At 40.9% G+C, this 122,573-nt stretch overlaps 1 protein-coding gene across 1 annotated transcript; it reads right to left on the reverse strand.

Annotated features, from left to right (window-relative positions):
• Positions 1-35,416: 35,416 nt before the first annotated feature.
• Positions 35,417-95,315, reverse strand: LOC100862115 (PRAME family member 8-like). Its single transcript, XM_006542769.1, has 4 exons — positions 95,277-95,315; positions 38,210-38,523; positions 36,955-37,545; positions 35,417-35,984 (listed from the first exon to the last, which is right to left on the reverse strand). The coding sequence occupies exons 2-4, from the start codon at positions 38,494-38,496 to the stop codon at positions 35,417-35,419; spliced, it is 1,446 nt and encodes a 481-aa protein (XP_006542832.1). The 5' UTR covers positions 38,497-38,523; positions 95,277-95,315.
• Positions 95,316-122,573: the final 27,258 nt, after the last annotated feature.

Below are 122,573 nucleotides of genomic sequence, written 5' to 3' on the forward strand. Positions count from 1 at the left end.
GGACGAAATGGACAAATTTCTATACAGATACCAGGTACCAAAGTTTAATCAGGATCAAGTTGACCTTCTAAACAGTCCCATATTCCCTAAAGAAATAGAAGCAGTCATTAAGTCTCCCAGCCAAAAAAGGCCCAGGACCAGACAGGTTTAGTGCAGAGTTCTATCAGACCTTCAAAGAAGATCTAATTCCAGTTCTGCACAAACTATTTCACAAGATAGAAGTAGAAGGTACTCTACCCAAATCATTTTATGAAGTCACTATGACTCTGATACCTAAACCACAGAAAGATCGAACAAATATAGAGAACTTCAGACCAATTTCTCTTATGAATATCGATGCAAAAATCCTTAATAAAATTCTTGCTAACCGAATCCAAGAACACATTAAAGCAATCATCCATCCTGACCAAGTAGATTTTATTCCAGGGATGCAGGGATGGTTTAATATACGAAAATCCATCAATGTAATCCATTATATAAACAAACTCAAAGACAAAAACCACATGATCATCTCGTTAGATGCAGAAAAAGCATTTGACAAGATCCAACACCCATTCATGATAAAAGTTCTGGAAATATCAGGAAGTCAAGGCCCATACCTAAACATAATAAAAGCAATCTACAGCAAACCAGTAGCCAACATCAAAGTAAATGGAGAGAAGCTGGAAGCAATCCCACTAAAATCAGGGACTAGACAAGGCTGCCCACTCTCTCCCTACTTTTTCAACATAGTACTTGAAGTATTAACTGGAGCTATTCCACAACAAAAGGAGATCAAGGGCATACAAATTGGGAAAGAGGAGGTCAAAATATCACTTTTTGCAGATGATATGATAGTATATATAAGTGACCCTAAAAATTCCACCAGAGAACTCCTAAACCTGATAAACAGCTTCGGTGAAGTAGCTGGCTATAAAATAAACTCAAACAATTCAATGGCCTTTCCCTATACAAAGAATAAACAGGCTGAGAAAGAAATTAGGGAAACAACACCCTTCTCAATAGTCACAAATAATATAAAATACCTTGGTGTGACTCTAACTAAGGAAGTGAAAGATCTGTATGATAAGAACTTCAAGTCTCTAAAGAAAGAAATTAAAGAAGATCTCAGAAGATGGAAAGATCTCCCATGCTCATGGATTGGCAGGATCAACATTGTAAAAATGGCTATCCTGCCAAAAGCAATCTACAGATTCAATGCAATCCCCATCAAAATTCCAACTCAATTCTTCAACGAATTAGAGGAGCAATTTGCAAATTCATCTGGAATAACAAAAAACCTAGGATAGCAAAAACTCTTCTCAAGGATAAAAGAACCTCTGGTGGAATCACCATGCCTGACCTAAAGCTTTACTACAGAGCATTGTGATAAAAACTGCATGGTACTGGTATAGAGACAGACAAGTAGACCAATGCAATAGAATTGAAGACCCAGAAATGAACCCACACACCTATGGTCACTTGATCTTCAACAAGGGAGCTAAAACCATCCAGTGGAAGAAAGACAACATTTTCAACAATTGGTGCTGGCACAACTGGTTGTTATCATGTAGAAGAATGCAAATCAATCCATACTTATCTCCTTGTACTAAGGTCAAATCTAAGTGGATCAAGGAACTTCACATAAAACCAGAGACACTGAAACTTATAGAGGAGAAAGTGGGGAAAAGCCTTGAAGATATGGGCACAGGGGAAAAATTCCTGAACAGAACAGCAATGGTTTGTGCTCTAAGATCAAGAATTGAAAAATGCGACCTAATGAAACTCCAAAGTTTCTGCAAGGCAAAAGACACCATCAATAAGACAAAAAGGCCACCAACAGATTGGGAAAGGATCTTTACCTATCCTAAATCAGATAGGGGACTAATATCCAACATATATAAAGAACTCAAGAAGGTGGACTTCAGAAAATCAAATAACCCCATTAAAAAATGGGGCTCAGAACTGAACAAAGAATTCTCACCTGAGGAATACCGAATGGCAGAGAAGCACCTGAAAAAATGTTCAACATCCTTAATCATCAGGGAAATGCAAATCAAAACAACCCTGAGATTCCACCTCACACCAGTCAGAATGGCTAAGATCAAAAATTCAGGTGACAGCAGATGCTGGCGTGGATGTGGAGATAGAGGAACACTCCTCCATTGTTGTGGGATTGCAGGCTTGTACAACCACTCTGGAAATCAGTCTGGCGGTTCCTCAGAAAATTGGACATAGTACTACCAGAGGATCCAGCAATACCTCTCCTGGGCATATATCCAGAAGATGCCCCAACTGGTAAGAAGGACACATGTTCCACTATGTTCATAGCAGCCTTATTTATAATAGCCAGAAGCTGGAAAGAACCCAGATGCCCCTCAAAAGAGGAATGGATACAGAAAATGTGGTACATCTACACAATGGGGTACTACTCAGCTATTAAAAAGAATGAATTTATGAAATTCCTAGCCAAATGGATGGACCTGGAGGGCATCATCCTTAGTGAGGTAACACATTCACAAAGGAACTCACACAATATGTACTCACTGATAAGTGGATATTAGCCCAAAACCTAGGATACCCAAGATATAAGATACAATTTTTTAAACACAGGAAACTCAAGAAAAATGAAGACTGAAGTGTGGACACTATGCCCCTCCTTAGAAGTGGGAACAAAACACCCTTGGAAGGAGTTACAGAGACAAAGTTTGGAGCTGAGATGAAAGGATGGACCATGTAGAGACTGCCATATCCAGGGATCCACCCCATAATCAGCATCCAAATGCTGACACCATTGCATACACTAGCAAGATTTTATCAAAAGGACCCAGATGTAGCTGTCTCTTGTGAGACTATGCCGGGGCCTAGCAAACACAGAAGTGGATGCTCACAGTCACCTAATGGATGGATCACAGGGCTACCAATGGAGGAGCTAGAGAAAGTACCCAAGGAGCTAAAGGGATCTGCAACCCTATAGGTGGAACAACATTATGAACTAACCAGTACCCCAGATTTCTTGACTCTAGCTGAATATGTATCAAAAGATGGCCTAGTCGGCCATCACTGGAAAGAGAGGCCCATTGGACAAGCAAACTTTATATGCCCCAGTACAGGGGAACTCCAGGGCCAAAAATGGGGAGTGGGTGGGTAGGGGAGTGGGTGTGGGTGGCTATGGGGGACTTTTGGTATAGCATTGGAAATGTAAATGAGCTAAAAACCTAATAAAAAATGGGAAAAAAGAAAATATCTAATTAAAAAAAAAGAAAAAATAAATTAAAAAAGGTAAAAGAAAACAAAACAACATAAAATTTGGGGCAGTGGACTGTGTTTAACATGTACATTAATCCCTTCTTAAGGTGTGTGTGTGTGTGTGTACATACATATACATATAAATCATATACATCCCTGTGCAGATATTCCCCTGCTGCGATTCTGCTCCCCAGTTATGATTATTCTGCAGGTCTATCTCTACAAAAAGAAGAAGACAGCCCTGCATTCACAGGCTTGGCAGACACCGACCAGCCATCTCCTTGGACCTGCCTGGGGCCATGAACCTGACTTTGTCCAGACATATCATCAGACTGGAGACTTTTGAGACATGCAGAAGCTGAGATCCATAGATGACAGACAGTCTTGGGTCCTTCCAGCAACAGATAGAATCTCTTGCCAGAGCCTAATGGCTACTAGAATTGGGGGGGGGGGGGAACTTGCATGATAGTAAGGAAAAAGATCTCTACACAGATAAAGCAAATGTTGTCTGAGACCAATGTTAATACTCTAAAAAAACTTGTACAGACTTACTCTTGATTTCAATCCACTGAGCAATTAAGTTGGTTCAATAGCCCCCTGTCTTCCCAGCCCCACCCGTTTCCCCTCTAGTTTATGTTGTGCTGTATTTTAATTGTTACATTCCACCCCATCCAAAATTTTAACTACAAATAACAGCCAACAGTTACTCCAACAACACCTCTCCTTTATAAAAAGGAAAAGGAGTTGTGAGTCAGTGGACCATGCCAACAGACAGAAGAACTTTTAAGGCAGTAGCAAAGTTCAGAATTCCCATAAAACTCATAATTAAGAGCAGCAGGAGTTTGAACTAGCTCCTGACCAGATTCCTGTCCTGGAGCACGAGATAATGACACCCCACTAAGGGACCATGATAACCTGTAATGTAGCATAGAACTTAGAGTTCTTGCAGCTAATGAGGTATCTAGATAGGCCCCAAGTGTTTAGCCAATGAGCACCACCCCTGAACACCCCTTCCTGCAAAAGGTATTTAATCTCTAGTTTGCATCCTCACCCACCATGAATAAAGCAGTTTGGACAAGCAAAAAAAAAAAACAAACAAAAAACAAAAACCACATGAGACACAATGAAATCAGTGGTAAGAGAAAAACTCATAGCTCTAAATGCCTCCAAAAAGTATATGAAGAGAGCTTACACTAACAGCTTGACAGCACCCCTAAAATCTCCATAATGAAAAGCAGCAAATAAACCCAAGAAGTGTAGATGGCAGGAAATAATCAAACTTAGGGCTGAAATCAACCAAATAGAAACAAAAAGAACTATACAAAGCAGCAACCAAACTAGGAGTTGGTTCTTTGAGGAAATCAACAAGATAGATAAACTTTTAGCCAGACTAACCAGAGGGGGCAGTGACAGTATGCAAATTAATAAATTCAGAAATGAAAAATGAGACATATCTTAAAATAATTATGTTTGTTGAATATTAACAGTTGAAAACTTTAAAATCATGTCCTACTAAAAAAAAAATACAGCAGCTGGAAATAACAAGAACCAACCAGAAAGTGTTGCTCACAGAAGGTGGAAGTGGCACCACTCAGATCTGGAAGAAAAAATATACAGCCCTCAGTAACAAGAACCAACCAGAAAGTGGTGCTAACACACAAATGGCACCCCTCAGTACTGCACAAATGTTTCCTCAGACCTGGAAAAATCACCATCGTAGTGTGAGTCAGTTATCTTTACACAGGTTTTCCTTACACTCTTGATCTCACAGAAAGTTTCTAACATTCAGACAAATTAGCTCTTGCACAATTCACAAGTTTTTGCTCCAACGAGCAAGTGCTCACCTGGTCAGAGCACACAGAAAACTTCTGACACTCAGGTTCCTCAGCATGGCTCAAACCTAGAAGTATTACCATGGCAACACAAGCCACCAGGTTCCACACAAATAAATTATCTCAGCTTGGTTGGAAACATTTATCTCCACACAAGCTGGCTTCTGTTCTGCTCTGTAGATCTCCCACAGAAAGCTCTGACAAATTCAGCACTCAGACAGGGAAAAAGCAGAAAGTTTAACACAATGTCACAAACATAAAATGCAAATACCTAGACTAGTTTGCCACCTTCAAGACCCTCTACATCAGTAGTCCTAGATGTCATGGGAAACTTCCCAACCAATGCACCAAAATGTTGTGCCAGGTATATGTTAGTGATCCCCCAACACATACCCAGGAGCCAGTAGGGTGCTACCCACAGTAGGGTTTTTATTCTATTCTAGGTAGCTCATGACCCCCAAAGCACCTTCATCATGCAGGACTGTTTTGGTAGTAGGGGAGCCCTGAATGTCTATGGGGCAAGGTTTTCTAGTAAGCAGCAAGCAGAGAGTATGTGTGCAAACATCTAATTGGAAAGAGTCTGTGGCCTTTAATAAAATTTGCTTGTGCTGGGTGTCATATCATAAACTTAACTTCTGTTCCCCTCTGCATTGGTGGTCATTAGGCAAGGGGTGAGCTTGCAACCTGTGAATGAACCCACGTCCTCTGGAAGCACATCCAATGCTCATAACTGCTTAGCCATCTCTCCAGCTCCTATTATATGAATCTTAAGAAAACAATCAGAAAGAATCAGTAGGTGCAGGTTTGTTGGGGGGAATAACTTTTAGACACTGGTCTTGTTGAGGGTTTAACCTGGAAACTGGTATTGTTGTGGATTAGCCAAGAGACTGGAGCTAGACTCAGGTTTTGTTGGGGAGCAACTTAGAAACTAATGAGGGGTGCTAGCCTATAATTTTACCTGATTTGAAACTTAGGCCAGTGTGACTATAATGAGCCAAGGTCCCTGTCTATGTTGCTTGCTCTTCCCCAATCCGGAGTGCCAGAGCTCCAACATTCAGAGCTTGTATACTTGTACTATCTCACATTTCAAGTCTGGATATTGAGATGCTCAACCCAGTACATATTATTTAAAGGTGTCTAGGTGAAATACTTCCAGTCTATACCACAGGCTAGACTCAAACTAGATAGGATCTTGTTTCTGCCTCCTTGTGTAGTATGAGCCTTAAGCCTGTCTAGATCCCATATTTGGTACCACCAGCTCTAGACAATGTGCCAAGCTGATTCTTTCTGGTGGTTTTCTTAAGATTCATATAGTAGGAGCTGGAGAGACAGCTAAGCAGTAATGAGCATGGGATGTGCTTGCAGAGGACATGGGTTCATTCATAACACACTTATCATGGCTCACAACTGTTTATGATTCCAGTTCCAGGGCTTCCAATGCCTTCACACAAACATACTTGCAGGCAACATACAAACGCAGGTAAAATAAAAGATAATAAAGGACATAAAAGTCAAAAGCAGATTTACATAATTTTTAAACTACTTATTTTAATTTATTTATCTTTGCACTATGTAGTACTATGTGTATTTTATGGATATCAGTAGTTAGGCTCATAAATGGGGTTACAGATATTTGGGAGCTTCTTTGTTGGACACTGGAAAATGACCTTTGGTTCTCTGTAAGAGCAGCCAGTGCTCTTGACTCCTTAGACATCTCCCAACCCCCACTTTGTGTTCTCCATATGTCGAAAATAGACTTTTAATACAGTATGCTCTGATTATATTTGTTCCACCCTCAACTCTTCTTAGATCCTCTCCTACTTCTCCTTTATCTCAATTTATGCCCTTGCTGTCTCTTCTCAAAACAAACAGGTAGCTAAAGAATACAAGAAGGAGCCAAGTGTGGTAGAACACACCTTTAATCCTAGTATTTAAGAGGAAGAGGCAGGCAGATCTCCATGAGGCGGTCTAGCCTAATCTACAAAGTGAGTTCCAGGACAGCCAGAGTTACACAGGGAAAGCATGTCTTAAAAAACAAACAATCACCCTTCCGGTCCGAGCAACACCAGGGTAGCTAGGGTGCACAGTCGGCTGACTACCGCCAGCTACCCACAACACCCGCCAAGCGATCTTAAGACTTCTGGTTGCTATTAAAAAGAATGAATTTATGAAATTCCTAGGCAAATGGATGGACCTGGAGGGCATCATCCTGAGTGAGGTAACACATTCACAAAGGAACTCACACAATATGTACTCACTGATAAGTGGATATTAGCCCAAAACCTAGGATACCCAAGATATAAGATACAATTTTTTAAACACAGGAAACTCAAGAAAAATGAAGACTGAAGTGTGGACACTATGCCACTCCTTAGAAGTGGGAACAAAACATCCTTGGAAGGAGTTACAGAGACAAAGTTTGGAGCTGAGATGAAAGGATGGACCATGTAGAGACTGCCATATCCAGGGATCCACCCCATAATCAGCATCCAAATGCTGACACCATTGCATACACTAGCAAGATTTTATCAAAAGGACCCAGATGTAGCTGTCTCTTGTGAGACTATGCCGGGGCCTAGCAAACACAGAAGTGGATGCTCACAGTCACCTAATGGATGGATCACAGGGCTACCAATGGAGGAGCTAGAGAAAGTACCCAAGGAGCTAAAGGGATCTGCAACCCTATAGGTGGAACAACATTATGAACTAACCAGTACCCCGGAGCTCTTGACTCTAGCTACATATGTATCAAAAGATGGCCTAGTCAGCCATCACTGGAAAGAGAGGCCCATTGGACACGCAAACTTTATATGCCCCAGTACAGGGGAACGCCAGGGCCAAAAAGGGGGAGTGGGTGGGTAGGGGAGTGGGGGTGGGTGGGTATGGGGGACTTTTGGTATAGCATTGGAAATGTAAATGAGCTAAATACCTAATAAAAAAGAAAAAAAAAAAAAACAATTGGAGGACAGATTAAAAAAAAAGGGGGGGGGGACGTAGCATTAGGAAGGTTGAGAACCAACGGTTTAGAGAGTATTTCCTTCCTGCTCGGCATAGTCTAAGCTGTTTTACAAATGAGGACATAGACTTAGGGTCAGACCTGGCTACCTGACCTCCAGAGCTTGAAGTGTTATATCTATCAGATTGTACACTGAAACCCACAAGTAGGTAGTTAAACCAGCTAGGGATATAGCCACTGACCATGTTTCATTGTTTGGGTTTGGCTTTTTTTCTACTAACAGGAAGAATTTGGCAAATTTCCAACCCATCTGCCCATAACTCCACTTTATCTAATAAAACAGAAATAATACTCTGAAGATTGAATGAAATACATGCTTATAACAGTGTCTAGCCTGTGCTACAATTTGCTGCGAATTTCCATTGTATGTTACCATCAATAAATGCGGTACTTACTGTTTCTTTGGGAAACAAAAAAAAAAAAAAAAACAAAAAACAAACAAACAAAAAAAAAGACTTCTGGTGAGTGGAACACAGCATCTGCTCCAATCCAATCGCGCGGGACCTAAGACTGCATTAGTTAGGAAAGCAGAAAACCCGGTCTGAGTAGGGGCACAAGCCCCCTCCGGTCTGAGCAGCACCAGGGTAGCTAAGGCACACAGTCGGCTGACTACCACCAGATACCCACAACACCAGCCACGCCATCTTAAGAATTCTGAGGATTGGGATCTGCCCGGAGCAGGAGGGCTTTGCCTGAGCATCAGCAGCAGACATCTTGGTTCCTCGACCCTGCCGAGTGTATCCTGCCCAGACAGCTGGCCATTTTCCTGGCCAGAGGATAGGGATCTGCCCGACGTGGGAGCATTTTGCCTGAGCATCAGCAGCAGACATCTTGGTTCCGGGATCCTGCCGAGTGTACCCTGCACAGACATCTTGGTTCCAGGACCCCGCTGAGTGTATCCTGCACAGCTCCAGAGAATACCAGATGGTGAAAGGCAAACGTAAAAATCCTACTAACAGAAATCAAGACCACTCACCATCATCACAATGCAGCACTCCCACCCCAACTAGTCCTGGGCACCCCAACACAACCGAAAAGCTAGACCCGGATTTAAAAGCATATCTCATGATGATGGTAGAGGACATCAAGAAGGACTTTAATAACTCACTTAAAGAAATACAGGAGAACACTGCTAAAGAGTTACAAGTCCTTAAAGAAAAACAGGAAAACACAACCAACATATCAAAATTTATGGGACACAGAGAATACAGTTCTCAGAGGTAAATTCATAACACTAAGTATCTTTATAAAGAATTAGATTTCTCATACTAGCAATTTAATACTACACCAGAAAGCCCTAGAAAGAAAAGAAGTAAACACATCCAATAGTTGTAGACAATAGAGCTGAAACCAATCAATTAGAAACAAAAAGAACAGTACAAAGAATCAAGCTAACAATTTGGTTTTTTGAGAAGACCAACAAGACAGACAAATCTTTAGTCAAACTAACAAAAGGCAGAGAGACACTACCCAAATTAACAAATTCAGAAGTGCAAATAATGACAACAGGCACCAAAGAAATCATTAGGTTTTACTTCAAGAACTTGTACTCCTCAAAACTGGAAAATCTAAATGAAATGGAAGATTTTCAAGACAAATGCAACTTACAAAAGTTAAAACTCAATGTCAGGTTAACTGTCTAGTCGTATAACGCCTAGGGATATAGTAGTAGTCATTAAAAATCACTCATCTGCATATGTATCAAAAATGGCCTAATCGGCCATCACTGCAAAGAGAGGCCCATTGGACTTGCAAACATTATATGCCCCAGTACATGGGAAAGCCAGGGCCAAAAAGGGGGAGTGGGTGGGTAGGGGAGTGGGGGTGGGTGGGTATGGGGGACTTTTGGTATAGCATTGGAAATGTAAATGAGCTAAATACCTATTAAAAATGGAAAAAAAATCACTCATCCAAAAAATTCTTATGGTCAGATGGCTTTAGTGTAGAACTTTACCATACTTCGAAAGAAGAGCTTATGCCAATAATCCTCAAATTATTCCATATAATAGAAACAAAAGGAACACTGACAAACTCATTCTAAGGCCAGAGTCTCCCTGCTGCCTAACTTATATAAAGCCTCAACATAAAAGGAGAACTTCAAACTAACATCCCTTATGAATATTTATACAAAAATACTCAATAAAATATAGGAAACTGAATCCAAGAACACAACAAAGACATAATTCACCATAATCAAGTAGGCTTCATCCCAGGGATGCAAGGAGAGTTCAACATATGAAAATTCACCAATGTATTTCACCATAAATACAAACTTAAAGAAAAAATATCACATGACCATCTATATCACTATATGCTGAGAAAGCCTTTGACAAAAACTAACAGCCTATTATGTTAAAAGTCTTAAGGTTATCAGGATTCATGTTGGATATGTAAACATAAGAGAAGCAACATACAACAAACCAATAGGCAATATCAAATTAAAAAGAGAAACCTAAAGCAATCTCAGTAAAACCAGCAACAAGTCTTCCCACTCTCTCCCTATCTACTCAGCACAGTACTTGAAATTCTAGCTAGAGCAAAAACCAAAGGATTTCAAGGGGACAAAAATTGGGAAGAAAGAAATTAAAGTATCACTAGTCACAGATCATATCGTAGTATAGATAAGAGATCTACAAAATTATATCAGAGAATCCCTACAGCTGATAAACACCTTCAGCAAAATGGCTAGATAACCAAACTCACTGTAAAAAAAAAAAAAAAAAAAAAAAAAAAAAAAAAAAAAAAAAAAAACCTTTTTTAGACAAATGATAAACTGACTTAGAAAGAAATTAGGGAAACATCACCGTTTATAATACTTACAAAATATCTTGGTGTAACTCTACTCAAGCAAGTGTAAGACATGAATGACAAGAACTTCAAGTTTTTGAAGAAAGAAACTTGAAAGAAATTGGAGGAAGAAATTTAGGAAGATATCAGAACATAGAAAAATCTCCACATACATCGATTCATGGCCTCAATCTAGTGAAAATAGCTGTAATACCAAAAGCAATCTACAGATTCAATGCAATTTCCGTCAAAATTCCAACACAATTATTTACAGATATGGAAAGAACTATTATAATCTTCATATGGAAAAATAAACAAGATAATTAAAACAATCCTGTATAATAAAAGTTCTGGAGTCATCACCATCTTTGACTTCAAGTGGCTCTAGAGAGTAATAGTAATAAACCTTGAATCATTGGTATCAAGACAGAGAGGTTGAATCAAATTGAGGACCCAGAAATAAACCACTATAATTATGGACAATGGTTTTTCACAAGGAACTCAAAAGCATACAATAAAAAAAGAAAAGATCGCCGGGTGTGGTGGCACACGCCTTTAATCCCAGCACTCGGGAGGCAGAGGCAGGTGGATTTCTGAGTTCGAGGCCAGCCTGGTCTACAAAGTGAGTTCCAGGACAGCCAGAGCTATAAAGAGAAACCCTGTCTCGAAAAAACAAAAAAACAAAACAAAACAAAAAGAAAAGATCTTCAACAAATGGTGCTGGTCTAACTGGATGTCTGCAAGTAAAAGAATTCAAATAGTTCCATATCTATCACCATACAGAACACTGCAGTCCAAGTGGACCAAAAACCTCAACCTAAACCTAGATATATTAAATATAATTAAAAAGTGGGTAATAGCTTTGAAACCATTATTACAGGAGCCATCTTCCTGAAAGATCCAACATCTCAGTCGCTAAGATCAAAAAGTAATAAATGGGACCTCATGAAACTAAAAAAAATCTCCTGTATGGAAAAGGAGATTTTGTCAAGGACAATGGTCAAAAGGACAAAACAGTAGCCTAGAGATTGGGAAAAGATCTCCACCAACCTTCCATCTGAAAGAGGGATGATATACAAATTACCTAAAGAACTAAAAAAAGTAGACACTAACAAACCAAGTAGCCCAAATTTTTAAAATGGGGTAGACAGCTAAATAGAATTTTCAACAGAGGAATATTTAATGACCAAGAAGCACTTACAGAAATGCTCAACATCCTTAGTCATCAGGGAAATCCAAATCAAAAATGACTCTGGAATTTCATTTTACACCCTTTAGAAGGGCAACAGTTCATGCTAGCTAGAGTGTGGAGCATGGGGAACACTCTCTTTCTTTGCTGGTAGGAGTACAAACTTGTACAACCAGTCTGAAAATAAATTCAGTGCTTTCTCAAATAATTGGAAATAATTCTCTCAGAAATGATTATACCACTCCTGGCCATATACTCAAAAGATGCTGCATCATACCACAAGAATAGTGTTTTAACTATGTGCACAGTTTTTTTTTTTTTTTTTTTTTTTTTTTTTTGGAAATAGCCAGAAACTTGAAACAACTCAAATGTCCCTCAACTGAAGAATGGAAAATGAATATATGGTACATTTACACAACAGAATACTACTCAGCTGTTAAAAACAATGACATCATGAAATTTGCAGGCTAAACCGAGACTCAGAAAGGCAAATGTGGCATGTACTCACGAGTGAATATTAACCATAAAGTACAGGATAACCTTGTTATCCAGAGACCTAAAGGAACTAAGAAGGAAGGCCCCGCAGAGGATATTTGGATCTTACTAAGAACATAAATAAAGTATACATCAGGAGTAGATGGATGGAGGGAACTATGTGTAAGGGAAATTCTGGAATGTAACCAGAGTTGTCACATGTGGTGAAGATGAGGTGATAGAGAAGTGGAATCTGTGACTTTGGAGAATCTCTGAGATGAGCTAGATAACTAGGACAATGGAAACTCCCTTGAATCTATGAGAGTGACCCTAGCTATCTATGACTTCTTGCAATAGGACCTATGGAACATGAACCAGTCACCTCTTGTAATTAGGCAAATCTTCTGATGGAGACAACAACTCACCCACAAACTTTTTTTTTCCTGCTTATAAATATGCATGGATAAAGAAGGAGCAGAAATTGAGGGAATGCCTAACGAACGACTGGCCCAATGTGAGACCCATGCCATGAGAGAAACACGACCCCTGATGTTATAGTAACAATAGTGTGGATATTTACAGACAGGAGCCTAGCATACATGCCATTTGAGAGGCTTCATCCATCAACTCATGGAAACACATGCAGAGACCCACTGCAAAACATTAGGCAGAGCTTGAAGAATCTGTGGAAAAGGGGGAGGTAACATTGAAGAATCAGATAAGCCAAGGATACAAGAAAACCTACAGATTCAACCAACCTTGCCCTATAGGGTCTCACTGAGACTGAATTACCAACATAGGATAGAAATAGGCTCCCTACACAGATGTAACAGATATGCACCTTGTTCTTTCCATGGGATCCCTAATAGCAGGACCAGGGGCTAACTGCCTTTGGATCCCTTTCCCCTAACTTGGCTGCCTTTTCTTACCTTAATAGAAAAGGATGCAACTAGTCCACTGAAACTTGATATACCAAGGCAAATCCATGGGAGGCCTCCACTTCTCTGGGGAGAAACTTTGGGAGTGGAGGGAAGGGAGGTGAAAGGGAGTGACTGGGAAGACAGGGAGGGGAAGCTTCACTCTGGATGTAAAATAAATAACTTAATACATTAATGAAAATCATCCAGTCTCTCCTCCTTTTGGGTTCCCTTGTACAGCCTTGATATGGGGGCCTTTGTCTCCCCTTGCTTTGTTGTCTCTGGCTTTCATCCCTTGGAAACCTGCTTTTTTTCTGAAGAGAAAACAAAGGGGGATTGGATCTGGGGAGGGAGGTATATGTTGACAGTGAGTTGGGCAGAGTAGAGGAAGAGGGAAATGTGCTTTAGATGTGTCATATATATTAGAGAAGAATATTGTAAACAAAATATCCATTCGCTTTTAAAATACAAAATCTCCTTTCAAAGTTCAAAGTCTCTCAAGTTTGGACTCCTGTGAAAATCAAATGTCAATTAAATTCTTACTTCAAGAGGAGAGAAACAGGGCACAGTCACAATCAGATTAGAGTCAACCTCAATGACAAGAGTATAATGTACTCAATGTCCAATGTCTGGGTACTACCCCGTCTTTTCTGGGTTCCTTCAAAGGGCTTGGGTCACTTCTCTACTCTGCCCTGTATAGCACACAGAGCTTGTCTTCTAGACTCAGGCTGGCTCCATTCCATACCTGCTGTTCTTGGTGCTCATGCCTAGGTACTGTATCTCCAAATGCCGGGGTCTCTCAACTGGGTAGCACTTTCACCCATAGCCTTTCCTAGACTCCAAGACTCCAAGACTCCAGCACTGCTTTCCAGTGCCAAGCTTCACCTGTTCTCCCCTTAGTAACTTCAAAACCAGCACCACCAGGGTGATTCTTTCACTACCTAGTTCAGCTGTCAACCTTGAAATAAAGCTTCTTTGGATTCTGAAAGAACACTTTCCAGATGACCTCACCTCAATAATGCTGGTCTGTTATCTCAGCTGATTCTTCAGCCCCAGCTGACCTGTTGATATTTCAGGAAATCAAAGGTTTCACTTTACTTGTTCTGGTGACTTGTTAATCAAGAGCTGATTCTTAAGCTAAAATCTGAACTATGAAGTCTTAACTCAAATGACTCAGTAGTGTCTTGGCTTCCCTCTGAAACATCACAAGCCAGGCCTCCATCATCTGTACTGCTCTCATTGCTCTTACCTTCCAACATCCTACAGAACATCTAACTGAGATCTCCTCACTCTATGGATTTTCGAGTCCAAATTTCCAAAGTCCTTCCACAATCCTCCCTAAAACATGACCAGGTGTGTCAAAACAACAGCCCACTATGCCAGTACCAGGTTATGTCTTTGGGATTGTTTGCTGTGATGAACCAGGTCCACGAGCCCAGGGGTGGAACTACCCACAATGGGCTGTGCCCTTCCTCATTAATCACTAATTAAGAAAATGCTCCACAGGCTTGCCTATAGCACAGTCTTATGGAGGCATATTCCCTCCTCTCAGATGACTCTAGCCAGTGTCAGGTTGTCACAAAACACACCACTCCCTCTCCCTCTCCCTCCACACACACACTTACACACACACTTATACACAATCACACACAAATTCCAACCCAACAGAGTTTTCTCTTATTAGCAACAGAGGTAAACTCCTCTTCAAGATATTTAATGTATTTTTCTATATATTTCTCTTAACCATGAGAATTTCACTTTTCTTTAATGAGTCTATGTTTCCTGAATGCTGACAAGAAGTAAATGAAATAAAAGTTTAAATGTAGATACTAGACATGTAGTGAGTTTCAGGAAGGCTTGTCTAGCATGATTTGAGCACTCTTCATCACCACATGCTGTTAAGACACTTGTGTCCCACCACTTAGGAGGTAGAGGCAGAAGGTCTCTGCTGCTCAAACTCATCTAAGATACATATATATTTCTGGGGTAGCCTGGACTATAGGAGACCATGTTTCAGCTTAACAAAAAACTAACCAAGCAATCAAACTAGCCAGAAACACTAAAATGAAAGAGAAGATTCTTGAGTAATAGCCTGTAATGTCAGCTCCTGGGAGCTGTGGCTGGATTTGGTGACACATGCCAATGACTCAAGTATTCAGGAGACAGGGACAGAAGGACTGCAGGTTCCAACCACTCTTAGCTACATGGTCAGTTCCAGTCCAATCTGGGCAACATAGCAAAATGCTGTCTCAAAAATTAAAAGACTTACAAATTATCAAAGAAAACACTCTTTCAGTTAAAGCTAAAACTGAATTTGTCTTGCGCGCACTCAACTGGCCAGGAAGAATGATGCTGCAACAGGATCCTTCTGCACACGTTTATTCAGTCCTGTTTCTTCTTGTTTAGATCTCCCTTGTTTATATCTCCCTTGTTTAGATCTCCTCCAAACCCTAGGCCTCTCACTCTTTTATACTCTCAGTTCCCATCCATGCATAGCAGGCCATGCCACCTCACCAGGCATGCAGCTTCAGCTAATCAGGGCAGCAGGGGCATATCTCCATCAAAATGGATTCACCGGTATCCTGGAACACCTGTGCAGCTCTCAAGATGTTTGTGGCTTATATGAGGAAGTCAGGGGCAAATCATACGACTTAGCTGCAGTCCCTGGCGCCGGTGGGACTGCCGCCACACCCGCTCCTCACAAATTTGGGTTTGAATTCAATATCTAATCTGCAAATTTGGGGTTAGAAATTACAGTGCCTGTTGCCGCCTAATGTCCTCAGCATGGAGTGAAAGGGTGGGCTGCAGAATGCAGGGGTTTAACTTACCTGAGGTGACAGTGTCCCTAGTTCAAGCAAGGACAGGCTGAAGTTTTAGGTTCTACAACTCTGAAAGTTTTCCTGACTCCTCTGGAGCAAAAAGCCACTTTCCTCCTCACTCCTCCTCTTTGCCACCCCAGATCCACCAACAAGCTACAATTTGATTCGATGGGAAGGGGTAAATCTCAGAGAGCCCCACCTCTAGTTCAAAAATTGCAGTTAACTAACGGCTGCTGAGAGAAGGGGGAATTATTACAAAAACCCGAGCCTCCTAATTGCTGTGCAGTTCCAGGTGGTTGGACTTGAAAACACATATACACAGTAAAGAGTAAATAAGACTCAGCAGGTTGTAGGTATATATATTAGGCATTTAAGTAATTTCATGTGTGTATGTGTAATTGTGTATGTGTATTGTTACTGGAAGTGATCCATGATGTCTCACAATGCAAAGCTCATGTTCTTTGCGTCATGAACAAAGAGTAAGATTGACACATCAATCCAGGGGAGAAGTGGAGTTCCTCTTGTTGATGAGAAAACAATAACAACAACCACCACCCCCCCAAAACCAAGCAAACAAAATAACAACAACAAAAATAAAACAAAAGAAAACAAGACAAACCAGCTCTGATCTCCAAGGGAATAAAACATACTTTATTCTGGTGTCAAATAGGAGTAGCCATGTTCTGAAAAAGGATTTACTTTACACCAAATTTCATATTTGAACATAAAAGCAGGTTTATGAAGTTCTTATGGTAGCAACTCAAAAAAGAAATCATAAAGCAATTCTTAGATATATCGGTAAAAATTTAAAAATATTTACATCGGATGGATCTCCAGGTATGGCAGTCTGTAGATGGTCTATCCTTTCGTCTCAGCCCCAAACTTTGTCTCTGTATCTCCTTCCATGGGTGTTTTCTTCCCGATTCTAAGATGGGCCAAAGTGTCCACATTTTCGTCTTCGTTCTTCTTGTGTTTCATGTGTTTTGCAAATTGTATCTTATATCTTGGGTACCCTAAGTTTCTGGGCTAATATCCACTTATCAGTGAGTACATATCATGTCAGTTCCTTTGTGATTGGGTTACCTCACTCAGGATGATACCCTCCAGGTCCATCCATTTGCCTAGGAATTTCATAAATTCATTCTTTTTAATAGTTGACTAGTATTCCATTGTGTAAATGTACCACATTTTCTGTATCCATTCCTCTGTTGAGGGACATCTGGGTTCTTTCCAGCTTCCGGCTATTATAAATAAGGCTATGAACATAGTGGAGCGCTGAAAAGACCCTGATATAGCTGTCTCTTGTGAGGCTATGCCAGTACCTGGCAAACACAGAAGTGGATGCTCACAGTCAGCTATTGGATGGAACACAGGGCTCCCAATGGAGGAGCTAGAGAAAGTACCCAAGGAGCTAAAGGGATCTGCAACCATATAGGTGGAACAACAATATGAACTAACCAGTACCCTTCAGAGCTCATGTCTCTAGCTGCATATGTATCAGAAGATGGCCTAGTTGGCCATCATTGAGAAGAGAGGCCCCTTGGTCTTGCAAACTTTATATGCCCCAGTATAGGGGAACATCAGGGCAAAGAAGTGGGAGTGAGTGGGTACGGGAGAAGGATTGGGGGAGGGTTGTGGGGATTTTTGGGATTGCATTTGAAATGTAAATGAAGAAAATATCTAATAAAAAATTAAAGGAGCTAATGAGGAAGAGTCATGTCTTTAGAGTTAGGGGCAGCAGTGGAGGTCTGCAAACACAATAGAAAAAGATCGTCTACATAAGAAAATGGCAAAAAGCCCAGAATAGTTCAGCAGGCATGTTTAGAATTTACACAGGTATTGGAAGGAGAAAGACTGTATTCACAGCTTTGAGTTGGAACCAGGGCAACAGGCTAGTTTGGCAGTGAAAATGACTGACCAACTGGTAGTAGGGAAGTGTAAGAACAGCGGCTCATTATGGGGTTGATCATTCCTCCCATGTCCTTGGAATATCTTCAGGTGAACCAGCCTTCTTGTGGGATGGTCTCCTTTGTGGGATTAACTCACAAGATAAAGGGATAATATAATGTAATGTTCTAATCTTTGGTGCAGGTTAAAATGACAGGTTCTCTCAAGGTCAGGTGTATAACTCAACTCTCACATTCTATGCCCAAGAGAAAGTAGATTTCCTTTAGCATCTGTTAAAAAAATCCAATACCTCTGCCTGATTCCTAGTAAGACCAGTGACACTTGCTGTGAAGAAATTCCCAAAAGAAGCATTTTTCCTGGAAAAGGGTCTTCGTTGTCTCAAAGTTCAAGGGAATACTGTCCATCACAGCAAAGAAGACATCATGGCAAGAGTGAGAGGCAAGTGGTCAGGATGTGCACAGTCGGGAGCAGAGAGAAGGCAAGGGTCATAGTAAATTTACACTCCCTTTCTTATTCTCTCATGACACCAGCAAATGGGGTCAGCCTATGAAACAGTACCTCCACATTCAGATTGGAGCATCGGCCCAAAGCCTCTTTTCACAATGCCATCAGGTATGTTTGCTTGATGTATCTAAAGTGCACCAAGGTGACAAAGTTAACCATTTTATAAATGCTTTTTATGTTGTAGTTTGATTGGTTTTGGTTTTGGACAGTTTGTCTGTATAGCTTTGGCTGTGCTTGAACTCTGCAGACAAGGTGAGCATACAAGGCTCAGAGCTCTTTTTACCTCTCTGTTTTATGATGCTGGTATTGAAGGTAAGCTCCACTAGACCCAGCCCCATAAATGACTCTGAGCACCCAGAGTAGAAAACTAGAAGTTTTCACTGAAGTTGGAGAAAAGGTACAAGACTGTGGCTAAAGACATTAAATACTTCCAAGGATTTGCTCTTTGAGCCCTAGCAAGTCAGCAAATGGAATCCTCAAAGGTGAGAGCAAGTTGTGCTTTCTAGTAACAAACATTCAAACTACCACACCTTCAAACTTTAACTGAATTCAGAAACTAACTCTCCTGAATTCCCAGAAACCTCTTATTTAGGTGATTAGACCCTGTCTAGTTGAGAGATGATCTCTTTTGCCAAAACCTTATACCTCATCCCAATGCCAATCAAAATATCTACTTATCTGATTTTGGTGTTTGGGTTCTGTATTAGTCAGGGTTCTCAAGAGTCACAGAACTTATGGATAGTCTCTATATAGTAAAGGAATTTATTGATGACTTACAGTCTGCAGTCCAATTCCCAACAATGGTTCAGTAGTAGTGAAAGATCCTGGCAGAATGTAAAAGGACACAGAAGTCCTGAAATTGGCAAGATAGACGTCAGTGTTAGCAGAACTAGCTTCACTGATTTAGAAAAATAGAGGTGCACAATGCTCTGGCCACTCCTTGAACCTGTGTGTCTGCCAATGTTCTGACCAGGTGTGTGTCCATTGCTGCACCTTCATTAGACTCTTTCCTTGTACCCCTCCCATACCCATTTCTTGAGAATAGACATTGTTTAGATCTGGAAATCACCTACTCTCCCTCTTCTCCTTTCCCCCCTGAGGGCCTATAAAAACTGGGAACTCTTTCCCCTCGAGGATGACTCCTCTACCCCTGTGTGGGATATGAGTCGTCCCCAGAGCTCTGGCTTTCCCCGAATAAAACCTCATGTGGTTTGCAACAAGCTCGGTCTGTCGTGAGTTCTTGGGTGTCCACTATTGTCCTGAGGCCTGAGCGAGGGGCTCCTCTCGGAGTCTTTCAGTAGCTGTGAATGGAAGTCCAAGGATCTAGCAGTTACTAAGTCCCACAGGGCAAGCAGGCAAAGGAGAGAGAGTGAGAATCCCTTCTTCCAATGTCCTTATCTGGTCTCCAGCAGAAGGTGTAGCCCAGATTAAAGGTGTGTTCTACCACACCTTTAATCCCAGATGACCTTGAACTCTGAGATCTCCCTGTCTTAATCTTCTGGAATCCATAGCCACTATGCCTTAAGATCCAGATCAGAAATTTCTATCTCCCAGCCTCCAGATTAGGGTCACTGGTGAGCCTTCCAATTCAGGATTGTAGTTCATTCCAAATATAGTCAAGTTGACAACCAGGAATAGCCACTACAGGTTCCAAGTGATGGCTAAGCATGTTTATGGATTTAGAATCTGTATGGAAATCCACCTGAGAATATTTCCTAAAACCTGCAACTGAGAAGAAAGGTAAAACCAACTAAAATGGGAGTGGTACCATCTAATGGACTAGAGGCCAGAACTGAATGTGTGAGGAGCAGGTGTGGCAGTAGTCCCAAGATGATGCCTGGGACTGCTGCTAAATCTTATGACTTGCACCTGACTTCCTCATACACCTGAAAATAAGCCACGACCATCGTGAGAACTGCGCAGGTGCACCATGATGCTGGCGGTGTAAACAAGTCCATATTTGGTGGAGATGTGCCCCTGCTGGCCTGATTGACTGAAGCTGCGTGCCTGGTGAGGTGACGCAGCCTGTTGTGAGTGGATGGGGGCTGAGAGTATATAAGAGTGAGAGGCCCGGGGTTCAGGGAAAAAGAGAGATGAAGAGGGAGAGAGATGTAGACTGAAGCTTGCTGAATAAATTGCTGTTAGAAGAACTGGTGGCCCTGTAGTTCTTTCTGGTCGAGAGCAGATGCGACATGAATTAAAGAGAGAAATCAAGCTGAGCACCACATACTCTCTGCTTCCTGTTAGGATACACTGTGACCAGGCCTCTCCTCTTTCCACAAGTCCTTTCCCACAATACCATGCTGTAGCATCCCAAGAACAGCAGGCAAAGTAAACTCCTTTCTCTCTTAAGTTGTTTCTTGTGAGGGTTCTGACGACAGCATTTGTTTTTGCAGCTACTAATGTTCAGAGCCTGAGGCTTGATAGACCTAAAAAGTCAGATGTGGTCACTCTTCCCCAGTAAGTCAATTATCAAGTAAGTCATCAGGACCTTGGGCCCAAACTCAGCGGACTGTCTTACAGTCCCCAGAGGACTCTCTACCCCCACCCCAGGTACCCTAGCATGCCCAGGATCTTAGGATCACTGGTGAGTAGGACACAACATCTTTTCAAAGAGAACCAGGAGTGCCTGGGCCCAGCTGGAGCACAGACACAGGAACCCCACTGACCAGTGTCTCAGGTTCCTTCAGGTTAGCTGTGGTCTACATTTGTTTTGAACTCAGCAGACAGTTCCCCAGTCCCTAGAGGAGGTACAACTTCCAGGCACTCTAACACCCAGGATCCCAGGAGCTTGGTCACATCAGGATCTCAGGGTCTCAGCATCACATGATCCCACAATCACAGGATTACAAAGAAAGCTGGACTTTGAGAAGTTCTGACGCAACTGGGGTTAGAGGAAACACAGGCTCCAATCAAAAAATCAAGGGCAGGGAGCACTTGAAATAATCAAATGGCAAGAGCAAGCATAAGAATAGAAGCAACACAAACTGAATCTTGCTTTTTGGGTGTGTTGGGTTATCCAGGACTCACTGTGGTGGGTGTACTGTGTTCTGATGATGTCCAGTGGTCCTGGTTACTGTTCATAAGATTCTTTTTGCCTTTCGGCATCTGGTAATCTCTAGTGTTAGATATTCTACCTGTCTCTGGCTGGAGCTTGTTCCTCCTGTGATTCTTTAGCCTCTGTCATCACTCATGGGTGACCAACTCTCTCCTGTGTCCCAGTGGTTAGAACATTTTCTGCAGGGAAGCTCTCCTCTTGCAGGGAAGGTGCACAGAAGTTTGGAGCTCAGATCCACCTCCTGATTCCTGGAGTCAGAGCCCTCCCTGGAGGCCGACTCTCCTCTGGCAGGGAAGGTGTCCATGGGTCTGGGTCTCAGCTCTGTCTCCTGGCTAAGGATGAAGGACCGAAGGGACCCTGTTCACGAAGCTCTCTTGCTTCTGCTGCCCCCATGCTCTCCTGCTTAGATTGGTGTTAGTGATCCCAAGATTCTGGGTTTGCTAGGGCCTGCCTTTGTCCTTTGACCCTGTTGCTGCTAGCACAAGACCCTCTGTGTATTTTGGAACTGATGTTGCCGAACTCACCAGTGATCTCAGGGTCCTTGGTGTGCTAGGGTGCCTGCAGCATGGAGAGACATCTGGGGACCTTGGGGCCCTCCGTGGAGATCGCACAGAAGATGGCATGGGGGTGGTGCAGACCAGAATGAACCCCAGCCAGCAGCCGTCCTTTGTCCCTGTTGCTGCTAGCACAAGACCCTCTGGGTTTTTTGGAACTGATGTTGTGTTCCACTCACCAGTGATCTCAAGGACCTGGGTGTGCTAGGGTGCCTGCAGCATGGAGAGTCCTCTGGGGACCTTCAGGCCCTCTGACTAGATCACACCCAAGATAGCGCAGGGCTCTTTACTTCTTCTTGTGTCTCCCTATCTCTCCCATCTCTAATACTGTCAGACTGCCTTCTTTATCCACTACCCAATAATAGGCTCTAGTGATTGCTGGTTATGCCCTATTATCTTGTGCCTGCCTTCACCTGCATATAGACAACAATCCATATTTCTCCTTTTTTGTCCAGTTAAAAGGCTCTTTCCTCTCCAAAATAAATTGAACACCACTATTACCATTTTGTAATTTATAAACTGTATCTTACACCTAATATAGAGTTCATCATTTTTGCCATTTAAATAGAGGCTTATAATTCCATATCTGTTATGTCCTAGTTTAGCTTGCATATTATTTGAACACTATCCTCTCAAATATATACTCTCTATACTAAATAGCCTGGGTTGACTATGAGACTATAACTAGTCTTCAATCCTGTCAGAAATCCAAGAAGGAACAATATTATCTGAAAATATAGGAAACCTAATACAGCTTCCAGAACTGAGACAAGTTGTAGAGACAGCTGCTTACCTATACCACCCCTGTGTGTCAGGAAGTTGGAGTATCAATCTTCAGCCTTCTGGCACAGGATCATCTGACAGTCCTTTGAAACAGGAAATATTAAGGACTAGCTTATTCTGTCTTAGCAGAACTAAGCTGTGCTATCCTGTAACGTGTGTCCTCTCATGAACAATATGAGACTATAGATGAACTGAGGCAACTCTTGCCTAGTGGTTGTCTCTCCACAACTAGAACAACTCCACTGATGCTTACTTTCTTCTTTGAATCCAGAAATGATGATGTCAGGAACAGATGTGTCTCAACAATAAATGAATAAATATCATTAAATGTCACATGATGTTGATTTCTGATGTTTTTGAAAACTACCTATTTATGTAAAATAATCTGGACTGTTTTCCATTAACTCAGCTATTTCTAAACAAAATATCTTGCAAATAATATATCTAAATTAACTAAGAGCCAAGAATTTGTTATCTGGACCTTATTTCATAATGTATAAGCATTTTAGATCAGTTTGTAATGACATTTATCGAAGAAGTGGATCTAGCTCTGTATTTTCAAAAATTTTGTATCAATAGAAGAAATTTATACTAATAAAAACCTTGATTCTGCATCAAAATAAATTCTGTACCCGTGTAAGAAATTATAACTTCGAGTTGGTAACAATTATAAAGATTTCTACCAAATGAGATTATGGCCACATAATCAATTCTATCTATATCCTGTTAAAGTCTGACCATTACTAAATTCCCCAGAAAGACAACCTCAGAATGATCACTGCCAGCCCCCAAGCCCAGGGAAGTGGGATGACTCTTCATAACTTTTCCCAGCCTAATATGGGCATTAAGAGATATTGAATGGGCAGGGTTAGGGAAAATGACAGTTGGTTGGTCTTAAAAAGGCTACATCAATGGTTGCTGTAGCCTCTGGTGTCCCTGTCCTGACTGGATCCAGCTGAAAGTCTATGAGATCAGGAGATCAGTTCATCATGTCTGGCAAAGAAACTCACCAAGCTGTGCATTCTGTAATACAGAAATCTCAAAACAAAATTTTAGTTCTATCAATATATCTGTATGGATTGTTTTAGTCTGGGTAGGGTGTTCAGACTAGTTAGGATGAAATTCTGTGGCAATCATAAGTCTTTGTTTGTGCCACATGAAGGATGGCATAAAAAGTCTTTACCTTTTTTGTTTGATTGTCTTGACTCTAGTTCTTCAGGGGGTCCCCCCTCTGTCACAGCTGATCCATATAGCTCTGGAAGGTGTCCAGAGTCTAATAACCTTCTCTAAAAATGCAAAGACAAAACCTTTCTCCCAAGTCAGCATATCCTCTAGTTGGCAACCAGGAAATCTTGTCGCTCTCCTTCTCTTCCAGAGGAATAATAAAACAACCACAAAATTCATAACCCTACCAATTTTGATAATAATACCTATTCAAAACAAATGAAGGAAACTAAACCAATACTGTATAAACCTATTTCTAGGCCTATTCTAATGTGACACACCAGGATATTAACACAAAATTCCCATGGAACCCACAAAGAATATGAGTATCCTGTAGACTATATATATTAGACCATCTATCCATTATGCTCTCTGCCCAGAGCTACAGAAATTTGTTGTATTAATACCTGTTCATAGCTGGCAATTATCACTGCTCTCTGATTGGAGTCAGTGAGTAAGTTTTCCCTATACTAGTTCTGAACCACTGGCAAAATTCCCCATATGATTCGGTCAAAATCTGTATATAAATCTATCCTAAAAGCAAATAATCCCAATGTTATAAATTCATAGTTCAATCGATATCTGCTCCAAGAAGTAGGCAGCTTCCAATCTCTGCCTCTCTGTGACTCAGAGCAGCCTGCACTCCCCAGAGCAGGGGTCCTCAGAGCCTGCAAGCAGGAATCTGTCCATTTTCTGTTTTAAGGTTCGCACCCTTGAGTCATCGTGTTACTTGTCCCTGTGAGGCTTGCCCAGACTAAATGACTGACTCACGGGCTAAGAATCTTAAATTTCTAGTGGATTATGGCTTCAATTGTTAGATCGCCACCATTGCATGAAATATTAAATAAGGCACCCACACTATTGTTGATTATGTTATATTCTCGAGGTCTCCGTGCCCTCAAGGTTTCCATGGTACTCATGGTGTGGCTGCCCAACTCCCAGTTCTCTTGCTGTGGGTCCTGCTTGCATTCCCAGCTATATGTCCCCTGTTGTTAGCTGACACAAATCCCCACAACCCGGTAAAATCAAAACTCTGGAGGCTTGTGATTTATCAGTCAGATTTATATCAGAAAATTCTCAACCAACAAAATGCCCACACAATAAACTGAGAGCCCATAGATACTGATATAAACTGTTCACCCAGACTAGTCAAATTATCCTGTCATTATCTATCCCTTATATGACATTTATAGCTACCTGTGGCTATTTAAAGCCACTCAGATCTTATTAGATCTTATTAGTCTTTCTCCTCCTCCATCTTTCTTCCTTCTCCTTGTGTCTCCCCATCTCTCCAGTCTCTAAAACTCTCAGCCTGCTCTCTTTATCCTCTGCCCAATTGCAGGCTCTAGACTTAAAGTGTTCCTGCCCTCACCTGCAAATAGACATCAATCCACACTCAAGCACAAAAACAAACAAATAAATAAGCAAATAACAAAAACAACGAAACCTGCCAAGATCTCCAACCTTCTATACACAGTTTATAGTAAATAAGACTCGACAGGTTGTATTTATATATTAGGCATCTATACATACACTCGTGTATTCATGTTTGTATGTGTAATTGTTTGTGCCTGTGTGAGTGTGTGTGTGTGTATTTGTAACAAAGAAATAGAAGTCGTGCATTTGGGGTAGATCAGGGAGGGATACATACATGAAAAGAGTTGCAGTGAGATAAAAGAAATCGTATAAACATATTTTAATATAAAATTATTTTAAAAACAAAAATATGGGATAAGTAGATGACTGTACAATAAAGAGCACCGCCTGCTCTTTTAGGGTACCATACTTGGGTTCCCAGGACCCCCTTCTGCTAGATCACAACCCTCTGTAACTCTAGATGCAGGAGGATCCATTATATTCTTCTGGCCGCCCTTGGGACTCCCACTCACCCACAGATACAAATGTTTAATTAAACGTTTTAAACCAAATTATTAACAGAAAATTAAAAGACAACTTTAAAATTATTATGTAGCTTAACTCCACAGTGGAGTGTTTTTCTTCTTCTACCTAACCAAAGTACTTTTATTTTGATTATCTTGAGTTTTCTGTTTCATGAGCCTGATCCTAGAGGTCTGTTTGCAAGCAAGATGTAGTTTCCTTATGGCTTAAGGATCATTAGTGGAAGTGATCCTATGATGTCCCACAATGCAATGCTCAGGTTCTTTGTGTCATCAACAAAGAGTTAAGATTGACACCTATTAGTGGAGAAGTGGAGTTCGTCTTGTTGATACAAAATCACGGCTCTGATCTCAAAGGAAAGAAAAAAAATAGTTTCTTCTGGGCCCAATTATGAGTAGCCATGTACTGAAAACAGATCTAGGTTACTTCAAATATCATCTTTCAACATGGAAACAGTTTCATGGAGTTCTTATGGTTACAACTCAAAAAAAGTCTTAAGTTAAAGCAGTTCTTAGGTATATCAGTACAAAATTAAAAATATTTCCATTGCTGCAAACATTAGTGTGTGGGTTTAACAAAGTTGAGATATTCATATTGGTCTCAGATGGCATCTGAGAATATTCTAAAGCCCTTTGGTGGGACTTGGGTTCTTTAACATAATACATTATAAGTTCTTAAAAGATCTATTAGGCTATTAGGTCCTGTTTTTTTTTTTTTTTTTTTTTTGTTAGTGACAGGATGTTCAGTGGGACCTGTAGGAAGAAACAAGGCATGGCTATTTAATACACAAAAGCTTCCCCAAGTAACTGTGTTGGGAACCCAAATAAACATCCCCAAATTGTTTTGATCATGATTTTTCATTGCAGCAATAGAAACCCTAAGTAAGATAATTAATTTGGTTTGTAGGATCTTCTCAAATCTATAGAATGCAGCTATTAATGGATTGTGACTTTTCTGTCTCAGGTAATACATATTTTGAAGAATGATCCTTACTGGCTCTGAAGCAATACTGTGATTCAGATCAACCTGTTGGCCAGTAGAGGGCAGCACAGACACACACTAAAAGTGCTTGGGGGTAGTGTGTTCTCACCAAGGCCTAGGCTAAGAAGGTTCCCATCACCACCAACCCCTCCCCAACACGTGCAAGTATGATTTATTTGTATTTGAAAATATAACTAGATAGAAACTCATTAAAAATGTAGCTAACAAAAGCTGAGCTTGTACTGATCCTTCTGGCAGTAGAATATGGGCTACAATGTCCTCACGTGTCTTCAAGGTTGTTTCGCTCACCTGGGCCTCAGAGTGATTTTATTCCACATTTTTTCTTCTTTTGATTCTTCTGCCTTTCCTACCAGCAGACTTTGCTCCTTCAGGAAACCATTGATAAGAAATGCCAGTCTCTCTTCCTCACCCTTGCTCAGGTGTTTCCAGAGCACTGTAATGTATACTTCCTCTTTAAGCTGCAGCTCCTGGTGGCTCTTGGGTATGGGAAGGTAAAAATAACATAGACTACCTCCTCCTTCGGCTCTTGCAAACAAGAGGCCATGTGTGGCACTTCCCACACCAATTCTGTGGACAAAGGGTGTTTGAAGTTAGGTATTTACACAGTCTCTCTATTGTGGGCTCCTGTGAAAATAAAAATTAAATGAAATACTTTCTTACTATAGAGAAAAGGACCAGGGTACAGTGCCAATGATACTAGAGCAAAATCAAACTGCAATAGTGTAAATAGTTCAATGTCCTCCACTCCTACTAACTTCTCCAGATACACAGAAACACTCCTCCCCAGAGATGACAGCCAGACAGGACAAAACAAGATGCTCTAAGTCAAGGCAAACATCTCCATGTCAAGGATGTAGAAGGGAACCCAACAAGAGGAAAACGGTATGTTTTCAGTCATTCTCTAATTTAATTTCCACCCTATATTATGTTAGTTTACAGATCATAGCTTCCCCTCCCTCCTGTCCTCTCAATCATTCCCTCTCCTCTCCCTTCTCCCAACTCCCCTCCCCTTCTCAGAGAAGGTGAGGCCTCCCATGAATATATGTTGGCTGACCTAGGTGCATCTTTTTCTATTGAGGCTAGATAAGGCAGCCCACTTAGGGGAAAGGGATCCCAAGGCAGGCAACAGTCAGAGAGAGCCCTTGCTCCTATTGTTCCAGGTGCCACATGAAGACCAAGCTGCAGAACTGTTACATTTCTGGGTGGCTCATGTCTATCCTATGCAAGCACTCTGGTTGTTGGTTCAGTCTCAGTGAGCACCTATGGGGCTAGGTTGGTTGATTCTGTTAGTGTGTGTGTGTGTGTGTGTGTGTGGTGTGCTTGACCTCTTTGGCTCCTTCAATCCTTCTTTCCCTCCTCCAGAAGATTCCCCAAACTCTGTCTAATATTTGGATGTAGGTCTCTGCATCTGTTTCCATCAGTAGCTGGGTGAAATCTTCAAAGAACACTTATGCAGGTCTCCTCTTTGTAGAATATTATAGTGTCAGGGCTATTGAACTAATTGAGAAAGGTCACCACCTCCTGAACAGAACACCCATATTTCAGGTGCTAAGATCAACAATAAATGGGGCCTCATGAAACTGAAAATCCTCTGTAAGGCAAAGGACAGCATCAATAGGACAAAATGTCAGTCTAAACGAATGGGGGTATGGATTCTCTTAAACTGCTTCCTGCTGTCTAGGGTGGTCATTAATTTTGGGGTGTAGCCAACATTCACTATTGGGGTCTACTTGGTAAATGTTCACACCAGGTTCATCTGTTGACAGCAGCTCCTCTGTAGACAGTGTCTAGTAATCCTGTAACAGGAACTGATTAATAGTTTGTTTATAAATTTTTTGTATTTGCCATTGAAGGAATGTAGAAGATTAATGAGGCAGGGTGTGAATAATAAAACCAGGAAGATGGCTAGGAGAGGCGTTACAAAAGGGAGTATCCACTTGGGTTGGGGGTATCCATGTTGGGTTCTGGAAAATCCCAGAACTGGAGGTCTTGGGTTCCCTGAAATTCTGTATGTCTGATTCTAGCTACTGGATTTTATTTCTCACTATCTTGGATTGGTTGACTTAGAAACAGCATTCTTCTTGGAGGAATAAGCAAAGACTACCTTCTTTAGCTGTCAGGACATCTAGCACCCATCAGTTCTGAAGCACCACAGCTGTCAAAGAATTGGTCTGTTTCTGGATAGTAAGAATAGTTTCAGACATTTTTTGAAAACTGCTTTCAAATTTAGAAGTGCACTTATTATATTGGGAAATGGAAGTCATTATCCCTGTGATTCAAGTTTCAGCTCCTATGGCTATTCCTGCAGTGACTTAGAGTGGCACAACCTGAATTGCCCTCTTATGTTGAGCAGCTGTCTACAACTGGGATTGCAAGGGTTCATTTCCATGGATTACTCCTAATTCAGGGAAAAGGAGTACCAACATGCAAATTCCTTACCAGCCAGCAGGTAGGTACTGGCCTCAGTGGGAAAGGATGCATTTAGTCCTGATGGAACTTGGGTGTGCCAGGGTGGTATGGTACCTGGTGGGGGTGAGGAGTAGGTGTTGAAGTCTTACTCACAAAGACCACAGAGATCGCCATCACTGCAAACCGCATGAGGATTTTTATTGATCCAATATGTTGGGGACTCCCCTCTCTGTATGCAGGCCAGAGGAGAGACCCAGAACAAAAAAGAACACACTTTTTATACCTTGTAAGGAGCAGATTTAAGCAACAGGGTTCTCATTGGTGTAGCAAGTAACCCTTTCAGACATTGGTTGGTTTGTATAGTGACTACCTCTGACCTAGTGACTCACTTTGGTTGCCCCCATGGTGGGTTATTATGATTTGGTCAGCAAAGCAATAGTACATTTTGAACTTATGGGTCAGTCACAGCTACTAACGTCACAGGGAATCCTAGCAAGGTCAGTGCGGTTTGTGGTCTTTCTCAGAATTTAGTGTGGGGCGGGGTAGGGGATTTCTCTGGGAGCTGCTATCCTGTTATGGTTATTTCTCTGAGAACGGCTAATATTGTTTTGGCAGCTTGTAGGCTTAATCATTTTGAACACCCAAACTAAGTTTTTACATTTGTTTAGTCATCCAGCTTCCTTATCTGGCTCTGCACTTGGCCTGCTAGTACAGTTTGGAAAGTCCTTTTTGAAGGCGGAAGGTACTGGTGGTCTTGGATTCATTTTGGATATTCTGTCAGTAACTCTCCTTTTCTGGGGAGAATGGGAGAAGGAAATGAGGAGAAAAGACAGAGGGTAGGTAGGACTGGAGGGCAAAGAAAGGCATGATGTGATCACCTGGTAAAGAGAATAAATGAGTTAATGGAAACCAAAAGAAACGATAAAGAAGGAGGTAGATAATTTAAACAATTAAACTTTGTCCACTGCAAACAGAAATGAAACATGTTTTCCTTGAAACATGTTAGCAACATATGTTTTCATGGGCCACTTTTAATTACACTAAAAAACCTCATGAAATATGCAAGTACTTTGGTAGAAAATAAAGTTCTAAAGATTGCTTTGAAGCTTGATGGCTGTCATTAGTATGTACTTATAACTGATAATTAGCATATGCCAATTATACAAAGAATCTTGTTTCAGTCAGCCCTTTCCCTACAGACATAAATAGATAAAGTTATATTTATTCTTAGTTTTGTATCTCCCTCCCTCTTTCCTTTTTTCCTTTCTCCTCTCTTGTTAATATGTGCTTAAGATTTATACTATAAAAATCATTAAGGTTGTTTTTTTCTGTTTTTTTTTTTTTTTTTTTTGGTTTTTCGAGACAAGGTTTCTCTGTGCAGTCCTGGCTGTCCTGGAACTCACTCTGTAGACCAGGCTGGCCTTGAACTCAGAAATCCACCTGCCTCTGCCTCCCAAGTGCTGGGATTAAAGGCAGGCGCCACCACCGCCCAGCTAGGGTTTTGTATTATTTTGATTTTTATTTACTTATTTTTCACAGCTTTTATTCCATTCCTGAGCAGGAATAAGATAAAGTCAAGAGAGACCAGAAGGAAAGTGCAGAGGGACACTAGCTCCATGTCAAAAAGAGGTTTCTTGAATTTTCCTAGTAGGTATTTATAAAAGTAGATAGAATGATACTGAATTTCTGCTCTGAAGTCTCAACCTGTATGGTGCTGAGAAAACAGTTATGAACACCCTGTTTAATGGGGTTCACAGATCCAGTGAATGGATAGATAAACACTCTAGGAAGTGCACTACATCCAGACCTTTCTTGGACTGACCCCGGCCGGATATTGCAATTGCTTTGGCAGACCTACATAGTGAATATGTAAGAAACCAACAAGGAAACCTGCAACACACACGTACAAAAAACGTTTGATAGACACTATTGCATACACCAGAAAGATTTTGCTGAAAGGACCCTGATATAGCTGTCCCTTTTGAGGCTATGTCAGTGCCTGGCAAACACAGAAGTGGATGCTTACAGTCACCTATTGGATGGAACACAAGGCCCCCAATGGAGGAGCTAGAGAAAGTACCCAAGGAGCTGAAGGAGTCTGCAACCCTATAGGTGGAACAACAATATGAATTAACCAGTACCCCCAGAGCTCGTGTCTCTGTAACAGAAGATGGCCTAGTCAGCCGTCATTGGGAAGAGAGGCCCCTTGGTCTTGCAAACTTTATATGCCCCAGTACAGGGGAATGCCAGGGCCAAGAAGTGGGAGTTGGTAGGTAGGGAAGCAGGGTGGAGGGGAGGGTATAGGGTACTTTCAGGATAACATTTGAAATGTAAATGAAGAAAACACCTAATAAAAAAATTGGAAAAAGAAAAAAAAACATTTGAAATATAATGAATTAACAATAATGCCAAACTGGTAAGTTTTTATGTAAAATAGACACCTCATTCCTTGTGATTGTGTATCCACAAGTACTTCTTGCATTGTCAAACATGGGCCGGGAGAGAAGATGGCTCAGTAGTAAGAGTCCTGGCTGCTCTTCCAGACAACCAGAGTTCAATTCTACACAACCACCTGGCTAGTTTACAACCATCTATATAGGGTTCTGATGCCTTTTCCTGACATGTAAGCATACATGCAGCTAGAACAGGAATATACTTAAAGAACATACAGAAATAAATATTGAACATTGACAACCTCCTAATTTCTTCTCACTCACCCCTGGTGCAGGATGTCAAACTCTGGAGCCCAGAGCACCCTACACTATTGCTCACCAACAGAGGTCAAAGGACACACCTGAAACTCCACATGCTCTCTTCACTGAGCCATACAACTGCTGTCACCTCCCCAGCCTGAAACCTGTTTGCTCAGGTTTCAGTGTTAGCTAGAAGAGAGCATCAGGGCGGAGCTTGCAGCCCCATCATTTTGCCACTCCCACTGCCGCTTACTGTTCTGGAGTAAGTAACACTTGGTCACTTGCAACTTTACTCCAGGATGATTTGGCAGGAAAAGGCCCCTTCCCCTGCTTCATAACCGAGTGTCAGAAATAGTAAAATCGAACCTTGATCAGACTGGCTGTCTTGTTTCCATCTTTATCGCACCGCCTAGCCCCCCACTCCTTCTCTTGCAGATTCCAAGATGCCTTTGCAGACTAGAACCCACACATGTGAGCCGCTGGCCAGCCACAACAAACTGCTACTGATCAACATCACCATTTTAATTAATTGAGCCATTTTTTATTTGTTTGTGAAATTGAGTCTTTATTATTTTATTTTTTTTTTATTTAAAGACTTCTTTGGCTAGGCCTATAGCTAAATGAGTATTATGTGGATTTGTGCTTGTGAAAGCCAGGGTCCACATAACCCAGAAAAGAGGGTCCTATCACCTGAAGACTGAGTACCTGTAAAGAACAACCTGATTATTTCCACTGAAATCAAACTTTGGTCCTCTGCAAAAGCAGCACATACTCTTAAGCTGTGAGCAATCTCTCTCAATATATGGCTTTCCAGTTTTGTTGAGTATAGCCTTTTGTAGAAGGATCTGATGGTGTTTTGGATTTCTTCAGGATCTGTTGTTATGTCTCCCTTTTCAGTTCTGATTTTGTTAATTTGGATTTTGTTCCTGTGCCCTCTAGTAAGTCTAGCTAAGGGTTTATCTATCTTGTTGATTTTCTCAAAGAACCAAATCCTCGTTTGGTTAATTCTTTGAATAGTTCTTCTTGTTTCCACTTGGTTGATTTCACCCCGGAGTTTGATTATTTCCTGCCATCTACTCCTCTTGGGTGAATTTTCTTCCTTCTTTTCTAGAGCTTTTAGATGTGTTGTCAAGCTGCTAGCATGTGCTCTCTCCCGTTTCTTGTGGAGGCACTCAGAGCTATGAGTTTCCCTCTTAGAAATGCTTTGTGTCCCAAAGGTTTGGGTACGTTGTGGCTTCATATTCATTAAACTCTAAAAAGTCTTTAATTTCTTTCTTTATTCCTTCCTTGACCAGGGTATCATTGAGAAGAGTGTTGTTCAGTTTCCACGTGAATGTTGGCTTTCTGTTATTTATTTTGTTATTGAAGATCAGCCTTAGTGCATGGTGATCTGATAGGATACATGGGACAATTTCAATATTTTTGAATCTGTTGAGGCCTGTTTTGTGACTTATTATGTGGTCAATTTTGGAGAAGGTACCATGAGGTGCTGAGAACAAGGTATATCCTTTTGTTTTAGGATAAAATGTTCTGTAGATATCTGTCAGAACCATTTGTTTCATAACTTCTGTTAGTTTCACTGTGTCCCTGTTTAGTTTCTGTTTCCATGATCTGTCCATTGGTGAAAGTGGTGTGTTGAAGTCTCCCACTATTATTGTGTGAGGTGCAACGTGTGCTTTGAGCTTTACTAAAGTTTCTTTAATGAATGTGGCTGCCCTTGTATTTGGAGCATTTAAAAAAATATATATGGCTTTCTTGTTTAAGGAACTTGAATGCATGTTTATTATTAGCAAATCTCAGGTGAGTTCACTGGTCCGAAGGAACAAGGCCAGAGAACTGGACATTCAGACAGGGAGTCAGGTTGTGGGGAAAGACAGAAAAGAGCCTGAGAGAGGTTTGTTGTTTCTTTGTCTTCTTCTATCCCTTAAGCCAGCCTAAAAGTCCATGTGTCCAACAATAGCTGATTCCTTTATCCACCTTTTGAATTGTGACAAGCCTTGCATCAATGTGTACATTTTGACTTATCTCCAGAGGGCATCTGTTGCCGAGGCCTTAAGTTTAGCTATGCTATTCAATGCAGAAAATAACAATGATATTTAAACAGAGAACTCATGTTCTAAGTGTTCCGTAAATACAGAGTAACGATAAATTGTTTTATTGATAGTTTACCATACAGAAAGGGTTAATGACTAGGCAAAGGAGATTTTTCTATTGCTTTTAATAAAATTGAAGACTTAAAATACACATCTTTTTGAAAGTAAATACTTTATGTAGCAAAGGTACCTGCATAATAGTGGGCACCTTTTTATACACTATGGTTACTTCATAGAGTTTGGGACTCCATAGGAATAGAGCTCTAGAGACATGTGGCATAGACTGTATATAGAGGTTCTTTTTAGTAAGCTCATTAAGGCATGACAAAAAGTTCAGGAGTTCAAAGCTAGAATGGAAAGCCTGTTTACTTTGCTCTATGTTGTCTTCTTACCTTTAGGCATCTTTGAGGGGTCCAAGGTGCCTTGTGGTCTCAACATACTGGATATTAACCATCTGTGATCATTTTAATCCCTCTTCACAAGATTTATGTCTATGTTGCTCACATTAATGTAAATGTTTTGTGCACATAACTGATCAGCCACCCAAAAGTGTTATACGTGTAGCCCAGGCAAGAGACTAGGGAAAGATGTGTCAAGAAAACTTTTATTTTATACATGCCATATTCACCTGGAACTTTGCTTCCTTCATAAAACAACAGTGTCTTTCCAAACCTGGACCTATTCTATCATCCTGACACTGAACCTGGTAGTAAGGTTGGAAAAAGTCCAAGACCCCGGGGAGACATCATCCAGGTTGATAGGTACACAAAAAGCATCTATATATACTGTCTGGGCAGAAGCCACATATAAATGCCAAACTGTTTTTCTGACTCCATCATGCCCCTGGTCCAACAGTCTATTGGAATAGTCCACATTTCAATCTAAGCATTCAGGGTCCCAGTCACTACCCATCTCTTTACTTCTAACCATATGGGAAGTGTCTGAAGTCACAGTCTCTGAGCACCTTGGATGAGAGATGTGTCCAAAGCATGTCATTTATTCATAGTCAGAAGTCCTGTATCCATGTTTACTGCAAACAGGAACAAAGCCTTGCCCCCTGGCCATAGACACAGGTCTTGCCACAGTTTTGGCAGACATTTGTTGCAAAAGATATGCTCTTAGGCTCTCTTTTGGCCCTGAGGGTATCCATGAGCTCCTGACAAAGTTCCACAAATCTTTCTCTGGAGACATTACCCAATGCATCATAGCACTCCAGAGGGACAGGGTATTGTTCCACATTCATCTTGCTCCAGGTGGCTGTGTGCTGCAAAAGGTCCTTCAGGATGGCCATGGAGAAGTCATTGCTGTAGAAGTTGATCTGGTTGAGCTGAGAGCATTGACTGAGGGCAGGTAAGAGGACAATGAGCTGGGAGTCCTTCATGCTACACCACTGAAAATCCAGAGACTTAAGAGTACCTGCCAGTTTTCCTAGGAGACCTCTCAGAGGCATAAGATCGAGAGCAAATAGTGTCACTCCTCTGATTTCCAGATTTTTTAACTTAAAAAGGTTGTGACAGCAGGAAAAGGAATCCAAGTCTGTCTGTGAAATTAGGCAGTGAGTGATGGAGAGGGTCTGCAAGGGCGTCCTCAGGCACCTAGGGATAGAGGAGACCAGAGGGTTAGTTCTGGCAAGTGGTGTTGTAAAGGTTTGGCTGGGATGTACACAGTGGTAGAATGAACCAAGTGCCCCAAGGTCAGTTTAAGTAAATGATCAAGGACAACATCTGTGATGCTTCCTGTTGGAAACTGCTCAGTCATGACAATCTCGCAATTCACCCTTGGGCCTCACCCTCAAGCCGAAAACCAGTTCATCACTTAAGCTAAGAAGGCACACAGAAGCTGGGCTTGATGGCACATGCCTTTAATGCCAGCACTCAGGAGGAAGAGGCAGGAGGGTTTCTGAGTTCCAGGACTACACAGAGAAACCCTGTCTCCAAAAGACCAAAAAAAAAAAAAAAAAAAAAAAAAAAAAGCAAGCAAGCAAGCAAGCACACAGAAGATTGAGCTTCCAACCCAAGAAACCCCTGACAGGATTTTGATAAACTCATTGAATCTGCATTCTATCATTCCCTCTGCAGTCATGCTGGCTCTAAGTTTCAGTCCAAGTTATACTCCTTGTCCCATGCACTCAGTGCTGCTTGGGCTCGCTCAAAACATTTCATCCAAGGGAACTGGGCAGAGATAGAAGGCTGTTCCCACAGATCTGAGCATATAGTTCATGTTCACACTGAGCTGATGTGTACCCTGACACCTTACTACACACTCCCCTGCTGGTCCCTTTCCATTTGATTGAGTGGGCATGATTGACGAAGAATTACAACCCATGCTTACTAGAACTGACCTCCCCTTAGATCAAATCACTTCTGTACTCCATGAGTGCTTATTTCAGTTGACTGAATTAACTTGTAAAATTTCCCTTGCATATCTCAGTATACATGGAAACAAGACATAACTTTCAGAGTGTTATGAGTATCTAAATTTTGTTCCTAGTGAGTGGCAGGCATTATGTACCACTAATCCTTAAGAGAAGAGAGACAGATTTGCTTTGGTAGCTGACTTGCTTACCCTAGGATCTGATGCAGGTGGTCTCTGAGAAAATGGACACGTTTCATGAAGACATGTTGGAGACAGTTGAATTTGGAAAACTGAGAAATAATCTTTTTGATACACTTGACTTTTGAGGCCCCTGTTATATTCATAATAGGGGAGGTATTCTTGTGGAGTGGTGCCAGGAAGACTTTTTCAAGATTTTTCATCTGCCCAAAGTAGGGAGCAAAATGTGCCAGCCGCAACAGAGTCCAGTCGGTATACAGTTCTAATTCTGTAATGTGCTCTGGATGAAAAACATTCATGATTTCTCTGATAACTTTGTCTGGTGCATCCCAGATCTTCATCTTTGTACAGCAGAAATTTATGGACCCCTTTCTCTGCTTGGCCCAATTCAAGAAATATGCTTTTTCTTCATTGAGCTGAGAACTGATTGACAGATCAACTATGATCTTCAGACGCTGCCTCAGTGCATATCTGGGAAGGGCCTTCACTACTTGCTTTTCATCCAAGGTCTCTGCATCAGAGTCACTGTCATTTGCATCGCTCCCTATGTTCCAGAAGACATGGTGCACATTTCTCATGTCGAGAACCTGAAGTTTTGGCCTCCTGTGGGTGAAACTTATGAATGTCAGCAGTCTTCTTGATACATATGTCTAAACTCAGGTCTCCTCCCTGCTAAAGCTTTTTTTTTTTTTTTGAGACAGGGTTTATCTGTTTAGCCCTGGCTGTCCTGGAACTCACTCTGTAGACAAGGCAGGCCTCAAACTCATAAATCCGACTGCCTCTGCCTCCCAAGTGCTGGGATTAAAGGCGTGTGCTACCATGCCCCACACTGCTACAGTCTTTGTTTTTAAGCACTTTGATATCCAAGGTGGACTCAGGCATGCTACAAAAGCTTTCCTGGGCTTCTGTACACTTGAATACTTTTCTTTCACTAAGGTATACATCATTTCTATTACTATTTCTACTACTATTATTATTACTATAATAATAATAATAATAATAATAGTAATTATTATTATTATTATTACTGTGAAGGCCAGGGATAGGCTCATTCTACTGTGAGGCTAAGTCTACTCTAGTCCATATTCAAGTCTAATCCATATCCAAATGTGCTCTCTACAAGTAAAGAGTAGATTTCAAGAACCTTGTATCTCTGCTTGTTTATGCAATCAGAAGCATCTAATAGACTTAGGACAAAGCCATTCTCCCTGGCAATGTCTACTGTGTACTCTTTACGCTCCCATATACAATACTTGGATATGCTTACCCGGGGGGAAATTTTCTTGTCAGTCTCCTGTCTACACCATCTAGCAGAGCTTGCAAGGTTTCCAGGTTATGCATATTTATCAATGACCCCACAGGGAGATATTGGAAAGGCCAGGCTGCCACCATTGTCTTTATGAGCGAGTTGTGTCTGCCAGCAAAGGCCTCTTGGAACAGCCATGGGACGTACACAGCTGGCACGTTCTCCAGAGGGGATATGGCCAAAGCCTCATCTCTCAGCTGTGTCTGCCTTGCTCGCTTCTGGAGTGTGGGTGGGGTCTGACCACTCATCCTCTCAGGTCTTCAGGAAGAAGGCTCCTGGGGAAGCATTTAGAAAAGAATACATATTCAAGACAACTTTATACTACTTCCTCACCACCACATTAACCATTTAGTTTCTGAATTACTGCTCTAGAGTTACAGTGCTAGAGACATCAATTTATTTCTGTATCCTAAACTGGTGGTGTAAAGACAGACTCCCACACTGGCATCATGGGAGCCTCTCTAGTACTCTAATGGACACATAATTTTGGGGTCAAAATATTTTTATGTGTTTCCCTTTCTTTACAAAGGAAAGAATGAAAGGAAGCTGACCTGTCCAACACGTCCAGTTATTTGAGGATCTCGAGGGGACCTCCTCCTAATAACTTAATGGGAGGTAGAGAGAGACGAGGGCCTTGTACGAGTAAGGACACGGAAACCGTTCTGAAGTTGTATCAAGACCCCAATGTATTGAGAAAGATCCAAGGCTTAAATGCACAAGCAAAAGGGGAAGTACAGACACTTATCAGTGGGAGGGGGTGGGCCAATACAGCCAAAAGGAGAAGTACTTATGGGAGGGGGGCAATAGAAATTCTTTCTTTTGGCAGCTACACAGGGAAGCAGGAAGCTTGGTGGTATCAGGGTGTGGTCAGGACATCAGTGATGACCTAGGGCTAGAACATCCCATGGTTCTCAGAATCCATGTGTCCCTGGCCCGCTCTTGACCCCTTTTTCTTCTCGGTGGGAGAGGCCCAATTCAGAGATCAAGAGTTGTCTTAATAGCTCCCAACAGGAAGCAAAATGGAAGAGATTCCCAGGACCCAGTACAGATGATCCTAGCTGAAATATGGAACATAGAGGAGATAGAACTTGAAGAGGACACCCCAGTCGATATGCATGGCTCCCTAATGAGGGAAGGGGCCACTCATCCATCTCAAAAATTTTAACCTAGAATTGTTCCTGACTAAAGGAAAAACAGGGAAAAGAGATAGTTCAGAGACTGAAGATTAGGCGCTTGAGAGACTGGGATCTTGGGATGTATAAAATCAGCAGACACCAAACCTAAACACTATTGCTGTTGTCAACATATGACTGTCCTCTGAGAGGCTGTGCCACCACCTGTCTAAGGACAACTGCAGATACTCACAGGCAACCTTTGCATTGAGCATGTGGACCCCAATGGAAGAGATAGGGAAGGATTTAAGGAGATATAGGGGATTACAACCTCATAGGAAGAAAAACAACATCAACTAAGTGGACCTCTCAGATTTCCCAGGGACTAAGTCTCCAAACAAGGAGCATACATGAGTGGGTCTATGGTTCCTGATAACATATGTAGCAAATGGCTTATTTCAGAGAGGAGGCTCCTTGTCCTTTGGAGGCCTACTGTCATAGTGAAGGGTGAGGCAGGAGTGTGTGGGTAGGTGGGGGAGTAATGTTTTAGAGGTAAAGGGAAAGTATCATGGGAGGGGGTTTGTGAGGTGAAGCCTGGAAGAGAGATAACATTTTAAATGTAAATATGTAAAATTATCAAAAGGGTGGGGTGATGAGAAGGAAGAATGTGATGAGGAACAAATGGCAGACCAGGAAGGAAATAATGACTGGACTGTAAAACTAAGTTGAAGAGAAATTGAATTTAGTAGTAAAAAAGAAAAAAAAAAAGGACAAACAACACAAAACAACAAAGACAGACCAGCAATCAAACAACAACAACAACAACAAAAACAAACAAGGAAAGAAACAATAATACAACCAAAAAGTTCCTGTGTTGTATAACAATATTGAATTTCCAGTAAGGAGGATAACATCTGTGGGTTCCTACCAAGACTGTCAGGCTCACCTTGGTTCCAAAAGCAGACGTTATCCAAAAACCACAGCTATGTGAAAATGATCTAAAGCAAAGACTAAGGTAAGACATTTGAGTAACTTACAAATGTAATTCCAGCTACCAGGATGATCAGAGTTAAAGATGATCAAAGTTACATGAGCTAGGGACTCACAAAAAAAAAAAAATCATCATTTCAGTGAAAGGAAATATGAAAGACCACATTAGTCAGAATGATCTGATTTCAGCTAACCCAGAGCAACACGCCCAACATCTAAGAAAATTCTTGTGTCAAAAAATATATATCAAGCACAGTAATGAAATATACAAGTTATCTTAGAGATATAGTGGAGATGAGGCTAAAACGTCATCGGGAATAAAATCCAAGGTCTTCAATGTGTTTTACTAAAGAGACAGAAAATGAAATTTCCTGTACTACCCCGGAATCTAAAGGGTTTCAAATCAAACTGCTTGACCCTAGGGAAACCAATTACATACCAGTTCTGAGTACTGCAGATAGGTCTCTGAGTCCTAGACAACCCTGGTAGTTACCCAATCTCCAGATCTGAATATTTTCTGTCTCCACTGAAGCCTCTCTGAATAACCCTTCCTATTGCAGCCATGTAATTCAACTTCAAACTAGAATTAGATTGGATGGTTAAACTCTGCCCTTTTAATTCTATATGTAACATCCAGCCATTTCATTGATTGCACCAGAGCTCTCAATGAGAATACCTCCATAGCATACCATACCACTCAAACATTTCACTTGTTACTTAATAAAACATCGCTGAATTTGTAGATTTTCTCCTTCATTTGCCTTATGATTACATAGTTTTGAGGTTGCTACAGGATTGGGTCTTGCTGTGAAGCCAGGGTTGTTTCTAAACTCTAAGTTCTAGCAATCCTCCTGCCTCAGCATAGTTCTTGCTGCTAGGATTAATGTTGAGAAACACCACACCTGGGCCAATTTTATTCATGTGCACAAAGTCAGTCTGATTTGCCTCAGATCAGGGTTTAATCTATTGATGATCATAGACAGAAAATAATTCATCGATATTATTGTAACTGGATCTGGGACAAAGAGTTTTTAATAGACAGGAGTATGTTCTGGAGCTCAAGGCCTGAATTGGATGTTTTTTCAATAAACTGCAGTAGCACCTACATAAATGTTAGAGGAAGGAGCATTGTCTGATTCCATTAACATTGTCCAAGTGTGCTGGGTGTGCACTCAGTGTGTAAGGAGCTACCCAGCATACAGCCATTCCTCTCTCCAGCACTGTATGCAGCAGACATAATGGCTATGCCTGGAAACTCAACAGTTCAAGAGTTGAACTGTTGAAGCCGGGGAATCAATTCAAAGCTGTCCTCAGCCTTATGGTAAATAGAAGGACAGCTTGAGCTTACATTTGAGTCTACTTCTAAATAGACCTAAAGGCAAACAGAAATTGGAGGGTCTGAGGGAGATGTTGCCTTTGGCTGACAGAAAACAGATAATGTGTCAGGTTTGATATGACCAGAATGATTTGCCCAAGATGAAATCAGGAGTGGGACATGTGCCAAAGAGTCTGCTCCACAATAATGAGCACCTATTAATACTCTATTCTGAACACCTACGTGGTGGCTTGAAATGATCTGTAACTCCAGTGTCCGGAAACCTGAAAACTCCATCTGACCTTCTTGGACATCAGGCGTTCATTTGCTGAACATTCATACATTCAGGAAAAACACCAAAACATGGAGAACAAAACGTTTTTTGTTTTGTTTTGTTTTGTTTTGTTTCAAGACAGGGTTTCTCTGTGTAGGTCTGGCTGTCCTGGAACTCACTGTGTATACCAGACTGGCCTCGAACTCAGAAATCTGCCTGCCTTTGCCTTTCAAGTGTTGGGTTGGGAATAAAGGTGTGTGCCACCACTGCCAGGCTAAATCTTTAAGAGAATTAAATTTGTAAAAGGAATGGTGGCAAACACCTTTAATCCCTGTACTCTGTAGGTAAAGGTAAACTGGGCACAGTGAGTTCAAGGCTAGTTTTATCTAAGCAGATAATTCTTAACCAGTGAAGCCTAAGGACTAAGGGTCTGTTTTACAATTAAGGCAGAGCAGGGTGGGGTAGCACCTGACTTTAATCCCAGCACCCTGGAGGCAAGGGGAGGAGCTGGATCTTTAGACCCCAGACTGATCTACAGATTAAAGTGTGGGACAGGGAGGGCTCCAAAATAGAGAAACACTCTCTCAAAACCCAAACCAAACCAAATAAAAACAAAATCTAGTTAGGTGAGAGATGCTACAATAGGCCTTTAATCTCAGAAGTAAGGAGGCAGATGTAGGTGGACCTTGGAGTTTCAGCTAGTCTGGTCTACAATTTGAGTTCTGGGTCAGCCATGTCTGTTAAACAGAAACTCTGTCTGAAAAAAACTAAAAACAAAAAATGGAACAAAAAAGTGTTTTCTAAGAAAAAACTTTAAGGGAGCTTACTTAGTAGGCTGTGAGTTCCTCAGTGATCAATGGCACTTGTTACCAAGCCTGAATTCAGCAATGGGACCCACAGGTTTAAGGAGAGAAACCACTTCAGGGTCTAGTGGTTTCTAGACCACCAACACATTTTTGGGATCCAGCAAAAATATGAAGACATTGATGAAATATAAGTCCTAGGTAACTGTTACATATTGTAGTATGACAAAACAAAGAAATGGAGGATAAAGAACCAATGAAAAACCACAAGGAATACATATAGATACAGGACAGGATCTCACACACACAAGAATCCAATAAAAATACAAAATTGGTAGCCCTAATATATGAGCAAAGGTCCCAAAGGGGATAAAAACTCTGTAGAAGTCCAACAGCGTAAATTAACCGGGACCTTTGGGGCTCTCAGAAACTGAAACCCCAACCAAAGAGAACATGGGCTGGGCATAGGCCTCCCCACACAGATGTAGGAGATTTTTAGCTTGGTCTTCACGTCGGTCCCCTAACAACTGGACTGAAGGCCACTTCAGAAGCCATTGCCTGTTTGTGGGGTGTGTTCTTCTAGCTGAGCTGCTTTGCCTGGCCTCAGTGGGAGAGGATATGCCCTGCCTTAAAAATACTAAAAGTACCAGGGTGTGGGGATACCCAGGGAACTTCCACCTACTCAGAGAACATGGTAAGAAGGTACCTAGAAGTAGTGTACTAGGGTCTGACCTGGAAAAGAACAGTTAGTGGGGGATTTAAGGTAAATTAAAAAAAAAAAAAGAATTGGGCTGGTGAGATGGCTCAGTGGGTAAGAGCACCCGACTGCTCTTCCGAAGGTCCAGAGTTCAAATCCCAGCAACCACATGGTGGCTCACAACCATCCGTAACGAGATCTGACTCCCTCTTCTGGAGTGTCTGAAGACAGCTACAGTGTACTTACATATAATAAATAAATCTTAAAAAAAAAAAAAAAAAAAAAAGAATTAAATTAAAAAGCAAATCCACAAAAACCCAAAAGAGGCCTGTCAAAACATTATGAGACCTAGGACCTCCAAAGAGGCCTCTGAGTTCTTCACTTTGTGTTGGCCAGTAGATCTGCCCATATGAATGAGACTTGTACCCTCAAGGAGAGTCCATTTGAGAAAACTAATTTTTCATTTGTAAATGGTTTTCAGTAATTTCTGGGTTTGGGATAGGAGCTTGTGTCAGTCTACTTTTTTCTCAACACTGATACCCCATGTGGAATAGACCCACACAAGCCCTGAGAATTCTACTTTAGTCTACTTTAGTCTCTCTCTGTGTGTGTTAGTTCTCCTGTGTTTGTTTAAGAAGCTCTGGCTTCCTTGATGTCCACCATTTCCTCTGACTCTATTCCTCTTTCTTTGTTCTCTTCTACAGGATTCCCTGAGCCTTTCCCCTTTAGGTCTGAATCATCCAAGGTCTCTGTGTGAGTGTGTGTGTGTGTGTCTGCATGTTGTCATAGTGCTTATTAAGTCTAGGAAAGGGAAGAGGATTCCAGAAACACTGAAGCTAAAGGTAGTTCGAAGCCACAATCACACTTGTTGGGCATTGAATTTATGTGTTCTGCAAATATCAGGTATTCTGAAAATCTCCTAATCCTAGAGATTTTCTCTCTGCCCAGGAAACCCTGATCATCTCTCCATGTCCACTGATCCTTCCTTTCTCAAACCTGCTCCGACTTTTTAGAATCATTGATGTTATGCCTCGCCCTGACACACTTTTTAACTTGTTTTGAAAATATTTTAATATAGAACAGGTTTGCCTCACACTATCTATTACAGCAAAGATACCATTGGATTTCTGAGCCTCTATTCAGACTCACGTGTTCTGGGAACACAGGCATGCCCCATTTGTCTAGATCATGCAGTGATTTATAACCTTAATTGTGAATGCCAAGCAAGGACTGTACTACTGGAGTCACACCACAGAATTCCCTCCAAGGTGGATGAAGCCATCCTCCTGGCTCTGCTTTCTGAGTACTACCATAGTAGACGATTGGCAAAGCATAAAGCTCACCTCTTTATTCCAGAACTGATAAATAACTGTAAAATGTGATCAAGCCAGCTCTGTCAGGCAACAGGGTCTCAAGGTTGGGAATGATGATTGAAAAGACAATGACCATTAGACAACATTATTCCATGACTCCAGCCAGTGCTACGTCCTAAGCAGATTCACTTTTCTCTAGTCTGCTTTTATACCAGTCTAAATACATGCAAAGGATAAAGTCAGTTTTAGGTCAAAGAACAAACAAGGCAATAAACAATGTACCGAGTAAGGGGTCCCCAATGGAGATGTTAGTAAAAGGACTGGAGGAGCTGAAAGGGTTTGCAGCCCCATAGGAAGAGCAACACAACCCAAGAGCTCCCAGAGACTGAAACACCAACCAAAGTGTACACACATAGGGACCCATTGCTCTAGCTGCATGTATGTCAGTGGATGGCCTTGTTGGGCATCAATGGGAGGAGAGGCCCTCAGTCCTGTGAAGGCTTGATGCTCCAGTGTAGGGGATGCCAGGTTGGAGAGTCAGTAGTGGGTGGGTATGGGATCACGTTTATAGAAACAAGGAGAAAGGGGTTTGGATGAGGGTTTCCAGAGGACAAAATGGGGAAGGGGAGAACATTGAAATGCAAATAAATAAAAACCAATAAAAAGTCTATTGACAAAAACAAACAAACAAACAAAGTCCCCTGGTCACTATTTCTCTGGGCTTATCAAGATGAACAAGGTAAAACAAATGCCACACATTCCTCTGCCGAGTTTTCCTTGAGCTTTGCATTAGCCCAAGATAAATATTCTTATATGAGCCTACTGCACTGTCCTAGCCCAATGTCAAATTCTTGCCCAATTCCTACAAGTAGGCCCCAAAGGTTCTGCACAAGGGTATTTGTCATGTCCTCTTACAATGGTATTTTATGGTTTTGTGCATGTATTTTCAAGGACATATTATGGCTCCCAGGTGAATTTCCCTCTGGCCCATGCTGGTCACAAATGAGGAAAACATAACCAGGTGTCTTGGCTCACATAGTAATCCTTCCAGCCGGAAGACCAAGGCAAGAAGATCCCTGGGAATTGAAATTCTAAATTATCCCTAGGTAAAGAACAACCATGTTGTCTCAGAATATTATTTGAACCAAGAAGATCAAGAGCAAAAAGGAGAATAAAGAAATCGTTCAAACAATAAATAACCAAGCAAGCAAACAATAAAGTTCAATATGAAATATGCAACAGAGGGGAGACAGAACCTTAAGAGACCACCTCCAGTGGCTAGGAATGGCTTCCAGTTGAGGGAAAGTACCACACACCCATCTAAAAAAAATTTTTTTTTTGAGACAGGGTTGCTCTGTGTAACCCTGGCTGTTCTGGAACCCACTTTGTATACCAGTCTGGCCTTGAACTCAGAAATCTGATTGTCTCTACATCCCAAGACCTGAGATTAAAGGTTTGTACCACCACCGCCCAGCTACCGATCTCAAAAATTTTAACCTAGAATTGTTCCTGTCTAAAGGAAGAACAGGGACAAAAACTGGAGCAGAGACTGAAGAAAGAGCCACCCAGGAACAGGCATCCTTAGATCCATCCCATCAGCAGACATCAAAAACCTATAGTATTGTTGATGACAAGATGTGCTTATATAAAGGAGCCTGGTGTGGCTGTCCTCTGAGAGGTTCTAATAGCACCTAAGATAATTGCAGACATTCACAGGCAACCATTGGACTGAGACCAAGGACCACAATCCTCTACAACAAATGTATTCCTAGAAGTATCACCTTCTCTGATCTGAAGTAGTATTACATGCCCATAGTATAACGAAAACTGTGTGGTATTGGCAGTAAAACAGATAAATTGATCAATGGAATTTAACTGAAGACCCAGAAATAAACCCACATAGCTATCAAGCATGGACGCTAGACTTTTAACAGAGAATGCTAAAGAGACATTGTAAAAAAGAAATCATCCCTATCCAATTGTGCCTGTCTAACTGGGCATCTGCATGTATAAGAAAGCAAACTGCTCTGTATTTATTATCCTCCAATACTCTCAAGTCTAACTGATCAAAACCTCAACATAAAAATGGATACACAGCATGTAACACAGGAGGAAGTGGATGTACTTGTCAAGGTTTTCTAGAGTTAGAGAACTTACTGGTAGTCACTGTATAGTAAGGGAACTGATGATGACTCACAGTCTGTAGTCCAACTCCCCAACAATGGTCAGCAGCAGATGTGAATGGAAGTCCAAGGATCTAGCAGTTGCTGAGTCCCACACACACAGAGAAGAGAGAGTCTTTCTTCTTCCACTTTTGTGTAAGTCTCCAGTAGAAGGTGTGGCCCAGATTAAAGGTGTGTACCACCACACCTAAATCTGGAACTTACTTTGCCCCAGATGACCTTGAATTTATAGATCTCCTTGCTTTAGTCTCCTGAGATTCATAGCCACAAGGCCTCGAGATCTCCATGCCAAGATCCAGGGCAGAATCTTGTATCTCTCAGTCTCAAGATCAGGATCACAGGTGAGCCTTCCAATTCTGGATTGCAGTTCATTCCAGATATAGTCAAGTTGAAAACGAGAAATATCCACTACAGTGGGGGATTAGCCTTGAACACACTGACACAGGAGATAAATTTCTGAACAGAAACCCATAGCTCAGGCAATAAGATCAGCAATGAATAATGGCACTTGATGAAACTGAAAAGCTTCTATTTGTCAAAGGAGTTCATCAGCAGGCCAAAATTGCAGCCTAAAGATTGGAAGAACATCCTCACCAACCCACATCTGACAGAGGGGTGATATCACTATAAATGGTGATAACCCTATAAATACACAAAGCATTAGATATCCACAAACCAAATACCTCAATTTAAAAATGGGGTACTATAGAATTATACAGAATATTTCAACAGAGGATTCTCTACATGCTGAGAAGCACCTAAATAAATGTTCAACATTCCAAATCATCTGACAGATGCAAATCCCAATGACTGTGAGATTCCATTATGCATATATCATTATGGCTAGGATCAAAACCACCACTGACAGTTCATGTTGGGGAGTTTATGGAAAGAGGGGAACACTTTCCCATTGCTGGTGAGAGTACAAACTTGGACAACCACTTGTGAAATAAATCTGACACTTTCTCAGAAATGTGAGAAACTGTCTACCTTCTAGACCAGTTTTACCACTCCTAGACATATAACCAAAGAGGACCCACAATACCAAAAAGACACTTGCTCAACTCTGTTCATAGCAACTCTCCCTCAACTGAAGACACCAGGCCTTCTGATGCTCATATGAACTCAGAGAGGCTGAAGCAGCATGCATATGGCTTGCACAAGCTTGTACCACATCTCATAACAGCCTTGAGAGAAGAAGTAGATACACGTTCCCATTCCCAACACAGAAGCTATCTCCAATCCATGAAGAATTGCAGATGAAACTCTGCTCCAGTCAATTGGAGTCTCCACGTGGAAGCAAATCCCACTATTAAGGAGAGGCTGAATGTCCAGCAGTTGGTGCCAAAACAAAGAAACTCAAAGGCATTTTAAAGCTTTTGTCTGAGAAGAATGTATCAGGCCCCTTTGTTTATTTATTTTGTTTGGCTTTTAAATTACAGTTCCTTTGTTTTTATAGTCAGGCTGCAAATTTCCTGTTTTTACTGGATTCCTCTGTCTTTGATTGTGCTCTTTATCTGTAAGGGATAGTTTTAGTTGTTGTGTTTGTTTGTTTGTTTGTTTGTTTGTTTCTTCTTTTTGGGTCTCTCTCTCTCTCTCTTTTTTTCTGTTGGTTTATTTTGTCCTGTTTCAACTAGTGTGTTTTTCTTTTGTCTTTGGTTTCTGTTTTGTTTATTTGCTTATTTTTTGTTTTTTTTTTTTGTTTTGTTATTTTCAAGAAATGGTCTCATTGTAAGTCAGACTGTTCTGTACTCGCATAGTAGACCAGGCTGGAGGTTTTCCTGCCTCCTCCCAAGTGCTGGGATTACACTTGTGTTCTACTGCACCTGGCTTTGTCTCAGGATTCTGTAAGTGACTGTTTCTTTTCTTAGGAGAGGCACAAAGGGTGTGGATTGAGATGGAAGAGAAGTTAGAGAAGATGTCAGAGGAGTTGGGGGAGGAGAAGCCTTAATAATAACACACTGTATAAAAAATACTTTGAGTAAAGGAAAAGCAAAGAAAGGGGTCTGGAGCTATCTCTGAGCACTTAGCAGCACTGGCTGCTCTGACACACAGCTCTGGTTTATTTCCCAACATTCACATGGCAACTTATGTGTGCTGTATCCCTAGTGCTCTTAACTCCTGAACCATTTCTTCAGCCCGTACTAGGGAAACCTCAAGAAGGGACAACTTTGGATATTGTGTACACATGATGCCACTCGAGCTAGCCAAGCTAAAGGATCATACTACACATGGAGGTAGAGACAGGATCTTCTTTAGTTTGAGTGTAGCCTGGGTTATAGATGGAAACAGTTTCACAGAGACAACCATAAAGAATGGGTGCTGGGGTTCAATACAGGAACGGTTTTCAATATTTAGACTTGATAAGAGAGAGAGTACAATTCTAGAAGCTTGGAAGTAGGGAGCTGTAGTTCCCTGGATTATGAGAGAACCAGGAACATGGAGAAGGCCTTTGTCTCCTTAAAGTCAGCTTTAGTCTTAAGAACAGGTTGTTTTCTTTTTTTCTTAGATATTTTCTTTATATACATTTCAAACGCTATCCCTAAAGTTCCCTATAGCCTCCCTCCACCCTGCTCCCCTCCCTACCCACTCCCACTTCTTGGCCCTGGCATTCCCCTGTACTGGGCATATAAAGTTTGCAATACCAGCCGGGCATGATGGTGAAGCCTTTAATCCCAGCACTTGGGAGGCAGAGGCAGGCAGATTTCTGAGTTATAGGCCAGCCTGGTCTACAGAGTGAGTTCCAGGACAGCCGGGGCTACACAGAGAAACCCTGTCTCAAAAAATCAAAAAAAGAAAAAAAAAACAGTTTGCAATACCAAGGGTCCTCTGTCCCCAGTGATGACCGACTAGACCATCTTCTGCTACATATGCAGCTAGAGATATGAGCTCTGGGGGTACTGGTTAGTTCATATTGTTGTTCCACCTATAGGGTTGCAGACCCCTTCACCTCCTTGGGTGCTTTCTCTAGCTTCTCCACTGGGGGCCCTGTGTTCCATCTTATAGATGACTGTGAGCATCCATTTCTGTATTTGCCAGGCACTGGCAGAGACTCACACGAGGCAGCTATATCAGGGTCCCTTCAGCAAAATCTTTCTGGCATATGCAATAGTGTCTGGGCTTGGTGGCTGATAATGGGATGGATCCCCCGGTGGGGTAGTCTCTGGATAGTCCATCCTTTCATCTTTGCTCCAAACTTTGTCTTTGTAACTCCTTTCATGAGTATTTTATTCCCTATATTAAGGAGGAATAAAGTATCCACCCATTGGTCTTCCCTCTTCTTGATTTTCTTGTGTTTTGCAAATTGTATCTTGGTTGTTCTATGTTTCTAGGCTAATATCCACTTATCAGTGAGTGCATATCTAATGACTTCTTTTGTGATTGGGTTATCTCACTAAGGATGATAATCTCCAGATACATACATTTGTCCAAGAATTTCATAAATCCATTCTTTTTAAAAGCTGAGTAGTACTCCATTGTGTAAATGTACCACAATTTCTGTATCCATTCCTCTGTTGAGGGACATCTGGGTTCTTTCTAGCTTCTGGCGATTATAAATAAAGCTGTTCTGAACATAGTGGAACATGTGTTCTTATTACCAGTTGGAACTTCTGGGTATATCCCCAGGAGAGGTATTGCTGGATCTTCCGGTAGAATGTCCAATTTTTCAAGGAACCTCCAGACTGACTTCCAGAGTGGTTGTACAAGATTGCAGTTCCACCAGCAGTGGAGGCGTGTTCATCTTTTTTTTTTTTTTTTTTTTTTTTTTTTTTGGTATTTTTGAGACAGGGTTTTTCTGTGTAGTCCTGGCTGTCCTGGAACTCACTCTGTAGAACAGGCTGGCCTTGAACTCAGAAATCTGCCTGCCTCTGCCTCCTGAGTACTGGGATTAAAGGTATGTGCCACCATGCCTGGCTTTTGTTGTTTTGTTTTGTTTTTGTTTTTTTTTTTCTCTCTCTCTCTGTCTCTCTCTCCCTCTCTCTCCTTTCTTTATTTCTTTTTTTTTTTTTTAATTTTTTGAGACAGGGTTTCTCTGTATAGCCCTGGCTATCCTGGAACTCACTTTGTAGACCAGGCTGGCCTCAAACTCAGAAATCCACCTGCCTCTGCCTCCCGAGTGCTGGGATTAAAGGCGTGTGCCACCACCACGCCTGGCTCTGATTTTGTTTTTCAAGACAGGGATATTCTGTGTAACCCTGGCTGTCCTGGAACTCACTTTGTAGAACAGGCTGATCTCTTACTCAGAAATCTTCCTGCCTCTGCCTCCTGAGAGCTGGAATTAAAGGCATGTGCCACCATGCCTGGCTAGTGTTTCTCTTTCTCCACATCCTCGCCAGCGTCTGCTGTCACCTGAATTTTTGATTTTAGCCATTCTGACTGGTGTGAGGTGGAATCTCAAGGTTGTTTTGATTTGCATGTCCCTGATGATTAAGGATGTTGAACATTTTTTCAGGGGCTTCTCGGTCATTCTGTATTCCTCAGTTGAGAATTCTTTGCTTAGCTCTGAACCCCATTTTTAAATGGGGTTATTTGATTTTCTGGAGTCCAGCTTCTTGAGCTCTTTGTATATATTGAATATTTGTCCCCTATCAGATTTAGGATTGGTAAAAATTCTTTCCCAATCTGTTGGTGGCCTATTTTTTTCTTATTGACAATGTCTTTTGCCTTACAGAAGCTTTGCAATATTATGAGGTCCCTTTTGTCAATTCTTGATCTTACAGCACAAGCCATTGCTGTTCTGTTTAGGAATTTTTCCCCTGTGCCCATATCTTCGAGGCTTTTCCCCACTTTCTCCTCTATTAATTTTAGTGTCTCTGGTCTTATGTAGAGGCCTTTGATCCACTTAGACTTGAGCTTTGTACAAGGAGATAAGAATGGATCAATTCACATTCTTCTACTGAAAGACCCTCGAGGGGAGACCCTCACTCAGACACTCAAGTCCCGGGACAGCCGCGTACCCAAGAAGACACTGAGACCATACATAAAATGTAGAAGGCAAGATTTAATAAAGCAGCGACATGAAAGCACACAGACCAGAGCTCTGGGGTCGAAATAAAGCAGCAACATGAAAGCACAGATCTCTGGGGTCGAAACTCATACACCTTAGCACAGGGTAGAGGAGTCTCGACGACCAGCCAAAATTTTTCACAGGCTTATATAGTAAAACTCAAAGGGGGGAGAACTGGGCAGGGAAAGTACAAGTTTACATCACTAGGGAGTTCTGCCAAGGGAATCTACGTAACTAAGGAGTCATGTCCTATCAAGGAATCTACGTAACTAAGGAGTCATGTCCTATCAAGGAATCTACGTAACTAAGGAGTCATGTCCTATCATTTGGCAATATACCCGGTTCATTTTGAGGTTGTTTCAGGAGGCCTTTATCTCAAAAATGTTCCTGGAACAGTTTTTAGTTGGGAGGGTTCGAACTTTAGGGTGAGGAGTTTTGGGGTGAAAAGTTTAGGAGTGTTCTGGGAACAATCTCTAGATGGGAGGGGGTGGGCTCCGAGGTAAAAAATTCATGTTCTCACAAGAGGCCAGTAATTTTTCATTCTTCATTCCCCACTTCTTCTTGTAAGTAATTCTAATCTTAGAATTTCAGAAGTCTATATCTCTATGTGGAGAATACTGCATTTACTCTATCTTTAACATGGGAACAAAAACAGAATAAGGCAGATTAGTAAACAGAACTAGGCAGGGACCCTTCTAGTGAGGCTTGAGGGTCTCAGCATGACGCAGATGTACGTAGATCAGATCTCTGGCTGGAACTGGTAAGATGTCCTTGGGGTACCCAGCTCGTTCACTGTAGTCAGTTGTGACCAGACCTCTTTCTGCACCACCTGTAAGCCTTATAACTTAGTATACAGATCATTATTATAACAACATAGGTTTAAACACATTATTTAAGACAGTGATGGGCACAGGAGCCTCATAAAGGATCTCAAAAAGAGTAAAACAAAACTGAATCAAGAGGGAGTATTCTCAGTTTTAAATAGGGCAAGGGGAAGGGGCACCAAGTAAGTCTGTGCCAGTCTCTAGGATTAATTTTGTCAAGGTCTCTTTAGAGTTTTATTTATTCTTTTTTATCTTTTCTGAGCTCTGAGGTCTGTACACACAATGGAATTTTCATTTGACCTCTAAATACTTGGCCACACCCTGACTTACCTGGGCAACAAAGGCAGGACCATTATCTGACACTATTGCTTTTGGCACTCCGAACCTTGGAAAATTTTCTTTAACAATCTTCTTGATGACTATCTGATCAGTCTCAGTTTTACAAGGAAAAGCTTTTATCCATCTTGAGAACGTTTACAAAAACCAGAAGGTATTCATACACATATTTTTTTCAGTAAAGTCTATTTTTCAGTAGATGTCAGGTCTGTCTTCTCATGAGAGGACTAGTTTTCTTTTTTCAGTTTTTACTATTTTATACAGGGTTTCTTTTACCAGTCTTAATTTGTCTATAACTTGATAGTCTTCAGACTGTCAGGATCATTGCTCTTTAGGATGCCTGGGCGGTTAGATTTGCCATCTGATTTCTTTTAGCCACAGCATCTTAGGTCTTTCTCTGCAGATGTCAACAGCTCTCTTTGTCTGTATATATAGAGCTTGTATTAAAGCCACAAGTTTAGCTTTCTGGGCTGAAGTCCCTTTAGGGAGGCTGCTGGCCTAGATCACTTGCTTTCTGTCCACCACTGCACTGCTGTCCCCGCCTTCCGCTTACCCTCAACCTCCAGGCTACTGCCATCCGTGTACCAGCTCAAACTCTCAGGCCAAGGCTGATCTGATCCTTCAGATCATTTCGAGTATGAGTTCCTTCTGCCAGAATGTCAGCACAATGATGAGTAGGTGAAGTCTCAGGCAGTAGTGAGATCGAGGATAGCAGGGGGAGCGAAGGTCACTCGTTCAGTCAAAGCTCTGACAATGTGTCCATCGGTCAGGGGAACAGTTGGATAATGCTTTTAAGAGCGTTAGTCAGCCATCGGTCATGGGGGCTGAACCACACTTTCTAGGACATGTGCCAAGTTTTGTCTCAGAGTCAATTTATCTGCGTCCTTGACCAGAAGCCACTATGTGCAGACAAGCAGGCCATCTTACAGCCACCAGGTCTAATTTCTTACAAGTATGCCACAGGTCTTTTTCAGGGTCCCAATCTCTGAGTAAGAACTTCTTTGGCAATACCTTTGTTCTCAGTCACATCTAGGAGTCCCAAAGCTGGGGATAACATCAGGGCAGTCTCAAGAGCATTTAAGGCCATCTAAGATTGTTCTTTATTTTTCTATACGAAGGGCTGTTTATCTCTTTAACTCAGCAAAACCTGGAATCCACAATCTGCAAAAGCCCGCAGTGCCCAGGAACTTTTTAGCTTGTTTTGCACTGGTCAGTGGAGGAGTATGAAACACAGTCTCTTTTTTAGCTGCTTCAACAGGTAGGCCACCGGCCTCTTCTAAGGACTCAGCTTCTGTATTAGCACCCCTTTTGTTATCTCTTAAACACATTGATCTTTAGCCAAAAGCTTTCGTTTGTTGCCAGGTACTATCTAAGTTTTCTAATTTTCCTGACTTTTGTGACCAGCATTTTACTTCTCTTATCTTTTTGTCTCACAGCACAGCTCTGATTCTGACTCTGGTCTCTGTCTTTGTCAGCCTCATGTTTCTTTAACTCTTTTTCTTGTCTGACTCTTATTACCTTGGTCAGATTGTTGGGACTTTCTAGTCCCACAGAGACGAGACCCCCATCAGAGCCTGGCAGTTAGACTCACAGGTGCTCCTTACCTTGGACAGAAGCCCCAAGTGGGTGGATGCCTCCCTCACTGGAACTTGGAACAGACTCACTGCCAGCAACTCAGGGTGGTGCCACCCTCTGAGAAGAGGGAACTTTAGAGCAGAGACGGGAGTGCAGCTCTCACAGCTGGCTGCAACCAGCACTTATCTTAAAGTGAAAGCAGTTTTTCTGTTAACAAGAGACAGGATGGGAGGGACAGGGGAATGAGAAGCTGCCTGGGAACCTGCAGCGCTCTTGGCCGGCTACTCGAACAGCCTCCTCTTCTTTTTTTCTTCAGCAGCCACAACATCCAGGGCCACTGACTTCTCAGGGACCACTCCTCATTTGCTCCGGATTTCCGAGCTCATTTTTCCCTAGGCTCCAGGTCCATGGGCGGGACCACTGTGACCCGCTGGCTGCTCTCTGGAGTTGGAGTGGGAGGCAGGGCAGCTGAGGATCTGAAAGGAAGTGGTCAGCATAGGGATCTGACAGGATTCTTAGGCTTATTTCAGAAGGCATAACTTAAAAACAGTCGTCAGTCATCAGTCCAAGTCCGAACACAAAGAGACAAAAAAGACACACACAGAAACCGTTTTTCAGGCAACCACTATAGAATCACAGTACCACAGAAATGACAAACACAAGCAAGACCAATACAGGGCATCTTACATGCGATTTCCAGAGAAGCTTACTGTCACTATGACCAACCCAAATGGACCTGTCTCCATGGGAAGGCCCCAGAACCTGAGACCGGCCTAAAACCAAACCAAGATAATCAGTCAACTCCTTGGGACCAAAACCAGACCTGAAACCAGACAAATCAAAAACAAAACAGAATCAGAAGGTGGTCCAATGGAGGACACACAAGTGAACAAGACACACAGACACACAGACATACAGACAGGGAGGGATCTCACTTTACCTCTGACGTACAGTGTCTGTGTCTCATGACAAAAACCACAAACAAAAACAAGATAGCAACAGAGAAAAAGAAGACACCAGTATCTCTAAGCACACTCGTCCACGCCTGGACTTGTACAACCAGCCAAGCCAAACGCTATTTCCTGACAGGGTCGGATTTCACATCGACTCCCTTCCTCCTGAAAAACAATTTTCCTGACGATTAGTGACAAGTCAAAAGCACCCTTAGGTGGCCAGCCTACTCCAAACGTTGGCCACTCGGAGGCGCAAAAGGTCTGCCACTGACCCTTTCTGACCTCCACCGACTGGTTGTGGGCTCTGACCCGCACCTCCTTCCAATGCTCCAGAGTCAGAGAAAGGGGAGTGGACACAGATTGTCCCATTTCTAGAAAAACAGTAGTCACAACAAGAGCGGACACGAGACTAAGACAAAAAAGAAACCAGAAGAATCAGATGGCCTCTCTAAGGCCGGCCGATTGAGACCCTCTGCACGAGGTGGGACTCGAACCCACGATCCCGTGACCAGACGCGAGGTGGGACTCGAACCCACGGTCTCGCAACAAGGTGCGAGGTGGGACTCAAACCCACGATCTCGCAACAAAACGCGAGGTGGGACTCGAACCCACGATCTCGCAACTGGGCACGAGGTGGGACTCTAACCCACGATCTCGCAACCCCAAATGGTCTCTTGGCCTTCAAAGGGGTCCACCAGGCGTCCCTGATCCTCCCCTGTTCCTCCTGGGACGTCTCCCAGGGTGAACGGACGGTGGACACCTGGACACGTCTATCCTTATCCACCCCGCACTCCCTCTCGGAGCGCGGTCTCACTGAGCGTCCGCAAAACTGAAACTGCGATCGCACCAGACTTAGAAACAGAACACAGACATCAGAACACAGACATCAGACCAAAACAGAACAAAGAATCTTACCTCTAAGTGGGTCTAGGACCTCTGGGTGGTCGCGCTGTTTCCCGGCCAATGCACCAAATGAAAGACCCTCGAGGGGAGACCCTCACTCAGACACTCAAGTCCCGGGACAGCCGCGTACCCAAGAAGACACTGAGACCATACATAAAATGTAGAAGGCAAGATTTAATAAAGCAGCGACATGAAAGCACACAGACCAGAGCTCTGGGGTCGAAATAAAGCAGCAACATGAAAGCACAGAGCTCTGGGGTCGAAACTCATACACCTTAGCACAGGGTAGAGGAGTCTCGACGACCAGCCAAAATTTTTCACAGGCTTATATAGTAAAACTCAAAGGGGGGAGAACTGGGCAGGGAAAGTACAAGTTTACATCACTAGGGAGTTCTGCCAAGGGAATCTACGTAACTAAGGAGTCATGTCCTATCAAGGAATCTACGTAACTAAGGAGTCATGTCCTATCAAGGAATCTACGTAACTAAGGAGTCATGTCCTATCATTTGGCAATGTACCCGGTTCATTTTGAGGTTGTTTCAGGAGGCCTTTATCTCAAAAATGTTCCTGGAACAGTTTTTAGTTGGGAGGGTTCGAACTTTAGGGTGAGGAGTTTTGGGGTGAAAAGTTTAGGAGTGTTCTGGGAACAATCTCTAGATGGGAGGGGGTGGGCTCCGAGGTAAAAAATTCATGTTCTCACAAGAGGCCAGTAATTTTTCATTCTTCACTACAAGATACCACCAGTTGTGCCAGCACCATTTGTTGAAAATGCTGTCTTTTTTTCCACCGGATGGTTTTATTTCCCTTCTCAAAGATCAAGTGACCATAGGTGTGTGGATTCATATCTGGTTCTTCAATTCTATTCCATTGCTCTACCTGTCTGTCACTGTACCAGTACCATGAAATTTTTATCACAATTGCTCTGTAGTACAGCTTTAGTTAAGGCACGGTATGGTGATTCCACCAGAGGTTCTTTTATCATTGAGAAGAGATTTTCCTATCCTAGTTTTTTTGTTATTCCAGATGAATTTGCAGATTGCCCTGTCTAATTCGTTGAAGAATTGAGTTGAAAGTGGATGGAGATTGAATTGAATCTGTAGATAGCTTTTGGCAAGACAGTCATTTTTACTGTATTCATGCTGCCAGTCCATGAGCATGGGAGATCTTTCCATCTTCTGAGATCTTCCTCATTTTGTTTCTTCAGAGACTTGAAGTTCTTATCATACAGATCTTTCACTTCCTTAGTTAGAGTCACACCAAGGTATTTTATATTACTTGTGACTATTGTGAAGGGTGCTTTTCCCTAATTTCTTTCTCATCCTATTTATACTTTGTGTAGAAATAGGCCATTGATTTGTTTGAGTTAATTTTATATCCAGCCTTCGCACTGAGGCTGCTTATCAGGTTTAGGAATTCTCTGGTGGAATCTTTAGGATCATATATATATATACATACTATCATATCATCTGCAAATAGTGGTATTTTTACTTCTTCCTTTTCAATTGGTATCCCCTTGACCTACTTTTGTTGTCTAATTGCTCTGGGGAGGACTTTGAGTACTATACTGAATAGGTAGGGAGAAAGTGGGCAGCTTTGTCTAATCCCTGATTTTAGTGGGATTGCTCCATTTAGTTTGATGGTGGCTACTAGTTTGCTATAGATTGCTTTTATTATGTTTAGGTATGGGCCTTGAATTCCTGATCTTTCCAAGACTTTTGTCATGAAGGGGTATTGGATTTTGTCAAATGCTTTCTCAGCATCTAACGAGATGATCATGTGTATTTTGTCTTTGAGTTTGTTTATATAGTGGATTACATTGATGGATTTCCATATATTAAACCATCCCTGCATGCATCCCTAGGATGAAACCTAGTTGATCATAATGGATGATTGTTTTGATGTATTCTTGAATTCAGTTAGTGAGGATTTTATTGAGTATTTTTGAAGCAATATACATAAGGGAAATTGGTCTGAAGTTCTGTCTCTTTGTTGGGTCTTTATGTGGTTTAGGTATCAGAGTAATTGTGGCTTCATAGAATGAATTGGGTAGAGTATCTTCTGTTTCTGTATTGTGTAATAGTTTGAGGAGAGTCAGAATCAGGTTTTCTTTGAACTTCTGATAGAATACTGCACCAAACCCATCTGGTTCTGGGCTTTTTTTCTTTTTTTTTGGTTGGGAGACTGTCAATGAATGCTTCTACTTCTTTGGGGGTTATAGGACTGTTTAGGTCATTAACCTGATCCTGATTTAACTTTGGTACCTGGTATCTCCCTAGAAATTTGTCCATTTCATCCAGGTTTTCCAGTTGTGTTAAGTATAGCTTTTTGTAATAGGATCTGATGGTGTTTTGAATTTCCTCAGGTTCTCTAGTTATGTCTCCCTTTTCATTTCTGATTTTGATAATTAGGATACCGTCCCAGAGGCCTGTAGTGAGCCTGCCTAAGGGTTTATCTATCTTGTTGATTTTCTCAAAGAACCAGCTAGTGGTTTGGTTAATTCTTTGAATAGTTCTTTTTGGTTCCACTTGGTTGATTCTGCCCCTGAGTTTTGTTATTTCCTGGCTTCTACTCCTCTTGGGTAAATTTGCTCCCTTTTGTTCTAGAGCTTTTAGGTATGCTGTCAAGCTGCTAGTGTATGCTCTCTCTAGTTTCTTTTTGGGGGCACTCAGAGCTATGAGTTTTCCTCTTAGGAATCCTTTCATTGTGTCCCGTAAGTTTGGGTATGTTGTGGCTTCATTTTCATTAAACTCTAAAAAGTCTTTAATTTCTTCATTCCTTCATTGACCGGAGGAATCATTGAGTAGAGTGTTGTTAAGCTTCCATGTGAATGTTGGCTTTCTATTATTCATGCTGTTATTGAAGATCAGCCTTAGTCCGTGGTGATCTGAAAGGATGCATGGGACAATTTCAATATTTTTGTATCTGTTGAGGCCTGTTTTGTTGACAATTATATTTTTGATTTTTGAGAAGGTGCCATGAGGTACTGAGAAGAAGGCATATCCTTTTTGTTTTAGGATAAAATGTTCTGTAGATATCTGTTAAATCCATTTGTTTCATATCCTCTGTTAGTTTCACTGTGTCTCTGCTTAGTTTCTGTTTCCATGATCTGTCCATTGGTGAAAGTAGTCTGTTGAAGTCTCCCACTACTCTTGTGTGAGGTGTAATATGTTCTTTGAGCTTTACTATAGTTTCTTTAATGAATGTGGATGCCCTTGCATTTGGAGCTAGATATTTGGAATTGAGAGTTCATCTTGGAAGATTTTACCTTTGATGAGTATGAAGTGTCCCTCCTTGTCTTTTTTGATAAGTTTGGGTTGGAAGTCAATTTTATTCGATATTAGAATGGCTACTCCAGCTCTTTTCTTCAGATCATTTGTTTGAAAAATTGTCTTCCACCCTTTTACCCTGAGGTAGTGTCTGTCTTTTTCCCTGAGGTGGGTTTGCTGTAAGCAGCAAAAAGTTGGGTCCTGTTGGTTTAGCCAGTCTCTTAGTCTATGTCTTTTTGTTGGGGAATTGAGTCCACTGATATTAATAGATATTAAGGAAAAGTAATTTTTGCTTCCTGTTATTTTGTTGTTAGAGTTGGGATTCTGTTCTTGCTGCTGTCTTCTTTTAGGTTTGTTGAAGTGTTATTTTTTTGCTTTTTCTAGGGTGTAGTTTCCATCATTGTGTTAGTGTTTTCCATCATTATCCTCTGAAGGGCTGGATTTGTGGACAGGTATTATGTGAATCTGGTTTTGGCATGGAATACTTTGGTTTCTCCATCTATGGTAATTGAGAGTTTTACTGGGTGTAGTAGCCTGGGCTGGCATTTGTGTTCTCTTAGGATCTGTATAACATCTGTCCAGGATTGTCTGGCTTTCATAGTCTCTGGTGAGAAGTCTGGTGTAATTCTAATAGGTCTGCTTTTATATGGTACTTGACCTTTTTTCCTTACTGCTTTTAATATTCTATCTTTAATTAGTGCATTTGTTGTTCTGATTATTATGTGTTGGGAGGACTTTCTTTCTGGTCCAGTCTATTTGGAGTTCTGTCAGGCTTCTTGTATGTTCATGGGTATCTCTTTCTTTAGGTTAGGGAAGTTTTCTTCTATAATTTTGGTGAAGATATTTATTGACCGTTTAATTTGAAAATCTTCATTCTCATCTATACCTATAACCATAGGTTTGGTCTTCTCATTGGACACATCCTGGATTTCCTGGATATGCTGGGTTAGGATCTTTTTGCATTTTGCATTTTCTTTGATTGTTGTGTCCATGTTATCTATGGAATCTTCTGCATCTGAGATTCTCTCTTCCATCTCTTGTATTCCTTTGCTGATGCTCGCATTTATGGTTCCTGATTTACTTTATAGTGTTTCTCTCTCCAGTGCTGTCTCCCTTTGGGTTTTCTTCATTTTTTTTTTCCATTTTTAGATCTTGGATGGTTTTGTTCAATTCCTGGACGTGTTTGGTTGTGTTTTCCTGTAATTTTTTAAGTTTTTTTTTTTTGTGTGTGTGTGTGTGTGTGTGTGTGTGTGTGTGTGTGTGTGTTTGTGTGTTTGTCTTTTCTCTTTAAGGTCCTTTACCTGTTTAGCAGTTTTTTCCTGTATTTCCATCAGGGATTTTTGTTCTTCCTCTTTAAGGGTTTCTACCTGATTAGCAGTGGTCTCCTGTATTTCTTTAAGTTAGTTATTAATTTCCTTCTTAAATTCCTCTACCAGCATCATGAGATATGATTTTCAATCTGAATCTTGCTTTTTGTGTGTGTAGGGGTATCCAGGACTCGCTGTGGAGGGCATACTAGATTCTGATACTGCCCAGTGTCCTGGTTTTTTTACTAGGATTTGCCTCTTGCCATCTGGTAATCTCCGGTGTTAGATATTCTAGGTGTCTCTGGCTGGAGCTTGTTCCTCCTGTGATTTTTTATCCTCTGTCAGCACTCCTGGGAGTCCCACTCTCTTTTGTGTCCCAGTGGTCAGAACACTCTCTGCAGGCAAAAGCTTCTCTTGCAGGAAAGGTACACAGAAGTGTCGAGCTTATATCCCCCTCCTAAATCCTGGGGTCAAAGCCCTACCTGGAGGCTGACTTGCCTCTAGCAGGGAAGGTGTTCAGGGGTCTGGGTCTCAGCTCTGTCTCCTGTGTAAGGATGAAGGCCCAAAGGGACCCTCTCCAAGAAGCTCTGTCGCTTCTGCTGTACACAGGCTCTCCTGTATAGTCTGGTGTCAGTGATACCAAGATTCTGAGTGTGCTAGGGCCTGCTTTTGTCCTTTGACCCTGTTGCTGCTAGCATAAGACCCTCTGGGTTTTTTGGAACTGATGTTGAATTCCACTTACCAGTGACCTCAAGGACCTGGTTGTGCTAGGGTGCCTGCAGCATGGAGAGTCCTCTGGGGACCTTAGGGCCCTCTGCTGAGATTGCACCGAAAATCGCTGAACGCTGGTAGAGGATTTTAAGAAGGGTATTAATAACTCACTTAAAGGGCTGGTAAGATGGCTTAGTGGTTAAGAGTACCGACTGCTCTTCCAAAGGTCCTGAGTTAAAATCCAGCAACCACATGGTGGCTCACAACCATCTGTAACAAGATCTAACTCCCTTCTGGAGTGTCTACAGCCATATATAATAAATAAATAAATCTTTAAAAAAATAACTCACTTAAAGAAATATAGAACTTGGGAGGCAGAGGTGGGCACATTTCTGAGTTTGAGGCAAGACTAGTCTACAAAGTGAGTTCCAGGACAGCAAGGGCCATACCGAAAAACCCTGTCTCAAAAAACAAAAGCAAAAACAAAAACAAAAACAAAAACAAAACAACAACAAAAGAAATACAGGAGACCACTGCTATACAGGTAGAAGCCCTTAGGGAGGAAACACAAAAATCCCTTAAAGAAATACAGGAAAACACAATCAAACAGGTGATGGAATTGAACAAAATCATCCAAGATCTTAAAATGGAAGTGGAAACAATAAAAAAACCCAATGGAGGCAACTCTGGAGAAAGAAATCCTAGGAAAGAAATCAGGAAACATAGATGCAAGTATCAGCAACAGAATACAAGAGATGGAAGAGAGAATCTCAGGCCTCCAATGAGGACCTATTATCAATACTCCTCAAACTTTTCCACAAAAATAGAAACAGAAAGTACTCTGCAAAATTCATTCTATGAAGCCACAATTACTCTCATACCTGAACCACAAAAAGACCCAACAAAGAAAGAGAACTTCACAACAACTTCCCTTATGAATATCAATACAAAAATACTCCATAAAATTCTTGCAAACCGAATCCAAGAACACATCATGATTAAGTAGGCTTCATCCCAGAAATGTAGGGATGGTTTAATATATGGAAATCCATCATTGTAATTCACTATATAAACAAACTCAAAGAAAATAAAAGAGGACAATCATTTTATCAGATGCTGAGAAAGCATTTGACAAAATCCAACACACTTTCAAGATAAAAGTCTTGGAATTCAAAACCCCTACATAAAAATAGTAAAAGCAATATACAGTAAATCTGTAAGCAACATCAAGCTAAATGGAGAGAAACTTGAAGCAATCCCACTAAAATCAAGGACTAGACAAGGCTGCCCACTCTCTCCCTACCTATTCAAGGTAGTACTCCAAGCCCTAGTCAGAGAAATTAGTCAACAAAAGTAATCAAAGTGATACAAATTAGAAAGGAAGAAGTCAAACTAAAACTATTTGCAGATGATTTGATAATATAATTAAGAGACACCCAAAATTCTACCAGAGAACTCCTAAACCTGATAAACAACTTCAGCAAAGTAGATGGATATAAAATTAACTCAAATCTGTAATAGGCTCTGAAGCCCTCTTCTTGTGTGTCTAAAGACATCTTCAATGTTTTCATATAAAGAAAATTAATTCAAAGAAATCAGTGGCCTTCCTCTACACAAAGGATAAGCAGGCTGAAAAAGAAATTAGGGAAACAACCCCCTTCACATTAGTCACAAATAATTTAAAATTTCTTGGTGTGACACTAATAAGCAAGTGAAAGATCTTTATGATATGAACTTCAAGTCTCTGAAGAAAGAAATGGAAGAAGATCTCAGAAGATGATAAGATCTCCCATGCTCATGGATTGGCAGGATTAATATAGTAAAAAATGGCCATCTGGCCAAAAGCAATCTTCAGATTCAGTACAATCCCCATCAAAATTCCAACTTAATTCTTCACAGAGTTAGAAAGAGCAATTTGCATATTCATCTGGAATAACAAAAAATCTAGGATAGCAAAAACTATTCTCAACAATAAAAGAACTTGTGGTGGAATCACTATTTCTGACCTCAATCTGGACTAATAGCAATTGTGATAAAAACAAAACAAAAAACAAAACAGAACAAAACAAAACAAAGCAAAATGACTTGATGGTATTGGTACACTGACAGGCAGGTAGATGAATAGAAGAGAATAGAAGAGTCAGTAATACTCCCACACTCCTATGGTCACTTGATCTTTCATAAAGGATCTATAATCATCCAGTGGAAAAATGATAGCATTTTCAACAAGTGGTTCTGGCTCAACTGGAGGTTAGAATGGAGAAGAATGTATATTGATCCATTCTTATCTCCTTGTACAAAACTCAATTCCAAAATACACTGAAATTTATGGAGGAGAAAGTACGGAACAGCCTTGAACATATGGGCACAGGTAAAAATTCCTGAACAAACATCAATGGCTTATGCTGTAAGATCAAGAATCTACAAATGGGAGGCTGGGCGTGGTGGTGCACACCTTTAATCCCAGCACTTGAGAGGCAGAGGCAGGTGAATTTCTCTGTTTGAAGCCAGCCTGGTCTACAGAGTGAGTTCCAAGACAGCCAGGGCTCCACAGAGAAACCCTATCACGAAAAAACAAAAACAAAAACAAAAACAAAAAACAAACAAAAACAAACAAACAAACCAAAAAAGAATCTACAAATGGGACCTCATAAAACTACAAAGCTTCTGTAATGCCAAGGACACTGTCAATAAGCCAAAAAGGCAACGAACAGATTGCAAAAAGATCTTTACTAATCCTACATCTGATAGAGGGCTAATATCCAATATATACAAAGAACTCAAGAAGCTAGACTCCTCAGAACCAAATATTGGGATACAGAGCTAAACAAAGAATTCTCAACTGAAGAATACCAAATGTCTGAGAAGCACCTAAAAAAATGTTCAACATCCTTAGTTATCAGGAAAGTGCAAATTAAAACAGCTCTGAGATTCTACCTCACACAGGTCAGAATGGCTTAGATCATAAACTCAGGTGACAGCAGATGCTGGCAAGGATGTGGAGAAAGAGGAACACTCCTCCATTGCTGGTGGGATTGCAAGCTGTTACAACTACTCTGAAAATCAGTTTGGTGGTTCCTCCCAAAATTGGACATAATACTACTTGAGGACCTAATAATACGACTTTGGGCATACACCCAGAAGATGTTTGAACAAGTAATTAGGACACATGCTCCACTATGTTCATGGCAGCCTTATTTATTTATTTATTTACTTATTATTTTATTTTATTTTTTAATTAGGTATTTATTTCATTTACATTTCCAATGCTATCCCAAAAGTCTCCCCCACGCTCCCCCACCCACTCCTACTTCTTGGCCCTGGCGTTCCCCTGTACTGAGGAAGATAAAGTTTGCACGACCAATGGGTCTCTCTTTCCACTGATGGCCGACTAGGCCATCTTCTGATGCATATAGCAGCCTTATTTATAATAGCCAGGTGCTGGAAAGAACATTGATGTCCCTTAGCAGAGTAGTGGATTCAGAAAATGTTGTATATTTACACAATGGATTTCTACTCAGCTATTAAAACCAACACATTTATGGAATAGGCAATTTATGATATAGGCAAATGGATGGGTCTAGGAAATACTATTCTGAGTGAGATAACACAATCACAAAAGAACACACATGGTATGTACTTACTGATAAGTGGATATTAACCCAGAAGCTTGGAATACGCAAAATATAATTCACAAACCACCAAGAAACAGGAAGACCAAAGTGTGGATACTTCAATCCTTCTTAGAAGGGGGGACAAAATACCGATGAATGGAGTAACAGAGACAAAGTGTGGAGCAGAAACTGAAGGAATGCTTGTCCAGAGACTCCCCCACCTGGGGATCAATCCCATATTATATCACCAAATCCAGATACTTTTGTGGATGCCAACAAGTGCTTCCTGACAGAGGCTGTTATAGCTGTCTCCAGAGAGGCTCCACCAGTGCCTGACAAATACAGACATGGATCCTCACAAGCTACCATTGGACTGAGCAGAGGATCCCCAATGAAGGAGCTAGAGAAAGGACCCAAGGAACTGAAGGGGGTGGCAACCACATAGGAGGAACAACAATATGAACTAACCATTAACCCCAGAGCTCCCAGGGACTAAATAACCAACCAAAGAGCACATATGGTGGGACTCATGGCTCAAGGTGCATATGTAGCAGAGGATGGCCTAGTCAGTCATCAATGGGAGGAGAGGCCCTTGGTCCTGTAAGTGCTGTATTCTCCAGTGTAGGGAATGCCAGGGCCAGGACGCACATGTGGGTGGGATGGTGAGCATGGGGAGGAGGGAGGGGATAGTGGGTTTTCGTAGGGGAAACCTGAAAAGGGGACAACTTTTGAAATGTAAATAAAGTAAATATCTAATAAAAATCTAAATAAACTGAACTAATTTATTGAAATGGAGATGTTAAGCAGCAGCGAGCTTGCCTGACTTTTGTGTGGCTCCAGTGTTGTTCCCTAATGCCACACAATGAAGAGAGGATGTGGAGTACCAGGTGTGTCCATTGAGCTCAGTTAGTGAGCATAGCCTTGACTGCTTTGGCGTCCAGTTTCAGGCCTACAACATGGATGTGTAAAAGTATACAAGGGGTTTGTATTAGGACACTGTTCATCAGACTATCTGTTTGTCTGTCCATCTAACTAGGTATCTATGCATCCATCCATCCATCCATCCATCCATCCATCCATCCATCCATCTATCTATCTATCTATCTATCTATCTATCTATCTATCTATCTATCTATCCTATGAGGTCACAGCCATGTTGATACACAGACCACACAACAATGACTCTACAAATAAATTTGATAGAATTTAGACAAGTTTGCCATATGAATATTGATACCAAATACTAAATAACACAAGTGGAATCAAAATTGAAGAAGATGTGATAAGAATCATCAATCATGATCCTGTAGGCTTTATTCCAGGGATGCAGGAATGGTTCATTTTAGGAAAATACAGCAGCATATTTCCACCATATAAACAAGTGGAAAGTAAAAGGATACATGGTCATCTCATCAGATGCTGAAAATTTTTTGACAAAATCCAGCACTCTTTCATGATAAAAGTGCTATAGACACCAGGGATAAAAGGCGTACACATAAACACAATAAAAGCAATATACAGCAAGCTGATAACCAACCTCAGATTAAGGGAGAGAAAGGTGGAGCAGTTCCATTAATGAATCAATGACATGGTGAACACAATGCAGTCAAATAACTGCCTATATATGCAATATAGAATTTGGTGGTCTAGCTAGAGCTATAGAGAACTGATGCCAATTGAAGGGCACAGTTTGGGAAGGAAGAAGTCACAGTGTCTCTATTCACAGATGCATTTATACTATATATGAAAGACACTTCAGATTCTTCCAGAGCAATGCTAGAGATGGAAAATGCCTTTTTCAAAGTGGTAGATAGAGAGTTAATTCAAGATAACCAGGATGAGGAAGAAATTAGGGCAACAACACCCTACAAAAGAGAAAAATACCAAATTTATTGGTATAACTCTATCTGAGCAAGCAAAATACCTGCATGAAGAGAACTCCAAGTTTCTGAAGAATTAAATAGAAGAAGCCATTAGAAGATGCAAAGGTCTCTCATGATCCTGCAATCAGGTGATTAATGTAATACAAAATGTCATCATACCAACAGTAATTTACTGATTCAAAGGAATTCCCATTAAATTCCAACACAATTCTTACAGACCTTGAAGGCTCAATTCTCTATTCCATATGGAAAACTAAAAATAAAAAATACAGGATAGCTAAAACAATCCCATCCAATAAAAGAACTTCTAAAAAGAATCACCGTCCCTGATCTCATGTTGTACTACATAACCATAGTAAAATGAAAACTGCCTAGTATTGACTGAAAAACAGAAAAGTTGATCAACGGAATACCCCTGAATGTGCACAAATAAACCAATACAACTATCAACCATCAACACTTCATTTTTAACAGAGAAGGCAAAAGAGACATTGGAAAAAAGAAAGCATCTTCATCAATGGGTGGCTGTCTAACTGGATATCTGCATGTAGAAGAAAGCTAGTTGCTCTATATTTTTCATCCTCCAGTACTCTCAAGTCCAACTGATCAAAGACCTCAAAGTAAAAATGGATGCACAACACCTAATACAAGAGAAAGTAGGGGATTAGTCTGGAACACATTGCCCCAGGAGATAACTTCCTGAAGAGAAACCCATAGCTCAGACCATGAGATCAACAATTAATAATGGGACTTGGTGAAACTGAAAAGCTTCTATACAGCAAAAGAGAACATCAGTATGCCAAAACGACAGCCTAAAGATTGGAAGAAGATCCTCACTAACACTACATCTGACAGAAGGATGATATCCAAAAACTATAAATATAACAAAATATTAGTTATCCACAAGCCAAATCCTCCAATTTAAAAATCAAGCACTAAATTACACAGAATATTTCAACAGAGGAATCTCTACAGGCTGAGAAGCACCTAAATAAATGTTCAACATTCCAAATCATCTAAGAAATGCAAATTGCAATGACTCTTGAGATTCCATCTTACACACTTCAGAATGGCTAAGATCACAACCTCAAGTGACAGCTCATGTTGGGGAGGTTATACAACAAGGGGAACACTCCTCAATTGTTTCTGAGAGTGAAAACTTGGACAACCACTTTTGAAATCAATCTTGCAGTATATTCAGAAATTTGAGAATGCTTCTAGTTCCAGCTTTACCTCTCCTAGAGAGGACTTTTAATACCAAAAAGACACTTGCTCAACTATGTTCATAGCAGCGGTCCCTCAACTGAAGACACCGTGCTTTCTAAAACACAGCAGAACTGATGCACATATAAACTCAGTCTGAAGTAGAGTGCAGAGGGCATGTATGAGTTTATATTACATGACATGACTATGTTGAGAGAAGTAGACACATAATTTCCATTTTTAACACAGAAGCTATCTCCAATCCATAGAGACTTGCAAATGAAACACTACTTCAGTCAAATGGAGTCTACATGTGGAAGGAGATTCCACATTAAGGAGAGGCTGAGTGACCAGCAGTAGATGCCAACACAAAGCAAACTCAAGTGCGTTTAGGCAGCTCTTTGTGAAATAGCATGCATCAGGCCCTTTTCTTTATTTAATTTTCCTTTTATATAGTAGGTCCTTTGGTTGTATATGATAGCTAAAAATTTCCTATTTTTATAAGATTTCTCTGTTGTTGAATGTGCTCTGTATCTCTAAGGGCATTTAATTGTTGTTTTTATTTTTTTAAATTAAAATTTTTTCTTTCTTTTTGTTTGTTTGTTATTTTCAAGACAGAGTTTCTCTGTGTAGTCCTGGCTGACCTGGGGCTCACTCTGTAGACCAGGCTGGCCTAAAACTCAGAAACCCACCTGCCTCTGCCTCTGCCTCTGCCTCTGCCTCTGCCTCTGCCTCTGCCTCTGCCTCTGCCTCTGCCTCTGCCTCTGCCTCTGCCTCTGCCTCTGCCTCTGCCTCTGCCTCTGCCTCTGCCTCTGCCTCTGCCTGCCTCTGCCTCTGCCTCTGCCTCTGCCTCTGCCTCCCAAGTGCTGGGATTAAAGGCATGCACTGCCATGCCTGGCTTGACTTTTTTCTGTTGGTTTATTTATTTTGTCCTGGTCCAACTTGCATTTTTCTTTTGCTTTGGCTTTTTTATTTGCTTTTCTTTGTTTTTCAAGACAGGGTCTCTGAGTAACTCTGGCTATTCTATAACTCACTTAGTAGATCAGGCTGGAGGGTACCCTGTGTCTTCCTCTCAAGTGCTGGGATTACACTTCTGTACCATCACACCTGGTTTTGTCTCATCATTCTTAGAGTGGCTGTTTCGTTTCTTCGGAGAAACACCAGGGGTGTGGATTGAGATGAAGAGAAGGCAGGGATGATTTCAGAGAGGTTGAGGGAGGAGAAGACATAATCACAACTCAATGTATGAAAAAATATTTTTAGTAAAATAAAAGCAAAGGGAAGGGAAGGAAGATATGGCTGAGCAGTTAAGAGCACTGACTGGCTGCTCACATTTTCCTTGAATCTAGAAATGGGTGATGTCAAGAACAGATGTGTCTCAACAACAAATGAATAAATATTAAGTGTCACATGCTGTGGATTTCTGATGTCTTTGAAAGTATCTATGTAAAGTAATCTGGACTGTTGTCCATTAACTAATCTCAGCTATTTCTAAACAAAATATATTGAAAATAACCTAGCAATTAACTAAGAGCCAAGAATTTGTTACCTGGGTTCTGGTGCCTTTTATGATATGTAAGCATACATGGAATTGAACAGTAACATACATTAAAATATATAGAGAAAAAATGGTCAACATTGACAAACTCCTAATTTCCTCTTCCTCACTCTTGGAACAGTAGTTCAAACTCTGGAGTCCAGAGCACCCTATACAGCTCACCAACTGAGGTCAATGCACACACCTGAAACTCCATGTGCTCTCTTGAGCCATGCAATCAACATCCCCATTTTAAATAATTGAGCCATTTTTAATTTCTTCGTGAAATTGAGTCATTACTTTTTTATTTAAAGACTTCTTTGGATTGGTGTGTAGCTTCATGTATATTATGTGGATCTGTGCTTGTGAAAGCCAGGATCCACACAACCCAGAAAAGAGGGTCCTATCACCTGAAGACTGAGTACCTGTCAAGTGCAACCTGATTATTAGCACTGAAATCAAACTTTGCTCCTATGCAAAATCAGCATGTATCCTTAAGCTGTGAGCAATCTCTTCATATATGGCTTGTTTCTTTAAAGAACTTAAATGCATTATTATGAGCAAACCTCAGATGAGTTCACTGGTCCCAAGGAACAAGGCCAGAGAACTGAACATTCAGACAGGGAGACAGGTTGTGGGGAAAGACAGAAAGAAGGAACCTGAGAGAGGTGTGTTGTTTGTTTTTTAGTCTTCTTCTATCCCTTAAGCTGGCCTAGATGTCCATGTGTACCACCATAGCTGATAACTTTACCCACCTTCCAAAGATTGAATTGTGACAGGCCTGGCATCAATGTGTACATTTTGACTTATCTCCAGAGGGCATCTGTTTAGATATGCTATTCAATTCAGACAGTAATACTTTACCATACAGAAAGGGGTATAATGACTAGGCAGAGGGAGATTTTTGTTTCTTTTATTTTTATTGCAACTGAAGACTTAAAATACAAGTCTTTTTGAAAGTAAATACTTTATGTAGCAAAGGTACCTGCATAATAGTGGGCACCTTTTTATACACTATGGTTACTTCATAGAGTTTGGGACTCCATAGGAATAGATCTCTAGAGACATGTGGCATAGACTGTATATAGAGGTTCTTTTTAGTAAGCTCATTAAGGCATGACAAAAAGTTCAGGAGTTCAATGCTAGAATGGAAAGCCTGTTTACTTTGCTCTATGTTGTCTTCTTACCTTTAGGCATCTTTGAGGGGTCCAAGGTGCCTTGTGGTCTCAACATACTGGATATTAACCATCTGTGATCATTTTAATCCCTCTTCACAAGATTTGTGTCTATGTTGCTCACATTAATGTAAATGTTTTGTGCACATAACTGATCAGCCACCCAAAAGTGTTATACATGTAGCCCAGGCAAGAGACTAGGGAAAGATGTGTCAAGAAAACTTTTATTTTATACATGCCATATTCACCTGGAACTTTGCTTCCTTCATAAAATAACAGTGTCTTTCCAATCCTGGACCTATTCTATCATCCTGACACTGAACCTGGTAGTAAGGTTGGAAAAAGTCCAAGACCCCAGGGAGACATCATCTAGGTTGATAGGTACACAAAAAGCATCTATATATACTGTCTGGGCAGAAGCCACAAACTGTTTTTCTGACTCCATCATGCCCCTGGTCCAACAGTCTATTGGAATAGTCCACATCTCAATCTAAGCATTCAGGGTCCCAGTCACCACACATCTCTTTACTTCTAACCATATGGGAAGTGTCTGAAGTCACAGTCTCTGAGCACCCTGGATGAGAGATGTGTCCCAAGCATGTCATTTATTCATAGTCAGAAGTCCTGTATCCATGTTTACTGCAAACAGGAACAAAGTATTGCCCCTTGGCCATAGACACAGGTCTTGCCACAATTTTGGCAGTCATTTGTTGCAAAAAATATGCTCTACTCGAGCACTGGGGTGCCTTGCCAGCAGAGTCGTCCGACACCCACAAGGGCCCACACAGGATTCCCCACGGGATCCTAAGTCCTCTGGTGAATGGAACACAGTGTCTGCCCCAATCCAATCTCGCGGAACCTGAGATTGTGGTAACTAGGGAAGCAGTGGACCTGGGCCTGACCTGGGGCAGGAGTCCCTTCCGCTCCACTTGAGCACTGGGGTGCCTTGCCAGCGGAGTCGCCCGACACCTGCAAGGGCCCACACAGGATTCCCCCATGGGATCCTAAGACCTCTGGTGAGTGGAACACAGTGTCTGCCCCAATCCAATCTAGCGGAACCTGAGACTGCAGTAACTAGGGAAGCAGTGGACCTGGGCCTGACCTGGGGCATGAGTCCCTTCTGCTCCACTTGAGCACTGGGGTGCCTTGCCAGCAGAGTCGCCCAATATTCGCAAGGGCCCACACAGGATTCCCCACGGGATCCTAAGACCTCTGGTGAGTGGAACACAACTTCTGCAAGGAGGCAGGTTCGAACACCAGATATCTGAGTACCTTCCCTTTAAGAAGAGAGCTTGCCTGTAGAAAATACTCTGCCCACTGAAACTAAGGAGAGAGCTAGCCTCCCAGGTCTGTTTATAGAGGCTAACAGAGTCACCTGAGGAACAAGCTCTAACCAGAGACAACTATAACAGCTAGCTTCAGAGATTACCAGATGTCGAAAGGCAAAATTAAGAATCCTACTAACAGAAATCAAGACCACTCACTATCATCAGAGGGCAGCACTCCCACCCCACCTAGTCCTGGGCACCCCAATACAACCGAAAATCTAGACCCAGATTTAAAAACATTTCTCATGATGATGATAGAGGACATCAAGAAGAACTTTCATAAGTCACTTAAAGAATTACAGGAGAGCACTGCTAAAGAGTTACAGGCCCTTAAAGAAAAGCAGGAAAACACAACAAAACAGGTAGAAGTCCTTAAAGAAAAACAGGAAAACACATCCAAACAGGTGATGGAAATGAACAAAACCATACTAGAACTAAAAAGGGAAGTAGACACAATAAAGAAAACCCAAAGTGAGGCAACGCTGGAGATAGTAACCCTAGGAAAGAGATCTGGAACCATAGATGCGAGCATCAGCAACAGAATACAAGAAATGGAAGAGAGAATCTCAGGTGCAGAAGATTCCATAGAGAACATCGTCACAACAATCAAAGAAAATACAAAATGCAAAAGGATCCTAAATCAAAACATCCAGGAAATCCAGGACACAATGAGAAGACCAAACCTACGGATAATAGGAGTTGATGAGAATGAAGATTTTCAACTTAAAAGGCCAGCAAATATATTCAACAAAATAATAGAAGAAAACTTCCCAAACCTAAAGAAAGAGATGCCCATGAACATATAAGAAGCCTACAGAACTCCAAATAGACTGGACCAGAAAAGAAATTCCTCCCGACACATAATAATCAGAACAACAAATGCACTAAATGAAGATAGAATATTAAAAGCAGTAAGGGAGAAAGGTCAAGTAACATAGAAAGGCAGGCCTATCAGAATTACACCAGACTTTTCACCAGAGACTATGAAAGCCAGAAGAGCCTGGACAGATGTTATACAGACACTAAGAGAACACAAATGCCAGCCCAGGCTACTATACCCGGCCAAACTCTCAATTTCCATAGATGGAGAAACCAAAGTATTCCACGACAAAACCAAATTCACACATTATCTTTCCACGAATCCAGCCCTTCAAAGGATAATAACAGAAAAGAAGCAATACAAGGACGGAAATCACACCCTACAACAAGCAAGAAAGTAATCCCTCAACAAACCAAAAAGAAGACAGCCACAAGAACAGAATGCCAACTCTAACAACAAAAATAACAGGAAGCAACAATTACTTTTCCTTAATATCTCTTAATATCAATGGACTCAATTCCCCAACAAAAAGACATAGACTAAGAGACTGGATACACAAACAGGACCCAACATTCTGCTGCTTACAGGCAACCCATCTCAGGGAAAAAGACAGACACTACCTCAGACTGAAAGGCTGGAAAACAATTTTCCAAGCAAATGGTCTGAAGAAACAAGCTGGAGTAGCCATTCTAATATCGGATAAAATTGACTTCCAACCCAAAGTTATCAAAAAAAAAAGACAAGGAGGGACACTTCATACTCATCAAAGGTAAAATCCTCCAAGAGGAACTCTCAATTCTGAATATCTACGCTCCAAATGCAAGGGCAGCCACATTCATTAAAGAAACTTTAGTAAAGCTCAAAGCACACATTGTACCTCACACAATAATAGTGGGAGACTTCAACACACCACTTTCATCAATGGACAGATCGTGGAAACAGAAACTAAACAGGGACACAGTGAAACTAACAGAAGTTATGAAACAAATGGATCTGACAGATATCTACAGAACATTTTATCCTAAAACAAAAGGATATACCTTCCTCTCAGCACCTCACGGGACCTTCTCCAAAATTGACCATATAATTGGCCACAAACCAGGCCTCAACAGATACAAAAATATTGAAATTGTACCATGTATCCTATCAGACCACCATGGCCTAAGACTGATCTTCAATAACAACATAAATAATGGAAAGACAACATTCACGTGGAAAATGAACAACACTCTTCTCAATGATACCTTGGTCAAGAAAGAAATAAAGAAATTAAAGACTTTTTATAGTTTAATGAAAATGAAGCCACAACACACTCAAACTTATGGGACACAATGAAAGCATTCCTAAGATGAAAACTCATAGTCCTGAGTGCCTCCAAAAAAGAGCATACACTTGCATCTTGACAGCAGACCTAAAAGCTCTAGAACAAAAGGAAGCAAATTCACCCAAGTGGAGTAGAAGACAGGAAATAATGACACTCAGTGGCGAAATCAGCCAAGTAGAACCAAAAAGAAATATTCAAAGAATCAACCAAACCACTAGCTGATTCTTTGAGAAAATCAACAAGATAGATAAACTCTTATTCACTAGAGGGCACAGGGACAGCATCCTAATTATCAAAATCAGAAATGAAAAGGGAGACCTAACAACAGAGCCTGAGGAAATCCAAAATACCATCAAATCCTTCTACAAAAGGCTATACTCAACAAAACTGGAAAACCTGGAGGAAATGAACAAATTTCTAGACAGACACCAGGTACCAAAATTAAATCAGTATCAGATTAATGACCTAAACAGTCCTATATCCACTAAAGAAATAGAAGATGTCATTAATAGTCTCCCAACCAAAAAAAGCTCAGGACCAGATGGGTTTAGTTCAGAGTTCTATCAGACCTTCAAAGAAGACCTAATTCCAACTCTCCTCAAACTATTCCACAAAATAGAAGTAGAAGGTACTCTACCCAATTCATTCTATGAAGCCACCTTTACTCTGGTACCTAAACCACATAAAGACTCAACAAAGATAGAGAACTTTAGACCAGTTTCCCTTAAGAATATTGATGCAAAAATACTCAATAAAATTCTCACTAACTGAATCACAGAACATATCAAAACAATTATCCACCATGACCAAGTAGGCTTCATCCCAGGGATGCAGGGATCATTTAATAAATGGAAATCCATCAATGTAATCCACTATATAAGCAAACTCAAAGACAAAAACCACATGATCATCACATTAGATACTGAGAAACCATTTTAAAAAATCCAACACCCCTTGATGATAAAAGTCTTGGAAAAATCAGGAATTCAAGACCCGTACCTAAACAAATTAAAAGCAATTTACAGCAAACCAGTAGCCAACATCAAACTAAATGGAGAGAACCTGGAAGCAATCCCACTAAAATCAGGGACTAGACAAGGCTACCCATGCTTTCAGTACCTATTCAATGTAGGGCTCAAAGTTTTAGCCAGAGCTATTGGACAATGGAAGGAGGTAAAAGGGATACAAATTGGAAAGGAAGATGTCAAAATATCGCCATTTGCAGATGATATGATAGTATACTGAAGTGATCAAATAGGGAAAACTATTTTCAACAATAAAATAACTTCTGGCGGAATCACTATCTCTTACCTCAAGCTTCATTACAGATCAATAGTAATAAAAATATATTGTATTCATACAGAAGAATGGCACAAAGATCAATAGAATAGAATTGAAGTCACGGAAATGAACCGATGCACCTAAGATCACTTGATTTTTGGGAAAGGATCTAAAACTATTCAGTGGAAAAAGGACAACATTTTCGACAAATGGTGCTGGTTCAACTGGCAGTCAGGATGTAAGAGAATACAAATTGATCCATTCTTATCTCCTTGTACAAAGCTCAAGTCCAAGTGGATAAAGGACCTCCACATAAAACATGATACACTGAACCTCATAGAGGAAAAAGTAGGGAACACATAGGCATAGGGGAAATTTTCCTGCACAGAATACCAGTGGCTTATACTTTAAGATCAAGAATGGACAAATGGGTACTCATAAAATTGCAAAGCTCTGAAAGGCAAAGGACACTTTAGGACAAAATGGCAAACAACAGATTAGGATAAAAATGTTTACCAATCCTACATCTGATAGAGGGCTAATATCCAATATATACAAAGGACTCAAGAAGTTTGACTCCAAAGAATTAAATAACCCTATTAAAAATGGGTAATAGTCTCTAGATGATCCATCCTTTTATCTCAGCTCCAAACTTTGTCTCTGTAACTCCTGCCATGGGTGTTTTGTTCCCAATTCTAAGAAGGCGCAAAGTGTCCACACTTTGGTCTTCGTTCTTCTTGAGTTTCATGTGTTTTGCAAACTGTAACTTATATCTTGGATATTCTAATTTTCTGGGCTAATATCCACTTATCATTGAGTACATATCATTTGAGTTCTTTTGTGATTGGGTTACCTCACTCAGGATAAGGCCCTCCAGGTCCAACCATTTGCCTAGGAATTTCATAAATTCATTCGTTTTAAAGGCTGAGTAGTACTCCATTGTGTAAATGTACCACATTTTTTTTTTATCCATTCCTCTGTTGAGGGACATCTGGGTTCTTTCCAGCTTCTGGCTATTATAAATAAGGCTGCTATGAACATAGTGGAGCATGTTTCTTTCTTAGTAGTTAGAACATCTTCTGGATATATGCCCAGGAGAGGTACTGTGGGATCTTCTGGTAGTACCATGTCCAATTTTCTGAGAAACTACCAGACTGATTTCCAGAGTGGTTGTACAAGCTTGCAATCCCACCAACAGTGGAGGAATGTTCCTCTTTCTCCACATCCTTGCCAGCATCTGCTGTCACCTGAATTTTTTGATCTTAGCCATTCTGACTGCTGTGAGATGGAATCTCATGGTTGTTTTGATTTGCATTTCCCTGATGATTAAGGATGCTGAACATTTTTTCAGGTGTTTCTTGGCCATTCAGTATTCCTCAGGTGAGAATTCTTTGTTTGGCTCTGAGCCCCATTTTTAATGGGGTTATTTGATTTTCTGGAGTCCACCTTCTTGAGTTCTTTATATATATATTGGATATTAGTCTTCTATCTGGTTTAGGATAGGTAAAGATACTTTCCCAATCTGTTGATGGTCTTTTTGTCTTATTGACGGTGTCTTTTGCCTTACAGAAGCTTTGCAGTTTCATGAGGTCCCATTTGTCAATTCTCGTTCTTACAGCACAAGCCATTGCTGTTCTATTCAGGAATTTTCCCCCTGTGCCAATATCTTCGAGGCTTCTCTCCACTTTCACCTCTATAAGTTTCAGTGTCTCTGGTTTTATGTGGAGCTCCTTGATCCACTTAGATTTGACCTTAGGATCCATCGCATAATCAGCCTCCAAACACTGACACCATTGCATACACTAGCAAGATTGTGCTGATAGTACCCTGATATAACAGTCTCTAGTGAGACTATGCAGGACCTAGCAAACACATAAGTGGATGCTCACAGTCAGCTATTGGACGGATCACAGGGCCCCCAATGGAGGAGCTAGAGAAAATACCCAAGAAGCTAAAGGGATCTGCAACCCATATAGGTGGAACAACATTATGCACTAACCAGTACCATGGAGCTCTTGACTCTAGCTGCATATGTATCAAAAGATGGCCTAGTTGGCCATCACTGGAAAGAGAGGCCCATTGGACTTGCAAACTTTATATTCCCCTGTACAGGGGAATGCCAGGGCCAAAAAGTGGGAGTGGGTGGGTAGGGGGTTTGGGGGAGGGTATGGGGGACTTTTGGGATAGCATTGGAAATATAAATGAGGAAAATATCTAATTTAAAAAATGGGTAACAGATTAAACAGAATTCTCAACAGAGGAAATTCAAAATGCCAAGAAGCACCTAAAGAAATGGTTCAACACCCTTAGTCATCCGGGAAATGAAAATCAAAACAACCCTGAGATTCCACCTCACACCAGTCAGAATGGCTAAGATCAAAAACTCAGGTGACAGCAAATGCTGATGAGGATGTGGAAAAAGAGGAAAACCCCTCCACTGCTGGTGGGATTGCAGGCTGGTACAATTATTTTGGAAATAAGTCTCTCTCTGTTCCTCAGAAAATTTGACATAGTCCTACCAGAGTATCCAGCTATACCACACATGGGCATATATTCAGAAGATGCTCCACCACGTAATAAGGATACTTTCTCTACTATGTTCATAGTAGCCTTATTTATAATAGCCAGAAGCTGGAAAGAACCTTGATGCTCTTCAACAGAGGAATGGATACAAAACATGTGGTACATTTACACAGTGGAGTATTACTCAGCCTTTAAAAAGAATGAATTTATGAAATTCCTAGGCAAATGGTTGGACCTGGAGGGCCTTATCCTGAGTGAGGTAACCCAATAACAAAAGAACACACATGGTCCGCAATCACTGATTTGTTGACATTAGGCCAAAACCTAGGAATAACCAAGATACAATTCACAGACTACATGAAGCTCAAGAAGAAGAAAAACCAAAGTGTGGGTACTTTGGCCCTTCTTAGATAGGGGAACTAAATATTCACAGGAGCAAATATGGAGACAAAGTATGGAGCAGAGACTGAAAGAAAGTCTACCTAGAAACTGCACCACCTGGTTATCCATGCCATATACAGTCACCAAACCCAGACACTATTGTGGATGCCAAAAAGTGCAAGCTGACAGGAACCTGATATAGCTCTCCTGAGAGGCTCTGCCAGAACCTGAGAAATACAGAGCCAGATGCTCACATCCAACCATTGGGCTAAGCATAGGCTCCCCAATGGAAGAGTTAGGGAAAGGACTGAAGGAGCTGAAGGGGTTTAAAATCCCATAGGAAGAACAGCAATATCAACCAACAAGAACCCCCAGAGTTCCAAGGGACTAAACTACCAAACGAAGACATGGAGGGACCCATGTCTCTCCACCATATATAGCCAAAGATGGCATTATTGGGCATCAATAGGAGAAGAGGCCCTTGATCTTCTGAAGGCTCTATGTCCCAGTATAGGGAGAATTCAATGGCAGGGAGGAAAGGAGGTAACATTTGAAATGTAAATAAAGAAAATGTCAAGAAAGAAAGAAAGAAAGAAAGAAAGAAAGAAAGAAAGAAAGAAAGAAAGAGCAAACGAACATGGTTCCCTTCTTTAGATGACATTATTGTTGTTTAAGTAGAATAAAGTATCTAAATTGAAGGATTCTGCAACAAATGCCCTCTGAGATGAGTTAAAATGAACACATGGATGCCAGACGTGTCAGGATTCAAAATCTTGAGTAGGTGGATAAAGTTATCAGCTAAGGTAGTTCACATATGGATATCTAGGTTGGCCTTTTGCCACATCACCTCCAGTAAAGATCTGTGTGACAATTTCCACAGACTAAGGCATTTGACTTCAAAAGGGGGAGGCCTCCTGGAACCAGTTGTGAAATTCCTCACAGGAGAAAAATTAATGAGCCATAGTTCTCGTATCAGTTTTATGTTTTCTATTCCTTTTCCTATATACAAGATGTTCCTAATAGCCCAGGCCAAGATCTTAAGTATTTTTTTTAAGATTTTTTATTTATTTATTATTATAGTAAGTACACTGTAGCTATCTTCAGACACACCAGAAGAGGGAGTCAGATCTTGTTACAGATGGTTGTGAGCCACCATGTGGTTGCTGGGATTTGAACTCTGGACCTTTGGAAGAGCAGTCAGGTGCTCTTACCCACTGAGCCATCTCACCAGCCCAAGATCTTAAGTATTATGGTTACAAAACCATCTCTTGAAATGGAATCACTAAACATGACCTCATCTCTTGGAAAACCAGGACTTCACTTTATAAATCACGTATAAGATAGTAGTGATAAATATAAACTTTCCCAACAATAATATTATATGTGTCTGCATGTGTGTCATCAGAAGTAGGTTTTGGAATCTTGTTTAAGAAAGTCTTAAATAGAATTAAAACAGTTTATGTTTTGAAGAATTACAGAAGAACAGGAACTAGAGGTTAACAGTACCTGATCATAAAAACTCATTAGCTTGTTCTTGGGAATTTGCCAGTATCCCTAGATGATTTTGTATTTTGATGTATAAAATGATTATTGTACATGATTATGATTATTGTAAATGATTATGTCTGTTCTATTTTGCTGCTTCACTGAATACAGCTTTTCAGAGCTGTAACACCAGTTTCTCTGTTGATTGAGAGCTGCAGAATACAGTCAGATTCAAACTGCCTCTGTGTTTGTTTCTGTTTGTCACCACCAAATCCTTACCCACCTGACTTTGAGAATCCAATCCCAGGGACTCTCCTACCCAGCTGTAGTGGTTTGTGGCAGCCTGTGGTAAAGAAAAGTCATAAAAACAATATCTATGTCTCTCAGCTCCTTTTATCTTCCTCCACCCATACCTTCTCCCAGTTTGTCAACTTGACAGGCCTTCTTACTTGGAATCTGTCAACCTGCTTTTTGCACTTTCTTTGACTGCTGTGTCAATGTTTTCTATGGTATCTTCTGCACCTGAGATTCTCTCTTCTATCTCTTGTATTCTGTTGGTGATGCCTGATCTCTTTCCTAGGTTTTTAAACGCCAGGGTTGTCTCCCTTTGTGATTTCTTTCTTGCTTCTATATCCATTTTTATATCTGGGATGGATTTGTTCATTTCCTCCACCTATTTGATTGTGTTTTCCTGTATTTCTTTAAGGGGTGTATGTTTCCTCTTTAGGGGCTTCTGGCTATTTACCTGTATTCTCCTGTATTTAAGGGAGTTATTTATGTCCTTCTTACCCGGGCCTAGCAAACACAGAAGTGGAAGCTCACAGTCAACTATTGGATGGATCACAGGGACCCCATTGGAGGAGCTAGAGAAAGTATCCAAGGAGCTAAAGAGATCTGCAACCCTATCGGTGGAACAACATTATGAACTAACCAGTACCCCAGAGCTCTTGACTCTAGCTGCATATGTGTCAAAAGATGGCCTAGTCGGCCATCACTGGAAAGAGAGGCCGATAGGTCAGGCAAACTTTATATGCCCCAGTACAGGGGAACGCCAGGGCCAAAAAATGGGAATGGGTGGGTAGGGGAGGGGGGGAGAGGGTGTGGGGGACTTTTGGGATAGCATTGGAAATGTAATTGAGGAAAATACGTAATTAAAAAAAAAGTTCTTTATCATCACCCTGAGAAGCGATTTTAGATTTGAATTTTGCTCTATCAGATGTGATGGTATATCCCAGACTTGCTATTGTGGGAGAATTGGGTTCTGATGATGCCAAGTAACCTTGGTTTGTGTTGCTTATGTTTTTATAGCCTCCAGCTATCTGATTATATCTAGAGCTACCTGCCCTTGCTATTTACTGGAGCTTGTCCTTCTTGTGATCCTAGTTGTGTCAGAACTCCTCAGAGTTCAGCTTTCTCTGTGATCCTGTGATTCTGGGTTCCTGAAGTCCTAGGATCCTGAATTCCTGAGGTCCTGTGTGTGTCAGAACTCCTGGAAGTCAAGCTCTCTCTGGAACCATGCCATCATGGTGTGACCAAGCTCCTGGGACCCTGAGGACCTGGGCATGTTAGAGCGTCTGGGAGTGGATTTTTTTCTGGGTATTGTGGGGCTGGCTTCTGAGTTCACACCCAAGGTCTGCTCAGGGCCCACTGGCCCAGATTGGAAGAAATCCATGCCACTGGTCAGATGGAGTTCCTGGGTTCCCCGGGTCCCATTCGTCTCAGTTACTTCAGGTGTTGGGGCAGATTTTGTGTCCTCCTCTATGATCCCGGGAGTGTTAACACCTTGGAGTGGATCTTCTCTGGGTGTTGTGGGTTTGGCTGTGGAGTTCACACCCCAGTTCTGCTCAGGACATTGGCCCAGACTGGAAGGAACTGGTGCCACTGGTCAGGCAGAGCTCTACATTTGACTTTTCAACAGAGACTCTAAAATATAGAAGGGCCTGAACTGAACAGATGTCTTGCATCTTTTATGAGACCACAGATGCCAATGTAGACTACTATCCCTAGCAGAACTCTCAGTCACCATAGATGGAAAAGATATTCCAAGTCAAAAGCAAACTTTAAAAATATCTATTCAACAAATCTAGACCTACAGAAAATTTTAGATGAAAAACTTCAGCCCAACAGGTTAACTACAACTTTAAAAACTACAGGGGGGCTAAAGAGATGGCTCAGCAGTTAAGAGCACTGGCTGCTCTTCCAGAGGTTCTGAGTTCAATTTCCATCAACCACTTGGTAGTTCACAATGATCTATAAGGGGCTCTTATGCCCTCTTCTGGCATGTCGGTGCAAACGCATCAGAGCACTCATACATAAAAAAAATAATAACAAAATACAATAAAATCATCCATTTCATGTAGATTAAAAAAAACAAACGGAAAATAATTCCATTACAGAATAACCAAAATAAGGGAAGTCCACACAATCACAACCTCTAACACACCAGAGAGAGAGAGAGAGAGAGAGAGAGAGAGAGAGAGAGAGAGAGAGAGAGAGAGAGAGAAAGAGAAAGTAAGTTGATTGCTGAACTTTACCAGGTCCAAGGGGGGCAAGTTCTTCATACTTCCTGCTTCTCAAAAATTTATATCATACTGGTCAGAAGACTTAAGTTGGATAGTCCAATTTTATATAGAAAATTTGGGTAGTTCTCCATGTAGACTGCTGTCTGTTTTTTTTTTTTTTTTTCAATAATTTTAGAAGTTGCTTACTGTGCAAGCACACTAAAGTTATGTTCCTTATCAAATCTCGAATGAGGTGGAGCACTAGATGCTTTTAATCTCACAATTAACCTGAAGATATTTTAGATTAAGCAAAATGCTTTAAAAAGATAATTTTAGGTCTAAGTAGATTTTTTTTCACGATGACAACTGCAAGCTATGATAGAAAATGACTTAAGTACAGGACTCTGAACTCAAGGAGAGAGCATAGATAGTACAGTACATTCTCCAATGTTGGATAATACAAGTGGACTGGATATTATGCCTAATTCTTACCTGATACGTTTTGATAACTTTTTCATCATTGTTCCTATTGTATAGTTTGTTATATGGATAAAGCCTTTTTTTGGACTAAAGGTGGGAGATTTTGGAGGAGGATATTGTGCTTTGTGTACTCAGATGATGATTTCTGTATCCTGAGAACTGGGTACAGTCTAGGCACAGGCATTGTCAAGAGTATTTATCCATCTCCTGTATCTTTGTGGTGTAAAAATGCTCCCCAATTATCCCTGGTTGGTTAATGAAAAGCTGACTTGATGAAGACTTGCCTTAGTCATGCTATCTCTTCAAAGCAATGGAAACCCTAAGATAATGATATTTAAAATGTTTATGTTTGGGCCTCAGAGATGACTTGGAGGTTAAGAGCATTGTTTGCTCTACTAGAGGTCCTATGTTCAATTCCCCACAAGCATATGGTGGCTTACAACCATCTATAATGAGATCTGGTGCCCTCTTCTGCCCTGCAGGATACATGCAGACAGAATGCTGTACACATTATAAATAAATAAATCTAAAAAAAAGTTTAAGTTTTCTATTACTCCTAATAGTAACATGTGAGGTCTCTGTGGTAATACTAACTACTGGGTCGAACTGACTGATGCCTCTATGCCAGGAGATTCTCCACAAACAGTGGACAATTTCAGTTGACAGCTGTGTTCTACCTAGCCAGGGTTGCCACTAAACAGACAACTATTACCCCAAATTACCTTTGGACTACAAACCTCTCAGGATATACAAGTTCTGAGTGCATATACTGACATGATCATTTTAAAGAGGTCAAAAATAATACTAACACTGCCACCTAAAACCAAGCTGGACAATTGTGGAAAGCTTGGCTAAATTAGATTCATTATTGTAAAGGGTCTCTATCATTTCTAACCAGATTTATAGGGCATGCCTATACTAATTTTCCCAGAGTTAGAGCCTCAGTCAACTAAGACATCTGGACATGATTTGTGTCCAATTCCCTTTATATATGAAGCTTCTTCAAGCATTTAGAGAATGTAGTAGATACTCTGCAGCCCCTGGACTTTCTGGAATGTGAGATGACAGACTCAGATCAATGTCCTCCTACTTGTCCTCAGCCAATGCTCCTAACTTACCAATGGCAAATTCTATGACAAGGAAATAAAATATGGACAAAAATGAATGTTAGAGCTGAACTAGAGGATCAAGAAAAAACTTTAGAATCCATGGAATTTCACATTTGGCACAATCACAATGGGTGTGCCTTGGAGAGGCAGAGCCCTGAAGGCTGTGTCCTGTGGACTTCATGCTGTTATGGAGTTTTGCTCTGCTTCTTGCTCTCATGCCCCTCCTAATCTATGAGTTCTATGAAATCTCTAAGGAAGCTTCCAGCCCCTTGCCTGGTAGTATCATTGGCACATACATTAATAGTGAATGATCTTTTCCAAACATGGCTTCACAGCAGATTAATGGTTTAACCACCACCCTCAGAAAGGACTTAGAGCTGTAGATTTTTATTAATGTCAACCAACCTTAGAAAGAGTTGAAATGGTGGTTGTTAATAAAGTTAGCTTAAGATGTTTTGCTAGTGGCTTTGATGTATAAAATATTACTGAGCACTATCACAATTCCCTGCCTCCTGGCCCCTCTGAGCAAACTCAGTGTTAGGGAGTTCTGACACTGCAATCCCTGAACCTTCTGCTGTCTATTTCTTGGTCCACAGCTAGCTCCTCCTGCATTCTTGGAGGCCTGGCACAACCAGGCTATATTCATAAGCCTCAAGCCCCACCTCAGAGGCTGACATTATATCTTTAACAAAATTATAGAAGAAAATTTATTTCCCCTAAAGGAAAGGATGCCTATAAACATACAAGAATCTTAAAGAACAAGTAGTAGATTGGAAAAAAAAATCCTTCTGCCACATAATAATCAAACACTAAACATATAGAACAAAGAAAAGAATAGTAAAAGGTGATAGGGATGAAGGCCAAGTAACATAAAAATATAGAATTACAGGAGAATTCTTAGAGGAGACTTTAAAAGCCATAATGGACTGGGGAGATGTCTTACAGTCTCTAAGAGATCACAGGTACCAACCCAGAGTATTATACCCAGCAAAACTTTCAATCATCATGGACAGAGAAGACAAGATACTCCATTACAAAACCCAATTTAAACAATACGTTCTACTTATCCTGCAAGCTAGTCTTCCACTAGCAGCCTTCATATAAAGATGTAAAATTCTCAGCTCTGTCTGGATGCTACCATGCTCCTGCCTTGATGACAATGGTTTGAACTTCTGAATCTCTATACCAACCTCAACCAAAACTTTGCCAGGGGCAGATGGTTTTTAGTGCATAATTTTACCAGACTTTCCAAGAACAGATAATATCATTACTTGTGTGCTCTTTCCCCAGCCTTGAGCAGGATAAACAGATCTTGAGTGCTTGCCACAATGGGTTTTACAACCTAGGTGGACTTGTCTGCACCTGCAATTTCCTACAGGAACTTAGAGGAATAGACTGCCTTCTGTGCTTTCTTTGCAACATATTCCAGCTGAAACAAAGAATGAGGTCTGTGGGCTTTCCCTGTATAAACAAAATGCTGAATATTAAACTTGGAGCCTTGATCAGAAACTTTATCTTCGCTTCATCCTTCTCTTGCATTCCATCCATTATCATTTCCAGGCAACCCAGTTCTTCCATGGCTACTGGACAACTACAAATACCCCTCATGCTATTCCACAATGTAGAAACAGAATGAATATTGCCAAACCTAATCTATGAAGGAAGAGTCACCTTGATACCTAAACAACACAAAGCCTCAACAAACAAAGAAAATTTCAGACACCTTTCCCTTATGAACACTGATGCAAAAATACTCGATATGATATTAGCAAACAGAACCCAAGAAGACATCAAAGTCACAATCCACTATGATAAAGTAGGCTTCATACCAAGGAAGCAGGGTTGGGTTAAAATACAAAAATGCAGCCAGGCATGGTTGCACACACCTTTAATCCTAGCACTTGGGAGGCAGAGGCAGGCAATTTTCTGTGTTCGAGGCCAACCTGGTCTACAGAGTGAGTTCCAGGGCTACACAGAGAAACACTGTCTTGACGCACCCCCCACCCCCAAAAAATATACATCAATGTAATCTACCATATAAACACACCAAGGGAAAAAATTACATGCTATTGAGAAAGACTTTGACAAAATCCAACATATTATATTGAAAGACTTGGAGAGATCAGGGATACAAGGCATAGAAAAAAAAAATAGGATATAAATTGGAAAAGAGGAAGCCAAAGTATTGCTATTCACAGATTATATAATAACATATGTTTATGAGTCCAAATATTTTTCAGAGAAATCTGATAGCTGATAAACATCTTTAGTAAAGTGGCTGGATAGAAAACTAATTTAAAAAATCAGTATCCTGCCTTTATACAAATGATAAATGGGATGAAAAAGGAATTAGGCAAACAATGCCCTTCACAACAATCACAAATAATATATCTTTGTATAACCAAGCAAGTGAAAGACCTGTATGACAAGAACTTCAAGTCCTTGAAGAAAGAAAATGAGGAAGACATCAGAACATGGAAAGATCTTCCAGGCTCACAGATTGGTATCAATGTCTAACTCATTGGGTACCAAGGGTAGAGTTGCATTAATCAGTACACAGGGGATGCATAGTAACAGTGTGCCAATGCATAGTTTATTGAGCATTCAATCATCTTTATAGGCAAGCAGAATAAAGTTTTCCTACAGCTTCTAATTCTCAACAGCTTCCATATTCCAAGCAATAACTTATCTAGGTTCATGGTGACCCAAACCTCCTTGCTGTGTGAGAAGTCTTTCAGTGGCCCACCTCTTTTAAGTGTTGCTTAGTTTAATTAAAAACAAAGTACATTTCTAATGAGATAATAATGGCCATGAAGGCTACTTCCTCAGGCACACAGCTAAATTGGCTGAACATCAGGGTTCTCTGCTGAGAAAGAATGTCTTTCCCATGTTCCAGTATGCTGAGATTAACAGAAATCCTTAAGTCACCTTGCAGATAGCAGGCTGGGAGTCATACCATTTTTCTACAGATCAGTAGGATTAACATAGTGAAAATGGCTACCTTATCAAAAGCAATCTACAGATTCAATGCAATTCCCATCAAACTCCAACACAATTATTTACAGACCTTGAAAGAGCAATTCTCAATTTCATATGAATAAACAAAAAACTTAAGATAGTTAAAACAATCCTGGACAATGAAAGAACTTCTGGAGTTATCACCATCCCTTATTTCAAGTGGTATTACTGGTACTACAGAGCAGTAGTTATATAAACTGCATGGTGGTATTGAGACAAACAGGTTGATCAATGGAAGTGAATTGATTATCCACACCCATGGTCCCTTGATTTTTGACAAAGCCAAGACCAGACAATGGAAAAAAGGATCTTTAACAAATGGTACTTGTCTAACTCAATGCCTGCATGTAGAAGAATGTAAATAGATCCATATTTATCACCCTGCAAAATACTCAGTCCAAGTGGGTCAAAGTTCCAGTATGTTGCTTCCCTGAATCCCAGTGTCCTCCACTTGATGCTACATGGGTCATGTTACATATAAAGGGAGACCTATTGAAATTACACCCAACTTCTCAAAGGAGACTTTATATCCAGAAGGGCCTTGGCAAATGTCTTACAGCAGAAACTACGAATGGCTGGCCCAGACAAATATACCCAGGTAAAACTTTGCATCACTGTCGATGGTGAAAACAAGACTTTCCATGAGAAAACAAAATTTAAACAATATTTATCTCGAAATACAGCCCTACAGAAGATACTAGAAGGAACACTTCAACCCAAATACAGTAATTCCACACCAGCAAAACCAAAAGCATGGGAACACACACACACACACACACACACACACACGTGCACACACACCCATCACCGACATCAAAATAGGAATTACCAATCATTAGTCATCAATATCTCTCAACATCAAGGACTCAATTTTCAAGTAAAAAGACACAGACAGAATGGATGTGAAAAGAACATCCTGCATTCTACTCCATATAATAAACAGACTTCAACAACAAAGATAGACATTACCTTAGAGTAAAGGTCTCGAAAAAGATTTTCCAAGCAAACAAACCAAAAAAGCAAGTTAGTGTAGCCATCTTGATATTTTTACAGATTTTCAATGAAAATTATTGTAGGACACTTCATAGTAAAAAAAAAATCCATTAAGAGAATGTTTCAAGTATGATCATTTATGCTCCAAATGCAAAGCACACACAAACATAAAACAAACTTTTCTAAAGTTAAATTCAAACCTGGAGTATCACACATTAATAGTGTGATACATCAATACCCCACTTTCACTAAAAGACAAGTCATTGAGACAAACAGTAAACAGAGAAATAATGAAAGAGATGTATGTTTCAAGTGGACATAACAGATATCTACAGACCCTTTCACCCAATTACAAAGGATATGCCTTCTGCTCAGCACCTCATGGAACATTCACCAAATTAAACATGTAATTGGTTACAGGGAAAACCTAAAAAGATATAAGAAAGTTGAAATAAATTTCTGTGTCTTATCAATTACTATAACAATAGAAACAACAGAAAACTAACAACCTCATACGAGCTGAACAACTCTCTACTCAATGATCACTGGGTCAAAGAAGAACTAAATTAAAATCTTTTGATAATTCAGTAAAAATGAAGGCTGAACATATCGAAACTTATGGGACACAGAGAATACAGTTCTCAGAGGTAAATTCATAACACTAAGTATCTTTATAAAGAATTAGATTTCTCATACTAGCAATTTAATACTACACCTGAAAGCCCTAGAAAGAAAAGAAGCAAACACATCCAATAGTTGTAGACAATAGAGCTGAAACCAATCAATTAGAAACAAAAAGAACAGTACAAAGAATCAAGCAAACAAGTTGGTTTTTTGAGAAGACCAACAAGACAGACAAATCTTTAGTCAAACTAACAAAAGGCAGAGAGACACTACCCAAATTAACAAAATCAGAAATGAAAATAATGACAACAGGCACCAAAGAAATCATTAGGTTTTACTTCAAGAACTTGTACTCCTTAAAACTGGAAAATCTAAATGAAATGGATGATTTTCAAGGCAAATGCAACTTACAAAAGTTAAAACTCAATGTCAAGTTAAATGTCTAGTCCTATAACCCCTAGGGATATAGTAGTAGTCATTAAAAATCACTCATCCAAAAAATTCTTAGGGTCAGATGGCTTTAGTGCAGAACTTTACCATACTTCCAAAGAAGAGCTTATGCCAATAATCCTCAAATTATTCCATATAATAGAAACAAAAGGAACACTGACAAACTCATTCTAAGACCAGAGTCTCCCTGTTACTTAACTTATAAAAAGCCTCAACATAAAGGAGAACTTCAGATTAACATCCCTTATGAACATTTATACAAAAATACTCAATAAAATATAGGAAACTGAATCCAAGAACACATCAAAGACATAATCCACCATAATTAAATAGGCTTCATCCCAGGGATGCAAGGAGAGTTCAACATATGAAAATTCACCAATGTATTTCACCATAAATACAACCTTAAAAATATCACAGGACCATCTATATCACTGTATGATAAGAAAGCCTTTGACAAAAACAGCCTATTATGTTAAAAGTCTTAAGGTTATCAGGATACATGTTGGATATGTAAACATAGTAGAAGCAACATACAACAAACCAATAGGCAACATCAAATTAAAAAGAGAAACCTAAAGCAATCTCAGTAAAACCAGCAACAAGTCTTCCCACTCTCTCCCTATCTACTCAACACAGTACTTGAAATTCTAGCTAGAGCAAAAACTAAAGGATTTCAAGGGGACAAAATTGGAAACGAAGAAAAAGTATCACTAGTCACAGATCATATGATAGTATAGATAAGAGATCTCCAAAATTCTATCAGAGAATTCCTACAACTGATAAACACCTTCAGCAAAATGGCTAGATAACAAAACTCACTGTAAAAAAAAATAACCCTTTTTTAGACAAATGATAAACTGACTTAGAAAGAAATTATAGAAACATTACCCTTTATAATACTTACAAAATATCTTGGTGTAACTCTACTCAAGCAAGTGTAAGACACCAATGACAAGAACTTCAAGTTTTTGAAGAAAGAAAATTGAAAGAAATTGGATAAAGAAATTGAGGAAGATATCAGAACATGGAAAAATCTCCACATACATGGATTGGTAGCCTCAATCTAGTGAAAATAGCTGTAATACCAAAAGCAATCTACAGATTCAATGCAATTCCTGTCAAAATCCCAACACAATTATTTACAGACATGGAAAGAACTATTATAATCTTCATATGGAAAAATAAACAAGATAATTAAAGCAGTCCTGTATAATAAAAGTTCTGGAGTCATCACCATCTCTGACTTCAAGTGGTAGTAGAGAGTAATAGTAATAAACCTTGAATCATTGGTATCAAGACAGAGAGGTTGATCCAAATTGAGGACCCAGAAATAAACCACTACAATTATTGATATTGGTTTTTGACAAAGAAGGCAAAACCATACAACAAAAAAGAAAAGATCTTCAACAAATGGTGCTGTTCTAACTGGATGTCTGCATGTAGAAGAATTCAAATAGGTCCATATCTATCACCCTACAGAACACTCCAGTCCAAGCGGACCAAAAACCTCAACCTAAACCTAGATACATTAAATATAATTAAAAAGTGGGTAATAGCTTTGAATCCATTAGTACAGGAGACATCTTCCTGAAAGATCCAACATCTCAGTCACTAAGATCAAAAAGTAATAAATGGAACCTCATGAAACTAAAACATCTCCTGTATGGAAAAGGAGATTTTTGTCAAGGACAGTGGTCAAAAGGATAAAACAGTAGCCTAGAGATTGGGAAAATATCTCCACCAACCTTCCATCTGAAAGAGGGCTGATATCCAAAGTACCTAAAGAACTAAAAAAGGTAGACACTAACAAACCAAATAGCCTAAATTTTAAAAAGGGGTACATAGCTAAATAGAATTTTCAACAGAGGAATATTTAATGACCAAGAAGCACTTACAGAAATGCTCAACATCCTTAGTCATCAGGGAAATCCAAATCAAAATGACTCTGGGATTTCATTTTACACCCTTTAGAAGGGCAACAGTTCATGCTAGCTAGGGTGTGGAGCATGGGAAACACTCTCTTCCTTTGCTGATAGGAGTGCAAACTTGTACAACCAGTCTGAAAATAAATTCAGTGCTTTCTCAAATAATTGGAAATAATTATCTCTGAAATGCTTATACCACTCCTGGTCGTATACTCAAAAGATGCTGCGTCATACCACAAGAATAGTGTTTTAACTATGTGCAGTTTTATTGGAAATAGCCAGAAACTTGAAACAACCCAAATGTCCCTCAACTGAAGAATGGAAAATGAATATATGCTACATTTACACAACAGAATACTACTCAGCTGTTAAATCAATGACATCATGAAACTTGCAGGCTAAACCCAGACTCATAAAGACAAATGTGGCATGTACTCAGGAGTGAATTGTAACCATAAAGTACAGGATAACCTTGTTATCCAGAGGCTTAAAGAAACTAAGAAGAAAGGTCCAGCAGAAGATATTTGAATCTAAATAAGAACATAAATAAAGTACACTTCAGGAGTAGATGGATGGAGGGAACTATATGTAAGGGAAATTCTGGACAGTAACCAGAGTCGTCACATATGGTGAAGATGAAGCGAGAGAGAAGTGGAATCTGTGACTGCGGAGAATATCTGAGATGAGCTAGATAACTAGGACAATGGAAACTCCCTGGAATCTATGAGAGTGAGTGACCCTAGCTATGACTTCTTGCAATAGGACCTATGGAACATGAACCAGTCACTTCTTGTAATTAGGCAAGTCTTCTGATGGAGACAACAACTCACCCACAAACTTTTGACACACAAATTTTCCTGCTTATAAATATGCATGGATAAAGAAGCAGCAGAAATTGCAGGAATGCCTAATGAATGACTGGCCCAATGTGAGACCCATGCCATGAGAGAAACACCACCCCTGATGTTATAGTAACAATAGTGTGGATATTTACAGACAGGAGCCTAGCTTACATGCCATCTGAGAGGCTTCATCCAGCACCACATAGAAACAGATGCAGAGACCCACTGCAAAACATTAGGCAGAGCTTGAAGAATATGTGGAAGAGGGGGAGGTAAGATTGAAGAATCAGATAAGTCAAGGATACAAGAAAACCTACAAATTCAACCAACCTTGCCCCATAGGGGCTCACTGAGACTGAATTACCAACCGAAATGCATCCATAGGATAGAAATAGGCTCCCTACACAGATGTAAGAGATGTGCACCTTGTTCTTTCCATGGGATCCCTAATAGCAGGGCCAGGGGCTAACTGCCTTTGGATCCCTTTCCCCTAACTTGGCTGCCTTTTCTTGCCTTAATAGAAAAGGATGCAACTAGTCCAGTGAAACTTGATATACCAAGGCAAATCCATTGGAGGCCTCCACTTCTCTCGGGAGAAATGAAGGGGAGTGGAGGGAAGGGAGGTGAGAGGGAGTGACTGGGAAGACAGGGAGGGAAAGCTGCATTCTGGATGTAAAATAAATAAATTAATACATTAATGGAAATCATCTAGTCTCTTTTCTCCTATTGGGTTCCCTTGTACAGCCTTGGGGCCTTTGTCTTGCCTTGTTTTGTTGTCTCTGGCTTTCATCCCTTTGAAACCTGCTTTTTTTCTGAAGAGAAAACAAAGGGGGATAGGATATGGGGAGGGAGGTATATATTGACAGGGAGTTGGGAGGAGTAGAAGAGGAAAATGTGCTTTAGATGTGTCATATATATTATAGAAGAATATTCTAAAAAAAATCCATTCCCTTTTAAAATACAAAAATCTCCTTTCAAAATTCAAAGTCTCTCAAGTTTGGGCTCTTGTGAAAATCAAATGTCAAAAAAGGAGAGAACCAGGGCACAGTCACAATCAGATTAGAGCCAACCTCAATGGCAAGAGTATAATGTACTCAATGTCCAATGTCTGGGTACTACCCTGTCTCTTCTTGGTTCCTTCAAAGGGCTTGGATCACTTCTCCACTCTGTCCTGTATAGCACACAGAGCTTGTCTTCTAGGCTCAGGCTGGCTCCATTCCATATCTGCTGTTCTTGTTACTTATGCCTAGGTACTGCATCTCCAACTCAACTGGGTCTCTCAACTGGGTAGCACTTTCACCCATAGCCTTTCCTAGACCCTAAGACTCCAAGACTCCAGCACTGCTTTCCAGTGCCAAGCTTCACCTGTTCTCCCCTTAGTAACTTCAAAAACAGCACCACCAGGGTGATTCTTTCACTACCGAGTTCACCTGTCAACCTTGGAATAAAGCTTCTTTGGATTCTGAAAGAACACTTTCCAGATGAACTTACCTCAATAATGCTGGTCTATTATCTCAGCTGATTCTTCAGCCCCAGCTGACCTGTTGATATTTCAGGAAATCAAAGGTTTCACTTTACTTGTTCTGGTGACTTGTTAATCAAGAGCTGATTCTTAAGCTAAAATCTGAACTATGAAGACTTAACTCAAATGACTCAGTAGTGTCTTGGCTTTCCTCTGAAGCATTTCAAGCCATGCCTCAATCATCTGTACTGCTCTCAATGCTCTTACCTTCCAACATCCTACAGAACACCTAGCTCAGATCTCCTCACTCAATGGATTTTCTAGTCCAAATTTCCAAAGTCCTTCCACAATCCTCCCTAAAACATGATCAGGTGTGTCAAAACAACAGCCCACTATGCCAGTACCAGGTTATGTCTTTGGGATTGTTTGCTGTGATGAACCAGGTCCATGAGCCCAGGTGTGGAACTACCCACAATGGGCTGTGCCCTTCCCCATTAATCACTAATTACGAAAATGCTCCACAGGCTTACCTATAGCACAGTCTTATGGAGGCATATTCCCTCCTCTCAGATGACTCTAGCCAGTGTCAGGTTGTCACAAAACACACACACATCTCTCTCCCTCCCTCCCTCCCTCCCCCCCCCTCTCTCTCTCTCTCTCTCTCTCTCTCCACACACACACACACACACACACACTTATACACAATCACACACAAATTCCAACCCAACAGAATTTTCTCTTATTGGCAACAGAGGAAAACCCCTCTTCAAGATATTTAATGTATTTTTCTATAAATTTCTCTTATCTATGAGAATTTCACTTTTCTCTAATGAGTCTATGTTTCCTGAATGCTGACAAAAAGTAATTGAAATAAAAGTTTAAATGTAGATACTAGACATGTAGTGAGTTTCAGGAAGGCTTGTCTAGCATGCTTTGAGCACTCTTCATCACCACACGCTGTTAAGAGGATACGGTTCTTGGACTTGTGTCCCACCACTTAGGAGGTAGAGGCAGAAGGTCTCTGCTGCTCAAACTAATCTAAGATACATATATATTTCTGGGGTAGCCTGGAGACCATGTTTCAGCTTAGCAAAAACTAACTAAGTAATCAAACTAGCCAGAAACACTAAAATGAAACAGAAGATTCTTGAGTAACAGCCTGTAATGTGAGCCCCTGGGAGCTGAGGCTGGATTTGGTGACACATGCCAATGACTCAAGTATTCAGGAGACAGGGACAGGTGGATTTCAGGTTCCAACCACTCTTAGCTACATGGTCTGTTCCAGGCCAATCTGGGCAACATAGCAAAATGTTGTCTCAAAAATTAAGACTTACAAATTATCAAAGAAAACACTCAGTTAAAGATAAAACTGAATTTGGGTTTGAAACAAATCTCTAATCTGCAAATCTTGGGTCAGAAATTACAGTACTTTGTGCCACCTAATGTCCTCAGCATGGAGTGGCAGGGTGGGCTGCAGAATGCAGGTGTTTAACTTACCTGAGGTGACAGTGTTCCTATTGCAAGCAAGGACAGGCTGAAGTTTTAGGTTCTAGAACTCTGAAAGTTTTCCTGACTCCTCTGGAGCAAAAAGCCACTTTCCTCCTCACTTCTCCTCTTCACCACCACAGATCCCCCCACAATCTACAATTTGATTTGATGGGAAGGGGTAAATCTCAGAGAACCCCACCTCTAGTTCAAAAATTGCAGTTAACTAAGGGCTGCTGAGTGAGGGGGGAATTATTACAAAAACCTGAGCCTCCTAATTGCTGTGCAGTTCCAGGTGGTTGTACTTGAAAACACATATACAAAGTAAAGAGTAAATAAGACTCAGCACGTTGTAGTTATATATATTAGGCATCTATACACACACCCGTAAGTTCATGTGTGTATGTGTAATTTTGTATGTGTATTGTTACTGGAAGTGATCCCATGATGTCTCACAATGCAATGCTCAGGTTCTTTGTGTCATGAACAAAGAGTTAACATTGACACATCAATCCAGGGGAGAAGTGGAGTTCCTCTTGTTGATAAGAAAACAATAAGAACAACCACCCCCCCCAATACCAAGCAAACAATACAATAACAACAACAACAACAAAACAAAACAAAAGAAAACCAGACAAACCATCTCTGATCTTTAAGGGAATAAAACATACTTTATTCTTGTGCCAAATAGGAGTAGCAATGTTCTGAAAAAAGATTTACTTTACACGAAATTTCATATTTGAACATAAAAGCAGTTTCATGAAGTTCTTATGGTAGCAACTCAAAAAAGAAATCTTAAATCAATTCTTAGATATATCGGTAAAAATGTAAAAATATTTACATTGGATGGATCCCCGGGTATGGCAGTCTGTAGATGGTCCATCCTTTCATCCCAGCTCCAAACTTTGTCTCTGTAACTCCTTCCATGGGTGTTTTGCTCCCAATTCTAAGAAGGGGCAAAGTGTCCACACTTTGGTCTTCATTCTTCTTGAGTTTCATATGATTTGCAAATTGTATCTTATATCTTGGGTACCCTAAGTTTCTGGGCTAATATCCACTTATCAGTGAGTACATATCATGTGAGTTCTTTTGTGATTGGGTTACCTCACTCATGATTATGCCCTCCAGGTCCATCCATTTGCCTAGGAATTTCATAAATTCATTCTTTTTAATAGCTGAGTAGTACTCCATTGTGTAAATGTACCACATTTTCTGTATCCATTCCTTTGTTGAGGGGCATCTGTGTTCTTTCCAGCTTCTGGCTATTATAAATAAGGCTGCTATGATCATAGTGGAGCGCAAAAAGGACCCTTATATAGCTGTCTCTTGTGAGGCTATGCCAGGGCCTGGCAAACACAAAAGTGGATGCTCAAAGTCAGCTATTGGATGGAACACAGGGCCCCCAATGCAGGAGCTAGAGAAAGTACCCAAGGAGCTAAAGGGGTCTGCAACCATATAGGCGAAACAACAATATGAACTAACCAGTACCCCTGGAGCTCATATTTCTAGCTGCATATGTATCAGAAGATGGCCTAGTTGGCCATCATTGGGAAGAGAGGCCACTTGGTCTTGCAAATTTTATATGCCTCAGTACGGGAGAACGCCAGGGCCAAGAAGTAGGAGTGGAGGGGGAGGGGAGAGTGGGGGGAGGGTCTGGGGAACTTTTTGGATAGCATTTGTAATGTAAATAAAGAAAATACCTAATTAAAAACTAAATTAAAAAATATTTACATTGCTGGAAATGTTATTGTGTATGGTTTAAAAAGCTGAAAAATCTCTCATATCAGCCTCAAATTCCATCTGAGAACATTCTAAAGTTTTTGATTGGTGGGACTGGTGTTTTTAATTTAATATACTATAAGATTTTAAAAAATCTATTACGGTATTAGGTCCTGTTTTATTTGTTAGTGACAGGATGTTAAGTGGGACATGTTGGGAGAGCAAGGCATGGCTATTTAATATACTAATGCTTCCCCAAGTCTACTGCATCTAGTTTCCTGCCTGAAGCATTCCATCTTCCCTATGTCAGTGAATGCCAGTCAGCCAGTCAGCCTCTGAAGACTCAGCAGCTTCCTGGGAATCCCTTCGTGGCCCTTCTTACTGAGATGAATTACATTAAAAAGAATTGAAAATGAAATTCAGAAGGAAGTGTCTATATCATCTTATTAGAGTCTGAGAAGAAGAGAAGCCAGCAGTAAATCCAAGAAGGTACCAGATAAGATGAAAACCAGTCTGGCAGTTCCTCAGAAAACTGGACATAGTACTTGTTGCAGACCCAGTAGATCCAGCAATACCTCTCCTGGGCATATACCCAGAAGATATTCCAACTGGTAATAAGGACACATGCTCCACTATGTTCATAGCAGCGTTATTTATAATAGCCAGAAGCTGGAAACAACCCAGATGTCCCTCAACAGAGGAATGGATATAGAAAATGTGGTACATTTACACAATGGACTACTACTCAGCTATTAAAAACAATGAATTTACGAAATTCTTGGGCAAATGGATGTATCTGGAGGATATCATCCTGAGTGAGGTAACCCAATCACAAAAGAAATCACTTGATATGTACTCACTGATAAGTGGATATTAGCCCAGAAACCTAGAATACCCAAGATACATTTGCCAAAATACAAAAAAAAAAATCAATAAGAAGGAAGACCAATGCATGGATACTTCATTCCTCCTTAGACTAGGGAACAAAATACCCATGGAAGGAGTTGCAGAGACAAGGTTTGGAGCTAATATGAAAGGATGGACCATCCAGAGACTGCCCCACCCAGGAGTCCATCCCATAATTAGCCACCAAATGCAGACACTGTTGCATATGCCAGCAGGTTTTTACTGAAAAGACCCTGATATAGCGGTCCCTTTTGAGGCTATGCCAGTGCCTGGAAAATATAGAAGTGGTTGCTCACAGTCATCTATAGGATGCAACACAGGGCCCCCAATGAAGGAACTAGAGAAAGTACCCAAGGAGTTAAAGAGGTCTGCAACCCTATAGGTGGAACAACAATATGAACTAACCAGTATCCCCATAGCTCGTGTCTCTACGGCATATGTATCAGAAGATGGACTAGTCGGCCATCACTGGGAAGAGAGGCCCTTTGGTCTTGCAAACTTTATATGCCCCAGTACAGGGGAATGCCAGGGCAATGAAGTGGGAGTGGAGTGGGTAGGGGAGCAGGGTCAGGGGAGGTTTAGGGGACTTTTGGGATAGTATTTGAAATGTAAATGAAGAAAATATCTAATAATTCTTTTTTTAAAAAAGAAATTAATGAGGAAGAGTCATGTCTTTACAGTTAGGGGCAGCAGTGGAGGTTTGCAATAGAAAAAGAATAGAAAAAGGCTGTCTACAGAAGAAAATGGCAAAAGGCCCAGAATATTTCAGCAGGCATGTTTAGAATTTACACAGGTCTTGGGAGGGAGAAAGACTACATTTACAACTTTGAGTTGGAACCAAGGCAACAGGCTAGTTTGGCAGTGAAGATGACTGACCAACTGGTAGTAGGGAAGTGTAAGAACAGGCGCTCATTATGGGGTTGATCATTCTTCCCATGTCCTTGGAATATCTTCAGGTGAACCAGCCCTCCTGTGGGATGGTCTCCTTTGTGGGATTAACTCATAAGATAAAGGGATAATATAATGTAATGTTCTAATCTTTGGTGCAGATTAAAATGACAGGTTCTTTCAGGGTCAGGTGTATAACTCAACTCTCATATTCTATGCCCAAGAGAAAGTAACTTTCCTTTAACATCTGTTAAGAAACCCAATACCTCTGCCTGATTCCTAGTAAGACCAGTGACACTTGCTGTGAAGAAATTCCCAAAGGAAGCAGTTTTACCTGGAAAAGGATCTTCGTTGTCTCAAAGTTCAAGGGAATACTGTCCATCATTGAAAGGAGGACATGGTGTCAAGAGTGAGAGGTAAGTGGTTAGGATATGTGCACCGTCAGGAGCAGAGAGTCATAGTCAGTTTGCACTCCCTTTCTTATTCTCTTATGACACCAGCACATGGGATGATGATCTCAGCCTATGAAACAGCACCTCCACATTCAGATTGGAGCATCTGCAAAAACCTCTTTACACAACGCCATCAGGTATATTTCCTTGATGGGTCTAAACTGCACCATAGTGACAAAGTTAACCATTATGTAAATGTTTTTTTTTCTGTTGTTGTTTGATTGGTTTTGGTTTTGGACAGTTTCTCTGTGTAGCTTTGGCTGTGCTTGAAACCTGCAGACAAGGTTACCCTACAATACTCAGAGCTCTTTTTACCTCTCTGCCTTATGATGCTGGTATTGAAGGTATGATCCACCAGGCCCAGCCCCATAAATGGCTCTTAGCACCCAGAGTAGAACACTACAAGTTTTCAGTGAAGTTGGCGAAAAGGTACAAAACTGTGGCTAAAGGCATTAAATATGTCCAAGAATTTGCTCTTTGAGCCCTAGTGAGTCAGCAAATGGAATCCTCAAAGGTGAGAGCAAGTTGTGCTTTCTAGTAACAAATATTCAAACTACCACACCTTCAACTTTAACTCAATTCAGAAACTAACTCTCCTGAATTCCCAGGGACCTCTTTCTTAGGTGGTTAGAGCCTGTCTAGTTGAGAGATGATCTCTTTTGCCAAAACCTTATACCTCATCCCAATGCCAAAATATCTACTTATCTAATTTTGGTGTTTAGGTTCTGTATTAGTCAGGGTTCTCAAGAGTCACAGAACTTATGGATAGTCTCTATATAGTAAAGGAATTTATTGATGACTTACAGTCTGCAGTCCAATTCCCAACAATGGTTCAGTAGTCGCTGTAAAAGGTAGCCCAAGGATCTAGCAGTTACTCAGTCCCACAGGGCAAGCAGGCAAAGGAGCGAGAGCGAGAATCCCTTCTTCCAATGTCCTTATATGGTCTCCAGCAGAAGGTGTAGTCCAGGTTAAAGGTGTGTTCCACCACACCTTTAATCCCAGATGAGCTTGAACTCTGAGATCTCCCTGTCTTATTCTTCTGGAATCCATAGCCACTATGCCTCAAGATCTCCATACCAACATCCAGATAAAAAATTTCTATCTCCCAGCCTCCAGATTAGGGTCACTGGTGAGCCTTCCAATTCTGGATTGTAGTTCATTCCAAATATAGTCAAGTTGACAACCAGGAATAGCCACTACAGGTTCCAAGTGATGGCTAAGCATGTTTATGGATTTAGAATCTGTATGGAAATCCACCTGAGAATGTTTCCTAAAACCTGTGACTGAGTAGAAAGGTGAACCAACTTAAATGGGAGTGGCACCATAAATGGACTAAAGGCCAGAACTGAATTTGTGAGGAGTGGGTGTGGCAGCAGTCCCAAGATGGTGCCCGGGACTTCTGTCAAGTCTTATGAACTTTCTCATACACCTGAAAATAAGCCACGACCATCGTGAGAACTGCACACGTGCACTAAGATGCTGGGGGTGTAAACAAGTCCATATTTGGTGGAGACGTGCCCCTGCCACCCTAATTGGCTGAAGCTGCGTGCCTGGTGAGGTGATGCAGCCTGCCGTGAGTGGATGGGGGCTGAGAGTATATAAGAGTGAGAGGCCCGGGGTTTGGGGGAGAGAGATGAAGAGGGAGAGAGATGAAGACTGAAGCTTGCTGAATAAACTGCTGTGAGAAGAACTGGTGGCCATGTCGTTTTTGCTGGTTGAGGGCAGATGCGACATGAATTAAAGAGAGAAATCAAGCTGAATACCACATTCTCTCTTCTTCCTGTTAGGATACACTGTGACCAGGCCTCTCCTCTTTCCAGAAGTCTTTTCCCACAATACCATGCTGCAGCATCCCAAGAACAGTAGGTGAAGGAAACTCCTTTCTCTCTTGTTTCTTGTGAGCGTTCTGATGACAGCATTTGTTTTTGCAGCTACTAATGTTCAGAGCCTGAGGCTTGATAGACCTAAAAAGTCAGATGTGGTCACTCTTCCCCAGTAAGTCAGTTATCAAGTAAGTCATCAGGACCTTGGGCCCGAACTCAGTGGACAGTCTTACCGACTGTCCGATTCTCTACCCCCACCCCAGGTACCCTAGCATGCCCAGGATCTTAGGATCACTGGTGAGTAGGACACAACATCTGTTCAAAGAGAACCGGGAGTGCCTGGTCCCAGGTGGAGCACAGACACAGGAACCCCACTGACCAGTGTCTCAGGTTCCTTCAGGTCAGCTGTGGTCTATATTGGTTTTGAACTCAGCAGACAGCCCCACTGTCCCCAGAGGAGGTACAACTTCCAGGCACTCTAACACCCAGGATCCCAGGATCTCAGGAGCTTGGTCATATCAGGATCTCAGGGTCACAGGATCACAAAGAAAGCTGGACTCTGAGAAGTTCTGACTCAACTGGGATTAGAGGAAAGACAGGCTCCAATCAGATAATTGAGGGCAGGAGCACTTGAAATAATCAAATGGCAAGAGGCAAGCATAAGAATAGAAGCAACAGAAACCAAGGTTACTTGTCATCATCAGAACCCAACTCTTCCACCATAGCAAGTCCTGGATATACCATCACACCAGAAAAGCAATATATGGATCTAAAGCCACTTCTCACAATGAAAATGAAGTACATAAATACATAAGTACATAAATAGCTCCCTTAAAGAAATACAGGAGAGGGCTGGAGAGATGGCTCAGCAGTTAAGAGCACTGATTGCTCTTCCAGAGGTGAGTTCAATTCACAGCAACCACATGGTGGCTCACAACTATCTGTAATGCAATCTGATGCCCTGTTCTGGTATGTCTGAAGACAGCTACAGTGTACTCATATAAATAAAATAAATCTTAAAAAAAAGAAATAGAGGAGAACAATATCCAAACAGGTAAAAGAATTAAACAAAACCATCCAGGATCTAAAAATGGAAGTAGAAAAAATAAAGAAATCACAAAAGAAGACAACTCTGGAAATAGAAAACCTAGGAAAGAAGTCAGGAGCCATAGATGCAAGCATAACAAACAGAATACAAAAGATAGAAGAGAGAATCTCAAATACAGAAGATACCATAGAAAACATTGACACAACAATCAAAGAAAATGAGAAATCAAAAGAGATCCTAACCTAAAACATCCAAGAAATCCAGGACACAATGACAAGATCAATCCTAAGGATAAAAAGTACAGACGAGAAGGAAGTTTTCCAACTTAAAGGGCCAGTAAATATCATCAACAAAATTGTTGAAGAAAACTTTCCCACCCTAAATAAGAGATGTCCATGAACATACAAGAAGCCTACAGAACTCCAAATAGTTTTGGACCAGAAAAGAAATTCCTCCTGTCACATAATAATCAAAACACCAAATGCACAAAACAAAGAAAGAATATTAAAAGCAATAAGGGGGAAAGATCAAGTACCATATAAAGGCAGACCTCTTAGAATTACACCAGACTTCTCACCAGAGACTATGAAAGCCAGATGATCTTGGACAAATGTTATGCAGACACTAAGAAAAAACAAATGCCAGCCCAGGCTACTACATCCAGCAAAACTCTCAATTACCGTAGGTGGAGAAACCAAAGTATTCCATGCCAAAACCAGATTCACACAATACCTTTTGACAAATCCAGCCCTTCAGAGGATAATAATGGGAAAACACCAACACAAGGATGGAAACTACATGCCTTTAATCCCAGCACTTGGGAGGCAGAGGCAGGCAAAATACCCAAGGTACAATTTGCAAAACATGAAATTCAAGAAGAAGGAAGACCAAAGTGTGTATACTTCTTCTTAGAAGGGAGAACAAAATTAACATGGAAGGAGTTACAGAGACAAAGTTCAGAGCTGAGACTGAAGGAATGACCATCCAGAAACTACCGCATCTGGGAATCCATCCAATAAACAACCACCAAACCCATACACTATTGCAGATGCCAACAAGAGCTTGCTGATAGGAGCCTGATATTGCTGTCTCCTGCGAGGCTCTGCCAGTGCCTAACTAATACAGAAGTAGATGCTCACAGTCATCCATTAGAAGTAGCACAGTGTCCCCAATGAAGGATCTAGAAAAAGGACCCAAGAAGTTGAAGGGGTTAGCAATCCCCTTGGAGGAACAACAATATAAACTAACCAGTAACCCCGGAGTCCCCTGGCACTAAACCACCAATCAAAGAAAATACATTGAGGGACTCATGGCTCTAGCTGCATATGTATCATAGGATGGCTTAGTTGGTCATCAATAGGAGGAGAGGTCCTTGGTCCTGTAAAGGTTCTATTCCCCAGTATAGGGGCATGCCTGGGTCAGGAAGTGGGAGTGGGTAGGTTGGGAAGCAGATGTAGGGGGAGAGGATAGGGGTCTTTTTGGGGGGGAAAATAGGAAAGGGGATAACATTTGAAATGTAAATAAAGAAAGTATCTAAAAAAAAAAGTAAGTCTTCAGAACAGCAGATATGAGTTGACTGAGCATTTATTTGGTGGGCAGGGGTCTAGAACAACGTTTTTATAATATCCCTGGTTATCAGGGCAGAAATGCCAAAAGGAAGCATTGGTTCTTTATCTCCTGGGTGAACATTGTTGCCTGAGGACCATATGGGAGAATGTGATCAAAAACACAGTGCAGACACAAATCCCTTCTGGTGAAGAGATTTTAGAATCAGATACTAAAATTTTAATGAGTTTAAAATGAGTTTTATCAATTGCACTATTTTCTTCAGTGCATCTACTAAATCAGTGGTTCTCAACCTGTGTGACAGGACACCTTTGATATACCATATTAAATATCCTGCATATCAGATATTTATACTACAATTCATAACCATGGAAAATTACAGTTAAAAAGTAACCATGAAATAATTTTTTTGGTCGGGGTTCCCACAACATAAGCAAGTACATTGAAGGGTCACAGCATTAAGAAGATTGAGACCCACTGGTGTAGACTGTCTTCCCCTTTCATCCCTGCCAGGATAGTCACAGGGAAGAAGCTTCTAGGCTAGACAGGGAGGTGAGAAGAGAGTCTGTCCTGTGGACTGCATCACAGCTCTGGGAACTGTGAAGTGCAGGAGAAACACCAGGATCTAGGATAAAAAACAAAAAAGTCACAGAAATCGAAGTCATAGGGAAGGAAAGTGACTTTTCCAAACCACAACTTAGTTCTTATTGGGGTTGTCAGTCTGAAGATAACACACCTCAATTGGGGCTTGTAGCAGGAAGGAGGTTGTTGAAGTAAGGGTATTATCTCTGCTCAAGAACCCCGAAACCAGGGATTTCTGGACTTGTAGACATAAGATGGGAAGAGAATGTTAGCCAGTTTATTAACAATTGAAACGCTTTTTGTGGGAGATCTTGAGGTCACAGCCAGTCATAGGTTTGAACCAAGGAATTGATGCTGTAGAATTGTAACCTCATGTCTATAACAATCCTGAGGGCTGAAGGTTGGGTAAATTGAGGCTTATTCTTTTCTTTTATTAGATATTTTCTTCATTTACATTTCAAATGCTATCCCAAAAGTCCCCTATACCCTCCCCCGGCCCTCCTCCCCTACCCACAACTCCCACTTCTTGGCCCTGGCATTCCCCTGTACGGTGGAATATAAAATTTGCTAGAAAAGGGGCCTCTCTTCCCAATGATGGCCGACTAGTCTATCTTCTGCTACATATGTAGCTAGAGACACGAGTTCTGGGGGGTACTGACTAGATCATAATGTTGTTCCACCTATAGGGTTGCAGACAGCTTCAGCTCCTTGGGTACTTTCTCTAGATCCTCCATCAGGGACCCTGTGTTACATCCTATAGATGACTGTGAGCATCCACTTCTGTATTTGCCAAGTACTGGCATAGCCTCACAAGAGACAGCTATATCAGGGACCTTTCAGCAAAAACTTGCTGGCATATGCAATAGTGTCTGTGTTTGCTGGCTGATTATGGGATGGACTCCTGGGTGAGGCAGTCTCTGGATGGTCCATCCTTTCATTATTTGCTCCAAACTTTGTCTCTACAACTCCTTCCGTGGGTATTTTATTCCTTATTCTAGGGAGGAATGAAGTATTCATGCGTTGGTCTTCCTTCTTGATTTTCTTGTGTTTTGGAAAATGTATCTGGGGTATCCTAGGTTTCTGAGCTAAAATCCACTTATCAGTGAGTGCATACCACGTGACTTCTTTTGTGATTGGGTTACCTCATTCAGGATGATATCCTCCAGATACACCCATTTGCCCAAGAGTTTCATAAATTCATTGTTTTTGATAGCTGAGTAGTACTCCATTGTGTAAATGTACCACATTTTCTGTATCCATTCTTCTGTTGAGGGACATCTGGGTTGTTTCCATCTTTTGGCTATTATAAATAAGGCTGGTATGAACATAGTGGAGTATGTGTCCTTATTACCAGTTGGAACATCTTCTGGGTATATGCCCAGGAAAGATATTCCTGGATCTACTGGTAGTACTATGTTCAGTTTTCTGAGGAGCCACCAGACTGATTTCCAGTATGGTTGTACAAGCTTGCAATCCCACCTTCAATGGAGGAGTGTTCCTCTTTCTCCACATCCTCAGCAGCATCTGCTGTCACTTGAATTTTTGATCTTAGCCATTCTGACTGGTGTGAGGTGGAATCTCAGGTTTGTTTTGATTTGCATTTTCCTGATGATTAAGGATGTTGAACATTTTTTCAAGTGCTTCTCAGCCCTTTGGTTTTTCATAGCTTAGAATTTTTTGTTTAGCTCTGTACCCCATTTTTAATGGGGTTATTTGAATTTCTGGAGTCCAGATTTTTGACCTCTTTGTATATATTGGATATTACTCCCCTATCAGATTTAGGATTGTTAAAAATCCTTTCCCAAATCTGTTGGTGGCCTTTTTGTCTTATTGACAGTGTCTTTTGCCTTACAGAAGCTTTGCAATTTCATGAGGTCCCATTTTTCAATTCTTGATCTATTTTTTTTAAATTAGGTATTTTCCTTGTTTACATTTTCAATGCTATCCCAAAAGTCCGCCATACCCACCTCCCCCAACCCCCTACCCACCCACTCCCCCTTTTTGGCCCTTTGGTTCCCCTGTACTGGGGCATATACAGTTTGCAAGTCCAATGGGCCTCTCTTTGCAGTGATGGCCGACTAGGCCATCTTTTGATACATATGCAGCTAGAGTCAAGAGCTCTGGGGTACTGGTTAGTTCATATTGTTGTTCCACCTATAGGGTTGCAGTTCCCTTTAGCTCCTTGGGTAATTTCTCTAGCTCCTCCATTGGGGGCCCTGTGACCCATCCATTAGCTGACTGTGATCATCCACTTCTGTGTTTGCTAGGCCCCGGCATAGTCTCACAAGAACTGACTGGAGTGAAGTGGAATCTCAGGGTTGTTTTGATTTGCATTTCCCTGATTATTAAGGATGTTGAACATTTTTTCAGGTGCTTCTCAGCCATTCGTTATTCCTCAGGTGAGAATTCTTTGTTCAGCTCTGAGCCCCATTTTTTAATGGGGTTATTTGATTTTCTGGAGTCCACCTTCTTGAGTTCTTTATATATATTGGATATTAGTCCCCTATCCGATTTGGGATAGGTAAATATCCTTTCCCAATCTGTTGGTGGCCTTTTTGTCTTATTGATGGTGTCTTTTGCCTTGCAGAAGCTTTGCAATTTTATGAGGTCCAATTTATCGATTCTCGATCTTACAGCACAAGCCATTGCTGTTCTATTCAGGAATTTTCCTCCTGTACCCATATCTTCGAGGCTTTTCCCTACTTTCTCCTCTATAAGTTTCAGTGTCTCTGGTTTCATGTGGAGCTCCTTAATCCACTTAGATTTGACCTTAGTACAAGGAGATAGGAATGGATCAATTCACATTCTTCTCCATGATAACCGCGTTGTGCCAGCACCATTTGTAGAAAATGCTGTCTTTTTTCCACTGGATGGTTTTAGCTCCCTTGTCAATGATCAAGTGACCATAGGTGTGTGGGTTCATCTCTGGGTCTTCAATTCTGTTCAATTGGTCTACTTGTCTGTAACTATACCAATACCATGCAGTTTTTATCACAATTGCTCTGTAGTACAGCTTTAGGTCAGGCATGGTGATTCCACCAGAGGTTCTTTTATCCTTGAGAAGAGTTTTTCTATCCTAACTCAATTTTTCAACGAATTAGAAAGGGCAATCAGCAGATTCATCTGGAATAACAATTCTTGATCTTAAAGCACAGGCCATTGCTGTTCTGTTTAGATTTTTTTCCCCTGTGCCCATATCTTCTTGGCTTTTCTCCAATTTCTCCTCTATAAATTTTAGTGTGTCTGGTTTTATGTGGAGTTCTTTGATCCACTTAGACTTGAGCTTTGTACAAGGAGATAAGAAAGATCAATTTGCATTCTTCTACATGATAACCACCAGTTGTACCAGCACCATTTGTTGAAAATGCTGTCTTTTACCCACTGGATGGTTTTAGCTCCCTTGTCAAAAATAAAGTAACCTTAGGTGTGTGGGTTCATTTCTGGGTTTTCAATTCTATTCCATTGATCTACCTGTTTGATGCTGTATCACAATTGCTTTGTAGTACAGCTTGAGGTCGGGCATGGTGATTCCCCCAGAGGTTCTTTTATTGTTGAGAATAGTATTTGCTCTTCCAGGTTTTTTGTTATTCCATTTGAAATTGCAAATTTCCCTTTCTAACTCCATGAAGAATTGAGTTGGAATTTTGATGGGGATTGCATTGTATCTGAAGATTTCTTTTAGCATGATAGCCCATTTTTACTATATTACCCCTGCCAGTCCATAAGCATGGAAGATCTTTCCATCTTCTGAGACTTTCTTCAATTTCTTTCTTCAGAGACTTGAAGTTCTTGTCATACAGATCTTTCACTTCCTTAGTTAGAGTCACAGCAAGGTATTTTATATTGTTTGTGACTATTGAGAAGGGTGTTGTTTCCCTAACTTCTTTCTCATCCTGTTTATCCTTTGTGTAGAGAAAGGCCACTGATTTGTTTGAGTTAATTTTATATCCATCTACTGCACTGAAGCTGTTTATCAGGATTAGGAGTTCTCTGGTGGAATCACTTTAGGGTCACTTATATATACTATCATATCATATGCAAATAGTGATATTTTGACTTCTTCCTTTCCAATTTGTATCCCCTTGATCTCCATTTGTTGTCGAATTGCTCTGGCTAGGACTTCAAGTACAATGTTGAATGTTAGGGAGAAAGTGGACAGCCTTGTCTAGTCCCTGATTTTAGTGGATTGCTTCTAGCTTCTCACCATTTACTTTGATGCTGGCTACTGTTTTGCTGTAGATTGCTTTTATTATGTTTATGTATGAGACTTGAATTCCTGATCTTTCCATAACTTTTATCATGAAGAGTTGTTTGATTTTGTCAAATGATTTCTCAACATCTAACAAGATGATAATGTGGTTTTTGTCTTTGAGTTTGTTTATATAGTGGATTATGTTGATGGATTTCCATATATTAAACCATCCCTGCATCCCTGGGATGAAACCTACCTGTTCAGGATGGATGATTGTTTTAATGTGTTCTGGGATTCCATTTGCGAGGATTTTAATATTTTTGAATCGATATTCCTAAGGGAAATTGGTCTGAAGTTCTCTTTCTTTGTTGGATCTTTGTATGGTTTAGGTATCAGAGTAATTGTGGCTTCATAGAATGAATTGGGTAGAGAATCTTCTGTTTCTATTTTGTGGAATAGTTTGAGGAGTGTTGGAATTAGGTCTTCTTTGAATGTCTGACAGAACTCTGCACTAAACCCATCTGGTCCTGGGATTTTATTTTTGGTTGGGAGACTATTAATGACTGCTTCTATTTCCTTAGGAAAAATGGAACTGTTAAGATCGTGAATCTGATCCTGATTTAACATTGGTACCTGATATCTGTCTAGGAAGGAGTCCATTTCATCCAGGTTTTCCAGTTTTGTTGAGTATTGCCTTTTGTAGTAGGATCTGATGATGTTTGAGATTTCCTAAGGATCTGTTGTTATGTCTCCTCCTCATTTTTGATTTTGTTACGTAGGATACTGTCCCTGTGCCCTCTAGTTAGTCTGGCTAAGGGTTTATCTATCTTGTTGATTTTCTTAAAGAACCAGGTCCTGGTTTGGTTGATTCTTTGAATAGTTCTTTTTGTTTCCACTTGGTTGATTTCAGGCCTAAATTTGATTATTTCCTGCTGTCTACTCCTCTTGGGTGAAATTGATTCCTTTTTTTCTAGAGTTTCTGTGTGTGCTGTCAGACTGCTAGAGTATGGTCTTATAGTCTCTCTGGTTTCTTTTTGGAGGCACTCAGGGCTATGAATTATCCTCTTAGGACTGCTTTCATTGTGTTCCATAAGTTTGGGTATGTTTTGGCTTCATTTTCATTAATGTCTAAAAAGTCTTTAATTTCTTTCTTCATTCCTTCCTTGACCAAGGTATCATTGAGTAGAGTTTTTCTCAGTTTCCATGTGAATGTTGGCTTTCTATTATTTATGCTGTTACTGAAGATCATCCTTAGTCCATGGTGATCTGATAGGATGCATGGGATAATTTTAATATGCTTGTATATGTTAAGGCCTGTTTTGTGACTGATTATATGGTCAGTTTTGGAGGAGGTACCATAAGGTGCTGAGAAGAAGGTATATCCTTTTGTTTTAGGATAAAATGTTCTGTAAATGTCTGTTAAATCCATTTGTTTCATAACTTCTGTTAATGTCCATGTGTCTCTGTTTAGTATCTATTTCCAGGATCTGTTCATTGGTGGGATGGGTTGTTGAAGTCTCCCACTATTATTATCTGAGGTGCAATGTGTGCTTTGAGCTTTACTAAAGTTTCTTTAATGAATGGCTGCCCTTGCAGTTGGAGCATAGATATTTAGAATTTAGAGTACATCTTGGTAGATTTTACTTTTGATGTGTATGAAGTGCTCCTCCTTGTCTTTTTTGATATCTTTGGGTTGGAAGTCAATTTTATTCTTTATTAGAATGGCTACTCCAGCTTGTTTCTTCAGACCAAATACTTGGAAAATTGTTTTTCAGCCATTTACTCTGAGGTAGTGTCTGTCTATGTCCCTGAGGTGGGTTTCCTGTAAGCAGCAAAAAGTTGGGTCCAGATGGTGCAGCCAGTCTGTTACTCTATGTCTTTTTGTTGGGGAATTGAGTCCATTGATATTAAGAGATATTAAGGAAAAGTAATTGTTGCTTCCTGGTATTTTTGTTTTCAGAGTTGGGATTCTGTTCTTGCTGCTGTCTTCTTTTAGGTTAGTAGAAGGATTACTTTCTTGCTTTTTCTAGGGTGTAGTTACCATCCTTGTGTTGGTGTTTTCCCATCATTATCCTTTGAAGGGCTGGGTTTGTCTAAAGATACTGTGAATCTGGTTTCGTCATGGAATACTTTGGTTTATCCATCTATGGTAATTGAGAATTTTGCTGGGTGTAGTACCCTGGCCTGGCATTTGTGTTCTCTTAGGATCTGTATAACATCTATCCAGTCTTTCATAGTCTCTGGTTAGAAGTCTGGAGTAATTCTAATAGGCCTGCCTTTATATGTTACTTGACCTTGTTTCCCTTACTGCTTTTAATATTCTGTCTTTATTTAGTTCATTTGTTCTGATTATTATGTGTCAGGAGGAATTTCTTTTCTGCTCCAGTCTATTTGGAGTTCTGTAGGCTTCTTGTATGATCATGGGCATCTCTTTCTTTAGGTATGGGGAGTTTTCTTCTATAATTTTGTTGAAAATATTTGCTGGCCCTTTAAGTTGAAAATCTTCTTTCTCCTCTACTCCTATTATCAGCAAGTTTGGTCTTCTCATGGTATCCTGGATTTCCTGAATGTTTTGGGTTATGATCTTTTTCCATTATGCATTTTCTTTGATTGTTATGTCCATGTTCCCTATGGGATCTTCTGCACCTGAGATTCTCTCTTCCATCCCTTGCATTCTGTTGCTGATGCTCACATCTATGGTTCCTAATTTCTTTCCTAGGGTTTCTATTTCCAGAGTTGTTTTCCTTTGGCTTTTCTTCATTGTTTCTACTTTCATTTTTAGATGTTGGGTGGTTTTGTTCAAATCCATCCCCTGTTTGGTTGTTTTTTCCTGTTTTTCTTTAAGGGATTTTTGTGAATCTTCTACCTGTTTAGCAGTGTTTGCCTGTAGTTCTTTTAAGACTTCTACCTGTTTAATAATGTTCTCCTGTATTTCTTTAATGGAGTTATTAATGTCCTTCTTAAATCTTCTACCACCATCATGAGACATGAGATATGAGTTTAAATCTGCATCTTGCTTTTCGGGTGTGTTGGGGCATCCAGGACTTGCTGTGGTGGGTGTACTAGGTTCTGATGATGCCCAGTGTTCTTGGTTTCTGTTAGTAAGATTCTTACGTTTGCCTTTCACCATCTGGAAATTTCTGGTGTTAATGTTCAAGCTGTCTCTGGGTGGAGCTTGATCCTCCTGTGATTTTGTTAGCCTCTGTCTGCACTCTCCAACTCTCACCTGAGTTCCAGTGGTCAGAGTACTCTCTGCAGGCAAGCTCTCCTCTTGCAGGGCAGGTGTCCAGAAGTGTGGGGCTCTGATCCATATCCTGAGTTCTGGGGTCAGAGTCATCCATGTAGGCTGACTCTCCTCTGGCAAGGAACGTGCCCAGGGATCTGGGTCTCAGCTCAGCCTTCTGGCTGAGGATGAAGGCCCAATGGGACCCTGACTAAGATGCTCTGTTGCTTCTATTGCCCAACTGCTCTCAGATGATCATAAGGTCCTGGGTATGGTAGGGGTCCTGCGGTGTGGATCATCCTCTGGTGCCCTAGATGCCCTTGGCCTGGTTCATGGAGAAGATGGCCGGGCTGCCCCTGACCTGAATGGGTCCCAGCCTCTGGTCGGGTGGGGTTCCTCTGTCCCTGTTCCTGCTGGCACAAGACCCCCTGCCATTCTCTGGAGCTGATGTTGCTTTCCACTCACCCATGATCCCAAGGTCATCCCAAGGTCCTGCAGTGTGGAGAGCACTCTGGTACCCTTAGTGGCCTCCGCAGGGCTCAGAAGGAAGATGGCATGTATGTCCCCGACCAGAATGAGGATCATTGAGGCTTATTCTTAAGTTACTACTTTTAATATGAACTGGTGGAACTTTGTGTGTGTGTGTGTGTGTGTGTGTGTGTGTGTGTGTGTGTGTGTGTGTGTTGGTTGGGAGGGTTATATTGGAGAGTTTGAAAGGAGGAAAAGGAAGAGAGAGATGTTGTAATCATAATCTCAAAAATAAAATTTTATAGTGTTTATTATAAGAACTTTGCCAATAAAATCTCACATCAAAGTCAACCAGACTCAAAGTCTGTATATCTTTATAAACTTCTACACATTAAAAACAGTATTCTGATCTGTGGAACTTCACAATTGATTCTATAATTTCAATAAGGAATATATTCTAGTGCACCTATCTACCACAAAGCCTGAAAATCCCATGACATTTGAATGAGAAAACCATGTGATATATATCCTCTTTACAATGTACAACTCATGTCAGTCAGCACTTCTGTCCTCCCTGGTCCTCTAGTATTTAGTCCTTTTGTCTTCTTTCTGACTCTTTCTATTGTAACCAAATGACTACTCATGTACATATATGGACAGATACTGCATAGGAGAGAGAACATGCATTTTTCTTTCTGATATTGGGTGATCTCACTTGGTGTTAATCATTTTATGTCTATGCCTTTTCTGCATATTTTATAACTTTGTTCTTCTTTAGATCTGAATAGTAATCAATGTTACATATATATCAGCCTTTCATTTTTATTCTGTCTGTTGATGAACTACTAGTTGTAATGTAATTCAGTGCTCTAGTGAACACAGCAGCAGCAAACATTGGGGTGTGAAGTACCTCTGTAGTAGGGTATATAATCCTCTTTGCATATGCCCAGAAGTGAAAAAGCAAGGTCAGATACTATTGTTAGTTTTAGTTCATTCTGAGACATCTCCAGACACTTTCTTACAATTCTTGTATAATTTGCAGTACAGGCAACCATGACTAGTGCTCCATTCAATCTGCATACTTACCAACACTTCCTGTCAGAGTTTTTTTTTTTTTTTTTTTTTTTTTTTTTTTTGGTTTTCTAAGACAGGGTTTCTCTGTATAGCCCTGGCTATCCTGGAACTCACTTTGTAGACCAGGCTGGCCTCGAACTTAGAAATCCACCTGGCAAAGGCTACAAAAAGGGACTTGTGTTTCTTTCATCAGTGACTGGGCACAAAACAAATCGACCTGTACGAAGTACCAGGACACCACAGAAAAGGGAAAACTTGGCTAAATTGTGAAACCAGCTTTACTTTCACAAGCCAATCTGACAACAGTGTTACAGGAGTGAATGCTCTCACAGTGAAATGTGCAGGTGGTTCTTATGTGTGAGGAGGGGATACATTTGTAACTAGAAAGGTAAAGTGGTTCTCAATTTCAGATTCAACACAAGTGAGTTGGGCTTATCAGCTAAGCTGGTGGAAAACACACTGAGCTCTTCCAGCCCTTCTTCCAAGGACCAGCTCCTCATCCCAGCTGGCATGCCTGCATGCTGAGTCCTAAGACCCCTTGAAGCCTTTTCAGAGTGTCCAAGGAGTCTCATCACCACAGTCATCATTCTCTAAGAGAATAATTCTGTGCTGAGTCACATGACTTGTAATTGCCTAATGAGAACACCAGAGGGACAGATTCAGAAAGGAACATGAGGAATTGATGACTTCAGTCTGTTCATCTGCTTCACAGTTGTCAGGTCTAATGATGTCCCCTCATACAGAAAGTTACTGGTCCTCGTATTGTTTACAATCTAGAAGACAAGTCACAAGAAAAAACAATGTTACCTTAGGAAAGTCTACATTTTATTAAAGACTATACTCAACAACTGAGTGCCTTATTCCCTCCTTCTTTTTGTAATAATTTACATCAAGAAAATAAATTATAAGCTGATGCTGAGTTTTGTGAATGAACAATCTCTGGTGGGATGTATATGATGCTGTTTCTAGTCGTGGGGGTATCTTAATACCTGCTCTCAAGTTGGTGGCATTGTTTGGGAATACTCAGTCACTATGATCCTGCTGGGGGATATTTGCCACTAGGGATGGGTTTGAATTTTTAAAAAAATGGGGGTGTTTTGGAGAGACCACACAGTGGTTAAGAGGCTGCTCTTTCAGACTACTGGGATCATTTCCCATCACCCACATGAAAACTTTGGGACATGCTGTCTTAACCAGTTTTCTGCTGTGTGACAAAACATTCTGACCAAAAGCAACTTGAGGAGTCAGGATTTCTTTCCTCTTACAGCCTTCAGGTCCCAGTCCTTAACTGAGGGGCATCAGGGGAGGAAGTCAAGCAGGAACCTGGAGGGGAATACTGGAGAAACCTCCTGCACTGGCAGCCATTCTTTGTTGTTTAAGAGTCATCAAGGCTATACTGGTTTAGAAGGCATGAAGGGTAAAGGAGAGCATCTGAAGTTTGTCCCTGTGAGAAGCCAGGAGAGGACATTGGTGAAGTTAAAGCCTCAGTAACAGTTGAAGGCACATGTTTATAGGGGTGATGGAGAGAAGATGAAGCTTCGACCCTGAGAGAGCCTATGAGATCCTATTGCTAAAAGTGCAATCTTGACACAGCAGAAGACTCCAGTGTGTTGGAGCTGCCAGTATCATGTGATGACCCCAAGAACAACAGCAGCATTGAGTGTAGCAAGCCAGTAAGCAGCACCTTTCAAGGCCTCTGTGTAGGCTTCTGCCTCCAGGTTCCTGCCCTGTTTTAGTTCCCGATCTGAAGTCCTCTAGTGTTGCGTGCCTTCCAGCAGCTCACAAGGACAGGTACACCTGAATGACAGGCAGGCGCTGAAAGAGAGGGAAACTAGGTGACGAGAGAGATGAAACCAAGACAGTGTTCTGATCAAGGTTCAAATTTTTAATGGCAGACACGCTGTATAAAGGAGAGAGGAAGCCCATTCCCACCAAATCATCCTTGGAGTCCAGCTGCAGGTGACCACCTGTAGGATCAGATGTAGACTCCTGTATATCTAGGCCAACTCCCAGTAGGTAGCAGCGGACAGGGGCTGAACAATAGAGTGATCTATGGAGGCAGGATCCACCCTAGATAATCTCCTTAGTGGCAACAAAGTTGAGGAGGTCTGATTCAGTGAACTTCAGGTTGGGTGGGAGTGGGGGGGTGTTACACTCTAGTGACTCCTCTGACTATTGCCTGCCTTTGGCCCCTTTTCTCTAACTGGAAAACCTTGTCTAGCCTCAATAAAAACAGATGCACCTTGGTAAGCTAATGTGCATTTGTGTGAGGACTCCTCTTCTCTGAGGGGAAGTCAAATAAACCTCCCCAATTTGTTTTGGTCATGATTTTATCACAGCAATAGAAACCTTAAGTAAGATAATGATTTTGGTCTGTAAGCTCTGCTCAATTCCATAGAATGCAGTTATTAATGGATTGTGACTTTTCTGTCTCAAAAAATACATGTGATTTTGAAGAATGATCCTTACGGGCTGGGAGTGCAGGTAGTAGGATCCTTGAATCTCTGAAGCAATCCTGTGGCCAAGATCAACCTGGTTTCCAGTAGGGGGCAGCACTGACACAGAGTATAAATGGTGCCTCGGGTAGTTGTGTGTTCTCACCAAGGGCTAGGCTGAGAAGCTTCCATACACCAACACCCTCTCCCCAGCTCTTGCAACCATGATTAATTTGTACTTGAAAATATAACTATATATAAATTATATGGAGTATATGGAATATATATGGAAATATATGATGTATGGAGATATAGATATATAGATAGAGATAGAGATATGGAAATATAACTAAATGGGCCTCTGAATGATTTTATTCTATTTGTTTTCTTCTTTTGGTTCTTCTGCTTTCCTGGTAGCAGAGTTTTGTCCTTCAGGAAATCATTGATAAGAAATGCCAGTCCCTTAGAATACCCAAAATACAATTTGCAAAACACATGAAACTCAAGAAGAAGGAAGACCAAAGTGTGGATACTTTGTTCCTTCTTAGAATGGGGAACAAAATACTCATGGAGGAAGTTACAGAGACAAAGTTCGGAGCAGAGCCTGAAGGAATGACCAACCAGAGACTGTCCCACTTGGGGATCTACCCCATAAACAACCACCAAACCCAGACACTGGGCAGATGCCAACAAGAGTCTGCTGACAGGAATCTGATATAGCTGTCTCCTGCGAGGCTCTGCCAGTGCCTGGCAAATACAGAAGTGAATGCTCATAGTTGTCCATTGGATGGAGCACAAGGTCCCCAATGGATGTGCCAGAGAAATACCCAGGGAGCTGAAGGAGACTGAAGCCTCATAGAAGGAACATCAATATGAACTAATCAGTACACTCAGAGCTCCTTGGAGCTATACCACCAACCAAAGAAAACACATGGTGGAAGTTGAGGCTTTAGCTATATTTGTAGCAGAGGATGGCCTAGTTGGTCATCAATGGGAGGAGAGTCCCTTGGTCCTGCTAAGACTCTCTGCCTCAATATAGGGGATTGCCAGGACAAGCAATGGGAGTGGGTGGGCTCGTGAACATGGGGAGGGGTAGGAGATAGGGGATTTTTGGAGGGGAAACTAGGAAAGGGGGTAACATTTGAAATATAAATAAAGAAAATATCTAATAAATATAATATCAAAAAAGGAAACGAAGAGGAAAGAAAGGAAAAGAAAGAAATGCCAGTCACTCTCCCTCACTCTTGCTCAGTGATCCCGAGTTTCGAGTAACAGGAGCTTCCTTTTTAGGCTATATCTCATGGTGGCCCTTGCATATGAAATACTATTTACTTCAAGAGAAAAGAAAAGGGGCACAGTCACAATCAGATTAGAGGAAAACAAAACAGTAGTAGTGTAAATAGTTTTATATCCTCCACTCCTAATTGCTACTGGTTGAAGAATATCATTAATGGTGTCAGGGCTCTCAAACTTATAGTAAAAGTTGACTAATTACTGCACAGAACAACCATAGCTCATGCATTAAGATCAACAATAAATGGGCTTCATGAAACTGAATATCCTCTGTAAGGCAAAAGACAGCATCAATAGGACAAAATGGCAGCATAAAGAATGGAAAATGAATTTTTGATCTTAGCCATTCTGACTGGTGTGAGGTGGAATCTCAGGGTTGTTTTGATTTGCATTTCCCTGATGATTAAGGATGTTGAACATTTTTTCAGGTGCTTCTCTGCCATTCGGTATTCCTCAGGTGAGAATTCTTTGTTCAGCTCTGAGCCCCATTTTTTAATGGGGTTATTTGTTTTTCTGGAGCCCACCTTCTTGAATTCTTTATATATATATATTGGATATTAGTCCTCTATCTGATTTAGGATAGGTAAAGATCCTTTGCCAATCTGTTGATGGTCTTTTTGTCTTGTTGATGGTGTCTTTTGCCTTGCAGAAGCTTTGCAACTTTATGAGGTCCCATTTATTGATTCTCGATCTTAACGGCACAAGCTGTTGCTGTTTTTTCCGGAACATTTCCCCTGTACCCATATCTTTGAGGCTTTTCTCTACTTTCTCCTCTATAAGTTTCAGTGTCTCTGGTTTTATGTGGAGTTCCTTAATCCACTTAGATTTGACCTTAGTATAAGGAGATAGGAATGGATCAATTCACATTCTTCTCCATGATAACCGCCAGTTGTGCCAGCACCATTTGTTGAAAATGCTGTCTTTTTTCCACTGGATGCTTTTAGCTCCCTTGTCAAAGATCAAGTGACCATAGGTGTGTGGGATCAGGTGACAGCAGATGCTGGCGAGGATATGGATAAAGAGGAACACTCCTCCAAGGTTGGTGGGATTTCAAGCTTGAACAACCACTCTGGAAATCAGTCTGGCAGTTTCTCAGAAAACTGGATATAGTACTACCGGAGGATCCTGCAATACCTCTCTTGGGCATATATCCAGAAGATGTTCCAACCGGTAAGAAGGACACATGCTCCACTATGTTCATAGCAGCCTTATTTATTATAGCCAGAAGCTGGAAAGAACCCAGATGTCCCTTAACAGAGGAATGGATACAGAAAATGTGGCACATTTACACAATGGAGTACTACTCCGCTATTAAAAAGAATGAATTTATGAAATTCCTAGGCAAATGGATGTACCTGGAGGGCATCATATTGAATGAGGTAACCCAATAACAAAGGAACTCACACAATATGTACTCACTGATAAGAGGATATTAGCCCAGAAACTTAGGATACCCAAGATATAAGATACAATTTGCTAGACGCATGAAACTCAAGAAGAACGAAGACTAAAGTGTGGACACTTTGCTCCTTCTTAGAATTGGGAACAATACACCCATGGAAGGAGTTACAGAGACAAAGTTTGGAGCTGTGAGGAAAGGATGGACCATCTAGAGCCTGCATATCCACGGTTCCATCCCATAATCAGCTTCCAAACGCTGACACCATTGCATATACTAGCAAGATCTTGCTGAAAGGACCCAGATATAGCTGTCTCTTGTCAGACTATGCCGGGGCCTAGCAAACACATGAGTGGATGGTCACAGTCAGCTATTGGATGGATCACAGGGCCCCCAATGGAGGAGCTAGAGAAAGTACACAAGGAGCTAAAATGATCTGCAACCCTATAGGTAGAACAACATTATGAACTAACCAGTACCCCGGAGCTCTTGACTCTAGCTGCATATGTATCAAAGGATGGCCTAGTCAGCCATCACTGGAAAGAGAGGCCCATTGGACTTGCAAACTTTATATGCCCCAGTACAAGGGAACACCAGGGCCAAAAAGTGGGAGTGGGTGGATAGGGGAGTGAGGGGTGGGTAGGGTATGGTGGACTTTTGGGATAGCATTGGAAATGTAAATGAGGAAAATACTTAACAAAAATATACAAATAAATAAATAAATGAATAAAATTTATAACGCAAAAAAAAGAAACTTTGCAGTTTCATGAGGTCACATTTGCCAATTCTCAATCTTACAGCACAAGCCATTGCTGTTCTATTCAGTAATTTTTCCCCTGTGCCCATATCTTTGAGGCTTTTCCCCACTTTCTCCTCTATAAGTTTCAGTGTCTCTGGTTTTATGTGGAGCTCCTTGATCCACTTAGATTTGACCTTAGTACAGGGAGATAGAAATGGATCAATTCACATTCTTCTACATGATAACCACCAGTTGTGCCAGCACCATTTGTTGAAAATTCTGTCTTTTTTCCACTAGATGCTTTTAGCTCCCTTGTAGAAGATCAAGTGACCATAGATGTGTACGTTCATTTCTGGGTCTTCAATTCTATTCTATTGGTCTACATGTCTGTCACAACTCTGACACTCTTCATGATACTTTGCTATGCTTAAGGACAGAAGCCAGCAGCAGGGTCATATGATTAGTTTACAGTTCATAGCATACCCTCAGTCACTTCCACTCCTCTCAATCACTCCCTATTCTCTTCCACACCTTGCCTCCCATTCTCCTCAGAAAAGGGGAAACCTCCCATGGATAAATATTAGCTTATCAATGTGCATCTTTTTCAATTAAGGCTAGACAATGGTGCCCAAATAAGGGAAAGTGATCAAAAGTTAGGCAACAGTCAGTAATCACCCCTTGTCCTGTCGTTTCTGTTCCATATGAAAGCCAAGCTTCAGAACTGTTAAATATGTGTAAGGGGCCTAGGTCTGTCTCATGAAAGTTCTCTGGTCGGTAGTTCAATCTCAATGATCCCAACTGTGGCTAGGTAGCTTGATTCTGTAGGTTTTTCTTGTGCTGTCTTTGATCTCTCTGGCTCCTTCAATCCTCCCCACCGCCTACAAAATTCCCTGAACTTCGTTTGCCTGGGGTCTCTGCATGTGATTCTATTTATGGCCATGTGATTCCTCTCCAAGGACAGTTGTGCTAGGCTCCTGTCTGCAGAATATCATTAGTAATGTCAGGGCTCTTGAACAGATTGGAAAAGGTGATGACTTCTTGAAATGAACACCCATGGCTCAGGCACTCAGTTCAACAGTTAATTAAAGGGACCCCATTAAATGGAATATCCTCTGGAAGACAAGGGACAGAATTAGTATGTCAAAACAGAAGCCTATAGAATGAAAAAACAAACAAACAAACAAACATCTTTACCATCTATTCATTTGTCAGAGGGCTGATATCCAAACAAAATATATATCTCAAGGAACCAGACATCTACAAACCAAATACCCCATTTAAAAATAGGGTACAGAGGTCAACAGAGAATTTTCAACAGAGGAATCTCTAATGGTCAAGAAGCAATTCACGACATATTCTACTTTCCTAGTCAAATGCATATTGAAAGTACTTTGAGGGTCCATCCTATAACCATCAGCATGGTAAAAAAATGGGAATGGGTGGGTAAGAAAGTCGGGGGGAGGGTATGGGGGACTTTTGGGATAGCATTCTAAATGTAATTGAGGAAATATGTTATAATAAAAAATATATATATAAAAAAAGATTTCCACTTTAAAAAAAAAGACTAAAAACTCAAGATGCAGTACATGCTGGTGAGGATGTGGAGTAAGGGAGACAGTCTTCAAATTCTGGTGAGTGTGTCAACTTTTATACTACATTTGTAAATCAATCTTGATATTTCTCACAAATAATTCTACCTCAAAACCCAGTTATATCACTCCTGGGCAAATACTCAAAACATGTTTCCCCATAATACAAGGATACTTGCTCAACTACATTCATAGCACCTTTATTCATAATAGGCAGAAAGTGGAAACAACCCACCTGTCCCTCTACCATAGAATGGATAAGGAATATTTTGTACATTTATGCCATGGAATCGTGGTCATCTACTAAAAATATGGAATATTATGTGATTTTCAGGCAGATGGATGAAACTGGAAAAGATCATTCTGAGTGAGGTAACTCAGACCCAGAAGGAATTGCGTGTTATGTAGTCACTGTTAATGCATTATTACTTATAGAGTATAAGATGACCATGCTACAATCCAAATCCGCGAACAAGCTAAGTAACAATTGGGAACAAGGTAGAGTGATTGAATCTCACTCAGAAGAGGAAATAAAATCGGTATCAGTGGTGATTTCTTAGGGAGAACTATATAGGAGAGGGTACAGGGACAGGAACATTTTGGGGTATCAGGTATGGTGGGAAGGGCCAAGGGATTTAGAGATTTGGGAGATAGAAAAGCAATCCATGTGGGGGCATTTCAGGGAAAAGCAAGAGACCTTGGATGGAGCAGGCTGCTGGGAGTATATGGGAGGGACCTTGGCTGAGAGCCCAGCAGATGGGTATAAAGAGATGAAGTAGCCACCTCCTCTAGCTAGGCAAGATTTCCAATGGAGGGAGGGGGACACCAATCCACCAATTCCTATCCAAAAATTTCCCTGCCTACAAGATATGCAGGTATAAAGATAGAGCAGAGATTGAAGGAATAAACAACCAATGATTAACCAAACTTGAGATCTACCCCATGGAAGAGAGCCAAACTCTGACACTCTTAATGATACTTGGTTATACTTAAGGACAGAAGCCTTGCATAACTGTCTTGGGAGTGGCTTCATCCAGCACCTGATGGCAGCAGATGGATACCCACAGCCAAACATTAGACAGAATTTGGGGAGTCTTGTGGAAAAGTCAGAGGAAGGATAGAGGGAGCCAGATGGTGAAAAGATCAGCCCAGGGCTTTTTACCAAATTTGACCAAACAGCAGAGCTTAAGGACCCAGCCATTCCTGGAAGACAGAGGAGGTCATGAAGCATGTAGGCACCCTCCCTTCCTGGATTACATTTCTCAGGAATACCCATGGGCACAGCGTCCATTTGCCACCTACAGACAAGAGAAGTCCTTGCCACCTCATTCCCTAAAGACCAATCAGTTTAAAATTCATACTGTGCCTAGTTGCTGTATAAAAACTGGCCAAATGGGCCATGTGGGTTTGGGGCCTCTTCTTGAGGTGCATGACGATCCTAGCATACTGGAACAATAAATTTCTCTTGACTTTGAAATCATCACCTTCTACGAGTTCTTCACTCGAGGGTCCCCATTAGCTAAGGGTCATCAGAGCTTTACAACAGAGTCAAGCATTCCAGAAGGAGACCTACATAACTAAGTCATGTGGACCCATTGGGAGTTCACACAGACTGAACTACCGATCAAAGAGCATGCATGGTCTAGACCTAGGCCTCCTACTCATATGGAACAGATGTGAAATTTGGTCTTAAATGAGGGTCTCCTAAAAATCAGACTGGGTGTTTTCTCCTTTTAAACTTTGTTCTCTGCATTTGGAACCTTTTCCCCTTGATGGGCTGACTTGTCTGGCTTCAGTGGGTGAGGATGCATTTAGTCCTGATGCAACTTGGTGTGTCAAAGTGGTGTGGAACCTGGTAGGGGTGGGGAGTGTGTGCCTCTCCTTTGCTGAGGAGAATGGCAGAAGGAAATAAG

The sequence above is a fragment of the Mus musculus genome, assembly GCF_000001635.26.
Source record: "Mus musculus strain C57BL/6J chromosome 5 unlocalized genomic contig, GRCm38.p6 C57BL/6J MMCHR5_RANDOM_CTG1".
In the NCBI taxonomy this organism is placed as follows: Eukaryota; Metazoa; Chordata; class Mammalia; order Rodentia; family Muridae; genus Mus; species Mus musculus.

Excerpts from the sequence above, each read along its gene's own strand:
- LOC100862115 (XM_006542769.1), bottom strand. The coding sequence starts at position 38,496 with ATGAGTGGTCAGACCCCACCCACACTCCAGAAGCGAGCAAGGCAGACA. Across the intron at positions 37,546-38,209 it reads ACAAGAAAATTTCCCCCCGG|GAGGCCAAAACTTCAGGTTC; the intron begins GTAAGCATATCC and ends TTTCACCCACAG. Across the intron at positions 35,985-36,954 it reads CACCTGCATCAGATCCTAGG|GTGCCTGAGGACGCCCTTGC; the intron begins GTAAGCAAGTCA and ends CTCTATCCCTAG.